Source organism: Pseudonaja textilis, chromosome 3 (genome assembly GCF_049901715.1).
Source record: "Pseudonaja textilis isolate UNSWEBS1 chromosome 3, rPseTex1.2, whole genome shotgun sequence".
In the NCBI taxonomy this organism is placed as follows: Eukaryota; Metazoa; Chordata; class Lepidosauria; order Squamata; family Elapidae; genus Pseudonaja; species Pseudonaja textilis.
This window is the reverse complement of record NC_141992.1, coordinates 165,134,289-165,278,467: the sequence shown is the minus strand read 5'-3', so window position 1 is coordinate 165,278,467 and position 144,179 is coordinate 165,134,289. Positions and strand designations below refer to the sequence as shown.

The following is a 144,179-nucleotide window of genomic DNA, read 5'->3' as shown; positions in this document are numbered from 1 at the left end:
CAAATTCTGCAACAAACAATATTATTATCAGTGAACAAAAGAACCACCACAGTGGTCTTTTGCCTCTAACCTGTCTCAACATTTCTGTTTTAACATTTTCAGACCTTGTGTGGTTTTATTAAAATCAAATTGTCAGGTTCCTGAAAAGTTAAGGAAGCTGGACTGAGACTATTTGGCTATGTTTGTTCTTTGAGCACTAGGAATGTCAGTGAATCAGTGTAGCCAACCAAATGGAGGCTATGAGCACATTATACTTTGAACAAATGCACAGCAGTATTAGCCATGATAACTGAGCCTTCATCACTACAGGCAATATCACTTGATCAGATGTGAGAATGAATGCCGTGGGAGATTTGGCAGGCCCTGTTATACCTTCCTGATAAACTGTCCAGATTTATGTGTTGTGTCATTGCTAGAGGCATAACGTTGAACTAGATGAACCATCTGACATAATCTTCAGGATGTTTTTATGGTTGTAAAATACTTTTCATGCCTGTATATTACATTACATTTTTGTAATAACCTTTGAGAAATTTAGTCATAGAACACATGGGTGACTGTGGGGAACAAAGGGAGGGTAAATGTGTGTAATGACACAATAATGCAAATGCTGCACCTCTGAATTTGCATCAGATGTGAGACTAACCTTCTGGGAAAGCTTGCCTCTTTGCACAGCCTTAGCTCCAGCCATAGCATCAGCCCATCTTAGGGAAAGTGGATGGTAGATGTTTTTTCTCCATTAACACAGAATCCACCAGTCAATACACTTTAAACAAGGCAGAATAGAGACCAGCTACTAAGAATGAGCAATTTATGCTGGCATATTTTAGTGAGAATAGAGAGGAGAGCTATATGGTAGCAAAGAGGTTCTGCCTCCTCAGAATGATGAGGAAAGAAAAGAAGAAATAAAACCACCCATCCTTTAGGAAGAACATGTGCGGGCAGTGAACCAACTGCCAAACCAAAAGACCCCAGGTGTTGATATTATCCCTGCAAAATTGCTGAGGCCTATGCCACCCATAACCATTATAGTCTTCTGACAGAAAATAAGAGAAACTAACACAGGATTGGAAATGATCAGTGTTCCATTCCATTGCCAAAAAGGCTACTGCAGGGATTGCTCCAAGTATTGTACAATTGCCTTCATCCCTCATGTTAGCATGATTTTCCTTAATATTATACAACAACAATTGTTACTGTCCATTGAAAGGGAAGTACCAGGGGTGGGATACAGACAGTTTGGGCCAGTTTAAGCGAACCAGATGTTAAATTTACATCTGGTTTGCAGACCTGGTTGTTGAACTGACTGGCTGGCCCCACCCACCCCATCCCTCCCCTCCCAGGTGTCTCCACACAGTCCATTTTGGATGCAGGTAAGTGCAGGGTCCGCACGGAGGCTCTGGGAGGGTGAAAAATGACCCTCTTGAAAGTTCCAGAAGTCTGGAAACGGATCTGTTTCCGGCTCCCAGAGGGCCTCCGGAGCCTGGGGGAGGCTGTTTTCATCCTCCCAGAGGCCCAAGGGAAGCCTCCGGACTCTGGGGAAGGTGAAAAGTAGCCCTTCCGGAAGTTCCAGTAGGCCACGCCCACCATGGGCATGCCCACCCAGCAACCAGGCAGAGAACCAGTTGTTGGGATGTTTGAATTCCACTCCTGGGAAGTAGCAGATGTTCAAGATGACTGCAGATGGGACAATGGCCCTTGTGATCATATTGCAAATGTGTGTTAGATCATGGAAAGATTTGAAGAATATCAAAAGTACTTCTACATCTGCTGTATTGACTAAAAGAAAGCCTTTGGTTATCATGATTGATTGACAATGACCAAGCTCTGGAGAATCCTAGAAGACCTAGGGGTGACAGCACATCTAGACAATTTGATGCAGTCGCTGTACACAGACCAGGAAGCCACTGTGAGAACACTATATGGAGACACTGATTGGTTCAAGGTAGAGAAAGAAGTGTGACAAGGTGGCATTATTGCACTTTTCTTATTCAACCTGTATTCGGAAATAATAATGAGAAAGCTGGAACCCGAAGCATCAAGAATTGGAGAAAAGATTGGGGGAGGAAACACGAACAGCCTTTGACTTGCTGATGACACAACTCTCCTTTCAGAAACAAAAAAAGATCTGAAACATCTGGTTAAAAGGATTAAAGAAGGAAGTGGGAATTTGGCTTCTTACTGAACATCAAAAAGACCAAGCTTTCATGACCATTGTGAAGAATGGAAATATTAAAATAACAATTTATGGTGAAGAACTGACTGCATGCAAAGAATTTGCCTTTGTAGGATCATAGATTGATCAGAGCAGTGAATGCAATCTAGAATTAAAGTATTGAATTGTACTGGGTCATAGAACAACGATGAACATGAATTGAGTGCAGAAAAGCTAAATCATCAGCCTGGCAGCTAAAGCAGTTATGCTTGGAATGGTCAGTCGTAGAAAAAAACTACCAACAAACTAAGGTGACTGGATATAATCAAAGCCGACACTAGCCAGAACATAAAACCATTTAAAGAGGCTGTACAGGTAGGAAAATAAAGGACTAATTCCTCCCCCCTTTGTATGTTTCATCCCATTTTAATTACTTTTTTTACACTGTAGACATTTTTTACATTTATATTAAAGCAACAGTGGGAATGAAGGCTGCAATATATTTTTGATTAATCAGGTAAAGTATTAACGTACTGCAATATGTTATAGAGTTTCTTATTAAATGTATAGAAAAGGCATCCCTTTTATTTTCCTTGTTTCTGTAACTGTGTATCTGACATAGTTCTTCTTTAATCCAGTTGGGTGGCAGATGTGAATTTGTTTCACATGAAATGGTTTCTTATTTTTTTCACTAAAACATAGGGTTCAAATTGGTTTGAAAACATATTCTTCAATAGGTATATGCCACCGATAACATTGTGCATAGGAAAAAAACCCAAAAAGCCTCCTTCGAGCCGGAATCGAACCAGCGACCTAAGGATAACCACTGTGAATTCACCTACAGTCCTCCGCTCTACCAGCTGAGCTATCGAAGGAATAAAAAGCCTGTTTCGAAAGAGATATATAAGCTGCCAAAATAGAGCGGACTTTGTGTTAACATCATTTTAACCGCATTTGCAGAAAATAAATAAAGCACAGAAACATTCCGGAATCATTTTTTACACCAACCTATGTAATCTGATATATGTAAGAAGCTCAAATCAAATCTAATCAACTCAGTGAACCAATACATTTTTACTATTTTAGATTTTTACAAGAAGCAAGTTCTCACGGAGGGCCAGTGGCGCAATGGATAACGCGTCTGACTACGGATCAGAAGATTGTAGGTTCGACTCCTGCCTGGCTCGAAAGATTTATTTTGCATTTATTTTGACGAAAGCCCTTTAATGTTGATGTATATACATTAAACAATATCCATGAAATATTTTTTTTCCAAATCTGGTAAGGCAAATCTCGAATCTAGTTCAGAACAAACGTAACAGATCATTAGTAACACAGTGCACTGGGTTTAGATTTTTCTCTTCCTAGGAGTCGACTCCTGAATTACTTTAAACTATTTTAAATGTACAAACGGCATATCTCAAATCAGACTGTTTTCTATTGCAATCGCATAAAATAAATTAAATAACTTATAATTTTCTGTTTTCTGTTTAGATACTTTAGCTGTTAATTATTTTGAAAGGATCCTAAAACAGATAAAGAAACATAGGATGTGCAAGCCGGCCATTTCGCTTTGAGTTCCTACAAAGTCTTCTATTCTAGCGCATTTATCTCCTTTAAAAATAGATATTAAAAATACGCTTCGCATTTTTGTCTCTTTTTCTTATGAACCCCATAGACCGGGGCCCTAGTTGTCTCCTGACACGCTCTCCCATTTTGGAGTTGCAGAAACACTAAGCCATGATTTCACCAAAGAAGCCAGCACATTTTCGAAGCACACAATCTTCAGCGCCATCTTGCGATCTCACCGGTTCTTTCGATTTAACAAGCAAACTCTCTTCACGCTCTTTGCGCTCTTTACACTCAGGAACAAAAAACGTCTCAAGGTATTCCTTCGATAGCTCAGCTGGTAGAGCGGAGGACTGTAGAATTATTCATACCGAGATCCTTAGGTCGCTGGTTCGATTCCGGCTCGAAGGAGGGTTTTTTTTATTCTCTTCCATATTTTTTTCTTTGTCACTATTTCTTGAAATTGCCATTCATGCTTTGAGGAAACAAAAATGTATGACCTTGTTTTGGATTTGCTGACGATTTCGGTAGGAAACACAAAGGCGTTAGGAATAATAAGTCACTTTTGCTGCCATTACTTAATAAAACTAAGTTTACTGTCAAACGGATTTCATTTGAGAAGGAGCTTCTCGGGAAAACAGCGAGTTACTAAATTTATAGTAGTAGCACAGTGCAATATTACGCGGAACTCACAAACTTGTGTGTCTGTATATGTGTGAATTAAAGCCCACCTGAAATAATAAACAAACGGAGAATCCTTATTGGCATAAAGTAGTTTTAGATTTATTTCTTCTTTCTATCCCTTTCTCTGCTGGCTACTGTTCTTGCATGATTCTTCATATTTCTTTGGGATGACGGCGATAATCTGTTGCAGCAGCTCCTACATACGTGCCATGCAGAAGAGTTCATTGCTGTGGCACCTATCTCTTCTCAAGCCAGTGCAATTTAATACTGTGTTCTTGTACAAAGCAAACAAAAAATCCATGGTGGGAAAAGATAGCTTATGTTGGAGCATTTTTGTTACTTTAGGAACTGAAGGAAAATGCAATGTTTAGATAAGGAGCATTTTGCTAAGCATCTAACTAATATTATGATCGCCTGAACTTTGGTAGCTCATGTCCACGCATCAGTTGCGCGGACTGCAGGCAAGCCTGAGGAAGATACACGTGTGTGCTTCCACATCCACGCCCACAGAGTCGAGGGCTAGAAAGGGAGAGGAAGAGGAACAGAAATCCGAAGAGGGGAAAAAACCATTCATGAGAAATAGGTAATGAATATACATTTAAACCAAGATATCAGACAAAAGAGCTGTGTTTTCATTTTAAAAGAACAAAAAGGGAGATACTGAAAGGAAGAAGAACGGATAGAGCGAAAAAAGAGTGCTGCGTTAGGCAGAGAAAATGAGGAAGGGAGAAAACCTGATTTAACACCTGCATTGGAGAGTCTGGGCAATTGCGCCACGCAAGGATAGAAACCACATAAAAGGCAACAATGAGAGGAGGAGTGGGGAGAGGGTCACAAACATTGAAATGGGAGCTAGACTTTAAAAAGACTGAACAAAGATTTAGCAGAATCAGAAATTAATGTGATAAATGGGAAATTATTAAATACATGGTGGAGTTAATTGTATTTAATATTTCAATCATTTCAAATTAAATTATTTTCTGTTTTTATCCTGGATATATGGCTTCTTAGGAGAATTGTCTTCCAGGTGCCACTGCAAAGCCAAATAACTCCTTTTAAAAAGACACAGTAGTAGAAGAAAATGATACTGTTCTGAAATTAGAAAAACAATATTTTTTTTTCATGAAAAGGTGGATATTTAGCTTTTATATGGACTTTTTATTCAAGTAATATATTGATCAGCACAAAGTGAAATGCAGTATACAAAGTACATTTTGAATTGACTACCAACAATATCTACACATGTAATTAACATTATAATACTGTACATTTTTCATTTTACAGGATTTGTTTTATATTCCTTGTCCTACTAGCCATGTAACAAAAAGCAAATGCTGTGTTGTCAAATAGCTAATGAATATTGTATGACTTTAGATTATCTAAAATGGAATACATTTGTTCTTGTACAGATTATAGGTCTATATGTTAATTTAGACATCACTAGACTAGTCTTTGATATCCTGACTTTTTTCCTGCTATATTTTTCTGTCATTCTTTCAAAATACTAACTTTCTAGCTTAATTATGTCCATGATTGTTTGGATGTAAAATCCAAGAAATGCATTAAGATTTTATTTCTCAGAAAATATGCATCCCACAGGACAACAGCCATGATTGGATTTGCATTCATCAACTGGAAAACTTGTTCTTTTCCATAAGCACAACTCAGTTCATATCTCATGCTATACAACATAGTCTTTACTACAAAACTGAGCTCTGCTTGAAATCTTTCAATTAAACCATTCTCAAAACTGTTTCTGTGTATACACAACGTAAGTTTTATAAAATGAGGTTGTCTGAATTCACTTTCCACGGAGTAGGATGTTTAAAGTTGGTCTTACTATTTCTGTACAAATTCATATCGTTAAAAGTTTGCTTCACTGTCCTTCTTATAAAAAAAAAGATATAGCATTCCGAAGACTGGGGATAGATTTCCAGCCGTTATTAATCTCTCCTTGATTAAACAAGAGCATAACGATAATAATTGATATGCAGAAGTTAAATCCAAAATGCATGCACAAAATATTGTTTTAAATTTCAAATCTACCTACATTTATCTGAAAATATATATAATTTAACCTTTAAATATAATTCTAAGAGTTAGATTTCAAGTTGGTATCAGAAGCACAGATATGGTATACAGTATTGGTTTTCGGTTACTATACCTGGTAAATTAATAAGTTAAAAACTATTGCAGTGTAGATTTCTGGTTGTAGAGTATTTTGCAAGGAAACTTGAAAATGTCAGATCGAAATCTGATGTATTAATGAATCACATATTCATTGAACAAAAATAAAGTCATGGGCTTTTCAGTTGCTGAAGAGGGGTACGGTAACTTTTCAATTATTTATACCTACAACATATCCAAATGCAAATTGATTTATTCCCTAACTCTGAGTTTTCTGCATTCTGAGAGAGTAGCAGAACTGTGCAATAATTCTCCATGGACAAAACAAACCTATTAACATTATATGTTGTTTTATACATGTATTCTCTGGGGAAAACAATCTACTGAAGGAATAGTAAAAGGAGTATTGCTTTTAAGAAAAATTATATAGGTGAAGAAGCACACTAAGATCAAAATAACTGTAACACTGCAGAGAAAAGTAAGGATGTCAGTCATTTTATACACTTCTAGGACTTCTGAAGAAACACTACTATAACAGCTTTAATGATTTTAAATTCACTAGAGACCGCATGCAAGTATCCAGAATATTAGGGACTTTCTTATATACTATGAGAACAGCATGTTGTGTCTCATCTGCTTCTAGAAATATTGGAAGTGCATGTATTTTAAAAATAGTTTGTTCCTACTATGCTTGTAGCTTGGAAACAATATTATGGTAGAGCATCTTCTCAGAATTAGGGTTCAAGTCAATTTGATGGTACATGGCGTGCAGAGTGTCCTAATATCTTTCATGTTCTAATGATACTTTACAATCCAAAGCTTGTCATTTATATTCCTTCAAATTCTAAGAGCTGCTGATTTATTATTCTGTGCGATAGCTGCGATGACTGTCACCAATAAGCTGGGTTTTCTCAGTTGCATTTGTTGGCTGAAGCAGAACTGGAGCTTCCCCATCTAAAACAGCAAGAATAATGAATTCAATACTTGAGAGCCTTCCATTCTTTTAACAATTATAGGTAGTAAGAAATTACTTCATATTTGGCAATACACCATTATTCCTACATAAGATGCAATTACTGCCTTCCAAATCAGTGATGGAATTAAAAATTTTTTACTACTGGTTCTGTGGATGTGGCTTGGTGGGCACGGCAGGGGAAGATTACTGCAAAATCCCATTCCCTCTCCACCCCACTAACCTGGTTTCCAGCTCCGTTCTCCTGTGCAGAGCAACAGAAGAAGACCCAGCCAGTCAGCTGGGACTTGGGAGGCAGTCAGAGGGGGTATTTGTTGGTTCTCCGAACTACGCAAAATTTCTGCTACTGGTTCTCCAGAACTGGTCAGAACCTGCTGAATACCACCTCTGTTCCAAATATATTGGACTATACCGCCCTTTATCTTCAGCTACCATATTTATCCATGTGTTTTTCTAACACATTTTGGGGAGGGCACCAAGTTGGAGAAGATCACTCTTTACCCAGTTTCCCCTTAAATCAGCTATGTTTAATTCTTACTAAAAAGATCCAAGCAGATGCTTACATTCTCTGTTCAGTTGACAAGTGCTTTAACTACATATTATTGTGAAAATGTATCTAGTTTTAAGAAGTGAAAAGCTTTAGAGCTAGAATTCTTTCTATTTTCTTATTTCTTGTCCATTTCCAAGATAGACTTCTCTTTAATTCCTTCTGCACTTTCTTTGTTCCTACCCAACTCAATTAGCACATTCTGATCCTCTTTCAAAATCCAGTGCTCTACAGTACAGGAAAATCCTTCAGCCTACTAAATATCATTACATAATTTCATTATCTCCAAATTGTCTATATGCTTATTTAGACAGAAGATGAAGTACTGTTATTTAAAATAACAATATAGAACTAGGCAGAATAGGCAAGGTTTGAGAGCACTAAATACAAGGGATTTCACAATTATGGTTTGAATCACCTGTTAAAAAATATACCTATCTAAAAGAAAGCTATTCCTAGGAATTCAGAAAGATTTGAACTTGGACATTTAGTAGTGGAATAGGCATTTATGATATGCTCCAGTCTAACTAGAACTATTGAATTCCTTTGCCAAACAATAATGGCACAGATTCCCAGTTTTGTGTGAGAAACTAGAAAATTGTAGTTTGACTCACAAAATATGCTTAACACAGTTTAAAAACAGTGATTGATTCCCATGCCATTTTCCCAAATCCTGGCTGTTTCCGTTTTACTTCATTTTCTTACCAACTGTTGCCTTTATCATCCCCAAAATGTTATGCCAGTCTCCTTGAAATCCTATGTTTCTCAGCTCTAGCCTAGGAAGTTTTATAAATAAAATAAAATTGCCATCTGGGCTTCATTTGTTTTAACTCAGATGCCATGTGAGACATTTAAAATTCTTTAGAAGTGTATATATGCATAAAACATGGATGCATATTGTCAGTGGACAGTTTGCACATTCAAGAAATAATCCTGTGATAAAGAACAGATTTCCAACTGCCCTGCAAAGAGTTCAATATTTCAATCAAGAATATTGTTTCAACTACCATACATTTGCAATGGATAAAATTCATTTTCTTTCCATTGTTTTTTCAATTGAAATGACACACCTCTCCTCAAAGCATATTGGCTATTATATATTCACAAGCGTTGACAAAACTGATTCTCCAGAATAAAAATCACCAACATTTTCACCATGCCTAACTAAATAGCTTGATATTTGAATAGATTTGCTTGTAGGTGTTCCCTCCAAGGTTCCAAGTGTATTAGAATATGTGATAGCGTTCAGGAAGTCCTCGACTTACAATCATTATTTAATGGCCATTCTAAGTTATAACAGCACTGAAAAAAGTGACTCATGACCGATTTTGTTAAGTATGATTGTTGCAGCATCCCCATGGTCACATATCAAAAATTTGTTTCATATTTATGACGGTTGCAGTGTCCTAGGGTCATGTAATCATAAAATGGGCCGCAACTCACTTAACAACTGTCTTGCTTAACAACAGAAATGTTGGGCTCAATTGTGGTTGTGAGTCAAGAAACCCTGAGGTTCACTTGATGGAAGCGTTAACAAGAGACGGAACTTTTCTTTTAAAGGGCTTTTTGTGTTTTGCTGATGTTTGTTGGGTTAGGAGATCAGGCACCTGAAATTTTACTCTTTTGACATTTTAGTTGTATAATCAATAAAGTTTTTTTTTAAATAAAAAGATTCATTTCTGATTTCAGAATCTGTTTATGAATAGGGTTTTTTTAAATGCAGTATTCTATTTATCATGTTTCTCATCTAAATGCTTCCTTCTAAACCTCACATTAGCATTATAAAGGAAACATTATTAATTTATCAATTTTCTACTCTGCTTTATCTTTTGAAACAATCCTGAATCTCCTGTTTCCTTTGCAGTGCAGCTAGTAAAATTAGTATTATAACAATTATTCTGCACATTTAAAAACTGATAGTTACTATACTTTTAACTTTATAAGTAAGAAGGCAGTAAAATGGGACCCAATTATTAAATAGCTGGGAAAATAATGTATGCCGCAAGAATAGGAACTGGGGAGACAGCATCCCAAAGTAAAACTGAAATAAGATCCCAATGCAATTCCATTTGGCACTGCTTCACTTAACACTAAGTCGCTGATCCTAATTTGGTCACTAAACAAGGGCTACCTGTATGACAAACAGCCTCAAACAACATAATACCTAAACCAACACAAGTCTGAGAATTGTTGCCTAGTTAAAACCTCCCACTCATTGCTGTAATGGCTCATTGTCCTGTTTATGCTCAGTTAGTCAGAGAAGGAAAATTTGACAGAGGAAGAAAACTTTTAGTGTGCCTTTGTAGTGGTAAAGTCCTCTCCCTGAGTCTATCACTAGTGGCTTTCTATTCTTACTTTCATAGCAGAAGGAAATCAACCATTCAATTTCTATCATTTAATGGCTGCTTTCTCTGCGTGAGAAGCTGGTCAGATTATTATTATTTAATTATTTCATATATTTATTACTGCTAAAATTTGGGCAGAGGCTTTGCATATATTATACCCACACACTCATACAGGTCATGGTGCCTGCCCCCCCCAATAAATTTGGGTCCAACTTAGTCCTATTTAAATGAATATTTAACACCTGGCTTTGAATCAGAGAAGTGGATAGATAGATGGCTGTGTGATACTAAATGAATGTTGATTTTTCCCCCCATACTTTCTCTTGATGACATAATTCTTTGTTTTTACTGTTTTTTTTAATTATTGCATTTGTGACCTGCAGAGTTGTAGCAGACTTGAGTGGTCTATAAATCTTTTAAATGGACCCACACATAATAGACACACATTCAAACATATACCGTATACATTTATAACCCTTCTTTATTTATAAAATGCATTTACCACCCATCTTGCTATCATATAATTCTGGGTGGCATATGGCTAAAGTTCTTATGTAAATCAGACTCTTCCTTTCCATACTTCTTCACTCTACTTCATTTTACACTGAAAATAATAATATTCTTCTCCTTTTAGTGCTCTATAATCCAGTAGTTATAACTTCTACCCTAGAAATTAACTAATCACATAGAAAGAAATCAGGATATTAATCAATTACCACCTGCTGAGCTTTTAAAGTGACCTGCACTGTAGTTTGAGAGGAATTCAATTAACACTTCTTTGTATAGGATGTCCTTTCTCAAATTAAGATACCCAAACCTGATCAGTTGGAATAAAGCCCTTGGGTATTATTTTGAGAAAGTAAGAAGGGGTTTCCCCCCCTCTTTTTTGTTTGGTTAAACAGTATCTATGAGTCTACAATAGCAGGTACCCTTTTCCATGTCTGTCTTGATTTGCTCTTCCAGATCTTCAGGAGACATGCAGAACTCTTGCTCTTCTGCCGTGGGTTTGGGCTTGCATTTTCCACAACAGCAATTGAAACAGCAGCACAGGCAGCAACAACAGTAGCACCCAGTCAAAAGACCACAAAGGGTGAACAGGCCCTTAGAGAAGCAGAAAAGAAAAAGAAAGGTATTGAGAGAGAGATCGGAATAGAGAAATAAATACCTTTCTGGCTTGATTTAGGAAAAAATATGAGTTGACCACAATGGTTTTAAAGGAGTCTTCCAGGGTTGACCAAAGTAGTGTTGATACCCAAGAAACCGTATGGGCACTGATGTGCCCTGTTGCTGAAAGAAAGTCAATGGCTTTGACATCAGTGACTTGCTTGTCCTTGCTTCTGGTGTGTGTGTGTGTGTGTGTGTAAGAGGGTGGGAGTGCTTGATTAAAGGGTCACCCTATAAACTTAACACTTTTTAAAACTAAGTGGAACTTGCAGGTTCAGAGGAAATTGACTTCTGCATGTTGGTTGCTGTAAAGACAAGGTGAGATACAGTAATTCTACTGCCAATACGGTAGAGGCCATCCGAATCTCAGAGACGTGCTCTTCCATAAGGGAGTAGCTTCTTACAGTCCACCACAAGACACTGCTTTACAGATAGGAACCAGAGCATTCTCAGTCTGCTTGATTTGGTGAGCAGACAAAAACTATTGGGAAGAAGCAACAAGTAATTTCACTCCATGCCATGTGGGGTGTTAAAGATGATGATTAGCACTTTGAATTGCCCTTGGAAGCTTATTGGGAGCCAATGCAGCTCATATAGCAGTAACATTATGTGATGTTCCATTCAAGACCCAATACCGTATGTGTCACTGAATTCCAGAATAACTGCAACTTCCAAATGCACTTACAAACTCTTTAATTGGGAGTGACTATGGCACGAGACACTGTGAATAGTCCCTCTCAATCTACAAATGGCTGCAACTGGTGCCCGAGATGTAATTGTGCAAAGGTCTTCCCTATCACAATGGCCTGTTGAAGCAGGAGCCACACATCCAGGAGGACCTGTGCACAGATTGTGTGAGGAATGTAATCCCACCTGCCACTAATGATGGAGACTCACTAGATATGGGGGACTTACAGTTACCTAAGGTTTTGTCAACATTGAGTTCGAGCTGGCTCTTCTCTATCAATACCTGCATGGCCTAGAGGCATTGGGAAAGTACCTCAATGATATCACTTGGACAGCCAAGGACAGAGATGTATGCTGAGTACTGATGTATTTAACCCTTTGCTAATGAACGACCTTGGCCAATGGTTTCATGTAAATATTAAACAGGAATAAATCAGTGGCCATTGGCTTGATTCCCCCCCACCATTTTAATTGGAACCAGCATTGTACAAAGAAGAACCACCAACAAATGTGCACTGTTCTCCCTATTGTCTCTGCTGGTCCAAAAGAATATAATGATCAGTTATACTAAAATTGAAAGATCAAGAAGAAACAGGGTGGATATATCATCCCTATTCTGAGACGGCCAGAGGTCACCCATAAGCACAAACACAATCAGTATCAGTATATATTTTGGCCTGAAGTTTAACTGCAGTGGGGCCAAATAATCAGCTGCTCCCAGCTTCTTTGGAGTTGTAAGCCTGCCACCTTCTCAAGAACCTTCTCCCAAAAGGGAACTGGCCATGAATTCTCAAGCCATTTCTAACTCAGGATCAAGTGATGAATTCTCCTTCACCCAGCTGCAGAAATAAGCAGCTCAGGCCACAATCGGTACTCTCTCTCCCTAGAACTTCATGTTCAAATTATGAATGAGGAACTTTAATTTTAATTCCCCCATAGCAATTACTGTATTAATCACTGTTTTTCTTTTTACAGATTTCAGATGCACACAAAACATACCAGAAACCTGGATGGAGAGAACTAAAAACTCCAACCTTCCTTTATGTGTGGAGTGGGAGTTTGTTATTTCAGGTGTTATGATGCTTAGGGTGGCAAGGATTAGTTGAACTGCCTTTTCTGCACTCTCCTGCATGGAGTGATGATTATTCATGTATTTTCTGCCTGTTCTTAGCATCTCAACATCTGCAGAAGTGAAGAAACGAAGTGAAAATAAAAGATATAGAGAGTAGAACAACACGCATGGAGTCTAACTTTGAAAGGATGGATGAGGAATTTAAAAATGTACTTAGAGAAACGGAAGACTCTCTGATCCACCTCGAGATGGACAAAGCAATGGCGTATTTAAGATTCCAGAATGTGGCGGAAGCCAAAAATGAAGAATTGGAACATTTGATGGCAGAAATATTGGCTGAATGGCTAGGAAAGGAAAAAGATGATCTAATTAAAGAGTTTGATGAGGTATATAGGGTTAGCACAAGCTACGCCAGGCGTAACAACTGTCCAAGAGAAATTCATATCCGCTTCTCTAGGAGATGTCTGAGGGATTTAATTTTGAAAATGTCTAGGAGGAAACAATATCATATAAGGGCAGAGAAATTAGGATTTTAAAACAAATTCCAAAGAGAGTGAGGATGATAAGACAAGATTATAAATTTTTAGCTAATGATTTAAATAAAGAAGGAATCCATTTTAAATGGTTAATCCCGGAAGGGATGTTAATTACATGGAAAGAGAGGAAAATCAAAATAGAATCGATAGAACAGGCCCAAGTTTTTCATCAACAGCTCACAGATAAGAATAGTCAACCCACCAAAGAAGAACCTAAAACAAGACCACAGGAGGTCCGATATTATCACAGAACCCAAAAGGAACGACTTTCTCCAATTTCAAGAAGTGATAATCCACAACATGGGAGAGAAGAGCAAATCCCACAACAACAACAACAAGAGAACCGAATCATTACTAGGCAAAAATCTAAGCAGAAGTAGATAAATGGTGGAGGGGAAGAAGTTGCTCTCCATCAATATAAACGGATTAAATTCATTATTAAAAAGAAAAAGGATATTCTCAAAACTTATTCAACATAACGCAGATATAATATGTCTTCAAGAGACACATATTTCAAGAATGATGAAAGATATCTAATTTGTCCAAAATTAGGTAAACTTTTACAGCACCGGCCGACCAACACAAGAAAAAGGAATTGCAATTTATGTAAAACAAGATGTAAAGGCAGAACTAATCTGGTCGGATCCCGAAGGAAGAACTCTGGTTATACAAGTTTGGATAAACCACATCACATTTTTACTTGTAGCAATCTATGCCCCAAATGATGACCAGGGAAATTTTTTAAACACCTTCACCAAAAATAGTAGGCTTTGAAAAAGAAACATTTGCTTGATTGGCGATTTTAACTCCATTGCAGACTACCAGAAAGACCATAGTAATATGGGGAAAAACAAGAAGGGAAAAGGGAACTCTCTGCAGCATGTAAGGAAATGTTGAGAGAGTTAAATTTAAAAGATCTATGGAGGAACGGAATCTTGAAGGAAAACAATTTACATATTATTCTAACCCACATAAGATTTGGACCAGAATAGATATGGCTTGGATGGATTTGGACTTGGCTAATGAAATAAAAGAAATCAAAATTCTACCGAATGAATGGGCTGATCATAACCCAATACAGCTAATTTGGAGGGATAGGAGACGAATAAAAAAAAGATGGACACTAAATAACCAAATTGTAAACGAAGAAGAGTATATTAATAAACTGAAAGAGGAGCTAAATTATTTTCTAAAAGATAATAATAATGAAACAACTTCAAAACAGAACATTTGGGATACTATGAAAGCAATTATAAGAGGCACAACAATTTCCTATAATGCTATGAGAAACAAGAGAATTTATGCCCAACAAAACGCGTTACAACAACAAATCCAAGACTTAGAAACACAATTACAAAAACCCCTAAGACCCAAGGACTACAAAATCAGTTAATACTAGCCAAACATAAGCTGAATTTAATTGAACAAGATAAATTAGAAGTTAGCTTGAGAAGGTCCAAACAAAATTATTTTGAACACGCCAATAAACCAGGAAGATGGCTATCTTATAAACTTAAAAAAGAAAAAGAAAAGAGATTGATACACCAATTAATAGATGAGAAAGGCATCCCACAACATGAGATTGAGAAGAAAAAGGATATTATATTAAACTATTTCCAAAGATTATATAAAAAAGAAGAAATCAATGAGGATAAAATAAGAACTTATCTGGAGAATACGAATGATAAAACAATAGGGGAAGGAGACAAAGAATTACTAAATAAGGATATTACATGGTCTGAGTTAAAATCTGCAATGGAAAATCAATGTAATAATAAATCCCCTGGTCCAGATGGGATTCCAGTAGAATTATATAAAGCCACATTAGATTTAGTAGGGCCTCTGATGCTGGAAGTGTTTAATGAAGTACTTTCGGCTGCCAAAATGCCAGACTCATGGAGGAGGCGTTGATTGCGTTAATTCGAAGGAGGATGTGGATGCCAGATATATCAACAATTATAGACCAATCTCACTTTTAAATGCCGATTATAAATTATTTACCTCAATTATTGCGAATAGAGTAAAACAAGTTTTAAATTTATACATTCATGAAGACCAAAATGGTTTCCTTCCATTCCGCCAAATTAAAAACAATTTAAGAACCGTTATTGACGTCTTAGAATATTATGAAGCTCATCCAGAGAAACAATTTACACTCTTGTTTCTAGATGCGGAGAAAGCATTCGATAACTTACATTGGCACTTCTTAATACAAAAATCTATAACATGAATCTGGGCACTAAATTCGAGAATATTATCACAACAATTTACAATACCCAACAAGCCAATATACTAATTAATGGTGAACAAACAGGCCCACTAAGCATTGAAAAGGGCGTTAGACAGGGTTGCCCTCTCTCACCCCTCTTATTTATATTTGCTTTAGAATCATTGTTAACGCGGATAAGACAAAATCCTGAAATTCAAGGGGTTAGGGTCAAGGCAGAGGAATATAAATTACAGGCGTTTGCAGACGATATGGTTTTCTTCCTAGAGGATCCCATGGAGAAAGGACATAATCTAATAAAAGAACTAGAACAATATGGTTCAGTAGCAGGACTAAAGATCAACAGAAATAAGACGAAATTACTGACTAAAAATCTAACAGAGAACCAGAGGAAAGAATTAGAAAAAACCATGGGGATACAGGCAACAAAAAAGGTCAAATATTTAGGCATATGGTTAACACCACATAGTAAATCACTCAAAGAGAATAATTATGATAAACTGTTACAGCAAATTAAGAAAGATCTAGAATCCTGGAATAAGTTGCAGCTTTCTTTACTGGGCAGGATTGCCACAATCAAAATGAACATTTTAATATTGTCTTATCCAAAGGCTCTTATAACTAGAAATAGCAGTGAGAATAACACATAAGGTGTGAAATCTGGCAGTTTTTGGATGCCTGAGGCCTAATTTGTTTGGTCATACTGTGATGGAAATGCTAATGTATGTGATAGGTATAAATGCCAAATCTTTACAGTTACATAACAAACAAGATGAGTAAGATTTTCAGTGTCATCCAAATTGCAAGATCAATTTTTCCTGGGTCAATCCATTATGTTTTGTTCCAGAAGGTCCTCCTCAAATCTTCTACTTCCTTTTTCCAGCCCTTTTACAAGATACTTAAGGTATGCCATAATGATAAATAGTGTTACGTATTATTACTTACGCATACACTACGCCATATATATCCCAAAATAGGGATAGGTTTGTACTTTAATAACTGATTATCTGGTTGTCACACCAAGAAGACTTTTCTCTTTGAAAAATGAGTCATTTTCATTTAGTCATTTCTGAGAAAAAAGTCAAAATTAACCTGGAGCTTTAGCTTCAGATATAATTAATGTCTTCAGGCAATTAAATGTGTATGCAGCATAATTAATTAGCAAATAAAAGAGACGGATATTTCATTTAATAAGCTGCCATGACATCAAAGTTCTTGAGAACCTTTCCTAGATTAACTGATCTAAAACTCTGCAAAGCTTAAGTGAAAATTCTGTGAAAACTGTAATAGAAAGGCCAAAATAGATGATGATAAACCAATAACTGGGTGTTTCAGACTCTGGTCTACCAGGGTTTGCAGTTAAATACTTACTTTTGCCCACCAACTAGAAAGCATGAAATATGTATTGACATTTTCTTCACCAAACTGTTCAGCAATGTACAGCCCTAATGATCCATATTGGTCGTATATATTTCTTTTGGACGCATCTGTTAATATTGCATGAGCGTTGTTAATTTCTTTAAATTTTTCTGCAGTCTCTGGGTTATCCGGGTTCTTATCAGGATGATATTTCAGGGCCAGTTTCCTTTGATAGAAAAGAAAAGGGTGAAGGGCAAAAAAAGGGATGAAACAAGACAATGTCTTTCTTGAGAAGAATGTATAATCCTCCTAATGTTAGATTTAGATCCCTCGTAAATAGAGGGGGGAAATAATAGCTTCATAGTGTTACTTTATGCATGAAATAATTGTTCAATATTCTAGCTGTCATTTTTTTCTCACTTTAATGTCTTATTTTATTTCTAATGTACTTGTCCAAACTGTCATTTTATTTTTAGTTGGTCTTGATAAAATCACAAGCCCATCCCTTTCTTTTATTCCAAAATTCCATTTGGCATTGTAAAGATATCCCAAGGTTGGAGAAGGAAATGTTTACAATTTTAAAAATATGTTTATAAAACCAAAATTCTGTTCTGAAATTTTATTTCTTATGGAAAACAGCATTGATATATTTCATATCTAAACATAATAATTTTGCTTTTTTATTTTGTCTGAATCTAACAATGCATTTTTCAATCATTATAACAGATATTTTGAAGATTCTGTTGCAGACCAAAGCGAATTGAAAGCATGGGTGTAACAGCTTGTTCCCACAGCCTTTCAGAACTTTCAATGGCATCGAAAATTAGTTATGCAAATAAAGTTTGATGTTAAAATTCGTACAAGTCTCCCTCTTATAAAAATATGGCATTTACATTGCTACTTCACTAGCTCTCTAGTTCGTTTCGGAATGAGGCCATAGATTTTATCCAGAGTTTTTGCCTTAGTAACAAACTTGGAGCAACTGCCTATACAAAAAAAGCAAGAGAGATACTAACATGGTAAAAAAAAGAATAGTAAGTTTCATCTTGTTAAAAAAATCGTTAAATAACAAATTTCAGATCAACACAGTAGAGAAATACACATACAAACACACATACAAAAACATCTTTAGTCTCAGTTCCCTGACTGGATTTATTTGAATGAATTATATTTCAAATTATGAAGGTTTTTTTTTTTTTTTTGTGGCGGAAGGGGGGAATCACATAATGTACAAAGTCAAACAAATGGCATTATATCCTAGCATCACATATGAGGCCAGCTATAGTGGGAGCACCATAATTAACTACTATTACATGATAGCATTGTATAAATAAATCCATAAAAACTGTGCTTAAAATCCATAAAAACCATGTTCAGAGTTTCATATTATGTTAAATAGAAATTGGATATCCAGAAGTTTGGAAATAGTGAATGTATTCAATCAGATACATTTGGAAAAGCATCAGATTTGTTGTATCTGTATATTATCAAAATATGGACACGTGTAAAAAATAACGCATTCTTGGAAAATCAGCGGGAATTGAAAGAATTCTTCACATACAAATAGTTTTAAAATGTATTTTAAGATCCAGATTGGATCTTGCAGTTTTAAAATGTAATAATGCTTGCATTTTTAATGTCATGACTGAATGTGGCTAATTGTTCTGAAGGAATCCTATTTCAAATACTTCTGACTATATGTGTATTCAAAACTTGAGTAGGGAAATGTTAACATGTTAAATGAATCTAATTGTGTTATTTTTGTAAGTTTTAATTTTTATATGAACAACATTACAAATATTTTGAATACGATATTATCAAATAAAATAATGGAAATGGAAATGGGCTGGTCACATAGCAAGAAGTACTGATGGCAGGTGGACTAAGGCAGTCATAGAATGGATCCTACTTGATAAAAAGTGTCCACAAAAGAGACCTAAAACAAGATTGACAACATCAGCAAGTATTGTGGGCCCAATTGGCAAAAGAAAGCTCAGGACCATATTGGTTGGAAACGTGCAGAAGAGGCCTTCATCCTGCAGTGGATAGATAATGGCTAAAACGATGATGGTGATGATGATCATGATCAAGATACCCACAGTTAACAAAGGCGACCAAGATAGGCAGTTTAATTATTGACACTGTTGCTTAGAAGACTTAACTATGCTTGTGTGTTCGCTTGTAAACTAGATATTACTTCGTTACTTTTTTAAAAAAAATCACACAGCACTGATCTTGATAGAATGCTTAACAGAACTTGGAACTCATAGGAGGCAGCGAAAAAGTTAAGGGATGAAACGAAGGCTATAGAAGAGTTTGATTTGAGGGGGAGGAGGGATGAAAAAAGCACTCAGTAACTGCAGTAGGTATTAGTTATTTAGAAAAATCAGTCTGGGAAGTTTTTGAAATCAGTGACAACGCTACTTCACCAGTCCATTTCTGAATGGATATATAATTGTTCTTATTGGGCTCCTTCCAAATTGTTAAATAGATCAGGAATGGAAAGCCCTAGAGCAGGGGTGTCAAATTCATGTCACGGCAGTGTCATGATGTATCACAACTTTTTATCCCTTTGCTAAACCGGATGTGGGCATGGCAGTGTGACATGTCCAGCCCTTGGGCCATGAGTTTGACAGCCCTGCCCTAGAGTGTCAAAATCCAGGATTAGAAGAAAGAAGATGGAAGGAAGAAGAAGAAGAGGAGGAGGAGGAGGATTAGACACAAGGAATTTGTCTAATTTGTCATTAGTTTATGAATCTATAGGTTTCCTGAATCACTTCTTGATTAGTTTCATATAGTGCTGGGCAACCATTAGATAATCCAGGGGTGGGGTGGAGATAGTGTTTCATGGTTTCCTGAACAATGAAGGTAAAGCAATAAATCAAAATGTATGGAATTGTATCTTGTATTCAAAAGGACCAGGATATTCCACTGGAGCAGTGTAGGTAGAAATGGGAGGATTGGATTATTTTTAAAGTTCATATTTTAGATCTATACTTCAGATTGTTCATGTCCCCATCTCAAAATAAAAGGAAACTACATTCTGTAAGACAGACAGATGGGCTCCAGAGCTCATGAAAAAGAGTATCAGGGTTGGCATGCAGCACTAGGATTGGAAGTTTAGCCAAGTTACTTGTGCTACTGAGGGGAAGTAGGGAATGGAAAAGTCGTTTGTGGGGTACAGGACATTTGTACAAATTAGTTGTTTCCTTTTTTGCATCCTCTGTGGGTCAATGTGCCCTAGCAGTGTTCTCTAACTCAAAGCAGGTCAAGTCTTAATGGGAAAACATGTTAACTCTTTTGCAGATAAAATGATAACAAAATGAAAAAGAAGCATGTAGTGGTACCATGTTGATGACATTTAAAACATAGATGGTTATGTTCTGGCAAGCACCAAGCTAACTAATAACAATAGGAAATTTGAAGTCAGGTATTCTATGATTATTATACTGCATTGTCAAGTGCTTACTTCAGCAGCAGGTTTTTAGATTCATGAAGCAAATTAACATAAGTTAAAGGATCAATTAAATGAAATCCAAGAGTCTGACTCATCATTTTGTCTTGCAAGTATTTACAGCAATTCCATTAAGTGTGAATCCCTTTGATATTTCCACTTTATTCAGAAGCAGCCTTTGTTTTTACCATAATTGCTAATAAAGATGGATAAAACACCACTGTCAGTTTTGCCATAGATTGTTATGTAAATTATCACTATTCATGTACAGGGCAAAATGAAATTCAGTTCACTTTGCATTCTTCCATGACAACTCTCCCCTTACGGGATTAGAGAAACTTTTTCTTCTCTTCCACATGGAAAAACAACATTGAGCATTCAGATATGGTTACCAGTTTCAAGGATACATCTGATTGGTAGCCAGCAAGGAAAACCAGTAGCCATTATTGGAGTCCTAAATTTTCAGAAACTCTTCCAGAAGCAAGAGAACTCTGTTAATTCCCAGCCAAAGCAACAAAAAACCCTGAAGGTGCCATAAGATTTCAAATTTGAACGGGTAAAGTATATGTTGTTTTAATGCAGCAGAGGGTTATAGAGGTTGTATTATTAAGAAATGGCACCAGCTTGTGTTTTATGCCAAGCCTGTGTAGTGACTTGAGGGAATGGATTACTTGCACACAGAATCATGGAAAGTAAGGGTTAGAAGCAACCTGGAGATAATTTCATTTGGTGGAGGAACCCATTGCTACAGTATTCCTAACATAATTTATTCTGTCTCTATTTAAACATCTGCATCCTGGAGCAGCCCTATGCATTCCACATTTCCCACCCTCCTTCCTGATCCTTATCGTCTAGCTTGTTTTCCTCAGGACTTTTTGCATTTTATCAACGCATTACCTTCCTAAAATGTGGTACCTGCATCCAGTTTAAAACAAAACATTTAGCCTTAATGTGGTGATATATTTGATGAATCAGACTAAGCCAATAGTCTGGTTGCCACATTGTGTTGCCCTGTAAACTACCCAATATCCCACTTCAGTCCATTGAGAGCTGTGAAAAGAAAATATTTTGGTACCATGCTTTTAACAGTGGACCTTGCTTTTGGCTGGTGTCCTGTGATTTTATCTTATACGTACTTTATATCTAGTCATTCTGACGGTGAAGAACTGGTACTCAAGAATTCTTGGGTTTTTTAAATCCTTCCCAGTGCTTTCTATCTATTAATTTTTGGTGCAAAATAGTTTTAGGTTCAAACCATTTGAAAGTTTAAATTTTTAAATGATTTGAATTCCATATTCTTGGATTATTACTTAATAAGCAAAATATTGTTATCATTAATTTACCTCCTACACATTATAACATTCAAATTGTAAGAAGACTGATGTATTTATTGAGGTAAATATAAATAATTTAAGAAATGTTTAAGGTGAAAATATATTTTAATCATTTGTAGAATGTAAGCTTCACATAATGATGCGTTTATATTATGAATACAATTTCATGTTAACTCTTAAATATTTCTTAATTAGGAATTGTTAAAAATTCATTCTTAGATATATATTTATATAATGCAAATATTAGTTGATGCATTATTTGAATTAAATTTGCACAACTTTAATCTTCGGTCTTATAAAAGTGGCAAATTCAGTGTTTACATTAAGATTTTTCATTTGCAACAACTGTTTTCATAACAAAGGCGAGTTATCATAGCATCAATAGCCATTTTGTTTTTGTTTTCATTTGAAACATAACTGATACTATTATAATCCATTGTCCTAAAATGAAATATTTAAGCATGTCCAGCCCTTAAAGCAGTCAATTCACATTCAGCCCTTGAGCTTCAACCCTCAAACACTGGACAAAATAATCTGAGTACCTCTGGAAATGGTTGAGGTAAAAGAAGGTATTGATATGTTTTAGAATAGATATAAACAAATGTGAATGGGTAGGTAAATTTGTGGGTACTTATCAAGTATGTTAGATTTTCATAAATACCTGTAACTTTTCTTGATTTCATCATGAGATGCCCCTTTTTCAAGACCCAGGAGTTCATAGAGTGCTTCTCCTGATGTAGATAAATTTCTCTGTCTTTGCTCAGCCATCTTATCAATGCATTTTCAAGAACTCTAATGTGAAAAAAGGATATCCAAGAAGAAATGTTTATTATTGGTTAAGGAAACTCTGAAAGGGCTCCATATCTCATATTCTATTTCTTATGCCTCGACTGGTGGAACATAGATGATCCAGTGTACAATGTGGCAAGCCACCTGCCTCTTAAGTGTGTGCAGCAATATAGGCAACAGTTTGGTTTTGAACCATTCCATAAACACAGTAGCTCCGCCCAGTTTCTGACTCATTCCGTTGCTATGGCATGAACAGGTTAGCTCTTCCTTTCCGTCCATGCGTTGCTGCGAAGTTTGAAAGATATTTCCTAATTTTATCTTTCATCTCATTTATTTTTGACATTTAAGGAATTAATTGCTGAATCCCATTAGTGGTGCCAAAGAAGTATGATTGTCTTGATTTTAAGATTGGAAAGTTACTGATTTAGAAGTATAACCTGAGCAATAATCTGGGATATGGCTGCTTGCGTGCTTGCTAATTTACTTATTTATCCCTGCAGTCAGGACAGGCATGTAGCCTATGATTTTATGCTTAAAAATCAAGCCATATATACTTAGGATATTAGCACTGGATGCCAGAAGCAGCTGATAACAATGTGATCTCACAGGTTTACAACCAGTCTTTTGCAAGGTTGTGCTTGTGTTTCACTTTAGGGAATTGCCCATTAATTGGTTTTAAAGATAAAAGTTGGGCACTGGAAATATCTTCATTACACATACATTCAATGCCTTGCCTTTTCTTTCTTTTATTAGTCAGTGAAAAGCAGAATCATGTTTCAGTTTATAAATTTTTAATGGATTATGTTACATTAGATATTCAGATTGTAATAAATCAATTTTTCTTGTGATATTCAAACAGTAAAGCCTCATGTCATGCTATCTACTACTGTTTTTTGAAATCAATAAATATTACAACTTATATTCATAATAACTTGAGAAAAGTCTCTCCATTTTAGTGGTAAATATATTGTTTTACATTTTACATTTCTTTTCCCAACAGCATTTTTGAAACAAATATACAAACATAAAATTGCACATGCTTTACTGATACTGATTTTATCCAGAGGAAGTTAATGTCTCAAGAGAAATAACATTGAAAGACATCATTAAGAGAAATGAGTATCAGTTTTTTTCCTATCATAAAGACGAATGGTCATTTCAGGTCTCTTAATTATTAAGTTGCTGGCTTCACTGCGTGGTGTTAATTAAGAATAATGTATCTGCAATATGCTAAACACTTGAGTAACATGGGGGCTAGAGTTGCTATCAATGAAATTAGAGAAAACAGGTTCTACAACACACAACAGTAAAAATCAGATAGATACTTTTAAAGACAGTATTATTCATTGTACTTTATATAAAACTACCTATGACACTTGTATAATTACTGCTTTATTTAACATAGTGTTTCCCTATTGTTTGACATAATCTGAGTTTCTGAAACCAATAGATTTTATTCCAAACACAAAAATGATAGAAAATTAAGAATGCAGTTGGAAATTAATTTTATGGTTGAATCAAGTTGGTATAACAATAACAAAAAGATGCATAGGTTATTTTATGCACAATTGCAACATTGTGTACATCTACACAAAAATAAGTCATAGTGAATTTGATAGTTTCTTCTAGCTAAGAATGCATAGAATTACATGGAAAGACAACAACCACGGAAGTTAGGTCTACTAAACCTCTGTGGAACTTCTCTCCAGTTAAACTTGCATGGCACTGAATGTCACAGCTTCAATCTCACACTGGTTTTATTAGTTTCAAGCAGCCTGCAGTTATTTGTCTAGTTAGAATCCATCCATTAAAACACAGATTGTTAATTATGGGCAATAATGCAGTAAAGCTATATAGATATCATTTAATTTGGGGAGGAGACAACTATGTTTAAATTATTTTGATGATAAATTCAGTGGTACTGTATTTATATACATATCCTAATCCATTTTTAAGTTTACTCTGAAGAGAATCAGAGTCCATTGTCATTACTCCCAAGACTATATACAAGGATTCCTAATCTTACATGCAATATCAACTGTAATAACAATTCTACATTTACTATTCTACATTACATCAAAATAAAATGGGAAATAAATAAAATAATCTCATGTACAAAATATTAAGCCTTATTACTAAAACTGGAATAAATAGCATCTTATTTGTATTTCTGTGTAGAAAGTACCTTGATTTGTGCGTATAGTTCTAAAACAAATGAAAACATTCATAGGCACAGTTAAAATATTCCCAAAATTCCAAAACTTACTACATTTTATAAGCATATTACTATTTGTTTCTACTAAATACAAAAGAGGTAAGTTCTAGAAAAAGGGAGAATCCATACCTGCTTCTGAAACAGAAGTCTTGTATATGTACAATATATATATTAATGCCCTGAATTAGCAAGTTACTATAGTGGTGATTTTTAAAATATAAAAGAATCAGTTTTAAACAATAATTAGACAAAAATGAAATGCAAAATGCAATGGAAAGCGAAACACCTCTGTATTTGAAAAGCTTCTACAGAAAGAAGCTGTTTTTCTTCCTTCACCAATGGAGGTTAGTGGCATCTGGTTACTTTTTGTTGCTCCAATATTCCATTGGTTGTCCCTTCTGTAGGCTAGTGGAAAGGTGAATTAAAGATTAATGAGTGCACAGGTTGCTATAGCACAATAGTCAGTGATACCAGAGAGATCAGGGCATCCCAGTCTTATTATGCTTCATTCTCAGCTCTGCTTTGCTTTGCCTCCATCAGTGTTGTTGAGCTTATTTGAGAATTAATGTTTCTTTGTAATATCTATAAGCAATGAAGTTTTCTTAAAGAATTAAAAGTTTAAAACAAACAAACAATAGGGAAGAAGATCTTTCTGCCCAGAACATTTAGGAGATAACAGAATCCTGTTGACATGTTTTCACATCTCATGAATGGGATATGATCTCTAATTGGACTTTAATTTCAGTAAGGATGCTCAAATATATATATTACTTTCAGTACTATGAGTAAGATGTTTCTATATCCAAAGGTAGGGTAACAATTCTTAACTGGTAATTGTTATTAAGCTTGTTACATATTATCAGAACAGTTGCAGGAGTCTTTAGAGGTATGAGATATTCTGATCCATTCATTCTGGTCCAAGTGCTTGAAACAGAATACTACTTAAGAATCACCATTGAATCTTAGAACAATCACATTAGATTAATAAACTGTGCTGAACTATAGTATATGTTTGGAAATTAAGGAAACAGAATGGTGCTTTTTAAAGCTTGGTTTCCCCGCTCACCACATCCAGGACTAATTGGTAGACAGCAATAGAAAAAAATGCAGTGGTGACTTACCCACGCATAACAACAATTGTGATTCCACTGGCACTTTGTTCCAGCGAAATTGGTGTGCGATTACAAAAGGATGGTGCCCTGTATAAACAGCAACAGGAGTCACAACTGCATAATACTACTTCTCAGGGAACTGGCTAATCCGGGTTACAGCTGTAGGGTTCAGGCTCAAGTTCTCAGAAATAAAGGAAGTAACAAAAACTGTAAAAATGGCCCTATGAAGCCTTTAGTCAGGAAAATATGGAATGTTTCCAGTAGCGACGGAATTAGCAATATGAACCACAGTTCTCTTTCCTAGTTTAACTCAAAATCTTTCCTCACACAGGATTAAACCTGAAAAGAAAAACTATTTCACCCATGTTTAAAATGCCCTACGGAAAGATGTGATCAGGCTTCACATGGGCCTTACCTCTGCAAAAGCCAGGATTCTCACCTCTCAAGCCAGGAAAGGTCAGGGCCCATGACATAGAGGTGAGGGGGCACGGTTGTAGTGATCCAGTGTGTCCGATAAAATGGGCAATGAAGCATATCAGATTATATTCATAGCAAAAAGTGGATCGGGGTATAAGTGAAAGAATGATTTTTTTAACTGGGGATGGTATAAAAGCAACATCATAAGGATAGGCAATAAAAAGTGGCTATTGTGATAGGATTTGTGTTAAATGTGGTTAGGGGAAGGTGAGGAACAGCCCTAAGTCTTTCAAAGCCAAAATACAAAGTGAAGAAATGAGAGTTGCTAGCTGCTTAATCAGTTATGGAGCCTTAACTTAATTCAAGGGCTACAACCAGGGGTGGGATTCTACTGGTTCGGCTCTGTAGAACCAGTAGCTCTGAAGAGCAGCAGACACAGAACTGGTTCTGTGTCTGCTGCTGTTTTGGCCCACCCACCCACCTGGGCTCTTACCTGTGTTTTATTTCCTGCCTTTTCAACCTCAGCTGCTTTGCATGGCAAAGCTGCAGTTGAAAAAGCAGAGAAAAAGTGCTTTTTCAAATCCTGCGCACAGTGCTGCTAAGCTGTCTGGGCAGCACAGCTTACGATGTGCGTGCAGCGCGTGTAACTGTAAATCACCGAACTGGTAGTTACACTGGTTGAATCTCACTCCTGGCTACAACGCTACATAACAGAAACCAGCCACCCTATTACACCAGTTGGATTCATTTTGAATCCTTTCAGATTTTCATGTTACCCACTTTGTTTGTTTGTACAATTTCAAGTAAAGCATTCATCTCTAACAGAAATGATAGAACTAACAATTTATACAGGCCATGGGCATTTTGAAGCAATGATCTGGAAGGTAGTACTCTGTCCAGTTATAAAATATTATTGGATAAATCTAAGAAAATAAACTTATTGATCATTATTTGCTAGGAATGTGCATAAAATAGCAAATACATTTTGTTTTGAGCCTGAAAGAAACCATCAGTTTTCTGAAATTCTGAACCATTTTGATTGGCTGACATTTAACAGAAACAAAACATGGAATGTTTTAATTCTGGAGTTTAGCCAAAATAAAATCTTCAGAGATTAAAGAGTGATTTTTATAGAGCAAGTGGACATCAATCCTTCAAGCCAGTCCAGACAAGATGCACAAAGTGTGAAAACTAACAGTATTTTTATTGTAAGTTTACAATAATAGCACCTTGCATATGTGAGGGCATTTTTCCCTTTCTTTTTTCTTTCCAGAAAACTGAGATGTTTCCTGCTTTCCTTCTGAGAACTAAGATATTATTTGCATGATGGTTGTTTAAGCTGCAGCTTTTCCTCCTGCCTCATTCCCACGTACCATGATATCTGGATAGAACTGGAACACACTCTCTCTTCTCTTTCACGTGGCCTATGTGCTGGCCTCCTGGCTCCCACTTCCTTCTAGCACTTACTTTGAGCCACTACCACCAATGTCTCAGCATGGCATCTCCCAGTGGTTCACCTGTCCCCTGATCTTCCTAGTGTTCTCCTTTCCTTGCCTCTCTATAGAGCCACCGTTCTCATTACCAATGTCTGCACATGTAGTCACCAAGTTTTGATAAAAAAAAAAAAAGCCCTCCTCACCTACTTTTGGCTGGTACATCATATTGCAGCCGAAATGAAAATAAAAAAGAAAATTGTTTTGTTCTCTGGAGCCAGACAGCCAAAATGTGTATCTTGCTGCAGTTTGGCAGGACCACACAAGTCTGCTGACCTGTTTAAGGAACCGTGTGTGCATGTAATGTTATTATTAACCCTGTTTGTTTAACAGCTCTACTATATGACAGTGAACACAGAAAAAACAAACAAACCACAGCTGCCTTAGTGTTGTTTTTCTTCTGAAGGACTGTTCCCACATGCGCGATAAAATAATCTGTAAAATGTTCATCTGAAGGTAAAATTGTAAAGGAAGTTTATAAAATGGCTTATTCTCATCTAAGGAGTTAAATCAACTTTGCCTTCTAGTTTTATAACTGAAAAGTCAGATGATGATGATGATGATGATGATGATGATGATGATGATTACTACCGCCTATTCACCCATGGCGACTTGAGGTGGCTTATAGAATGTAAAACCATATTTAAAACAAACAAACAATAAAAACTAACAAAAAGAATCAAGTAAATTAATAAAGTACAATAGAACAAAATCTGGAGGGAAAAATCAGCCCCCCCAACTCCCACCCACTCTAGCAGATCACAAGAGCCATTTACAAGTAAGAAATTAAATGCTATCTCTATCTTATCACTTCTACCCAACTTAGTTTTGTTAATTGTCTGTTTCCTTCTGATGGCTATTTGTTAATCCACTGATTTATTCATTTAACATTATAGTATTGAGGATAGCAGATTGTCACTATAATCTTCCAGCTTTTTCTCAAAATTTTTATAGTATTTACATATCACTAGTTGAATTAAATAATCTTCTAATGGTTTTTAGTATAATTAAAATTCTGTAAATATTGTTTCTGGGAATCTTTGGTTTGAGGTATACTGAATGATGTTTCAAGAAAATTAAAAGATGTTCTGCCAATTGTTAGTCAGAATAAATTCTACATTCTGTAAGCTGGCAGCGCCCTCTGGTGTCAAACTATAGCAAACAACAGACATCAGGCGATACAGGTGGATAATTCAGGTATCAAGATGTGTCTATGTGTGTGATGAGCTTATGATCACATTCATTAAGAAATGAGAAAGACAGTCCAACTCATAATAGATAACACAATGCATATAATTAAGTCATTTTTATTTGTTTTCTCTATCACCCTGCCTTTTCACAGGAGCCTTCAAGATAGCTTCCAATATAAAACTTGTAATAATAACAAAGTTAACATCTAAATGTGACTGACCTGAAACAAGTTAGAGTGAGAATATGCCAATTAACTACAAACAAAAACTGATGTATAAAAATACAATTTAATGATGTCTAAACAGATTAATAATGGCCTGTAAATATTTCATCATTAATAAAGCCAACATTCTCCGGTCTCTATCATGTTCCATCAACCATAAATCCCTCAGAAGAAAGTTATTGCAAGCAGGATTATTTCCTAAGAAAGTCCTTACTTCCAAACAAATCTGTTCTTTAAACAAATTCTGTATTTTTCATCTGGAACCCAGAAAAACATGTATTTATTTCTGATGACCTGGTTGGAATTTGGTCCTAGTGCTTGATGGATTCTTTGGCTTATGGTGATCTGTGGGTGGATATGTGCTTCCTGATCTTCTGGTCTCTAGTTCTAAGATGAACATAGCCTGCACCACATCCAGTGGCTTATCCCAATTCTCTGACAAGCATTCCGCTAGTCAGTGGGTTGTATGATATCATCACTGAAAGTGAAAGTATTTGGGGGCACTTTCTGAAATTGAAACTATTCCTTCATCTATATTATTTTTGATTTATTGCAGAAGAAACAGGACATTGAATTGAATATGAACAATACTTTTCCTTAAGATTTAGAATCCTCCAAAGTTATATGAACACTTATATATGATTTGTTCCTCCTTTATCTAAGTGTCTTCCCAAAATTAAAACCACTTTCTAAATTTTTAAAAACTGTGAGGAAAAAATCCTTCAAAAGTTAGTTATTGGAAGGATAAAACAAACACATTCATTGGCCCAAAATGGAAGCCTTTTAACAGTATATTCTGATCTTTAGTTTTGTAAGTATGGGTCTACTGAGAAGTCACATTTTTGACTACCACTCTACTTTAGATGTGTAAAATACAGTATAGGTTCATAGTACTTTTATGTTTAAAGACATACTTTATACAGACTTCCATCAGAAGAACAGAAATATTTATTAGCTAAGAAAATTTCAAATAATTATTGTTTAATTGTTTTGTGTGTTTTTTGTGTTCCCTTTCTTTAGCAACTTTCTATGAAAATATCTTTACAGAACCATCCAACAGGAATAAGAAAAGTTTGGAGAAACGTAATTTACTTGTTTCTGATTAGTAAACTTCAGATTACTAATTTACAGCAGAATTCTTTCAGTGTGAAATTCCAATTTTCTAAAGTCTTTCAGTGAAGTGTTGCAGTAATTTCTGACAAGCTCTTCCAGCAGGAGAGCTAGAAATTTAAAGGTGGGATAGATCTAATAAATCTCATTTACCATCAGAATTATCATGTTATTATTTTTCTAATTTTCTTCTAGCCCACAGACACATCGATTTGTCTTTCTATTCTGATGTTTTAGATTTTTTGAATAATCTAGGTACCTTAGAATATCTTTTTATTTATTCTATGTCATTTTCTATCATTGATTTGTCAGTTTTGTTTTATAGACCACCCTGTAGCAAATCCAGACTTTTCTAGCAACTTGTTAGATCAGAGAAGCACTTTAAACCAGATTTTTGGGTTAGTGCCCTAAATATTCTAAGGAATAGTGAGACATTTCAATTACTTTTATTTTTAATTGAGATTTAATTTTTCAACCTCTCCAAATAATTTATGATGTTCTTGTTTCATTCTCTAGTAAATTCAAAGAGAAAATATCTGTAAGCATATCTGAAGCAGAATTGATATTCAGCAGGTTCTGACCAGTTCTGGAGAACCGGTAGCAGAAATTTTGAGTAGTTCAGAGAACCAACAAATACCACCTCTGACTGGAGATTTTACAGTAGCCTTCCCCTGCCTACCAAGCCACGCCCACAGAACCGGTAGTAAAAAAATTTGAGTCCCACTGAAGCATTTTCTAATGTAACTGAGATTTATAGAGTTCTTTTGTAAATGATCAATATTTCTTCAACTGCACTACCCGGAGAAAAAAAAAAGGATAGTACTTCTTAGAAATATATAATGAAAATAAACATTCCATCTCCTGCACATCTCTTGCACTTAATAAAAGGGTAAGTTAATGTGGACGAAAGAAACCTGAAGATACACCTCACCAGTAAAGTTCAAGAACATTACAATATTCTTACTAAGTAGGCTAAATCCTGTATGTGTTTTTGAATGTACAAACATGTTTTATTTTGATCAGGAATCCAGGGATGAAACTGAAAAACTTATGGATTTTGATACACTACTCTGGGCCAGATTTTGGGGAACATGGTCACTTAAAGGGACAGGGGAAATAGAAAAAAATATTGAGAAATGCTGCATTGAATCATAAGCCTTTTGTGGATGAACGATTTTTCACTCATGGGACACAAATTGTAGTTTAAACCATAAGTGACCTGAAAAAAATATTAATTAGATTTTTCTGAGAAATGTCTATGATACAGATGTTTCCCATTGTAAATATTTTACGGTGCTTATGCATACTTATTTGGAAATTGAACCTCTGTAGGAAAAATGGCAAAATTTGTACTATTTATGTCTTTTCTATTTTTTCCTCTTGCACCTTCTTTTACTTTGTATTTGTTTTTACTTTTATAATTATAATATTTAATAAGAAAAAACTTTAAAAAAGAGCAAATAAATCTTATCAATATTAAATTGATTGTATTTCTTAGGATGTTTAAGATACAAAATAAAAATGGAAATGAATCATTTTAGATTGTATTATGTCATTAATCACACTGGTCTTTATTAGCAACATTTTCCACTGAGTGTGCTGAGGATGTTTCCTTTCTTAAATTTCAGCGATAAAATTCCAAATTAACAAAAATAAATTACTTTGATCTTGAGTAAACATCAGCAGCTCTTCAGATTCCTTCACTCTATCCATTTTAAAGTTTTGCATTATTTGATATACAACCATTAACTCAATATTTGATGCTTTCCAGTTAATATGCTATTTAATCATGCTCACAAACTAGTAAATTAGAAATTATTTCCAAGAACTGAACTCTGCTCTGAGTCATATCCCCCTTTCTGTACCAGACTTCAGACTTTGACGTATATATTCATAAACATGTGTTTATTCTTTTATAACTGCAGCTCATTTTAAAGCCCAGCTAAATGCTGTCTTTTGCTGCTCCTGACAAAGTTGGGTAGCATTGGACCTGCTTAGGTGCAGGATCATCAGAAAATATCAGAACTGTGACCTAGACTGGAAAGTCAAGTAATATCTTGAAAAAAACAGATCAGTAATTGCTGCTGTATTATTGCAAAGAAAACTATATGGAAACATCTCTGAAGTCACCATGAGTTAGGATGAACTAATTTTGAGTTTGTACTTTTGCCACTTTTGTTTAAAGTATGTTAATTCCTAGGGCACTCAATAGTAATTTGAATTACTTGTGCATATTGCATGTACTCAATTTCATTAAGTGTAGCTTCAACTCTAATATATAACAAGCCAGAATCTATTTATCCAGAACAAAGATCTATTGAGTTTAATAGGTCTAATTTTTTATAGTGTTATCCTGTATTCACAGAAGTGATGTTTTATTCTATGAGGTTGAATTTTAAGGCAAAAATGTCAGGTGATCTTTCCCAGTATTGTGTATTTTACACATGTTGGCAATACAACCCCCTGAATATCCAGCCAGAGTAGGAAATTATGGCCTTAGTATTTTCAGTAGAGTTATTTTATATTTGTCTTTGAATATTTATTTATTTATTTATTTATTTTGATTTGTCAATCGGTTACAAGTTAATAGGTATAAGTATATACATAGTTATGAACACATGAAATGAGTACATATAAGAAAAATAAAAGAAACAATAGGACAGGGAAGGTAGGCACATTGGTGCGCTTATGCATGCCCGCTACAGACCTCTTAGGAAAGGGGTGAGGTCAATAGTAGACAGTCTAAGGTTAAAGTTTTTGGGGTTTGGGGAAGAAACCACAGAGTCAGGTAGAATATTCCAGACATTGACCACTCTGTTGCTGAAGTCGTATTTCCTGCAATCAAGTTTGGTGTGGTTAAATTTGAATTTGTATCTATTGTGTGCTCTTGTGTTGTTATGGTTGAAGCTGAAGTATTCATTGACAAGTAGGTCATTGCAATGTATGATTTTATATACCATACTTAGATCAGACTGAAGACGGCGTAATTCAAGGTTTTCTAGGTCTAGAATTTCAAGTCTGGTGGCATAAGGTATTCTACAACGAGTAGAGGAATGGAGAACTCTTCTTGTGAAATATTTCTGGACTTTCTCAACTGTGCTGATACCAGATACATAATGTGGGTTCCAGACTGATGAGCTGTATTCGAGTATTGGTCTAGCAAATGTTTTGTATGCTCTAGTTAGTAGTGTGATATTACCAGAGAAAAAGCTACGTAGGATTAGGTTAACAACTCTTAATGCCTTTTTGGCTATGTAGTTACAGTGGGCTCTAGCACTTAGATCATTAGAGATGAGTATTCCAAGGTCCTTTACAGAGCTTGGATCATCAACAAGGTCTTGACTATTCAGCCTGTATTTTATTTTCTGATTTTTTTTGCCAATATGTAAGACAGAGCATTTATCTGTTGAGATTTTAAGTTGCCATTTGATTGACCATTCTGATACATAATCAAGGTCTTTTTGTAGGGTAGCAGTATTGTCTGTGGTATTGAACAGCTTTACATCATCAGTGAAGAGAATGCAGTTGCTCTTAATATGATCACAGAGGTCATTTATGTAGAGTATGAAGAGTTTGTCCTAGAACACTGCCTTGGGGGACACTACTATTGACAGGTACAGAATTTAATATGACACTCCCAATTTTGACCATTTGTTGTCTGTTGACAGGAATGCTTCTATCCAGTTATGCAGTTGTCCAGGGATACCATAAGATTTTAGTTTTAGGAGTAGTTTGTCGTGTACCATTGAATCAAAGGCTTTACAGAAGTCTATGTAGATTGCGTCTATTGTTTTGCCCTGATCGAGTTGTGTAGTCCATATGTTTTTGCAGTGTAAGAGTTGCAGATTACATTTGTTACCTGTTTGTAAATAATTGTTTTAATATGTTATAATCTGGAATTCAACTTGTATTATGTCGAGTCACAGTGATTTGCAAGAAATGGAAAACCATTAAATAATATATAGTAGATATCGACTGCATATCAAATACCACCTAATTCTTCTGCATGAGGACAACAGCAGTTTACTGAAGGAAAATTAAAATCTAAAAAAAAAATATTGGGAGTGATAATTGGTAATGATATCAATTGATGTTGATAATTGATAATGATATCAATTGATATCATTTTGATTATCAAAATGATAATTCTGATGGTAATATCTTGCCACCAGTGCAATGATCCATCCTCTTATTTAAATGAACATACATCACATGTAGTTTGGCCCAACTGACTTAGGACACAACCCGTTGACTATGACACAAATATGCCCCATTCAGCATTTTCAAAGTACATGTTCACATGATGCCATCTTTGTCTTCCTTATGGCAACAGTAAAGAGCTGCTTTCCAGTGCAGGAACTAGCAGAACACATGCTGACTTAGAGAAGTGTTAAGTATACTTCCCACCTCTATTCTGCTTTGCCAATGAAGCATGGGATGAGAAGACTTATTTTGGTATCATTTATAAGCAATGGAAGATCCATCAATCTTCTAGTGTCAATGCTCAGATCTTACGAAGTAATTACTTTGTGGGATCAGAGAAATGGGACTAAAAAAGAACTTATCTGCTCCTCTCTCTATATCCTGCCATTTATAACAAAAGAAAGAATACTGATCCCCCTTCTTTCTCCAATTCACTTACTAAGAATTCTGGGGAGGGCTGATTATTCACTTCCATCCAAGGAAGCGGGAAGCAGTTCTTCACACATTCCCACACCCTTACTTCACTCTTTTAACCATGTAATGTTTCCTCATCAATTGATCCTAAGTATTTCAAGCCTTCACTTAAATTAAAAATGAAGCAATACTTAAAATAATGCAATCTGGAAATGGCTTGCTTGATAATGATCTGTTTATATTTCCAGATTTCTGTTGACTATTGTGCTGCTTTAAATTTACTAGTCATATAGCCATTTTTCTTGTCCATATTTTGTATATTTGTGTATGTATGTGTATTGCTATGACTATCAGAATAAGTATGAAAATTATTTAAGAAAATTTTTCCACATTTAATCTTGTCACAATAGGAAGAGAGATCTGATTGGAATGTTGGGTAGAAAATTTGGATTAGAGACTGATCAATCACCAAAATGATAGTAGCAACAACAACTGACTATTATGGACTGCTATTTAAAAGGAAAGTCTATCAAATAATTATAAAGTAACAATAAATAACCAGAAAATGAAAGAACTATAATTGTGGCTATCTACTAGTTTGAGATATTGTTATTGCAACTTCATTAACCAATAAAAATAATCTGAGTTTTGGCTCATTTCCAAAGAAAATGCTTTATTCTTGATAAATCATGCAGTTAGAGAGCCATAAAGATACAGGTAGCTAATATATAGTTCATGATTTGGCCTACTTTGTATTTTTGAACTTCCTATTTAGTTAACAGAAGCAAAGGCTGTAACTGTATCTGTAACCTAGTATAAAATAAAGAAGATTGGATCAAATATTAAGCATTCAAATACACACACACACACACACACACATACACATTTTCATTTGGATTTTGGGTAAAATGGAAGAATTGTCCCTTTTTCTTAAAGCCAACTCCAATAAAAGGGCAAAAAGGTTAAGAATACAGTGTAGAATACCCAGAACATGGACACAGAGAGCCTAATATATTTATTCGTCTGTATTATTCCTATTGAGCAATTAGGTAGATTGCTAAATATTTAAATTTAAAAAAGCTACTGTTTAGCTTTGATAAGAAAATGAAAATGAAATACAATCCTCCCCTTTCCTTTTACTGTCATCCTTCCCTTTCTGTTGCCTAAGAGAGTTAGTCACATTAACTGTGATTGACCAAAGTTGCACTAAGGGCAGCAGTCCATCAACCATAAGTATTTCCATAAGAAATAGCATATTTAGACGACAGGATTTTAATCTCCAAGTACTTTAAAATCATGTCACAGAACTGTGAGAATTGACATTAACTGATTTAGATTTAGCTATGATGGCTTTTCACGTTGTTACCATTCAAATGTTTGCAAATATACATAGCAAAGAGTTAGGAAAAATGCTTTTGTCAGGAAGCACAAAATATAGACTAATTAAGTAAGTAGTCTCGTCCAAACTTACAGATATCCATTTGCCCAATTAATTTATTTAATAATTCTCCATTAGATATGGGTAATAAAAGTATCTGAGCACAGAGAATTCCTACCACGAACCATTACTATTACATGATTGATTATAGTATCTCTCCCCCACCTTCCCATTTTACAAAATAAAAATTGCATATGGCCTAGCTAGCAGGTGCACAACTGGGCATGGAGGGAAAAGGAAATGAAAAGGAAAAATTAAAAATGAAGAAAGAAGCCTTGTCAGCTGTGGTGTCAGAATGCCCTGAAATCATGAAGAACAATCTGGAACTCTGTTTCACCCTTTCTTTTTTAAGCCTTCCACACCTGTGATTATGCTATTTTGGCTCTTAAGTTATTTCTTTTGGCACCAGAAGCAGGATGTAGGTAAAATAAAATGGATATACCAAATTGGAATCCTTCTATTATTTATCTTTCTTCTGAGAAATTTTTTTCCCTTACATTTATTTAGCTCCCATCAACACACATGAATTTAATTTAGAGGTTGTTTGGACATTGTTTACATCATCCACACAGCCATATTTTCATATTCTCATAACTGCATTAATGCAAAAATCTGCATAGCATGACTGATCTTTTAAAACAACCAAGGGGGTTCAGAGACTGGCTTTGAAGTTATGAATGCATTGTTTACAAATGCACTGTTACAATATAGGCAGAATATGAACATCATGGTTAAAAACAGAGAACTAAATGTTTATCTTATGCATATCTAGGCGTAAGAACTTATTATTGCTGTCTTAGCAACTTTCATGGATGGAAATATATTCTCTAGTTACTATAACCTAGTTATTCGGTATTATGTATCAATCAATTCATTAACGTCACTGGATTTAAATACAGTCAATAAAAATTAAAAAGGTGGTTGCTATATACATAATTTAAGACAAAATGTGATTTTCTATTAAAATGACTTCATTTTTCTTTACTTCAGATGTTTGTAAAAAATGTTTATGTCTCTAATGTGACATTTTAAAAAAAGGAATAAGTTCATTGACTAATGATTATGTGCTGTGCAGTTGGTGTCTAGGCTTACCAACTATGTAGATATATTCTGCACATCTGTCATCAGTTGGATCCTTAGAGCTTCTGATGAGGCTGTGACCGAGTCCATCTACCTTTCTGCTAGCAATCCCTCTTTTCTCTTCCCTTCCACCTATACCAGAGACCTAGATCTTTTTATATGTACTAAATCTGATCATTTGAATCTGCTAATTTGCTCAAGTTAAAACTCTTTTTTGTTCTATGATTCATGTAATTGTTTTCTTGGCTGTTCTTGGTATTCTTAGAAGTCTTCTCCAACATTGAGGTTCAAAGCATCAGTCCTCTTTCTAGCCTATTTCTTCAATCTCTAGCTTTCATTTTCTTAAAGTGTCACACAAAAATGTGTGCTTGATTCTGACCTTTGCAAGTATAGAGTCATCTTGTCATCTGAATATATTTTCTAAGGTCTTCATTGCTAATTTACTAAGTCATAGTCTATACAGTAGCATATTTATTAATTGACTGTGCATCCTGATGATAGTCTATTCTAAAAGGCACAATCACCAATTCAGTATCTCCACTGTCAATTCAAAAGGTCGCTGTACCTGTTGTCGTTAGTTTGGTCTTGGGGGGCTGGATGCTAAAGAACGGTTGCTGGAATTGGATATGTCTAGTTTAATGAAAAGAAGGACTAAGGGAGGCATGATAGCAGTGTTCTGATATCTCAGGGGTTGCCACAAAGAAGAGGGGAGTCAAAGCTATTCTCCAAATCATGTACGGGCAGGAAAAGAAGCAATGGATGGAAACTAATCAAGGAGAGAAGCAACCTAGAACTAAGAAGAAATTTCCTGACAGAACAATTACCCAGTGGAACAACTTGCCTCCAGAAGTTGTGAATTCTCCAACAGTGGAAGTTTTAAAGAAGAGATTGGACAACCATTTATCTAAAAGGGTTTCCTGCCTGAGCAGGGGGTTGGACTAGAAGACCTCCAAGGTCCCTTCCAACTCTGTTATTTTATTCTATTCTATATTTAATCTCATTTTTAAAACTGTATTCTTTGGTTTCTATTACAGCAGATGATTTACATTTTCAATTACCGTCATCAATATTGTGCAGATTATTGATTATTCTTTCTCCATTAAAAAAAATACCCTTATCTTCTAATCCATATTTTCTAAATATATATTGAGCATTTAGATTAAATAAATAAGGGGAGAATATAAAGTATTGTCTTATACCTTTACTGACTTGCAAAAGACTGAGCCAGTCTGTTGAACCATGTCCAATCCCAATTGGACTTTCCTGACCTGTTGATATGCTTCACAATCAGACTGTTTTGGCATTCCCATTTTCTTAAGCATATCTCACAGCTTGATATAGTTGACACAGTCAAGACCTCTCTATATTCCATGTAGCATATATTGACTTCTTTGTAGTATTCTTTGGCTTTCTCAATAATTCACTATGCATCAGGAATAATGTTTCTTATTGTACAGTCCTTTTTGAAACTACTAAAGAAGCTTATACTTTTAACATAATTTTAGAACATTCTCATATTTATCTTCTATTGAAACACAATTTTCCCATTCATATATGGTCAAATATTATTATGCAACCCTATGTTGAGATTTGGTTCCCACTAAAGAATTATGATTCATCCAAATTATTTTGTAAGCCACTTCCGTAAAACCACACCACAGCCCTGTAGAGCAGTTTTCACCATGGTGAGCGTCCCTCAGTATTGTTTCCCGAGGGTGGGGAAAATAAATCATTCTGCTGACTAAGAGGGGAGTTCAAAAATTGGCAATCCAGGCAGTGTCCCCTGGTCCCCTCCTGCTTTATCATTTCTTCATTACTGCTTTTTCAGTAAAGAGAAAAAGTGATGCGCTTCAAGCATTCCAAAACAGAGGAACAGTTATAAAACTCAAGAGAATCTATTCTATAACAAGATATTTTATTCCATGGGAAAGTTTCCACTGCATAGCCAGGAGGAAACACCTTCATTCTTCATCAGTTCAGCTTGCAAAGAACTCTAGAAAGCCCCAAATCATAACCGGGGAAATTAAAACTATGGGTGTGGAAAGGACATAGGCCTTGCAGCATTTATTTATTGGCATTTTATTTACTGGAGTAATCTTATGAATTCATCAGGGGTATCTTTCTGTACATCAAAAGTTAGTCTTTGAGGTCAGGGTTAGTTCACGTAATTTGGGAGTTGTAAAGGAAGTACAAGGAAACCACTGTTTGAGATATTATCTGCTAAGAGTGGCCAAAGAAAGGCTGAGAGCTAGTATCTTATTTCAATCGTGTGGGGTGCACAGTAGCATCATTTGCCTTCAGGCCCATCCAGCATTTGCTTTCCATATAACAAAAGAGCAGCCCAGAAGTAACACAGTTTCTTCCCATGAGGCTTACATTTTTCTATGCAAAACTGTATGCAGATTATCAGTTTTAACCACCTGTAGGTAGTATTACCGTGGAACATTATTTTATGTAGCTTACAACACGTTTCCCAATGCTAATCCTTTTTTTTAACCAAACAGGTTTTGTAGGTTACCAACACAGTATTAAAAAAATTGTAACCACAGACCGTAAGTGAATAAATGAGTCAATCAATCCCTTTATCACGCCACCCACAACTTAATATATTGTGTTTCCAGACAAACGCATAGTTAAGGAACAGGGCCGTTAAAGACAAACGCATGCTAGGACAGGTTAGGGGACAAGAAGGAAGCAACTTGAACCACTTATTCAGAGAGGCAGAGGTGGTTTAAGGTCAAGGTCTGAACATAAAAAAGTTTTATGAAAGCTTCAAAAACTTTGTACACCATGTCCTCTGCTCTTATCTAAAAATAAAGAAAAACAACGGACCTCACAAGCTAGTGGAGATAGATTGGGCACCTTCCACAACTACCCAAAGGAAACAAAAATAAAACTGGCGAGCGAAAAGGATAAAAAAGAAAACAAAAAATAAAGGGCCACCAGGCAGGGTAATGACGTCACGGCGTAAGACGTTCCCGCCGGGGATCGTCGCGCCCGCCGCTCGTTCCAGGACGAGGTTTCCTCTTGAGAGGCGTGCACTCGCGTGACACCGAGGGAGGAGAACGTGCTCAGTGTAGGCGAGGAGGACGGGTTGCTCTACGCGCAACTCTTCTTCTTTTCTCTCTCTCTCTCTCTCTTCCCCCTCCCCCCCGGTTAGCTTCCGGCGCCACTACCGCCATCACTCTCCAGCCAGCACCTGGCCCCGCCCCTCGTGCGCGGGGCGCGCCTCGTGCTGGACAATAGCGGCGTTGCCGCAGCCGAGCGGTGTCTCCTCCAAATCAGGCCGGGACTGCCGCAGTTAAAGCAGCCTCCGGGCTCGCCCGCTACGACCTGAACTAACGGCGGCGATGCCGCCGTCCCGGCTACGGAGCTGACCGAGGGACTCGGTATTCGAGCTGGAGGCTTGATGTTGGTTTCTTCCGGATCATCCTCTAGGCTGCCTCTCCGCTTCCCCTACGCGAAGCTCGCCGAGCCCCGGCTCGGACGGTTAGAAAGAAGTCGTTTCTAGCGCTGCCCGGGTTTGCGTGGGGCAGGTTGAAAGCGGTGAGCCGGGCCTGCCTTAATCCCGGAGCCGGGCCTGGCTTGCAAGGATTGGCACCCCAGAAGACGAGGAGGTGGCGGCGGCGGTGCTGCCCCCGTTTCAATGGAAGTATGCTATCAACTGCCGGTGCTGCCTCTGGACAGGCCGGTCCCGCAGCACGTCCTCAGTCGCCGGGGGGCCATCAGCTTCAGCTCCAGTTCTGCGCTTTTTGGCTGCCCCAACCCCAGGCAGCTTTCTCAGGTGAGGGCCCCTCTCGCTCTTCCCCGAGGCGGAGACCTTGGAAGGAGGGGCAGGAACCCCCCCCCCCCCAGAATATCCGTGCGGGACCCCGAGGGGAAAAAAGGGATGGCTTTGGGGGAAAAAAACCAAAAACCTCGGAGGCTGCAACGTGCAAAGGTTTCGAGTCCTCCAGCCCTGTTCGGTCAGGCGAGAGGGAACAAAAGCGGGCGGTAGGAAGATTAGGCCAGATAGCGTGCAACCAGATAAGGTTTTGAGTTAGCGGCTCAGGCAGGCAAAGCTCGGGACACGCGAAAGACGCACCGAAGCACAGCTTCACTCTGCGGAATTGCCCTCTGTCGGTCTCTGCTCGTCTCCGGTTTTTATTTTTGTTAACACTCGTGGGTTTTTTTGGGTCACCTGTAGCTGGGTAGTAATGCTGTAGATCGCCAAGATTGCTTTTCATGAGTTTTTTTGTTGATTTCTCTCTCTCTCCTACGAACCGACTAGAGACAGCCTGTGATTTTATCCTGGTCGTAAGGCAAGAAAGGGGGGAAGAGGATGAAATTGGTTATTTGGTAAGGTAGCTGGGGTGATACCTTTAGAGGAGGTATTCAGTCTTTTCATCCTTAATATTTATAGTAGTTACGAGAGTTACTAGGATATAATGAAGCTGTTGTAAACCCTTCAGGTTTTAGTGAGGAGTCTTCAGCTGAATCATGCTCATCCGTTAAAATATTTTGCAAAAGATTGCCACATATATTTTTGTTCTGTCTTTTTCAGGCAGTTTAAATATGTCTCTTATAGGTTTTTCAAGTAAATACACTGTGAGTCCAATGTGAATGATACCAGTAATAAATTTAACCATAACAAATGTAGGTAGGTGGTGAAATGTGAGAAAATAGATTATGTTGCCATTTTTGGCGCTCTTCAAATGTTTTGAGGATTGGGTTATCCATCTGTTATTGCCCTGATGCAGTCTGCTTAGATTTCCCTGTGAATGATAACAAATCCCTGAATCTTATAAGGCATTTGTCCAGAATTAGAGCTATATATTTGTTTTATTTTTGCAATATTCCAGGTATTTGGGCAAACCATAATTTTATTCAAACTTCTAAGGGTGCAGGTTCCTTTCAAATTTGAAATAGTTCTTTCTGGCTAATACTATTCACAAATGAAGAGGAAACCAGTTATTCTTTGGTTTCTTTTTGAGTTTAATAGCACAACAAAATATGCTACAGAATGTGAAGTATAAAAAATTAGTTGATAATAGAGGCAAACTTAAATTTATTAGGATTGTGTCTAAAGAAATATCACTGATAGAAACTATATTGACTCCAAATTTATGTGAAATACTAGATTGCAAATTATTCAGAAGGAATATGTGCTTATTTTAAAGAATTCAGAGGCGAATTGGTGAAATATAATGTCAATGGTGTATTGAAAGAATGCTGACTGAAGTAGTCCTGTCATGTACTCTCAAAATCTGAGGATAGGAAGACATGGGGTGTTTGATGTTTGGAAAATAGAAATAGAATTTTAAACATGTCATTTTGTTTGTGTGATGATCCATAACAAAACATAACTGCAGTTTTTGAGCCATCCCATAGATATTCTTGAATTGAGATTAAGGCACTAGCGCTGGGATTTTAGGTGATAATATCCTTTGATCTCAGACATTAAATATGCTTCCAATTGAACTGATTTAGTAAAACCTGAGTTGAAGCAAGGGACTTGGGATCAAAATTCTACCTTTATGTAATAGTAGAAATTACGTCCAATTGATTTTTATGCATTTGGTTACCTGAGTAGTTAATATAACTAAGTTGGCTGATAGTGGAATTCATATTCTGTTAATTAGTTATATCCTTTGGGAATAGAAAATACATTCAAGAAAAAGTTATTTGTGTTTATTGCTTAGCAGTTTAGCTATTATGCTATAAATTATATGCTAGGATATTATCAATAGAAACTGCTATGCAGAATGGTATTAACTTTGAAAAGAAGATTGATAGCTTTTGCTTACAATGGTTGACATCTTGTAAATTAAATGATTGTAGGCATTGATATTTCTTTTACAAACATTAGTCATTCTTACAAGGAATTTATAGTTTACAGTTAATTTAATATTTTCTTTCCACAATTCTTTATACTGAAGAATGTTTAATATTAATTATGAAGTCTCAAGTGTTCAGTAAATAATTTGATTGTGTTTATACAAAATGACTGTTCTTAAGGACAAACCATTTGGATAAGGTAATTATTAATGGAATGTATAAAAGGGCAAGTTTTATTTCAGTTATTAGGATATTAAATTGTTTTTTACAATATTTAGTTACAACTATATTAGTACTAACTTTTAATTAGTACAACAGAAAATACTGAAAGACTTAAATCTCTGCTGCTGACAGTAAATTACAATTAGGATTATTTTATTTATTAATTAAATTTATATGCCACCCAGGTTATTGCCAAGTGACTCTGGATGGCTTATAAATATCATAAAAACAAAGGTACAAAACAGTAAAACATTAAATATTAAATAAGAGACTAAAAAAGTTAAAAACGCAGACTACCATGATGTGGCAGTATGATCTTCTCCTTAGGGCAATAACCATTTCCAACATGGAATGTCCCCATTGAGGCCCCAAGTCAGTTGACAGAGCCAGGTTTTTGAAAGATCAAGAAGGTGGGGGCACATAGCTTGAGGGGCATAATATTCCAGAGGGTGTGAGCCTTGGCAGAAAAGGCCTTTCTCCTTTTTGCCACCAGCTAGAATTCCTTGACTCATAGGGTTTGCAGCATACCCCTTCTTCTGGAATGAATGGCTTTAAGGGTTTTAAGGTCATAAAGCAACACATTGAATTGGACATGAAAGCAGACTGGTAACCAACGCAGCTTATGCAACAGCAATGTTACATGCTGTTCAAGGGATAACTGCTGCCAGCATTTAAGAATAAAGGTTTAGAAAATGAAATGCAACAACTGAATATTAACAGCTCTAATATATAACTATAATCCATATTCAAAATTATGATGAGCAGGGCCCAACTTTTTTTTAAATGAGCAGATATATATTACTGTATTAACCTCATCTAATTTGCTCCCTTGCAGAATACTAGAAACAGAAACGAGAGTGTAAAATCCACTCTAGAAAGCCTATTAACTCTCTAGTGAATAAACTCTAAGGTTCAATATCCTTAGAAAAAGTTCATTCAGGTTATTTTATAAAAATATAAATAGGTGATAACATTGACTGACTTGAGGACATTTTGATCAGTATCTTACCTTTGGGCACATAAGTAATCTTTTGTTTTTTTCTTCTTCTAAGTTTCAGTGTATTTTAATGAGTAACTGGATCTGAACTTGAAACAAACCTAGTTTGAGCTCCAAATACTTCAGTAAGATTGAAACTCTACTCATAAGTTCATAACAGTCTGATTTGAATGTGAACCAAGTACTCTAAATTCAAAATATTTTACATATCCCTGAACAAATGTTATGGAGATTTAAATTTTTCAGTGAAATTTTTTAGCTATTGTATATATATTGTGCTCTCTAAATCTTAACTTTTTAAATCCATTCTTTTTCTTTAGGGACCATCAGAAAACCAGTTTTTATGTCATCTAAATACTCCTTTTAATGGGGCTGGTGGTTTATAAACCGTGGACAGGAAGTCTGGATTTAAACCTGCATATGCAGTTGTACCTCTTTGTTGCCTCAGAAAGCCATTTTCATTTTCAGATAGTAGAGATTTTTCAGTTGATGAAAACTACATAGAATTACAGAATTCTGAAGGGGTCTCTAAACTTCTGCACCTGCCATATTCATTATTTTTTCCTGAAGCTGTAAACAATTGTAAATGTACATTTGAATATACAGAAACATGGTATAAATATGTTGTCATTAACTTTGTACCATATACAGATTGTGACAGCTTCATTTTATTTAAAGATTTATTGAAATATATAATTGGAGAGGGTGTCTAAACTTTTGTATACAACTGCTGTTTAGTCAGGATTTTTATAGTTTCACGTCTTCTTCTCTTTCCTGTTTTGTTTGTATGTATCCTTAGAAAGTAATGAGCTTTTTTCCCTAGTACTGGCACTGTCAATTATCAGACACTCTAATGACTTTGCATTGTTTCCAGATCTGTTAATGGAACTTGTATACCTTTTTGTTATAATTAGAGTGGTGCTTTCTGACTGGGGAGTGTCTGTCACCTGGCACTCGTGCTCAATATTATACATATTTAAATGGACTTATCTTGGTAATAATACAGAAACGATTTGTTAGTACCTTCCTTACATTTGATACTGGAGTTTCTTCTAAGTATTCACCTTTCTTATATTTACAAACTCCTATCTGTCTTACCTCCATTGTGGATTATTGTTAATACTCCATTCTTTGTTCAACTACTGGCAAAAGATCTGGCTAGTTTTACTGCCTAAAACAGAGGTTCCCAATCTTGAATTATCATAGGAGTGGAGTCTTACTAATATCCAGCCATTTCGGGGAGTTGGGATATCGGAAGGAACTAGTTCTAGTAAGGGATATAGGAAGAAATTCGTTTAAATATGTTTAGCAATTTAAACCTCTTGAGTGACTTGTTTTTTCTGTGCACTGTGCACTAGTAAGTTCACTGTAAAATATGATTGGATGTAGCCAAAATATGTGCCATTGGCTTTTTAACTAAGAACCATCATTTTATAATTGATTTTAGAGAATTAAGATGAGTGGAATGTGAAGAAAAGTATGCCATCTAAGGCTAGTCTTTTTAAACATGATTAAAGTTTGAACTTTTGTCCTTTACTGGAACATTTATTTACAATGGTTTTGAAATAAAATTAGAAATTAAGACACTTTAAAAAAAGTAGAAATAACATATGTTTTTAATTTTCAGAGACGTGGAGCAATTTCCTATGACAGTTCTGATCAAACTGCATTGTACATTCGCATGTTAGGTAAGTGTGGATGCTTATTGAGATTCCAGATCTCTCTTGTTAAGTAGACAAAATGCAGAATGCATTTTAATAACTTTGGGTTTTTTGGTCCATTGCTTTCAGATACTTCTAATTATTTACATTTAATTTGGTACCATTTTCATATTGAATCAGACACTAAAAATACATCTGAAGATGATTTAAAAAAAGGAAGATATGGGCTGTCCTGTAATTCAGATTTCATTAGGAAGAAAATATGGCAGTGGAGATGCAAATACATAAGAGAAATACTGAAGAACATGCCAGATATTAAATATATGATACTGAAGAGCCATGCATTTACATTTATACAATATATAAATTGTATACATGTATTTATTTGTAATGTACATTATTTGTGTTACAGGTTAGCTCTTGTAGTTATAGTTCTTGTGTTGAACATGGAGAGATTAAGCAAATGCCAAGTACATATAAGATTAAGAATCTATTATGTTTAAAGATAGTTGGAATGACTCATGAACAAATACTTGTATAGGAATGAGTTTCAGCTTAAGTTGTAAACTAAATATTGTCACGTGCTAGCAATTTTGAAATCGTGCAAGTTCAAAACAGAGAAAAAGATATAGAAGGAATTTTAATATAAATTATTCAGATTAGTTCCTTAGACAGAGAGAAATATATCATCATAAGTGATTTTACTTGTTGCAGCCTTTGCAGTGACTTCTGTTTAGGTTATTCATTATTACAAATTTTGCAGAAATGCGTTAATGCTGACTTTTAGAACACTGAACCCTAAAGTAAGTTCATTTGTTAATACTGAACAATCCTCAGACAGTAAGTGTTGGATGATATATCTACTAATTTTAGTTTAGTACCTGCTAAAATCATAGTAGAATCTCTATGCATCCCCAGATTAAAAAAACCCCTTGTAATCCTGTTGCATATGTGAAATCGAAAGTAAGTGATTCCTTAAAAATAATTACAATATATTAAGTCTAAATTTCCTTTCTGGTATCTAGTATCTACACAATTATTTTTTGTTTATTATATAGGCAAGTTCAGTCTGATTTGGCAAATTTCATTCATCCCTGTTTACTGCTGTGCCACAGACACTAACCTCCCTGTTTGTTTTAATTTCCTCTGTGGTATTTGTTGGTATTTGGCAACACTAGGAAAGTATTTATTTTTATTGTTTCATTTAAGTTAACAAGCCTTAGTTGATTAAAAAGCACTTCCAGCAGTTTGCCAGATAAGGCAACAAATCCAGAGGCCGGTCCTTCCATGAAAGTGAAACTTGAAAGTAGCTTTGTCCCATTATTAAACATCTAATTTCCGAATCTGAGTTTCAGTACAGACATCATACAGTTTATCTAGACTATTCTGAAAGCCAAAAGCAATGGTGTTGAGTCCAGGTAGTTTAGAATTACATTATAATTGCTAGAAGATACCTTCTGATTGTTCAGAAAAAGTAACAGTGTTACTATAGTACGGTATGTAGCTCCCAAACCAAAATAAGATAAAAATAAGTAAGATAGTCAGTAGTGCCAAAGGCATGGGGGCTTCACTCACGCCACCAGATCTCAGTTGAGACACAGTTCTACCAGGTTGTTCTCAATGCAAACACTTGTAAGATACAAATCAGAAGTGAATCCATGTAAAAGTCCAGTTTAATAAAGGCATAGAGCAAAATATGTATACTACCTGGTGGGTAAATTCATCTAGATTTGGACTCTGGCTAGAGTCCAAATCTAGATGAATTTACCCACCAGGTAGTATAAATATTGAGTTGCCTATGCACAACCTTATGGCTTTATCTGGACTGAAATTGATTTTGTGACTCCCAGTGAGGTTGATACCTCCCGCTGAACATTCCACTGAATTTGGCCACCTATTTGCTAGGTCCAGTGTCCTCCTGGGTCTTTTGGTTTGGTCCATGTGGTGGTATTGACATCTTTATGGGAGAGGGTGAAGAAGAAGGCTTGAAGAAGGAGGTGGTACAGCTCCTTTTAAAGAGACCATTGCTGGATTCTTTCCTTCTGGATAGTTATTGTCCAGTTTCTAACCTTCCCTTTATAATGTAGGTTGTTGAAAAAGTGGTTGGATAGTTCTTGTAAAGGGTCTTGAAAAAGCAGATCATTTGAATCCATTTCAGGCTAGGTTATTGCACAGAAATAATACTGGTCACACCTTGATGACTTTTGGTGAAGATGGGATGGGGGTGGTATGTCCATCCTTGTGTTTCTTGATATCTCAGCATTTTTCAGTACCATTGGCCATTGATATCTTTTTGACTGGTTGCAGAAGCTAGGAGTTGGAAATACTATGTTGCAGTGGTTTGCCTCCTTCTTCAGTGATTAGTCCTAATAGGTATTGACAGAGGGGAGAGGTTGCACCTGCAGCCCCTCAGTGCATTTAGCTTCAAGGCTCAAGGTTTAACACCTACAGGAACCTACATGTTGGGTGACATTGGCAATCAGTTTGGAGTCCAGTATCATGAGTCTGCTGATGACTTGTGCATTGTTAATCCTGGCCAAGGGCTATGAAAGTGTTAATAGCTTCTGGAGGTTGTTCAGATCTGAATTGAGAGACATAGACAACCATGACAGAACCCTGACTGGCTGTGGTTAACCCCCTTTCCCCCACCCCCGGATGTTTTCATCTTTGGCCTTGGATGGAATCACACTTTCCTCTACGAGATTTCTATATACAAGTTGAGAGTCATCTTGAACTCTCAGCTACTGCTCAAAAAGCAGTAAAGTAAGGAGCTCTTATTTTTCTGCTTGTTTATTAGCAAGGTAATTGTTATCATGCCTATTGATGTTTAGATAATCTGGACCACATAGAGTTTTTATTGAACTCTTGGGTCTTAATGTATTCATACGTTAAATTGGTATACATAATACTGCATTGGTGACACAACAATTATGACAGTGTTGGAAAGGTCAATTTGTATAATTTCATTTTTGCATCCAATATACCCAAGTCAGGCAACTGGCAAAAGAGTGGATTGTTAGTTTCATAAGATAGTAACAATCTTTGTCTCATTTTCTCTCTGTTTTTAGATATTGCAACTTGCTTACTCTGTTTTCAGTTTTCAGCAGAAAACCAGTACGATTTGTAAAATGCTGCTAAATTAAGGTTTTGTTTAGTCAATAATCTCTTCTCAGAAGGGATTCAAGGAGTGAAATCAGGAATGGATCTTGAATTTTTTTTAGTTGTTCCATATAAAATACAAATGACTGATTATAGTCAAGAATCTCCCACTGCATTTGCATAAATCTTCCATCCTACATAATGGAGAAAGGAATGCATTCTGGCAACTGGGTCCATTTTGTTGGCAAGTGGCCATAGTAGTTGTTATTGGGTATAATTTAGTGCAGTATTTGAATATGGAATATTTAATTTAGAGAAAAAATAGCAATAAGCCTGAAACTGATAGAACTATTATTGATTCAATTAAATAAAGCATTCATTATGATGAATGTCTTTCTCAGGGACAGATGCTACTTTGAAAACTCCAGTACTTAAAGCAGATAAAGTTGATAAGGTTTTCAAGTGCTTGTCTATTCATCAGTAGTTGAAAGAATCCCTTTGAAAAGAAATATTATTTGTTCTATTCACATTGAGTCTGACTTTTTTAAAGGAACATTATCTTATGTTGCAATTACAATCACACTGATTTTATTCTGCGTTTGTTAAGTTTAATATCCCCTGAGAGATATTCACTGAAACATTTGGAAATGCATAATTCTTTAATCATTTCTGCTTTCTTCTTTTTATTTATAGCGTTTCCTGCTTGAGCAGTGGGTTAAGCTAGAAGACCTCAAAGGTCTCTTCCAACTCTGTTAATCTGTTATTTTGTCAAGATGCTTTCTTACATTCTAAATAATCCTATAACTATAAAATTAAGAAAGGATTCAAAATAAAAAGTTTAAAACTAAGTCTTGAGATTTCAAATTATTTTTGTTATTAATAGATGAATTTATGTTCATCCAGATGTGTATAGCCTGAGATCCAGTACATGTGCTCTTCCCAAAGTGTTAAGTGTGGTCTAAGACATTTCTGAAAGTTGTTACCAAATAATATTTGTAATATATTGGAGAAGATTTAATACATAACTGTATTTTAACTACATTTAAATATAAGTGAAATAAATTTAGATTCTGTCCTGGCCCCACTGCTCCAGCATATTATTCCAAGGAAAATTCAGGAAAGATTATGTTACAAATTATAACATATTATTTATCTTAACTATTGTTGGGGAAAAATTCAAAGAATAATCATTAATGGAAATTATATTTCAAATCATGGTATTTGAAGATGGCTTATTTTAATTAATCATAATTAATGTAAACCCAGTTTAGAATGACATCCCAAGCTGTGGTTAATTTAAAATAAAAGTTCTGATTTCCTCACTTTTGAGTTGAAAGAGAGAGTATGGGGAAAGCATAATGTTGAGGCTTAGTGGGAATTGCTCTTCTAATGTTAGATAATAATGATTACCGTATGTACTCAAGTATAAGCTGAGTTTTTCAGCACATTTTTTGTGCTGGAAAAAACCCCCTCGGCTTATACTTGAGTGAGATTCCCCTCTGAAAAAAAAAATGGTGTGGAGCTCCAGAGCTGGGCAGCCGCTTCCCTGCTTCCGTGTTTCCTTTGCAACTTGTAAGCATGGGGGTAATTGGAAGCAGAAAAGTTCTTGCATGAGGATATATTGTTTTTTCTTTTTTTAACTGTTTTTAGGGGGGAAAAAAGACCCACCGTCATGTGAGAATGCTCAGACATGAAATCTATCCGCCGGAAAATAAGTGTGTGTGTGTGTGGGGGGGGGATTTTAACCGAGGGACGACGTAGGGAGAAGGCAAAAACGACGGAAGATCCTTCAGGGGAAACTGAGGGGGAGACTCACCCTTGGTCCAGATGAGCCCCCTTCCCCGCCCCTAAGGAAGAAGAGGCAGCCAGCAAGGGCAAGCAAGCCCCACTTCGCGGACTCTGTCCGTCCTCGCTCCCACCCACCCACCCAAAGCCACGAAGTCCCCCAATTGCACAGCCCAGAATCACCCTCCCCTCAGGGGGCAGCAACGACGCCCGGCATTTCCTGAGACAAGAAGCTCCACCGCGCAATGAAAACGCCCTGGCTCTAGGCTGGTGGGCTCAGAAAACAACGCGAGCCGAGGTGGCTTCGGCTCCGGCTGCCGTTCCTCAGTCCCAGCTGCTTTCAGTCCACTCGGGAGGAGGGAGGAGGTGGTGGCGGCGGCTCGCGTTGTTTTCTGAGCTCTGGGTTCGCGGGCTCAGAAACAACACGAGCCGCCACCACCACCTCCTCCCCTCCTCCCGAGTGGACTGAAAGCAGCTGGGACTGAGGAAACGGCAGCGGAGCCGAAGCCACCTCGGCTGCGTTGTTTTCTGAGCCCATCAGCCTAGAGCCAGGGCGCTTACTGCGCGGTGGAGCTTCTTGTCTCGGAAATGCCGGGCGTCTTGCTGCCCCTGAGGGAGGGCGATTCTGGGCTGCGCGATTGGGGGACTTCGTGGCTTTGGGTGGGTGGGAGCGAGGACGTTGACTTTAAGCGCTGCCGACCGAGTGTTTCACAAATACCAGTGGGACCTCCATCCACCACCACCTCTCCCTCTTTTGCCTCCTTCCTTCTGATCAATCAGGTTTTCCCAGTGTTTGCTCACAGCTGCGTTTTCTCTTCTGCCGTGCTAGGCGTTGAACACAGGGATTTCTGATTCCCCTTACACACGCGTGGATATGCCGCGGGGCGTTTTCTTCCAAATGCCCCACGGGCAGAGAACACTGACTTTCATGATAGTGAGATCGTTTCCCAAATTAATTGATTCACTAACCCAAAAGAAGATGATGATGATGACAGTGGGAGGCAGGAGTCACTCTCTCCCTTGCGAGAAAAAAGCAAGAGCCGTTCTTATGATCTCTCTCTCTCTCTCTCTCTCTCTGGAATACAGTCAAGCCCTTTCCAGCACACGCGATCCTCCCCCTCCGCTCTGCACCTTGCAAATGCAAAAACCCCGGGATTTTGCATTTGCAAGGTGCAAAGTGGCGGCGGCGGATCACATGTGCTGGAAAGGGCTTGACTGTATTACGGGGAGAGAGAGAGAGAGAGAGAGAGAGATCATAAGAACGGCTCTTGCTTTTTTCTCGCAAGGGAGAGAGTGACTCCTGCCTCCCACTGTCATCATCATCATCTTTTGGGTTAGTGAATCAATTAAACCTTTCATGATAGTGAGATCGTTTCCCATATTTCCCTTAAATCAGGGAAGAAATCAGAAACAAACCTTTGGACTAAGAATAAGCCTGTTTCTATGATGCCATTTTTGTTCACTGCAGTGTGAAAAGTGAAAAAAACACACTTCTTTTTCTTCATCTTCTTCCCTATTTACTGGTCTCTTTCAAAGAGGAAATTGTGAACATCAAACTTATTCTCAACTGAACTAGTGAAAGTTTTTATTGGTATCTATTTTTATTTTTGAAATTTACCAGTAGCTGCTGCATTTCCCACCCTAGGCTTATACTCGAGTCGATAAGTTTTCCCAGTTTTTTGTGGTAAAATTAGGTGCCTTGGCTTATATTCGGGTCGACTTATACTCGAGTATATACGGTAGGTACATTCACATGCAGGCTGCTGCAAGTGGTTGAAATCCATTTAGGTGCAGGATTGGATTTGAATTTCCCAAACTGCTATTCTAAAATAAGATGCTGCTGTTGAAGCCAATGTCGTTTACTTTCCTAAGCATTGTGTAAGTACTAAGACTAAGAATTGCAAAATGAAAACAAACTGCTTCTTTTTTGGCTGATGGGAACAGCTAGATTTATCTTCCCCCTGCTGCTATTCCCTTCCTTTCCAGTGGCAGGTTGTAGCTGGGTTGTAACTCCTCAGGCAATTGATCAAGGGATTATTTCATTTAGAGGTATGGAGAAGTCAATTCCTTACATTTTCTGTTTTTGTAACTGACTTCGGTCTGTCTTTTCATCATTCAACTAACTGGTAGCTCTTTGTTGTGAGTTGGGTGGCTGTATCCATTTATTTAATAATAAATAAACAAATAAACATAGCCTTTGAAGCTCTGGCACCTCCAGATGCATGGACTCCAACTTCCAGATTCCTTAGTTAACATTACCATTGCTGAGTATTCTTGAGAAATCTGGGAAAGCTGACAAATCCTCATATTTAGAGGATTTAGGGAACTTCAACTATAATGGTCCTGATAGATTAATTCTGAGAAAATTGTGTGATTGCTACTAGTGACAGTGAAAGTTACATTGAAAGTGACTTTCACTTCTTTTTGGTTAGGATTTTTGTAAAAAAAAAACCTTTGTAAAAACAACTAACAGCTTTCCATTTGTAGCTTCTGTAGAAGGAAGGAAGGAGTTAGTAGAACTGAAAAACTACTATACGTGAATACATTTTTATTTATTCCCTTGCAGGATAACTTGATTTTCTTCAAACTTGCTTCTATTTCCATCTGAAGCATTTCTTATAATTCAGTACTTATGCATTTAAATAGATGTAAGTAGATTCCTTATTAGAAAAGCCATATCAGTTTATAGATAAGCTCATTGTTTTAGAAGAAAAACTCTGGTTGTAAGACTAACATAATCATGACATGCGAAGTGTTTCTGCAAAAGTTGACATAACATATAACACAAAATAAAATGAAATCTTATCTTAGATATAAGCAGACTTGTAGCAATATTTTGAAAAACATCCCATAATAATAAAATCATCACCAAATACCAGAGCCCTGGTGGTGCAATGGCTAGAATGCAGTATTGCAGGCTGACTCTGCTCACTGCCAGCAGTTTGATCCTGACCAGCTCAGGTTTGACTTAGCTTTCCATCCTTCTGAGGTCAGTAAAATGAGGATCCAGATTATTGGTGGAAATATGCGGATTCTGTAAACCTCTTCGGGTTGTAAAGCACTGTGAAGCTGTATATAAGTACTATTGCTATTGCTAAAGGCAGCTTTATTTGGAACAGCTTACATCCTGCAATAGAACCTTTAATATTATTAAACAACAATTGCGATCCCTTTCTCTTTCTTTGGGAAAGACTTGATAAATGGACAAAAATGTCAAATCCAGTCAAAATCCTGGCTGAATTGTGATTCATCATAATATAAAATTTGGACCTATTGAAGAAAAAAGTTATACAATAATAGTATATATCTGAGTTCTGAGTACAATTTGTATCATGTCAGCTTTTGGCATATCTGTGAAGTATTTCTATAATTTGAAAAAAAAAATCTAGGCATTGGTAAATATTGATTAAGAGCTTTTGGTGTAGGTGGTTAGGTATCAAACTAGAAAGAAGGAGACAGTTTTAGTTCCATCTTTGGTATGAGAAGCCAGCTGGGTGACCTTGGGTTAATCACTTTTTTTTCAGGTTTAGGTAGGGGGCAGCGGCAACCACTTCTGAAAAACTTTGTCAAGAAAATTGCAGGGACTTATTCAGGTAGTCTCTGAAATTAAGACATGATTGAATGGAAGAAAAAATAATTATTTATTGTTTTGCCAGTATAAACATAACATTATTATAGAAGATGCTTATTTTTGTTGAAGGGGAAATACTTGCAGTAATTTTCATGTTAATACTACATTTTGATATTTTAATGACTGATATAATCCAGTTGAACATAAATAAATTCTAATGGCAATTACTATAATTTTGAAAATTATAAATGTAGGATTGTATACATTAGAAATCTACTCAACTGATATATTTTAGAAAAATGATTTGATACTGAAGAGAAAAAAAGAATTTTGATATTTTTCTTATGTTTTTGTCATTATGGTAATTTAGCATATATATTAAATGTAAATATATATCTAGTGAATTGTGTATGAGAAGGTAGGAAAGGAATTTGTAACAAGCAGGGAATTGGATATTTGAAAAAAACTTCAAACTTGTGAAATTGCATCTAAGGTAAAGGTGCTGTATTATTGTTACGCTAGATCCACAGAACATCTACACCTTGCAACTGTAGTCAGTTGCATTTTTCTCTGTAGCTCTTCGACATGGTATATTTCACTCTTGACCCTATTTCCAGGAGATGTACGAGTAAGAAGTCGGGCAGGATTTGAAAGAGAGAGAAGAGGTTCTCATCCATACATTGATTTCCGTATTTTTCACTGTAAGTATTTAATAGTAGTACAGTAATGAAGAATTCCATTTGTGTTTGGCTGCTGCGCGTATAGTCATACCAGGTTTTATTAACTAATATTTCCAATTTACGGAAATAATTTCTATTTGAAATGTTGTGAACACACTCTATGTAGAATATTGCAGTATTGTTTCTTAAGCTATATTATACCAAGTTGAAAAAAAATGCACAATGAATTCAGGCTTTTGAATGAGTGAGGATACAAACACAACAGTTGTCTCCAGATCTCTAAATTCAAATACATCTTTTCCTGGGATAATGCAGTGCAATAACTGCAGAGGGTAATTGAATAATCTTTTGAAAAAAAAAACAAAATTCTCTACTTCACAGATTAGGGCATAATTAGAGAATCTCATTCTTGTGTAAATTTACTAATTCCATTGGCAAAGAGGCAATATTTTATAGGGATGTAAAACTCCTCTTATCTCTGGAAGAGACTTTAAGAATTAAAGACTCTGATTGCAAAGGATAACCAATCTTTATCTGTTTAGGTAGCCATGATGATAAGATATAGAAGTGCAAATGTTCTCACTGTGAACATGGCTTGAAATTTTAATAATAAAATTTATAAGATTCTACTGAAAGACAGACTGTAGTTGCAAAATGATAGGTTTGAGCAAATCATGACATACTGGATGCAATTATCTCTATTTTAAAAATACCATCTTCTGTGAATATTTTAAATGCTTGGATTAATCTGAAAGCTGCTTCTTGACAGAATGCTGAAGATTTGTATAGTTCAGCTACATATGAATATTACATAAAGAAGTTCTGTTATTCCTGGGAGATTTTGACTTTACTGTATATTCTTTTGTGGGATGATTTCCCTACATTTTCATTTGAATTTTCTTTCATTTGGACCATTTCCTTTGTGTACAAAGTAGGATGTTTTGAGTATTTTGGAAGTATTTTAAGTTCAGCTCTTTGAATTTTGGAACACTTTATAGATAGATGCTCAGTTCAGGTTGCCCTCAAGTTACAACTATTAGTGACTGTTGAAAGTTACACTGGCACTGAAAAATGAGACTTACAACCAGTCCTCCTCACACTTAAAACTGTCGTGGTACCCCCATGGTCACATGATCAAAATGTGTGGGCTTGGCAACTGATATTTATTCACAGTGGTTGCAGTGTTCTGTGGTTGTATGGTTGCCATTTGCAGCCACTCTAGCCAGTTTCCAAAAGCAAAATTTATTGGGGAAGTTGGTTTTGCTTAATAAAAACATGATTTATTTAACAGCTGCAGTGAATCAGTTGAATTGTGGCAAAAAAGGTTTTAAAATCAGGTGTGAGTCACATAACAATCACTATAGCAGCAGAAATTCTGGATCCAATTGTCATAAGTTGAGGACTAATTGTATGGACTTTCAAAATAGACTGTTTCACTTAGAGATGTTTTTAACACTATTCAAAAGTTTTCTTGTTTTGCTGAAAGTAGCAGTTTATTTATTGGGAAAATAAATACTACCCTGTATGTAGATGTCATATTACTCATTAAAGAAAGCAAGATGGGTCATTTCATTCTGTTATACTTGATCTAATAAACTGAAATATGCTCAAGCTATTTGTGAATACAATTCTTTCATCTATTCACACTGGTACTAGAAAAAAAGCAGGAAGTAATAATGGCTTCCTTTTTCTCTTTGTTTGAACTGTGAAACTGTAGTTGCCAGCCTTCAACAAAGTACATAATCTGTAACCATATGGCACCGAATTAAGATTCTGGCTTAATAAAGTTGCTTGATATAGTTTTCTGATTCAGGTAAATTGACCATTATCTGCATTCATCTTACTATAGCTAGAATCGTCCACGATTGTGCTGGAATCATTGATTGAAGTGGGTATTTAATGTCTCATTTTGATCCATCCTATTTTTGAGGCCTAATACAGAAATAATGTGCTGTCAAGTAAAAAGAGAGAGAAAAAGTGTGTGTGATTGGAACCATGATTGCTCTCTAGCATCTTGAGAATGCCTGCTCACTACTATTGAAGGGTATATCTCCTAGAAAAACATTAAAATAGTATTTGACAGCAAATGACCTTGGTCAGGTACTTTATCACTGGTGAGAATCATAGTCTGAGCTTAGGTAATAGTTGTCTGTTGAACGTCCCAAATGACTTCCTTCCTTCCTTCCTTCCTTCCTTCCTTCCTTCCTTCCTTCCTTCCTTCCTTCCTTCCTTCCTTCCTTCCTTCCTTCCTTCCTCCCTCCCTCCCTCCCTCCCTCCCTCCCTCCCTTCCTGTTGTTCTAATACGTGTACTGAAGAACAGATAGTTTAACAAGAGTTGTATCTTTACTATGAATAATAATAAGAGATGGCAAACCTAATTCCCTACATGAACAATTAGAGTGAGCTGTGAGCCTTTCGGAACCAGTCCACAGAAGGGGTGGGCGCATTCCCATTTGCATGAGTGAGCGTGTGGGCACTCCATTTGCACAAGTGTAGGGCACAAATGCCTGCCACTTGTGCAAATGAACTGAGTGCCCGCGTGCTTGCCGCCACTGGCCTGGAACCATCCCCGCGCATTTGCAAAGTCAGAAAGTTTGGGGAACTCTGGTTTAGAAGGCAAACACTTTCAGAGTCATTGCTGAAATGTTTAAAAGACAACCTTTATTCAAACTAGAAATAAAGAGGTTAAAGAGCCCTAAAAGAAAGAGAAGGAAATCATGTGATTGAAATACATCACCGGGAGTAAGATTTGCTTATATTTTCTGTACCAAGTTGGAAGGTCTAAACTCCCAATTACTTATACTAAGTACATTAATGCGAAAATTATGCTATCTAACTGGTTATGTGAAGCTTAATTAAATTGATTAAAAAAATATCCACCATGATACTGTCTATATCTAGGCAGACCGATACAATCTTTCTAGGTTTCAGATAGTGATCTTTCTTATTCCTACTTTGAGAGTCGGGGGGGTTAAATTTAGAGTCCTATGTGCAAAGAATGTGCGTACTATTGATGGTTGATCTTGTGAATAATAACCACAGGACAGTGTTAAGTCACTCATCTTTACATTTCTAGTTAAGATGGAAAAAATAAGCCTTTTCATTTATTGTTTGGCAGGAATATTGCTGTGATAGCACATTTAAATGTAGGAAGTATCTGTAGCTGATTGCTCTATGAACAAAGATTAATAAATTCCAGTCCTAGAAATGCTAGTTAACTTGTGAATAACAAAAAGACAGGACAGATAACGATATTTAGACTAACATATCCTCATATGAGCTTTCTACCTGGAGTATACTTCTGTTGGTTTTATATTTTCACTGTATCTTTTGAGTTAGATTAAAATGGGCAATAAAAAACATGAAGCTCTGTGATTAATATACACATCTTATAAATGTACACAGAATTTTTGAATATGTAACTTGATAAAACTATATATTTCAAAGATTAATACTGTTTGGAAAGCAGCTATATACATCACCCCATAATTGTAACTTGTTAGTGCATGTTCTGATTCCTACTGTTGCTGTAGCCTTTTCTCAGTCACTACTCATATACATGTGAATTTATTATCAGACTGAATCCATACCTACTTGTACATTGTTTGTCTCTGATAGTTCTCTATTAGATTGGATTTTAGAAATATTGGCATTATAGCAGAGTTTAATGTGTATGCTTTTCAAATGAAATTGTTACATCTTGAGTTTTAAAAATTACCTGAAGAATCTTGACAAGAAGTAAAACTGCAGTGTAAAGCTAAACTTACTGGTATATATGCACATGCTTGAAATGAGATTGCAACCAATAAATTTCTAATTTAGTTATTTTTAGTATATTAAAATGAAGCCAAAACATTCTAATGTTTTTCCTTTGCCCTGTATTTTCTCATTACTTGTCAAGGATTTGAAAAAAATCTAGTGAAGATCAATATTGCTGTTAACTTCACAGTATTGCTACACTCTGAATTCTTTCAATTTAATAGTAAATATACTGCTCAAAAAAATAAAGGGAACACAAAAACAAAATATCCTAGATCTGAATGAATGAAATATTCTTATTAAATACTTCGTTCATTACATAGTTGAATGTGCTGACAACAAAATCACACAAAAATTATCAGTGGAAATCAAATTTAGCAACCCATGGAGGTCTGGATTTGGAGTTACACTCAAAATTAAAGTGGAAAAAAACACTACAGGCTGATCCAACTTTGATGTAATGTCCTAAAAACAAGTCAAAATGAGGCTCAGTAGTGTGTGTGGCCTCCATGTGCCTGTACGACCTCCTTACAACGCCTGGGCATGCTTCTGATGAGGTGGCAGATGGTCTCCTGAGAGATCTCCTCCCACACCTGGACTAAAGCATTCCCCAACTCCTGGACAGTCTGTGGTGCAATGTGGCGTTGGTGGATGGAGTGAGACATGATGTCCCAGATGTGTTCAGTTGGATTCAGGTCTGGGGAACGGGCGGGCCAGGCCATAACTTCAATGTCTTCGTCTTGCAGGAACTGCTGACACACTCCAGCCATATGACGTCTAGCAATGTCTTGCATTAGGAGGAACCCAGGGCCAACCGCATCAGCATATGGTCTCACAAGGGATCTGAGGATCTCATCTCAGTACCTAATGGCAGTCAGGCTACCTCTGGTGAGCACATAGAGGGCTGTGCGGCCCCCTAAAGAAATGCCACCGCACACCGTTACTGACCCACTGCCAAACTGGTCATGCTGGAGGATGTTGCAGGTAGCAGAACGTTCTCCACCGCGTCTCCAGACCCTGTCACATCTGTCACATGCTCAGTGTGAACCTGCTTTCATCTGTGAAGAGCACAGGGTGCCAGTGGGGAATTTGCCACTCTTGGTGTTCTCTGGCAAATGCCAAACATCCTGCAGGGTGTTGGGTTGTAAGCACAACCCCCACCTGTGGACATCGGGCCCTCATACCACCCTCATGGAGTCTGTTTCTGACTGTTTGAGTAGCCACATGCACATTTGTGGCCCACTGGAGGTCATTTTGCAGGGCTCTGGCAGTGCTCCTCCTGTCCCTCCTTGCACAAAGGTGGAGGTAGCGGTCCTGATGCTGGGTTGTTGCCCTCCTATGGCCTCCTCCATGTCTCCTGATATACTGGCCTGTTTCCTAGTAGTGCCTCCATGCTCTGGACACTACGCTGACAGACACAGCAAACCTTTTTGCCACAGCTCGCATTGATGTGCCATCCTGGATGAGCTGCACTACCTGAGCCATTTGTGTGGGTTGTAGACTCCGTCTCATGTTACCACTAGAGTGAAAGCACCGCCATCATTCAAAAGTGACCAAACCATCAGCCAGAAAGCATAGGAACTGAGAAGTGGTCTGTGGTCACCAACTGCAGAACCACTCCTTTATTGGGGATGTCTTGCTAACTGCCTCTGCTTTCCACCTGTTGTCTATTCCATTTGCACAACAGCATGTGAAATTGATTGTCAATCAGTATTGCTACCTAAGAGGACAGTTTGATTTCACAGAAGTGTGATTGAGTGTTCCCTTTATTTTTTTGAGCAGTGTATATACCTACATATACATATGCACACACTGTACATATAATCAGAAATTAATCCTTATATTTGTGGGATTTATTCTCATTATGTAATATACAAAATATATACTTTATTTAAGCTTCGTGTGCTTCATGTCAAGATGTCATATTCTTTGTAAAATGTTTCTAAATGTTAAAAAGCCAGAATATTTTAAACTACATTCTATTGTAGTTTAATACTATTATTTGTTTGCTGGAGAGTTGTCCATAAAAATGCTTGAAGAATAGAGTCTTAACCTACTTGAGATTTCTTTTTACAGGTGGACAATTTTTAGTGGAATTCAAATGCCCCTTATCATCTCTCTACATCGCTTCCATCCTTGAGATTCCCCAATGTTCTGTTACAGATTTTTTGAAATGAAAAGGAATCTGAAAGAGATTATACATTCATTTGATATTAGCAAGTTTGAAAATTCTCATCAGACCCCTACTTACCACTATGATTCTTACGTAGCTAATTTGTGAACCTGGCCATTTGGTTGGCCAGCCTGTCTTACTTAGAAATTGACATATAACTCTTAAGTCATAATGTAAAAACTGATACCAATAGCTGAATGATACTTATAGAATTTAAAAAAAATATATTATTTTTTTAAGTTGTGTCCAACTTTTCACAACCTCATAGATCAGGGGTGTCAAACTTACGACGACACATTGTCTTCACATGATATATCGCAACTTTCTCCCCCTTTGCTAATCCAGGGTGGGTGTGGCTGGCGTATGATGCATCCGGCCTGCAGCCTGCGAGTTTGACACCCTGTCATAGATCATACATGCTAGATCCTCCTGCCCAAATTCAAAAGAAGAAAAGCACACCTATATATGGGTTATACGCTAGTAACTTTGGAAAGTAATGTCATGTTTCTTGCATTTCAAATTCTGGCCAGCTGGTTTGGGTCCTTGGAATAAAATTATACTTTCACTGCTTTTATTCTGCTTTCTTGTTTGCAAATTATTGGACCAGGGGGAATAAAGGGTTGGTGGTGGTTAGATATGGTGTTCATCATAGCACTACTTTTTCTCCTGATAACAGTTCCATGGACATACTAATGTACAGTAAGAACTGCTAAGGTTAAGGAACAAGTATTGAGGAAGGGGAGTCCATATAATGCAGTGCTAAGATGTTGAGATAGGTTTGAGGAAAGCCAGGTTTACGATCACCTTCAATCACAAAAACCCACTGTGTGACCCAGGTCCAATGACTTTCTCCCATTGAAGTTATCTCAGGACAAGGATAAAATGGACAGGAATCCTTTCATAAGATGATCCCAAAGCTTGGAAGAAAGATGATACATGCATATATAAATAAATGTACCCAAGTGTGCACATTTTTCACTTATGAAATATTTATTGTACAGTAATGTTCAACTACGTGTGAATTTTTTAGAACACAGTTTTGTCTGTACGGAGAAATGATTTTCCATTTTCAAAAATATTTTTTTGAGAATTATTAGCTTTTTATGTGGACATCTATTTTTCTCTAGTATTCCTTTTCCTTTTAATTGATATATTTCAACTTGGGTAACACTGCTCTTTTCTGGCTATCATGAACTAACTTTCTCTGAGAAAAATTAGTCAATTTGATCAGAAACACAACCTTGGAAATTTATTATTGGTATTAGTTTGGAAACATGATTTTTTTCCCTTCTCTTCTGTGGATCTTTTAAAAACATGTTCTAGAATAAAAATATATTCTTATTCATCTCATGGCTTCTTTAAACAGAGGTGGGGCGTTGGTTCTTACCTGATACGCTTCTTTTCGTAGAGCTGTTGAGAGTGTCCAGGTTGGGAGGAGCTCCAGTCTCGGCTCTCACAGGCTGAGCTTGAGATTGAGGCACGCCTCTCACCATCACGTGGTCCTCCGGGCGCGCCCCAGTTTTGCGAAGACGAGAAGGAAGGTCCTGTTCTCATCTTACTCAGGAAAAAAATATTAGTTTGCTCGGTCGAACAGCAGGGTTTCCCACCAGACGGCCTACGGGTGGGGCTGGACACTCTCAACAGCTCTACGAAAAGAAGCGTATCAGGTAAGAACCAACGCCCCTTTTCCATAGAGCTGTCTCGAGTGTCCAGGTTGGGACATACCAAAGCTTGGCTAGTCCTGCGGGCGGGCTCCCGTCTGGAATGGGACCTCTCCTGGAACCCTGATGACCCGCTGGAGGGCACGCCCAACAGGAGAACCCCTCGGAGGTTGGAATGCCTCAACGAGAGGGCCTGATGAAGGAGACGGGGCTGTCTAAAGGTAGCCCTGCCGGGATGCCACGGATGCTTACTGAGACCGTGGGGCAAGGAGACTAGGTAGAGCGGCCAAAACCTTGTTAGGGACCCGACGAGGAGCCGGGCAGAGGCGAGGATGGAAGTTCCCCTGAGAAGACTTAGCCAGAGTGAGGGAGGCGCCCTCAATAACCGGAGGGTCACCGTTGCGAGGGTGGTGATGGGACGCCCTAGGGTGTTATGGGATAGACCCTGTTGGGAACCCCCTGAGAGAACTCCAGGTCAGAGTGATGGAGGGGAGGCGTAAGGAGTTCCCAAACTGTGACCTGTGCTAGTGGGGACCAAGTTTGGTTCCGCCCAGAGCGAGGCGGTCGGCCCTGCTCAAGAGCCAACTGACCGAGGACCGCCCAGAGGGAACTAAGGGTAGTAGTGAGGACCAGGGCAAGGGGTCCGTGTATCTGGATTATGAGGCTGTGGGCGGGGGCCCAGAGAAGGAACCCCAGCTAACATGGGGTGGGGATAAATGTGTTGCCAGCCAGATGCCCTGGGGCAAGGTGAGGAGGACAAGGGTGCTCCAGACTATGAGCCTGCGTCCGGGAGCCGTATGGTCTACCGGGAGTCTTGGTATGGAGAGGTAAGGCAGATATGAGGATTAGGCTTCCCAACGGTTTGGGCAAGGCTGAAGAGAAGAGATTTTGCAGGAGTTAAGTGTCAGAGTGGGGCCAGACTAGGCGAGAAGCCTGAAGAGGATTGGCTTTCTCGCTCTCCTTCTCCTCGTTTTTATATTTGTTTCTTTCTTTCTTTCTTTCTTTTTTTTTTTTTTTTTTTTGGAGGGGCAGCCACCTGGGGGCGACTGCATTATCGGGAGCAGCGGAGCGAACCTCTCCCGGATCCCGGGAGGGCTTCCTGGACGAGGTGCCTCCGGACCTGTCTGGTTCCGATCGGTCAGGAGGCCTGTAGGGAGATGATTGGTAGTACCTGGGGAAGGAGGAAGAGCGGGAAGAACCTTGGCGAGAAGAGGGAGAGGAACCTCTGAAATCAGACCTCCTAGCAAGAGAAGGGAGATATTTGCGCTTGTTGCGGGTCTCGGCCAGGAATGGGTCGAGAACCGGTCCAAATAGCTTCCCCCCAGAGATGGGGGCTGATGCTAGCTTAGCCTTGTTTTTTACGTCCGCCTGCCAGTGGCGGAGCCAGAGAAGGCGACGGGCAGTAACCTGGGACGAGATGGCCCTGGTGGAGAATTTTGCAGCCTGGAAGGTGGCGTCTGCAGAGAACTCGGCTGCGGCCAGGATCTTGGCAATATCCTGGTGCGCTCTGAGATTAGCTGCGGGGACGTGCTGCTTGAGCCACTTGATGGAGGTTCTGGTGAAAAAAGACGCGGCCGTGGAGGCCCTGACCGCCCAGGCATCAGAGAGATGAGCGCGGCGCAGGGCCAGTTCAGCTCGTTTGTCCTCGGGCTGGAGAGCTTCGAGGACTCGCTGGGAGTTGAGCGGGAGGCCAGACCTACTACGGGCTCGTCCACAGGGGGGATCGAGCAAGGTAGAGAACTGCGGTTCAAGATTGAAAAACCGCTTGTCCTGGGCGTTGGGAGGAGGAGGAGGCCCCGAGGAGGCTAGCTGCCTTGAGACCATGTCAGAGAATATGGGTGGGACAGGAATCACTTCGGTTTCCACCACAGGCTGGGAGAAAATGGAGTCGGGAGGAACCCCGATGCCGCTGGGTTGGGTGGGGGGAGGGTTCAGGCCCGAGGTATTCCTGGCCTTGAACAGGAGGGACCTAAATAGATGTGGTTTAAACAGCCCCAGAAACGCGGGCTGGCCTGGAGAGAGGCCCTCGTCCTCCGACATGTCCCCTTCTGGGGGCCTGCTCCCGAGAGGAGTTCACTGTCTACGACAGACCCCAATTCGAGATCCTCCTCGTCCCCAAAGAGGGTAGGGTCCCCGAGTTCCTGGGCCTCCATCTCCTCCATCTCCAAGGGCAGGGTCAAGTCCCGTGGAGAGCTACCTGACCATGCGAAGTTGCTGATCCTCGAGCCTCGGGGCCTCAGGCCTAGGGGCCAGACCGGTCAGCTGCTGAAACTGTTGTGCTATCCCGTGCCGGATGGCCAGCTCCATCGCTCGTTTGAGATTTTCGGGATTTCCACCGTGGGGGGTGGGTGAGGCTCCTCCGGGCGCAGACCTGCAGCAGCGGGGGGGAAGGTGGCCTCAGGGGCCTGTCCAGGCTGCGATGAAGAGGCAGAAGCAGGGGAGGAGGGAGGAGGTAGAGGGAGTGGGATTGGAAGGGTCCAGAGGCACAGAGCTTGACTCCTTAGAGAGTCTGTCAATCTCCTTTTCAAGGGCCCTGTGTCGCCTAAGGGCATCCCTTTGAGAGGCTTTGGATGTTTCCTGTGCTTGTTTGCGCAGGTGGTGAGACTTAGCCTTGGCCTTCAGTGAAGTGCCACGAGATGCATTGTCGTCTGCCATCTGGAGAGGAGAAAGGAGGAAAAGTTCTTGATTAACGTGAGGCGATTAACAAGGCTGGACACAGCCTAAGCAGGGCGGAAACTCAGTACTGCGTTTACCCCCTAGGTCAAGGACAACAGAGGTGCTTTGCACGTTGTTGAGAAGTAGGGCCTAGCCCAGAAGCCAATTGCCAAAGATGGACGCCAAAAACCGCCCCTGCCGGGCGGACCGGGGAAGGGGATGGCGGAGCTGCTACCTCCCTTGCTGGGGAGAGACTGTGTAGCCAGTAGACTCCTATATCTGAGGAGTACCAAGGCAGGATTGCAAGGTACCATCAGGGATTTGGACTTTCCAAGGATCTGCCCAGGAATCAAACACAATGCGGCCTGCAGGTAGGCCTCGAGCAGTGGCAGGCGTCCCTGGGGCTACCAACCAAAAATTTTAAAGTAAAGTGCCATCACGGGTCCTCGGACAGTTGCACATTTGGATGCGGCCTACGTAGAGGCCGGGTATCCTAGCGCACGTTTCGCACCCCCCTTTTGATCAAAAAAATTTTTTTGTATTTAAAATAGGAGGCTGTTGCACAGCAGGGCCTAGCCCAGAAGCCAATTAGCCAAAAGTTGAACGCCAGGCAGCTACCCCTGCCGGACGGACCGGGGAAGGGGATGGCAGAGCTGCTAACTCGCCTGCTGGGGGAAGGGCTACAGAGCCAACTAACCCTGGTTAGCCTGATAGAAACTAAGTGCAAACAGGCAAGGATATAGGCAGTCCGGAGTCTGCCTATAAAACCTTAAGAAAAACCCTGTTATAGGCCTCTGAAAAATGGCGCCCGGCCATGCGGCCACACACAAGATGGCGGCGACTCCTGCCACTCCCAAGATGGCTGACGCCACAGGAGCCCAAAATGGAGGGCGCAATGACGAGGCAATCCCCAGCGGCGGCTATCACCCAGGAGAAGTTAAAAAGGCCCAGAGGCCACAAAGAAGTACCTGGGAGAGGCAGGGAAGCATCTCCTTGGGTTAGAGGGCGTTCGTGGGGGAAACGGCCAAAGAACAAAAACAGGCAGGAAAGAAAGCGATGCAGCTTCGCACGGAGCGAAAAGGCAGCAATCGGAGGGGGAGGCAGCGCTCGAGCGCTGGATTCTCCCTTAAAAGGATAGTGAAACAATTCCCCTTAGAAGAAAAAGGCTCCCTAGGGAGCTCAAACCTCAGTTTCCTGCGCTGTCTGAGAGTCCAAGTTGATCAAAAAAAAAAAGAAAACACGAGGTGCTAGAACGACCAGGAGCAAAAGGAAAACCAGCCTGACTGCCACGAGGCTGAGCAAAAAACTGGGGCGCGCCCGGAGGACCACGTGATGGTGAGAGGCGTGCCTCAATCTCAAGCTCAGCCTGTGAGAGCCGAGACTGGAGCTCCTCCCAACCTGGACACTCGAGACAGCTCTATGGAAAAGATTTTTTTTTTCATTTTTGGGGAAGTATCAGGATTTTTCTTTAAAATACTATTGGAAAAGGAACGTGAACTTGTGAAGATACCTGTCTTGCTTACAATTAATGTCTTTATTTACAGGATTATGCCTTTGATATCCATGCCATTATACAATGTTTGATGAGTGTATTTATTTTGAGGTGTAAGAGTTTGATATATTGGATGAAAAATACCTCAGTTTTTCTTAAGAATGGTAATTTTACATTTATTTTGTATTCACTCCTATTTTGCGTTTCTTTGAAAAAACTGATTGAGTATAACTAAATGTAGTATAGGATAATGCATTAAATCATACTGAATGTGCTTCTGAAATGTGTACCGTGTTTCTCATATAATAAGGCCGGGTCTTATTTTTTTTTGAGCCCCGAAAAAATGGCTAGGCTGTCTTTTCGGGGGTGACTTAATTCCCCTCCCCTTGCATCTTCGGGCGGGCGGCGACGGCTTGGATGTTGACCTCGGCGTTGGTGGGGCACTTCATATCGGGGTCAACGCAGGCAGCACCATAACCAGTTGTGCAACAAAAGTATTTCCTAACGGCAAGCCCCCCCTCATTCCCCCCCATTTTGCAAGTTTTAATATAGGCCTTAATTTGGGGGGAGGGGTTTAATTTCATTTCATGCCTATAAAACATGCTGGGACTTCCTATTGGGGGAGGCCGTATTGTTGGAGAAACAGGGTAGTTATGTCATAGAGTTAAATTATTTAGCAAGAAACTTAATTCAGACAACTTAACAGTAGTACAGATATTCCTCATTTAGCAACTGCCTTGTTCAGTGACCATCCGTAGTTACGACTGTGGTGAAAAAGTAACTTAATGACCAATCTTTGTATTTGCAAACTTTACAGGTCTATACAGCAAAGGAAAGCTGATGTAAGATCATAAGTTGCTTTTGATAGCAAAAGGGGTGGCATCATAAATTTAATAAATTTCATAAGTTTTACTTATTATTTTATTTTATGACTTACTAGTCCCAATTATGGTAGCTAAATGAGAGCTACCTCTACTTTCCCTCGCCTCCCAAAGTTTTATGTACAAAGTCACCATTTAACATTTTGTTCAGACATCATAAGAATATTATGACTTTGTGGATGGCTAGTTTCTAAAAGTGTTGAAGGATCCAAAAAATGGCCCAATTTCTCATGTTGTTTGAAAAACACAATCATAATTTAGGTATTATGACTTTTATGTTGAAAAATTATGGAAACAGGCTTAGTAATATCTGAAAATAAGAGTTTAAAGATCTTAATAGCTAGATACTCTTTATTTCATTAGTATCAGGAATGTTTTTGTGTTAGAGACTGCAGTGGCTCATAAATAAATATAGGAATATAAATAGAAAATGCAAGATGTACATTTTAGAAATAAGGGTTTTCTGTGGCTGAATCTTTTTGCACGTAATAAAACTGCCAGATTACACAGGATTATACATAGGTTTTATTGTGTGAATTCTAAACTGTTAAGGTTGTTGGCTGAGTATGTTGTTAATGTTTGTTATTGTGTGGCCAAGCTCAAGGTTATTTTCAAAACCTAGCCTGAACCATTGTTCTTATAAGGTTTAGGATTAGCCCACTCACAGTAATTAAATAGCAATAGTTTATCTGCTAAAAGTCTTGGAATGTATTCATTCACTGTACCTAATAATTAGAAGGCCTGATATATCAAATATTGAATTCAGCTTCATAGACGTGAAGTAGATTTCAAACAATAAATTGCGTTTTATACAACTTTCTATTGCTTTGTCCTGTTTGGGATTTAAATGCTGCATCTTAAAATCCATCAAATAAAATTTGCTCATGAAAAACATGTTCTTGACACTTGCCAATTAGACTGGGAATTAAAGGCTGCTTACATTAGTTCTTTCCTAAAAGTCTGATCCATATGTACTTTGAAGGACTGGCGAGGGAATGCCGAAGAAGAGAAAATTGCCTTTTCCAAAAAGATATAAATAGGAGGTTATTTTACAGTCAAGCCCTAACTATGCAGCATTAATCTATATTGTGTTTTTTATTTTTTTAAATAAATGAGCTGACAGAATTGAAGTAGTTAAGTTCAGATGAGAACTTTCAATCCACCAGTTCTCATCAGTTCCAGTCAGTCTGATCAGGGGTCAGCAATTATGAAAATTAACATCTGGGCGGGGGGGGGGGTATATGTTTGACTCTTCTTCCATAAATATTGTCCTTACAGATTCAGCTTTTGAAGTTTTAAGAAAGGATTTTATAACTTAAATCTTACTATTTCCTTCCCATCTAGCAAATTCTGAGTTTGAAGTTTCTGTGTCTGCAAGAAATATCCGAAGGTTACTGAGTTTCCAGCGGTACTTGAGATCTTCCCGTTTCTTCCGGGGTATTACTCTTCCAAATTCTTCAAACATTTTAGATGATGATTACAATGGACAAGCTAAGGTTTGTTTTTGCAGCTATCTTGTAACTTTGCTCTAAAAGAAATAGTAACTTTTATTAGGTGTTCAAGTAAATAAATAATTTTTATTAACAATTGATATATGTTCCAGACTTGTAGAAGTGAAATTTCTGTTTATCTTTTCCCTCTGCAATTTGCCAGTTCTCATCAATGTAGATAATATACATTGTATTTTTTTAAAAAATCTATAATTAAAAACAAGTAATCATAACTAAAACACTGAAAGTCAGGACTAACAAGAAGTCAGTGTAATAAAATATGGATAATGCATAAACTTAGGAGAAAGCTGTCTAGTAAACCATGTTTAAATATTTTCCTGAAGACCAGCAAGGATCGCTAGCCTGATTGCTGTCAGGCTATTCCAAAGCACAGCCAATGCAACAGAGAAGCAACACCTTCCTCTTCCAGTTGTGCCTAGAAAAGTATCGACATAGAAATAGATCTAACTAGGTGGCACGTGGAAAGCAGCGGGCAAAAGTTTTGTCCAAAGTAAGGTTCAGATGAGTCTGCTTTATTTTAGAAATAGTTAATCATTTTAATATTGATCTACTTAGGTATTCCACCCCCCACCCCCCAAAAAGATGTTCTGCTTCTATGAGAGGAAACTGTTAATGTAAGAAGGCAGTTGCACCCCAGCTGATCCATTAGTGGAGAACATGATTCCTTCTAGAATTTTTCAAGTCAAACAATGATGTGGTCTCAGACCAGGCACATTGTTGCTTTTATCTTCTGACTACTATTCCTTTCAGAATCTGTATAGATTTATAAAATTGCAGCACGGGTGATTCAGATATATAGCATTTAGAAAGAAGTGGTTCTTATTCCCAAATAAAATGTTGCTTTCTTTTGCTTTTCAGTGTATGCTAGAAAAAGTTGGGAACTGGAATTTTGATATCTTCCTTTTTGACAGGCTAACAAATGGTAAGATTTCATTTGTTACTTTGAAGATACTACTTTAAAAACTGAGCAATTGCTATATGTGTATATAAACTCATTTAGATTGTTGGGCTACCAAAATAGATTGACTAATATTTTACTTCTTTCAGATATGAAATCTGGTAACCTGGTAATTAGTTGAGTATTAGACTTATAGAGTTGGAAGTAAGTTTTGTCTTTAAACTTATGTTGGCATTTCTCGGTTTACATGCAGGGTTATAATAAGGGAGCGTGCACACATGATTGTCTCCATGTCCCTGTGTGGGACAAGCTGTTGAAAATGTGTTCATATGCATAATGAGAAAATGCTAAGGGAGTTTAAAAGCTTATTCAGTTAAACATTTCTAAAACAATTTATAGACTATTAAGTTAAAGGGAGGTTTAGACTTTAGAGAGTGTTGTTCATAGCTGAGGAATATCTCTATAGGGATTATATGGTAAGAAGTTTGTGGCTCAAGAGACTTGAAACAGCCAGTTCCTTCACTTTTTAAAATTCTGATCTCGTACTTTTTAAGGCAATCATGTATTAAGGGCCTGTGCAGAATGTTGTAATGCAGAAAGTTAAACTTGCATTCAGGTTTACATAACTACTTTGCATAAATACATTGTTTGCTTTATGCATTGTGTTCTGTATCAGTGATTTTCAAAGTTGGCAATTTTAAGATGTGTAGACTTCAAATTGCCATTGGCTAAAGTAATCAGCCAGTAATTCAGCCAATAAACAAATTGGGATGGGTGAGTTCTGAAAAAATGGTTGGAATAGATAATTTCAAAATGGTAGCAAATATGTGTAGGAGATTGCCTGTTTTGTGGTAAACTCTTAACTCTATTGAGAGAGAAATCAGATACAACTTCCAATTTTATCCTTGAAGGTAATTCTCAACTTACACATGTTTAGTTAGTCCTTTTTGTACTTGAGAAAGTAGGGAAGAATACTTTTCTGTTAAATTATTGTTTCAATATTTCCTAATTTTATTTTGCTAGATCAATAAGTGTCTCACATCAAGTTAACTGCTAACTCATCTGGTTCAGTATTAGTGACCCAAACTATCATTTAAAGGTAGTCCTTGATGTACAACCATTCATTTAGTTACAATGGCACTGAAAAATGTGATCTTTTTCACACAACTGTTGAAGCATTCCCACAATCACGTGATCAAAATTTAGATGCCTGGCAACTGGCATGTATTTGTGATGACTGCAGTGTCCTGGGGTTATACCTTTTGAGGCTTTCTGACAAGCAGAGTCAGTGGGGAAGCCTGATTCATTTAACAACTGTGTTACAGGTAGTCCTTGACTTACGACCACATTTGAGCCCAAAATTTCTGTTGCTAAGTGAAACATTTATTAAGTGAGTTTTGCTTCATTTCTTTCTTGCCACAATTGTTAATTGAACCACTGCAGTTGTTAATTTAGTAACCTGGTTGATAAGTGAATTTGGCTTCCCCATTGACTTGGCTTGTCAGAAGATCCCAAAAGAGGATCACGTAACCCTAGGACAACTGTCATAAATATGAACTAGTTGCCAAGCATTTGAATTTTGATCACCTGACTATGGGAATGCTGCAAAGGTTTTAAGTGTAAAAAAACGCTCCTTTTTTTCAGTGTCGTTGTAACTTCAAACGGTCACTAAATGAAACTGTTGTAAGTTGAAAAGCCTTGTGACCAACATGCAGTTATGGCCATTGCAGTGTCCTGCAGCCACCAAGTTTCAAAACTGGCTTCCAATAGCAGAATTAATGGTGATTGTAGAAGTGAAATTGAAAATTGTGGTCGCATGATTATTGTCACGGTGAGTCACGCAATGAGATTTTTCATCTAGCAACTGCAGCACATAGCAACAAAGTTGCCTGTCCCAATTATAGTTGGTAAACAAGGACTATCTGTAAAGGCATTGTTGAAAATTAATGGATTAATTTTACAATACTGGGTGATAGATTTCTGAATCACTTGATGACATGAAAGCACTAAAAATTAGAAGTCTTAATTAAAACATTGAGAACTATATTCTAGTTACATATACAAAGAAGAAATATATATGTTATGTATGACAGAATTATTTAAACAGACCTGTCTGCTTCCTATTAAACATGTTTTTTTTGTGTATGTGTATTTTTAGGAAACAGTTTGGTCACTTTAACCTTTCACCTGTTTAATCTTCATGGACTTATAGAATACTTCCAACTAGATACAATGAAGCTGCGCAGATTTTTAGGTAAAAACTTACTAAGTTCAAGCATTCCCATTAAACCTTTTCTTTAAATGCATTTCACTAATTTGCACAATTCTTTTTAATAAATTGAGAAAACTATCTATATTATGGATTGATAATACTTCATGAATATTGTCCAACGTGAGAAAAAAATACCTATAAAATAAGGAAACTAAACAAAAAAATGAGATAATTGTGTAGTCCTGGATGTTTTTATATAGTGATTTCCTACATGTGTGGCAATACATTTGGCAGATTTTACAGGTAAACTCATCCTATGAAGATTAAAAAAAATGATTTTTTTAAAAAGTAGTAGTTTGCAAACTATTACTGAGGAATTGGAAGGCAGAATGTATACCTTGTCTTTAGTGGTTATTAATAATGCGAGCAAGTAGATTACCTCTCTTCTGCCTTAACTGCAGAGCAATTCAAATTGCTGCAGGTACATTAAGGGTGGGTGACTGGCATTTTCCAGTACTGTAATACTGAAGTTGAAGTGATTAGAAAAACAGTAACACCCACAACGTAAGAAATCTGGATGTTTTGCAGCAGTTGTGCTACATAGTTCAAAATGAAACACTTTATTAGAAAGGGCTTTGTGCTAATGTTGCACTTAAATCTGCATATAAATGTATGTTGTACATTGGCATTCTCTGGTAATTTATTCACTGAAAAAATGCAGGATTATACAAGTCAAATAAATTAGGTAACTTATTGTAATGACCCAGAGTGTAACACAAACATAACAAAATCCAAAACGTAAATAAATGTCCTTTAATGCCTCCAACTTGGCCCCATTGTTCAATAATTCTCAGTTGGAGATAAAACGTACTCAAAAGTGGTCTTCAAAAGAAAACAATATAGTCAGAATTTAATGAGCAAATAGAGGTTAAAATAAAAACCAAACAAACTACAATGATGAAATTTCCACAACGGAACAGGAGAAGTATTTACCAAATTCAAGGAGATAACAAGGCATAGTCTGTTGGAAGGACGCCAACCAAGATAACCTCAAACCAAAATAAAACACACTTTGTCTCCAGCGTTTGCTAGAACGCAGGTCCAAACTCTTATGCAGTTCTCACCTGCAGCCCATGAAGAGGATCAAGGCCCTGTCCTCCTGAGTAGACCACGTCTCTCCCTTATCCTCTCCTCCCCGTGTGCCCTAGGATGGATAGGGGATGGGCCTGGGTCCTCCTCTGACTGTTCAGCTGGCCTCTGCCCTTCCCCAGCCTCCTCCACAACCTCCTGAGCCACACTTACACTCCCTGTCGGTTGTTCCTCCTCTCCCTCAGAGTCAGTCTGCACCAGGGGCATGACACTTATTAAGGCAAAAACTTCCTTGTGGTAGATACTGTACTTGGTGATTACATGAAACATTTGCAGCAATATGGAAACAGCTATTTTTTACAGTCTTCTGGGATATAACTGGTCTTTATGAATGCATTGAGATTTCCTGGTAATCTCTTGTCTGAAGATTTCCATGGCTCGTTGTGCTTTAATTTTTAAATCAGATTTTGGTTAGCTACCAAGTATAGCAAAACAATACATTCTTGATTATAACAAGTTAAAAAGATGTTTGAGGTATTTATTGTCAATGTGCATCCCCTGAATGTAAAAATATTTTTCTCTAACACTCCCCCAAATACAATCCTAATGAAATGTTATGTGATTCATAACTTGCTGTAAGGAGAAAAACACGCTTGCTTTTATGGGCATAAAGTCAACAGGGGAGCATTTCCAATAATCGATCTTCATTTCATCTTAAGTATTATCATTTTAGATTGATACTGGCAATGCTTTTCTACATTTTCTACATTTAATATGCCAGGCAATTTTCTGATTTTTTCCCCAATTTGAATTTTTAAAATGAATAGAAATCTTATTTTCTAGACATGAAAAGCACGTTTCGAAATCTCTGAATGTTTTAAAGGTTGCCGCCTTCATTTGAATTTTTGTGGTAAATCATTGTTGAAGTTTATCACATTTTATATTATATCGTCATTTTAATTGATATGAATCAAGAATGGAACGGAATATTTTGGGGTTATGTCTTTCCCCTTTTCCTCCACACATTAATACTTACTTTCATTTGTAGTAATGGTTCAAGAAGATTATCACAGCCACAACCCATACCACAATGCAGTTCATGCTGCTGATGTGACTCAGGCCATGCACTGTTATTTAAACGAACCCAAGGTAAAAGAAAAACCAGTCCTGTCATTAATAATTTTCATGCATTTATAACAAAATTGTTATTACAAAAAAATTGAGGAGTAGTGACATTAGTGACATTAAGCAAAGGTAATATAGAATGTAATTGTTTTATTAAGAGCTTGTTTTATGCCAGAGATTCTTTTTTGATACAATTTCCTACAGATATATTGAGTATACAGGTTGGAGTATCTGGAGTTATAGCTCAGTACAAATTGAGAGGGATCCAGTTGGGGAAAGTTCTTGTAATACTTTTGAAACTTATAAGAATGTTGAATCAGGATTGTATCAATTATGGGAGATTGCATATTTGTAAAGAAAAAACTAACAATACTCCTTATTGTTTCAATATTGCTAGCCGTACAATTAAAAAACAACAACAACCGAAGAATTCTATGGACTAACTAAAATTCAATCAACATGAGAAATAACTTGATGCCATGGTTAAACTCAGTTGGAAATGCTAGCTACATTTTTGGGAAGTATTAGTAATAGATATTCATATGGTCATAATTTATATATTACAGCTTTTCCAATCTCTAACTCCGTGGGATATTCTGCTCAGTTTAATTGCAGCTGCCACTCATGATTTGGATCATCCAGGTGTTAACCAGCCTTTTCTTATTAAAACAAACCATTATTTAGCAACTTTATACAAGGTAAGTAGAAGACGAAGATTTCTGTCCTTTAATGGGATCTGACTAGCAGTGATTGATCAGGAAAAGAATCTTGATATAGTACAGAGCTTGAGGAAAATGTCAAATCAGCAGGCAGTTGCTATTAAAAAAAGGCAGTCCCTGTTTGGAATTATTAGGAAAGGAGCTGAAAATAGAACTGTGGATATAATGCAACCCTTAAAAAATAAGGTTGCACTTGTTTTGTATAACTTTGATTATTGCATCTTATGAGGCAGTTTATTGTATAGTTTTAATCACTGTATCTTAAGAGAAAATGCAAAAAAGAACAACCAAAATAATTAATGTTAGTGTAGCCCAGTGCAAGGAAAAATTATAGCAACTGGGCTGTTCAGCTTAGAATATAAAGAATAAGGGGAGATATTATAAAAATTACATAAAATTATCATGGCATAGTTAATATGAAGAGAAAGGACATTTTCTCATTCAATGATAGCAGCCCAGACTATCTACTGAAACTGAATACAGGTAGATTGGACTGACATAAGGAGTTTGTGACATTTGGACAATTTTAAAAGGAACCTGGATAGATTTATGGAGAAACAATATTGTCAGTAGCTATTAATATTGATGTATATTTATTACTCTTGAATCAAGGGCAGCTTGTCTTACTGGCTATTGGGAGGTGAGAGGGGAGAAGGTGTGTCGCACACAGTCTAGGGTTGGTGATAAAGAATGTTGAAGTGAACTTACGAATTGATCTAATAACCTTTTTATGTTCTATTCAAAAGTATTAAAGTGTTTAATAAAAGAAAGGAACATATGATACACATTTTTTAAAAGAAGTGATCATTTCTGTGGAAATTTTTTTTTTTTGAAAATCCAAATACAAAAAAAAAATTGCCTAAAAGTTCCAGCACAAGGTGATAGTAGCAGATATATAATCAGTTTGGATACTTTAAAAAAAATCCTACTTAAATAAAATAGTTTTCATCATTATTCAAAAGTGAACAGAGAAGACATTTTGGTAATCCTAAACTTTACATGACAAGATCTCGCATCTGAACAGTTGCCTGCCTTTTCAGCTGTCAGCAAGACCAGGAAAGCGTGTTTTCACTGGAACAAAGCATGCTCTGGTTCTCATCTGGGCTATAAGGGAAATGCTATTCTTCAAGTTCAAAATCAACTGAATCTGCGTATTGGTGAAGCCAATAAAGAGAAGACAGGAAAGGAATGTGTAGTTGATAAAAGTGGCTGATTTATTCAGGAAATTAATAGGATTGTGTTCTGTTTGTTAAAAATCAGTATAACATGTTCATTGTTATATGTAGTTCAGCATTCAAATAATATATAATATTAATAATCTTTTATTTAATTTCAGAATACCTCAGTATTAGAAAATCACCACTGGCGATCTGCAGTGGGATTATTGAGAGAGTCTGGATTATTTGCACATATGTCACTAGAAAGCAGGTATTTATCAGATTTCCCCAAACCCATAATTTTTACAGAATGGAGAATACATTACAGAATAAAAGATTTAAAACAGATAAAATAATAAAAGGTAGTTGTATTTTTCTAAAATGCATTATAATTCTGAATGCAATTTTACGTTCCCATAAATAAAGCTAAATGCAGGTGGTTTTCACAATGATTACTCATTCAGAGAACATTCAAATTTGCATTGAACTAATGGTACTTAGGACTGATGTCTCAAAAGTTCCAACTGTCACAGCAATCCTCTAGTCTCATGATTGCAATCCAGCTGCGCAGCAACTCGCTCGCAAATACAGTGTCCCGTGATCACGCGACTGCCATTTGTGACTTTCAGTGCTTGCTTTGCACAAGCAGAATAAATGGAGAAATTGGCATGAGGTTACAAATGCTTAACAATCATGTGGGATATGCTTGTCAGTGGCAACCGAAAGTGCTGGAACTGCTGTTGCTAAATGGTTTGATCATGTCACACTTGAAACAGCAATTCCAGTCCCAATTGTTGTTGTTAACTGAGGACTATCTGTAAGAAAAATAAGTGAACCATAATTCTTCATTCATGGTACTTTCATCTATACTGTGATCATTTTTAATGATGTCGAAAGTTATAATCCAGATACCTTAGATGATTTGGATTAACTTTCCCAAACAGCATACATTTCCAAACACCTGGAAGGCACCTATAGACAGAATTTATTGATCTATAGAATGCAATCAGAAAAATGAACAGCACAAAACTGACTCCCAATGAAAGAAGCAACCAAAGCATACATGTCATGTAGCAAAATTTTGCTACTTTAGAGAAATAAATTTATCTTGATTATTTAACAAACAGTACAGATAAAGCTGTAAGAGTGCCCTGGAAATTTAAATAAAATGAGGGGTAATCAACTGGTGGCATATGTTCCTGTAGAACTGGCAATATAGAAGAACCTGGGCTGTGGTTTCTGTGGCACCCAATATCACAATGGTAGTATCTGGTTTCATACGTGTTTTCCTGTATTTTTCTTCAAGGACAACTGGGGTGGGGTGGGGGTGGGAGGTCTGGAATACACCTAAAGATCCAAGTTACATATTTGAATTACTAAATTTAAATTCTACGTTTTCCAAACATTGCAAATTCATAATCAGTGTTGAGCCGAATATTGTGTAATGATTCATGTTTACATTTACCTACTAATTATTGCTTTGGATTTCTTCTTATTATTTCCAATTTTAGGCAGCTGATGGAAAGCCAAATAGGGGCATTGATTCTCGCCACTGATATTAGTCGTCAGAATGAATATCTATCCCTGTTTCGTACCCATCTGGACAAAGAAGACTTATGCTTATTAGAGGAAGATCATCGGCATCTTGTCCTTCAGGTAACTTGCATGAATCTTAGGTGGAAAAGAAATTATGGTAAACAGTATCCTTGTAATATATGGTTTGAAAAAGTCCTAGTTCTTTACTTATAGTCTTTATAAAAATATAGTTTGTTGAGGCTGAAAGTTAAGGTCTCCTATTTGTTCCTTTTGCAAATGTAATACAACCGTATATGTTTTCCTATTCTGGCAGGACCATTTGATAGAAACGGATATCTCCTCAGTTTTTTAAATGTTCAAAAAACAGCAAGAATCTGCATTTTTCCAAACAAAAAACATTGCTATATATTTTTTTTGAAAAGGTTTTAACCTTTAACCTTTTTATAAGATCTTGTAGGAACAAACCAATGTCTTTTCAGTTTTAATGATTTAGCTTTGATTCAACAGGGAAGCAATTACGTAGAATCTGAAATCTTGCCACAGTTTCTGTTCTGAATTTAATGTGTATTGCTACAGAATTGATTTGACTTGACATTTTTGAACCTGTAAAGGCAAAATAGTGTAGTTATAAGTTAATAGGCAAGATGACTGCTACTTTTTTCTTTCAAATATTATTACATTGTTGCCATCTGACATTTCAGGTAAGAAAATCCAATCAGGTTGGTTTCAAAAACGAAGTCTTAAAACGGGACAATATTTAAAATACCTTTAAGGATTGCTATGTTTTATCAAAATAATAAACTTTAATTTATTATCAGAAGTACTGAAGGTTAATTGAACTGTACTAATGAATGATAATCACTCTCATTTATACTCATGTTTTTTTCTCCCACCTGTTTTCCTTCGAGCCTGTATGACTGGCATTTCTTCCCATAATAATTCCATGCATTTCTTCCTTTAGTTTGTTAATTTATCTTTGGTTCATTTTATCTCATTCTCTCTCAGAAATTATGTGCTATTAAAATAATGGAACACCGTGTTCTGTTTTAATTACAGAAAGTCTCTCTTCCACTGTTTCTTATATCCATTTTTATTGCAAATAGAATTTCATAGAATTTTATGGAAGGATAGTATTATATCAGTTCTCTACAAAGTGCAATATACATATAAAGTCACCCTGATGCTTAATTAATAATAATTAAAAAGATAGTTATTTAAAACTTGCTGTTAGACTACTTGTTTTAAAATAGTAAGAATTATGAATATTTCAATAACATTTCAGTGTACCATTGATACACTAATTTCTGTCTTTCATCTTGAATGGATTTCCTTCTCATGTGCATATTTGCCATACTCCAGTGTAATTAAATTCAAACTGTTAAATTTAGTGGTACATCTCAATTAACTCTATGTGGCCTACAGCTCTCATTACTCATTATCATTTACTTTGTCAGCTTTAACTTTTACTGTTATCTTGATTTTGGGATATTACATGGTAACTGTATGTTTAAACATGAATGCTAAGACAAACTAAAACTAAATAATGTATTTATTTGTTTGCTAGATGGCATTGAAATGTGCTGATATTTGTAATCCCTGTCGGACCTGGGAGCTAAGCAAACAGTGGAGTGAAAAAGTAACCGAAGAATTTTTTAATCAAGGCAAGTAGTGAGAAGTGAAGAGTTATTACCATAGATTGTGAAACACTGATGGCTGTGGTGATTGCAAAGCAACCTGAGCTATTTGCAAGAGGTTCTATGGAGTTGGAATGGTTTCATTAAATTACTCTTGCTGGCATAATACATTACTACTTTTTCTAGATCTGTTTTTTGATTTATTGTTTGGTTATCTCCCATCAGGTCGTTTTCATTCCTGGCGACCATGTGTATAGCTTTACTCCATGATGATGTATCCCTAATCCAGGGGTGTCAAACTTGTGGCCTGCGGGCCGGATGCGTCACGCGCTCACGCCCACCCATTTTAGTGAAGGGGAAAAAAGTTATGCAAGTTTGACACTTCTGCCCTAATCTGTTCTTTCAAGTCTCCCAATGATGCACTCACTGTCGTTGTAACTGAAAATAACCACCTTGCTGCTTGTGGCACCCCCCTCTCCCAAATTACATTAGGCAGCATGAGGTGTTCATGCATGTGACTGGAGAGTGTTGTTTTCTGTTTTCATGGGCATTTTTTAAAAAGTAAATTGTAAAAGTTTATTTTAAGAGTGCACACAGCAGTATCTATGTACCCTCTCTAAACACTGATAAATCCCACAGCTAATTTTTGTTAAGAATGGGTCTGGGGGTTTTGGAGGTGGGGGGCATATTTTCTGATATTGTGGATAATAGATGATTAAAACAAGATTCTGTTATAGGAGACATTGAGAAAAAATATTGCTTAGGTGTGAGTCCACTATGTGATCGACAGACAGAAACCGTTGCCAACATCCAGATTGGTAATTACTGATTTATGTGGAAAATTGTCATAATTTTTATGAATATATCATACAGAGCTAGAAATGAATAATTTAAAATGTCTTTGGCCAATTACAAACAAGTTTTTTTCTTTTATTGCAGTGTATTAATGTTGCTTGAATTATGCTCATTGACTTTAAAGTTTCTGGGTTCATGAAACAGGATTTCTTTTATCTATCCCTTATAATTTGCCTGAAATACTGTTAAATTGCTTTTTGAAATGAGCTTAAAATTTCAGTCTAATTTTGATTAAACCAATTTCTTTGTTAATATTTACATTTCTGTTTTGGAAAAGAAATATTTTTATTTAAAATGTTCTTCCTAATATAAAATAGAAATAAAGATAATGGATAAAAAGGAGGGGAAGGAAAGTAGGAGAAGGGAAAAGAAATGTTTTGATAGGTTTGCATGCTCCATTCTGAACTTCATGGTTTAAATTAATCATATGTGTTGGTGCCCAAATTCAACATACTGTGATACATACTGCTGTTGTATTTAGATTCTAGCCATAAATTGGAAACTTCTTTCTAGTTACATAGTTGGAGAATGACTGTAATTTGCAATTAATATTGTCTGTCTCCATCTTAAAAACAGACTGTCCACAAAGATAAACTCAATAAATCAAATCCAAAACTTACCTGATGCAGCATCCTGTTTCTATAGTGGTCAGCTGGATCCCTGGGAGAGGCCATTGGCGGAGCAGGAATGCCATATCACCCTTCTGCTCGAGTACTTCAGCAACGGCTGCTTGGGATCATAATGCCTTTGATCTTGTCCTAGATCTTTGGGAAGCGCCGTATCAAGGCTCTGTTTTAGTCTAAATATTGGGTGCACCTATTGGTCTGAATGTTTGTAATCTGTGCCCAGTTTGTACAATTTGTCATATTGTAAAGTAAAACTAAATTCATAGAAAGAATGATAAAACTGTTTCTCAGGGACTATATTGTTATATTTACAAATTATTTTATTCACTGTATACATTTCCTATGCTCAGTAATATGCAGATGCTGTACAGTATAATAAAACCATGAAATACTGAAATATTCTTAAAATGTACAGAGTTGTGGGGTAGGATTTTTTGATGTTTAAATTATAACTTATTTTTTCTTTCTAGGTTTCATGACCTATTTGGTGGAACCATTATTTGCAGAATGGGCTCGTTTTTCAAACACCAAGCTGTCGCAAACTATGCTTGGCCACATGGGACTGAATAAAGCTAGTTGGAAAGGTATTCAGAGAGAACAATCTAGCAGCGGTGATGATACTGATCCTGCATGTGAGGAAACAGACTCTGATGTAGTACCTCAGGAACACAGATTATCCTGACCTCAGGATCTGCTTAACAAACTGCTATTGCTTGGTACCTACAGACCAGCGTTGGAGGATAAATTCTGCCAAGGTTTCAGTGTAAACAATGTCAGCATTATTTATTTCCAATTGTTTCCTTTGAGAAATCATTTGAAACTGGTTTTCAGTTACAAGACCTGAATACAGAGCAATATGCATATGCCTCGGTTGGCTTCTGCATGAAACCTTGAATATGCAACCCTGAGAAGAATATAAGTCTTGACTGAGAAAGTTCAAGATTTGTTATGTGCCACATCATTTGGTTTTTTAAAAGGTTTGACATAAGGCCTTCAGAACTGCCACATGACATGGATGATTCTTTTCCTGGAATTTAGCAGGACTCCATTCAATCCTTGTCCAAAATGTGGAAATGTGGAGTGCCCATAGGTGGCTGCCTTGGGCAAGAACTGATGTTTACACAGACTTGGAAACTGTAGATTCAAAAATAACCTTTTTGCATGGCTGTGAACGAACCACTGATTTTTTTTTTTAAATTATCAAATCTGAAACTGCAGCTCATTTTTCTCTTAGTAAGAGAAGTCCTGCCGTGGGTTACAAACTTGGTTGTGTATTGGGAATTGAACATTTAACATAAAGCACAGCCATGTTTTACTCCAGAGTATGAGAATGCAATATAGCAAGCAGAAATACTTCTGAATTTTGGGAAGGGAGGTGGGATGGAGGAGAGGAAGATCTTCAAATTATGTTAAAATTCTATGGTGAAAACATTTGCATGTTGTTTTTGCTATTGTACACTTGAACTGCACATGCAACAAAAAAGGTGGAATGACTACCAGAAACAGCTCAGGGTATTGCCAGTCTGAAATAAAGTGGGATGGAAAGCATGTCCTTCATAACAAGGGTACAAAATGCCCCTTACGCTGCAGTGTGTGTGTGTGTGAGAGAGAGGGGGGGGGAGAGGATGAGTGAATGAGTTTTTGATGGGATTGGGAAAAAAGGGAAAATGGAAAGGACTCAAAAGGCATTTTTTAATTTATTCTTTTTAGAATGTGATATTTTCATGAGCAGCCATGGGGGAAGGGGAACTGATAGGTTGTTACAGCTGCCTTAAACTATGCACAAAGCTAAGTGACCAAATTTTGTTGATTGAAAAAGTGCATTGTTTACTTATTCCCTCCCTCTATTGAAATGTTACCCATCCTGGGTTTTTTTGATGTGAAAAGGAGAAATGTTTTTAAGGACAAATTTTAAGGACTAATTTTTAATCTTCAAGCATTCCTTTTTTTGTAAGTTTTAAGTTTTAAGTACTGTAAGCACAAATGTAATCTATTTTGAGAAACTGGTGCTTTAATTTTGTTCATTTGTATTTTCCTTGTTTTTACTGTAAAGACTGTTTTGTTCTGTTTACAATTTGCAACAGCCATTTTTGGGAGAGAGCTTCAGTGTAAAGCCATTTCTTAAAGGCTTTGCCATCCTCATGTTAATGTGCCTGTTGCTGTTAATCTTTGATTAATAATAAAAACTTTTCACATTATCTGGAGTCTAGTTTGAAAGGTGGAGAAACAGTCAAGATCACGTTAATCAAAGAACTTTTCTTAGTTGCTTTGGACTCTATAAGGGCTTCTTGTTTTGTGGTCATTTTCTTTGTGGTGCCTATGCAGCAAATATACAGCACTTAAACCAAACTGTTCCAAAGTCACGGAAAATCTTTAGTGGGAAGCATATTCCTAGGGCCCAAATTCCTGGGTGTGGGTTCAGTTATTTCCTCAGTCTCTTTTCAACTACAGAATCAGCGCCAGGAGCCTTTTAAACTCAGGTGCACGATAGGTGTTTCGAGGTAGGAATATGAGAGGGGAAGATCTAGGGTCTAGGCCATCATTAGGCATGAAAAGCTCACTAGGTTTTGGGACAGTCACTCTTCATCAGCCCAAACTTCCTCAGAGGATTGCTGTTATGGGAAACTAAGAAATCTTGTATTGCAGCAAGCTAATCCTATAAAAAAAAACTTACCAGTGGTTTGCTTGAGGGTTTTTTCCTTTGTTTTTCTATCTCTTAGTTTGCTTTTCCAATCACAAATTAATTTCTCTAGTATCTTTGATTAGAAGTGAGGCCATAGTGCTCATTTGGCAATTCTATGCCTTTTCTTGGGGAGCCTAACACTAAGGCAGTGAAATAACCTTTTTTGCAAATATATTAATATGGCAAAATCCTATCCACTGATGGGTGTCCTTGTCTCATATGCCATAGGAAATCATACACTGGCATTGTTCGCCCGCAAATCAGTCAACCAAAGCTGAGGCTCTTAAGGCTGGTGCTAGTATGGAAATTCTGAATTGCAGGGTCATTGTTCTCTTCATCTGATCCAGACATACAGTAGATATACAAAAAATTTTAAAAAAACATTTGCTATCAACAGCTGTAGTTCCACTTAGTCTCTTCAGTTCCAAACTATTTATGAAACTTGCACTGTGCACAAAACATCTGGTTAGAAAGAAGGGATAAAAACAGCTTTAATTCTCTTCAGTGGGTTCAGCTTGGTGTGTCCCATAATCCCTATTGTTTGAAATGCAGCCATCTTTTATTCTCCCTTGCTCTTCATTTAATACACTGCTAAAGTTTTGTGCTTCGCCTGGTCTTTGAACAACAGTTTTTAGACTCTTCAACTGCATGTAGAAGTTGTCCAAAGTCTGGCTTTCTGTTGTTCAGATTTTTATTCTTGGCACTGTTTTAATTTCCACAACCTTTTGGCAGATTCCAAATCTGGTAACCATAGGTTTCTACTATGACTGCTATCTCATTAGCAGCTACCTCCTTTCTGGTGTTTGGGGGAGGGGGGGTTCTTATTTTCTTCAATCTTAGCGTTTCTGATCTCACTCTGAGACCTGCCAACAGTCATGACACAAATGATTCTCCCAAATTGTATCAGCCATCGGAGAGAACACAGAAAAAAAATCATACTTATGGTCTTGAGCAAAATCTCAGCACTATTCAGCAATCTTCATGTAATCTCATTCCAGTCTGTCCCTTTCTTTGCTGTTGTATAATACTAATGGTACCATCTCTATAGTGAAGGATCTTTTAGAGACCCAACATCTACCCTGTCTTTTGAATACATTGAATTAATTATCAATCATAATTGGATAAATCTGCTTCAGAAATCCCTTTTCCCAGTTTCCAGTCATCTAGGCTATGACCATTCTTTCTCTGGATAAAATACAATTTATGCAGAACAAATTTTTCATGTATTAAAAATTAGGTTTTGAGATTCACCAGTCTCTTTATTTGATCTGATATTCAAAATGGCTAATTCTACCGTAATATGCTAATATTGCTACAGCTATTAACACCATTTAAATCTGCAAAATACTGATTATGGAAATAAGATACCCTGTCTCTATGTCCTTTTTTCTAACTCTTTTAACTATTGGGGACTCAAGTATTATGTCTGGAAAGACCAATGCTTCATACTGATAAGCTAGAACTCAATGGGACATAATGGGATATAACATCATTTTTTAAGTACATAACCTACGGCTAGGCTTGTATGGTTTCTTTGTGAAATGTTTTTATTTAATCAACTTACAGGTTACCTCTACAACTACTGCAACTCATGGACCAATTTATTAATTTAAATTTGGTAAATTTACCAATTTACTAGAGAATAAGAAGGCATTTGCTAACAATTTTCTACTTGATCTCTGCCTAGATCAAGATTATTAACTTCTTTGATTCTATGGCTTCCTCTAATTTAAATCATGTTATCTGTAGTCCAATCCATAGCACCGTAACATTAAAAGTTGTACCAGGAATCTTTTTATTTATATACCTTCAGCAGTGGTAATGCCATACCAATGTATTGCATACAGATAGTCCTCAATGTATGACAACTGAGAATGTAAGTCAGGGTAATTGTTAAGTGAGTCATCAAGGTCATTAAATGCACCATGTAGTAGTAAGTGTGATGCTTAATCACTGGGTGTTTTTGCCAGAAAATGGCAAAAATGTTGCAAAATGCAATCATAAATGTGAGCTAGTTGCCAATGGCCTCACAGGTTGGGAGCAATGCAATATTTTGTGATGGCTCTTTGAGGTCAACATAACTTTAAATAGTAGTTAAGCAACAGTTATAAATTGAAGACTATCTATCTACATTCACACAATTATTTTACAGCACAATCCATATACATATACCCATCTATTTACATATAGTTCCCTTAAACAGCACATATTAGCAGTAATAAATTAGACTATGAAGTTGAAAATCTTGTGCCTGATAGTATGCTTAACTGTATATTCCTCTCATTAGTCTCTTCCCACATCATCCAGTTTTATCTAAATAATAATTAGCAGGGATATGATTCATCTCTGTTGCTATACAAGTCAGGCTGGACAGTTTGAAAATATATTTCATTCATTTCAAGCTGTTGGAACATCTGAAGCAGCTTTACAAGGTTAAAACACTTTCATATCTCCTATTTTTAAAACTATCTTTTCCAGTTTAAAGCAAACCTGATTAGGACTCATCAGATACAGGTTGTATCTTTAAATATATCCAATCCTTTTAATGCATGAATTTTGTTTGCTTTAGATGTTCTTAGATCCTGTTGTGCAATATTCTTTGTTCAAGCATCAAAAAAATGACCAGACTAATGTAATATATACTATTTTTTAATTTTGAACAGTGTTGGAAAAGTTTAAAAATACTGATGTAACTATATGATAATAAACAAAGTATCTGAGAGCAATTTTACATGATCAAATTAAAAACATTTTCATATCTGAACAAATTTCAAAGTGAAAGCTTTTCACGACAGTGGTCACCAACCAGTGGGCCACGGACCACTGGTGGTCTGCGAGAATGTTTGGGTGGTCTGCAGAGAAATGTCCCCCCCAAAGCAATTAATCCAGGCTGTGTGGGAACACAAGGTGGCACCACCCCCATGGCCTGCCTACCAGCTGGCCCCCACCCTTCAGCCGAGCGCAAACCTTTGAGTAGAGCCATGTGAGCTGCAACTGGAAGATAAGACTAACAGCAGGGGAGGGAAATCTGCCCGAGGGTGGCTTGCTGACATCGGTGGGAAAGTCGGTCCCATATTTCAAAGCTGCCAGTCACAGGACTGGCCTTTGGTGATCCCGGAGCAGCTCCTCCAGTCCATGTCAGGATGGTGCACCCGGGTGGAATAGCAGCTGCTCCAGGATGACCAAAGGGCCAGTCCCGTGACTACTGCAGCTCTGGAATATGGGACCGACTTTCCCACCAATGTCAGGAAGCCACCGTCAGTCAAAATTCATATTAGTGGTCCGCGGGATTTAAAATTATGAGTTTGGTGGTCCCTGAGGTCCAAAGGTTGGCAACCCGTTTCATGATATTTAAATTTGCTCTTAATCTCATTCGTAGACAAAGCACCTTTCCTTGTCACACCGAATTATTCAGCAGTTCACAAATACTGTCCAAGATGACAAAATACTGATAAAATATACTGTTCAAGAAGTAAAATATTTTACTCAGCAGGAAAGCTGATCTTCAATTGGGTTTTTTCCAATCTCAAATTATTTTCTGACATTTTTGACAGTTGTTTATTATCTGCAGTTCAGTTCTACAGGAACTTGTGAGTAAACAGGTCTGAAGGTCTATGAAGGAGGTCAACTATGCTAATTAAATATTAAGTTTCATTAGTAGCTGTTGATATATTCATTATATATGCATTATCACTAGAATGGAGTTGCAATTATAGTGTTTCATCCTATGTAAAAACATAATTTAAGTTTTAGCTAGTTTCTTCCATATAAATATACCTCCATGCAGCATTAGCTTTAAATTTAGCCAATTTTGCTGAATAATAAAGTTCTTAAGTCTTGTCACTTTCACCCTATAGAAAGAAAAGAAGCTCTAGTAAAGTCTGTACTTCAAGTTAAAAATAAGATGTCAATATAGGATAAATATGTCCTATTATATTCCCAATATTAACATCAAAGCTATAATTTAAACTAATTGCATTCACTTAAGTTTAAGAGTAACATTTATAACTTAGTGTTGGCCCAACACAGCATGTATATAAATACTGAAACCTGTGTTAGAACATGGTAGAATTTTTGTTTTTAAACTTGTTCATGGAAGCAAGGCACATAACTCAAGTGTTGTGAAATTATAAACCTAATTCTCAAAACAGTTGAGCAGTCCTTTTATACCGAAGCATGGTTTTTCTAATTAACAATTTTCAATTAGATTCTTCATTTTTCCTGTAGGTTTCAGAAGGTGTGGCCCAAACTGAAAAAAAAAATGCAATGTTTGTATACAATAAGCTGGAATTTTTATTGACCAGTTCATGCCTACTACTAAAACACTTAGATCAATTGCTAGGGAGTTCTACAATTTTAAGTCCACGCCTCTTAAACTTGACAAGTTTGAAATATACTGCTTTAAATTCTATTAGTGGGAGCACTAAATCTACCAGAAGGGGCGTTGGTACTTACCTGACACGCCCTTTCTCTGTGAGCTGTGAAGAGCATCCATTGTTTGGGGATGATGCTGTCGCTTGTTTGATAGGCTGGGCTTTAATTGAGAGGACGCTCCTCCTCCATGGGACCCCTCCCTAGCGTCCCCAGTTTTGGCAAAGTCGAAGTGATGAAATATTTCTTTTTCCTTACCCTTTCTAATACTTGGCCGGAATAGTATCCCACCAGACGAAAAAGGATGGGGATGGATGCTCTTCATAGCTCACAGAGAAAGGGTGTGTCAGGTAAGTACCAATGCCCCTTCTCCAGATGAGCTGTTCAGAGCATCCACTGGGACATACCAAAGCTTGGCGTGTCCGATGGGAGGGCTTCCGTCTGCTTCGGATACCCCTTTTCTTGGTCCCCATGGACCCTTTGTAACACTCTCCTGTCAAAGGCAGCCTCTGTAGAGGCGAAGACATCATTCTAATAGTTTCTAAATAAAAGCCGATGGTGAGGCCCTTGTTGTCGCCTTGTAAATTTTCGCTATTGGGGCTTGTGGCCCATGTTGTCAACATCGCAGCGCTCCAGGTCGAATGAACAGTGATATCCCTGGGTACAGGAAGAGATTGTGTCTCATGAGACTTGGGAATTGTGCTCTCAGCCACTTACTGGTCATTGAGGAAGGAGTCTTGCACCCAATGGTGGGTGGTTGAAAAGAAACGAAGAGAAACTTTGTTTCCTAACACACATCGTGCAGTTGAAATATATGCAGAAAGATGGATCTGGACTAAGGACCACTTTGTGTGAAAAATACAGAGCTCCTGTCTAACTGACAAGACTAGATCCAAGATGTAACTGGCCGATGTAATGGCAACCAAGAGAACCATCTTGTACGTTAGGAATGGAGACTCATGGTCTACATGGGCTCAAAGGGAGTTTTCTTGAGTGCGGTAAGGACCTTGTTGAGGTCCCATGTGTGATATCAATGCACTACAGGAGGCTGTAAGATTGTAGCCCCATGCAAGAAAATGGCATATGCGTGAGTGATGAGAGATGGACTGCAAGTCTCTCCTAGTGATGACCGATGCTAAGGCCTCCCCTTTGCCTGTTTATATGAACAAGATAATAATGAAATGTCATATAAATAACACTGCTGTCTAACAGGTGTTCCCCTGAGATGAACAGCCAGAGCCATCAGAACCTTCGTAAGAACCTTGGGCAGATGACAACCCAAAGGACAATGCAATGTATTCAAAATGTTGGGTATTATAACAAAACTAAGAGTTTTGCTTTGTGAGGATCTAATTGGAATCTGGGGATGGGCCTCCATTAAGTCAATGGAGGGTAGAAAATCGCCCCTTCTGAAGCTCAGAAGTATGGAGTTCAGTATACTCATCTTAAGCCTCCTATGAACTATGGATCAATTAAGTCATTTTAAAACTAAAATTGCCCCTGCTGATCTGGTGCCACAGATCTGGTGCCTCCTTTTGAAGCCTTTGCTATTCCGGTCAAGGGAAAGGAAATTAAGCTGCCTATATCCACGAAGGCTGAGCAAAAACCGGGGACGCTAGGGAGGAGTCCCATGGAGGAGGAGGAGTGTCCTCTCAATTAAAGCCCAGCCTATCAAACGAGCGACAGAAGCATCATCCCCAAACAATGGATGCTCTGAACAGCTCATCTGGAGAATGAAAGGAAGCAAACATTCCCTGGCATTTGCTCCTTTAACTCAAAGAATGGGAAACCAATCACAAATACTGGGACTGGTAATAACGCATGTTAAAAATTGGGTGGACATTAGTTTGCCAATCTCTTTGAGATGAGACACTCTGGAGATATCCAGTCCTGAACTTATGTAAATTTAAATGTAGCTTGGCTTAGCCTAAAGTATGAACCTAGTCTTGGGTGCTTTGTAAACTAGCCGACTCCTGAAGTTAATACAACCATTCTATATATGGGGCTCAGCACAACATATAAACCAAACACTTACCAAATTTGTTTCAGAAGTTGAAATCTGTTTATCACTTTCACTTGAACTGTCACTACGATATCGAAATGCAAATTTCTTTTTAAGAGCTTCAGCTATTACAGCAGCAGGATCTGTTGGATCAGCAGTTTTCCTTATTGTGCTTTCCTCTGGCCTTCAAAAGAATAAGTTAAGGCTTTATGACACACTGACTTCAAATGATGCAAAGATATGCACCATTTTCATCAAAGCTTTGCCTATCTTTTTTTTTTTTGCTTTCACACTTCAATGTCTTTCTTAAAAACTCTAGTGATTTGATTAACAACCCCTCCCTCAGGAATATCAACACCGTAAATCCATCACAGTCATGGGATATCTCATTTGACAACCGTCACTTAGCAAAGTGGTTATGGGCCCCAATTCTGGACATTAAGTCTATTTGTACTCAATAAAATGACAAGTTACTGTTTAAAAACCAAACTATGAACTTTAATCATATGAATCAAGCAAACAAATTATCTCATCTCCATCTCTGCTTAGCAATAATCAAAATATTGCACTTCTTCCCTGCAACCCTTTCTGTAATAAGGGGAAAACTTACCTTCTCACCGAGCGCAGCTTTATGCTGTTCATGTCTTTCAGGATATCTAGCATATTTGGCATTTCAAACTTCTTTGGATCACCATCTATCAGAGTCTTGCCAGAATTTATTCTTTTTCCTTTGCGCTCTTTAATAAGGTCAATGGCAGAAACACTGTGCTGAAGTGGTGGTGGTGGAGGCAGGGGTGGCGGCGGTGGTGGTGGCGGTGGCGGCACAACAGAAAGGGGTGCAGAACATATTCCAGCTGTGAGAACAACGTACATTTAAATATGCTGCAAATATCTTTAATAAATCTTTGTTTTAAAATGTACCCATTATTGTGATTATCAAATAGAATCAGCATTGAAATGGATTGCTATCATGTACCACTTCTATATTCCCTTTCCATTTTTATAACACAATATATAATGAAAAGGGTGATGCTTCTTTTAAGGAAATATATAGCTTGGCTGTAAATGGCTATACTGACCAAGTACCGAAGCAGCTTTCTAGTGTATAACATTTGTTTATTACTTTTCCATTGTGCTGAACAAAAAAAAAAAGACTTCTGTTTACAGATAAACATAGTTTATTGTGTTTTCCATCCCTTTTGGTTTCCTAGGGATATAGGGGTTAAGATTATTAATCGTATGAATTTGTTAACTAAATATAAAAACATTAAAACACAGAAATATCATAGAGGAATGGAGAAAATGATAACTACTTAGGAACAGTTCTATTTTTAAGAGTTTCTAAAGGTCAATGAGGATGCCAAGCTAATCTCAAAAGGGAAATCATTCTGTACTATGAGGGCTGTAAAATTGAAAACCAAGTCCTTTTTACACATGGTAGACCATTAAAAGATATTGGGAGAATGTTTTTACCATGAACAGGTTGATCAAATTCACTTCTAAAGGGAAAAGGTGGTTTTTTAAGTACCTTGCTGCCAAAGCATATATGGCTTTATAGGTCAACAAACCCCTCCCCCACACACTTGGAACTTTCTGCTATTCAGCTGGAAATTATAGAACAAAACAGCGTTTGTATACTATTTCCCAGGAAAATGCACTACGTTGTTGGGTAAATGGAAAATTGGAAACACAGGCAAAAAATTAATCAGCACATGTGTATCAACTGAACCTTTCATAAAGTTGTTTATGGATACTTTATAAGAACAGTCAGACAATAAGTCTCATTTTAAGAACTTCCAATCAAAATCTTTACGATTTGCAAAAGTTTGTAATACAAATCCCAAGATCATTTTGACTCAAATTTCTACAAGAGTCTATTGCAACTTTGTCCAATCTATTACTAGTATTACTACTATTACTCTTTCAAGTACATCAGATTACACTTTTCATCACATGCACTCAGCAAAGCATGCTGGCTTAGAATCATGGGTGCTATCATCTACCACAAAGGAAAGCAACAGGTTATGGAAGGCAGGCTCAAGATCATATGTGCAGAGGGGGACCAATAGAGAAGGATGCCATTCCAGATCTTTCATGTCAAGATAAAAAGAAAAACTACTACAACTAATTTTCTAAATGTTATAATGTATATACCAGGGTTATTTGCATCTGAATCTAGTATTTTTTGACTATAGGCATGACACTTCAAACTTACTAACATCGAGGAAAGGACAACTTAATACCTGCTGCCAAATTTTGTTCTTGCAGGCTTACAATTTTGGCTATTTGTGCTCTTAAATTAGCAAGCTCATTTTCCAATGCATTTATTTTCTGCAATGCTTCATCATTTTTGGCTACTGGAGTTTTAGAGTCTTCCATTTCTTGTGATTTCTTGGGCAACAATTCTTCAGTACTTGAATCTCTTCTTGAGGAGCCTTCACTTTTAAGGAATGGTTGGGATTTTGACCAGCCTTCTGATCTACAATTTTAAAAAATAGTTTCAGTCTTTTTCATCATGTAGTATCTTGATCAAGGTAGTCAAGTTAAAGTTCTGTCTCTTAAACTAAACAACTTATTCTCTGCAAATGCAGAATGCTGTCTTTGCCATATTTGCATTTAATCAGTGTTTAGGAAGTTCCTGTAAACATCATTAAACTATATTATGTTCTGTTTGAAAGAAAGTGAAGACAAAGGGTTCGTTTTTGTTCCTTGTTCCTTCAGCACAGATAAGTTAGAAATCAAATAGCATTTAAAAAATATAAATTGTATTTTAACAATAAAATGCTTCCATGAACAGATGGTTTAGAAATTAAATACAACCACTGTTTTTCAATTACTGTATCTGCAAACAGTGCAGAAAAATTCATCTATACAGATATTAATAACAATTTAACAGCTTTTCTTTTAATATCTAAATTGTATTATAATTTCTTTGGTCTATGTAACCTTTAAAAGTTGTACTCAGATGCTTAAAATGTCATAAGACTTTTTTTTATACTTTTGCTTTGCTGACTATTCTCTGGTTTCTTCTACTTTCATAACTTCAGCAACTGCTAAAGCCCCTAAAGATCCTATGTAAACACTTTTCCTTTTGTACTAGAACTGCTGACAGAGGGTTTTTTTTCCTTCTTTTCAAGGACTTTCATTGTACATTATCTTACACAAGCCTACTGCACAGTAACTAAAAGTAGAAGAAACCAAATAGTATTTTATCAGTGCTTTCATTTTCATATTTCTTTTGCTTTGTTATTTTTTTAAAATTAGTCACGAACTTCTCTGGATACAGCCAGATTATTACAAATCTAGCCAATACATAAATTCACATGTTGTCAATACTGGAATATCAATAGAATATTCTTCCCCATCCTTTTACATGTAATAAAGGCAACAAAGATCATCATTATGCCAAAACCAGTTGAAAAGAAGTGGAAAGAATCTAGATACATGAGGTCTTCCACTTGCAATCATTTGTTTAATGATATTCAAAGTTATAACGGCACTGAAAAAAGTACTTATGACCAATTCTCACATTTATGACCATTGCAATATTCCTATAAGTCATGAGACCAAGCTTTGGCTGCTTGGCAACTGGCATGCCTTCACAATGGTTGCAGCATCCGGGGATCCTGGGATTGTCATTTGCAGCCTTTCTAAGGAGTTTCTGACAAGCAAACTTAATAGGGAAGCCGGATTCATTTAATAACATGATTCATTTAACAACTAGTTATCTGCTTAACAACTAATTCACTTAACTGCCTTGCTTAGCATCAGAAATTTTGGGCTTAATTCTGGGTTGTAAGTCGACAACTACCTGTAATCTATTTCTTTATAATAGACTTTCCTTTCTTAGAGTTGCAAATAGTATTCTCATTCTTTCTCATAACTCATTCTGGCTAAAATAATACTGGACATCTCTTTGTTGTCTACTACCCAGATATTTTGGTACTAAAATAGGAACATACTATAAAAATATATGCTTATATAAGCATGAAGTTATTGCATAAATAGAAAGGCTAGATAATAAAACATATTTATTACATTTTTAAAATAATCCCTAAAGCTTGTTAAGATTTTCTTCCTTGATCAATAATATTGGCCAGTTTTCATGTTATCAGAAAACGTGATTGTCAAACTGTAACCTCATAGAAGTTGGTTAGTGGCCTAGTTCCACAGGTTATCTACCAAACCTTAAAGAACCAGTTATAGAGGCTAAGCTTTGAGAAACATACCGGAACCGTGTAAAGACTTTGTCTCCTTCGTCATCTTCTTCAGCAACCCACCCTACATCTACAAGGGAGACTACCGCATCTTCTTTTAGTTGGTTAGATTGAGTGCTTTCTGCAGGCTGAGAAGTAAGCTAGATTGATTGGATAATATTACATATTAGAGCCTGGATCAGTATGACATAACTATAAAGGTAACACAAAGATAAAATACAAAGAGTGATTATGAATAAATGGGAGAACAAGTTTATACCAGAGGTAAAACACCAGGGTTTTTTTTTTTCCATTTGAGCAAAATTTCAAACTTAGTATGAATCCAATCTAATCTACTACAGTATTAGCATTTCCACTATTGTTTCCTAATGCAGGGCATGACATACAAATTGGGTACTACATAGCAAATATCTAGCTGCAGGTTATGAAATTTACATATACTAATAAAGTTACATAGGTGAATAATTGATAAATTTCAAAGTATTTCTTATACATATTGCATTTTATTTGGACGAGAAATGAAAGACAGAAATTAGTTTCAGAAAAAGAAACTCCAAATCTTACACGAATGTGTTTGTAAGTTATTTTACTATACTTGTTTCCAGATTTGCCAGCCCAGCTAAGGAGGCATCAAAAAGAACTACTTTCTAGAAATGGCTGAAGTTAAAATTCTCAATATTGTAAGGTTATATCTATCGAAATTTCAAGCCTATATTTGCTATTCTACAGTGTTAACAAGAATATTGTCACTGTGACTACTCTGGCCAATATTGGATCATAGTGACATAATTTCCAAAAAGGAAGAAAAGCATATCACCATGTCTTTTAATAGTTCGATGCTTTATTTAGAGATCATTTCATGGTCATGTGAAACTAGAACTTTTATAAATGCAAGTATTGCAAGTAGATTAGAACTTTTGGCTTGTTTATTACACCAGACTTCACTTGCTTTTTCGGAGACATGCCAAACTCAAATGTGCCTTTTGTCAGACCTTAAACTAGATAGGGAACTAAACCCAAGCATTGTGAAAAGATAAAACTTGGGCACCAAAATAAGTATATAAATTTCCCATCCACACTTAAAATATCTGGCTAATTGTATCAGTACTAATTAAGTCTCATATACCCTATTAAAGTAGAAACCCAAAGCATATATTGAAGAAAAGTTTAATTTTTCAGCAAGATTTTGCTGTTAAGCTTCCAAAAATGACAAAACTTTCACTGTCATTAAAGACCTATAGCTTGTTCTTATGCATAAGAAAATAAGGAATATAGGTTAAGATTCTTAACAAGCAGATTAATATGTAAGTAAATACCAATAGTTAGAGTGAACTTTAGTGAAAAAAGAGAAGACTGACTTACAGCAGGCTCAGTGCACGATCCTGTGATATAACAGCTAGAGAGCAAGAAAGGAAGAAAAGAGGAAAGAGAGAATGCTATAGAAAAGTTTCAAGAAAGCATGAAGACAGCTGTGATATTATTAGGTTTACTTAAAACAACAACAGCAGAGTTTATTCTGCCATTATTCAGAAAATTATAGTACTTTTCAGCAACGGACATGGCTACAGAGAACTTTTTTGGCCTAACAACTATTTTAAGTTTCAGGCATGCAACAACTCAAGAACACATTTGTATTTTTCTATTCTCTTGGGCTTGATTTTAAACTGAATTTGTGCCCAACATTAAACTCTCTTCTATCCCTGCATTATAGCTTTGTAAACAATTGAATCTGCTGCTGCAAGTGAACATTATATTGAGCCTTCAGATAGTTAAAGCATATAAAATAATAGATTGAGGATCTCTTAACATTGGCATTTCTCTTTGGAGAATGAATTGGTGGAGGCTTTCCAGAGAAAAGTATTGATTAAGATAGAAGATGATATTTCTTATTCTTTTACTCCATAAGCAATATTTTTGAATCAATTTCTGGTCAGGATTTATTGAAAATATTCAGAAGTCACTGACAGCTTAGACCAGTAATATAATGAAATAAATATAGCTATAGGCAAAAAATAAAGAAATATCCAATATTTTACCCAAGAAAAAAAGGACATGATGATACTCACATATCATACAAAATATTTCTAACCTGATGAATTTGTTATGTGTAAATGTGATTTTATCCTTAAATGCCTTTTCTACTCAAAAACTGTTAAAAGTTCTATAAAGTTCAATGTCATTGACATTTAAGTGCAATAGAAATAAATAAATCATGACCAATCTTCTTAAAAATATGTTCTCCGTCCAACTTTCAAATATAACAGATTAGTTTTACTATAAATCACAATTACTGAAGTTTTTTCAGAACTCATTACTTAGTACTGAAAAGGAAATTCTATTTAAAATACATGGCACTATCATCAGAAAATAAACCTAAAATTAAAAATATGCTGAATTTGACCTTTGCATGATCAATGATATTCATAGTTTGCCATTTTCAACATAATTACAAAATAATTTTACAAAATTCTTATTCTGAAGGGACTATTTTTTAAATAAAAAATACTACCATTTTTTTCACCTACTGTTTATATATTGACATTCCTCCTACATAAGTTTTGTTCCTTCTTGATGCAAATGCGTGTGCATCAGCAGTACCATATACCCAATTATCATTTTTACAATTTTCTGGCTATGCAATTTTCTTGCACATTTCCACCAGTTTTTTTTGGCAAAAGTATAAATAGGAACCCCAGGGTATAGTGAAAAATGTCCAAGTACGTATTAAGTGGAGAAAAACATCTAATTGCCATTTACTTAATCCATAAGAGGGAAAAAATAACATTCACAGGTGTAATTCCTTAAGCTGCAAGCAAAAGGAGTCCTGTTTCTACAATAATTTACAGCAATTTAGAGCAAACCACTAGGTGCAAAAATTGCAATGAGACCCTGCTATTTTGTACCAATTATCTTAAACTTAATGCAGGCTCGAATATTCTACTACAGGAAGAATCCTGAGGCAACCTCCATCTCAAAATGAGAGACATACACTATTTGCTTATGTACAGCTTTTTCTTTGACTTACTTTGTAAGCTTTATTGTATAAAAATATATCCCATAACTTTGCCTACTATTTCAAAATAAGCATTGTATCAAAAAACTCTACAATTATCAAATGAGCTCATATGGATTTTTTAGGTTGATATTTTCTTCTCTCCAGACTGATGCCACTGAAACTTTAAGTGGCAATATCTTGCAGAATAACTATTTTGTAAAGTATATTTTACTCTGAAGATTCAAGTTTAAAGAACAACTCACCAATTCAGGAAAGTTTTAAAGAAATAATAGCATGCCAAATCAGTCAAGTTAATGGTCTCCTCAGAAGGGAAAGTTTAAAGTATTACATTAAAGTATCACATGAAAGCAGTTTTAAGAAGTGTTCAGTGAAACTTGCAAATCAATTTCATAGTTTAGCTCTGGAAAGCTTCATACTCCAGTTTTGTTGGCTTTATGGGAAGGTGGCTTCGCACAGATGAGAAGAGAGTTTTCTTTTGTAATCCAGATACATCAGTTGCACTTCAAAAACTAATAAGTGAGGCCAGGTATAATATTTCAGTTCAGTTACATTTAAAATAAAATTTAATAATTATCTAGTTATATAATAAAGTCACACCTGTTTCTATCATATAAAGAAATTAGAATTCAGCAACAACTTTAGGAAATCTCTGGGATGTGTATGTTTAAGGAACTGTGTATGCGCCTCTGAGGAACTTTTGTTATAGTTTCATTAGATATTTGAATTATATTCGACTCTCATCAACGAAGACTTTCAAGAACAGTACATCCAATTTATCAATCCATGACATTTTCATTTAATTAAATTTTAAGTTTTAAAATTAATGTAACTACTTTTTTGCCTAAGGAAATAATTAAATTTGGGGTATCCCTATTCTTAGTTCCAAACTGAAAATACCACAAACCCAGATTTTTAGCTCTTACTAGTTTTTGTAAATCAAAGCAAACAAATAAATATCTTACCTGAAACTGAACCCTTGGACATTGTATCAGAGAAAGGTTGGAGCCAATTTTTCTTACAATACTTCTGTTTGGGCCATAAGTTTTATTTGACCAAAGCAACTGAAAATAAAAAAAAATCTGTGTCAATATTACTTTACTTTGAAGTTTTACTTAGTTAAATAAACCTAGAAAAACTATCTATTTTTGTATAAACATTCATTAAGTTGCATTGTAAGCCAGAAAACAGATTTAAAATTTAAGATTTATTTTATTGTTCCCAGTGTCATTCAAGTGACATGGGCAGCTATATAAATTTGATAAAGTGGCACAATATTCTGCAACAAAATTTGAATGGGCTCACAATAAATCTCCCTCTTAACCAACAAAATTATTTTTATTATATTTTATAATGTAATGAACTATTCCTCAACACAATCCAGAGAACTTTAGGCACACATATTCCAAAATTCAGTTATATTTAAATATTATACTGTGTGTTCATGTCCTTTTAATGTCATTGTCATTTATGCATGTCATTCCTTATACATTATTCAGACTTTCAGTTTTTGTAAATATATCACTGTAATAATAGGTATACTTACTGAATCCATAGTTAACCCAACTTGCATAAATATTACTCTAAATAGATGCTTAATCCAGCAAATCATATAGAATAAGGTAGAGAATTCAGTAATTTGTAATTTGACAACTTCAGCTTGCTAGGAGATAGAAGCTCCATAATCAGCCTGGAGAGAGAAAATTTTTTAAGAGAATATTCATCTGTTTTAATATGACAATTCATCTCAAAATAAATATAATAATAGCTAGAGCTCTAGCATTTTTCACTAAAAGTACGTAACTGATAGTTTTAATTGTACACCACCTTTAATTAATTAAACACTATAAAGTTGTATACTAATATTCAAAGTAGGAAAAAAGATTCAAAGAAAAACAGTTACAACAGAAGCAAGAATCAATTATATACTGTATATACAAAAATACTTTTAAAGTTTTACATGGTATACCACAAGACAGAACCCATAGACTAGGGCTGTCAAACTCCCGGCCTACAGGCCTATGCATCAGGCACTGGCCACGCCCATGCCTAGTTTAGCGAAGGGGAAAAAAGTCCGATACATCACATGATGCTGCCATGATAACGTTTGACATCCCTGCCATAGATCAATCACAATATATTTTATTGTATTTTTTTCAGATAAAATATTATACTTAGGAATGTTCAAAGATCACACTTCACGAGTACAAAAATGGTAACCGATTCAATTATTTAATGTAATTTATTTTAGTACCAGCAACTGAAGCAATTTTAAACAATAAATGCCATGATGTTTGAGAATGATTTTAACAAATATAATTTTGAAAGTACACTGCATTAAAACAGTTAGCATACTTTAGGCAAATAATATATTTAAAAGTCTGTATGGTGAGCATGGCAGTATCTGGAGACAGCAAAAGAAAAGAGAAAGAACTGGAGGAAACCTCAAAATATAAAGACCTGTAAATAGAAGTAGAATGACTAGAGCAAAATAAAGCAAAGACAGTACCAAAAGTAATAAGTACCTTGAGTGCAATCCTAAAACACAGTGCCAAATACTATTGGCACTGACAAAATCATCACTGTCAATTGAAAAAGGCAACTTTATTGGAATAGAGTATGTTGCAATGATACCTCTAACACCACGAGACATCTATTTATCCCAGGTCCTTGGGAAGGATCCAGCAGGTGGATAAAAAGGTCAAATCCAGACTAAACATCTGGCTGGCTATACTACCAATAAAATATATGGTTTAATAATGTGAAATTTAATGTCTGAAGAATTTTCTTCTGCAGTAAATATGCATATCCCTAAAGAAGAAAATTATTTTGTACTTAGTTCACATGAATAAGAACAATTTAGTTAAAGTGAACATAGTTATGATTATTTTGGAAAGTAATCAGCTTTTTGAGTTTTGTAATGGAAAAATGCAACTGAAGAAAAGGAAATGAAATTCAAGCAAAACTGCTATCATAAAATATTGCATTATAAACTTGTTTTAGTTGATGGTTAGTTTTTCCTAGCAGAGGAAAAATAGATTCATTTGAAAGGCAGTTCTTAGTTTTAGGCTTTATTACTTGTAGCAGGTTTTAGAAGCTAACTTGTTGGCTGTTCAGTTGTCAGTTTCTCACCTGGGAATAGCAGTTCATGATGTATGCTTCACAGTTGACATTTTAAAAATATTCCTTTAACCTGAAATAAAAATACATATATATTCTTAAAAAGGAGTATTGACATTAACTAGATTTATTTTTGCTCCTGGAGCTCCAAGCACTTTACGGAGCACTTTTACTTCCAATTTCTTTGTCATAACAGCAAACCTGTAATGGAGTGAGAATAACTAACCACAAATCATCATCCAAAAAGCATCCATAGCTGAGAACTTTCTATAATACAACATGTTAACTTTACTACCCATCTTGGCTCTCCAAAGAGCTTCTAATTGGAAGCTCCTGCCTGATCTTGATAAAATGATCATTCCCAAAATTAAATGTAGCAACATAGTAAATTTGGGCTCAGCTGTGGTTGTAAGGTGAAGAATACCTGTACACAGTTGCAATTCTTCATTAATATGAGCAATTAAAACAATGAGATTTATTTATAGCACAACCTGTCCACAAAACATCCCATCAATCTCTTAGAGCTTCTCTTAGAATTATAAATTCTAATAGCATTAAAACGAGAACTTACATTGCTAAAAAGCATTAGTTTGTATAATTATTTGGTAACAAATACATCCAAGCTATGTAAGAACAGTAATATACTACTCCCTCATAAAGAATAAAATAAATGTGATTTGTTCAGTAATGTTTAACACTGACAAGATCAAGGGCAATCTCTTAAGTATCAGCTATTTAGTTTTGGCTGCTATATTAAATTATTTTTTATTTCTAATTTTTACCCTGCAGGTATGCGAGTTCTGGGACTCCAGTTATAAAATCAAATTGAACCAGACAATTAAATAGTTTTTTGTGCTAAGGACATAACATTTAAAGTAGATAAGCTATTATTTAGTTTTTGATAGGAGATACAGTTGTGTAAAAGCCTATTTACAAGTGTAGAATCAAATAAATTAGTAAAATGTCAGTTTATCATTAATAATGAATTAATAATGAATAATGGATCCTAAAATTTTAAGACATGTTTTCCATTTAGTTCTTAAATTTAGAATTCAATATTTTGAACTTTAAGGAACTATTAGAATGCTGCTTTTCATAGGATCTTTATGAAACCAGAAAAATATTTTGTCTCGTTACTATCTATTGATTTATACTGAAGTTGTACTGACTGTTGACTATGTGTCAATAATTTGATGTCAACTCTAAGCAAACCACGATAAGGTTTTCTCCATGATGGTCTTTCCCTAACCTAGTTTTTCAGGTTTTCCAGTGGTGTATTCATCACCAATGTAATTGGGGTGGGATCCGACTGGTGTAACTACTGGTTCGGTGATTTTACATTTTATGCTCCACGTACGTGTATATCATCAACTAGCTGCCTGGACATCTGAGAAGCGCTGTGTGTGAGTGCGCAGCAGTTGAAAAAGCATTTTTTCCCTATTTTTTCAATCACAGCTGTGTCACGGAAAGCAGCTGCGGTTGAAAAAGCAGGAAATAAAGGTCAGGTAAGAGCCCAGGCAGGCAGGCAGGTGGGTCAAAACAGCAGCAGACATACAACTGGTTCTATGCCTGCTACTGTTCAGAACTACTGTTTCTACAGAAGTGGACAGAACATTTTTGTTGCAAATACAATTATACCTGCGATGAGCAAGTATCAGTATGTAACATAAAAAGCTATATTCTGCCAAATCAGATTATTTTCTATCTAGCTCAGGTCAGCTGCAAATTCAGTGTCAGAGTAGTTTTATGTCATGTCAGTTATTTCATATCATTCTCTACTGCATCCATTTAACTGCAGAAACCAAATATTATGATTACAAAGATTACAGGCAATCCTTGTTTAGTGACTGCCTCATTTACTAACCATTCACAATTACATTGGTAAAAAAAGTAACTTTGTGACCAATCCTCATATTTCAGGTCTGTAAAGCAAAGGAAAGCTCAAGTAAGATCATAAGCAGTGTCATGGTTTTACTCAGCAATTTCACTTAATGACTAAGTTGGTGGTCCCAATTTTCACTAAATGAATTCTATGTGTGTAACGTGACCCTATTTCCCACAATATTGTTGAATGCAACAACATAATTTTGCAAACATCACATTTTTAATGTTTTTTTCAAAATATACTTAAATATATTAAGCACCAGGTTCTGAAGCATATTGTCTATAGATGTCAGATCATGACCACATTTTCTAACAATAAAAGTAATATAATAGACACAGCTAATATCAGAGATGAGCAAATGTGTAGTTTTTGTGGAGGAAAAAACTGAAGTGGGGGATGACTCAAAGTGAGTGAGCGATGTCTTAATCATGTAGGAAGAATTTTAAAATCTTTTTGAGAGAGGGAATATTTTTAAGTGTGCAGGAATGTTACTGTAGATCACAGATGTTGTGCGCCCTACTTTGAATTTTGCTCTAAGTACTAGTTAGAGGCAAATCTGGATGGGCTTACCGCTTTATTTATTTTGAACCAGACAGTTCTTAAGCCTTTAGCTCACAAGACAGCAGCATCTTTTCCCCATTACTCGGTGATTTTTTTTGTTTTGGTGTCCAAAGAAATAAACAAGGAAGAGGAGGAAAACCCGGCACTATTAGAAGCAACAGAGATGGCCACGCAAATTCTGTTTAGATGTAAGAACAACTTGTAAGAATAACTGCCTTCTCCGGAGCACTCAAAAACAGAAGGGAGAAGACGATCGAAGGAACGAATGTAAACCAGACGAAGTTTCTCAGAGAAGTCACGGGGGCCTCACAGGAAAACAAGAAAAAAACAAACATTAGGCCCCGAGGAGCTTAGAAAGGGCGCAGAACAGGAATTTGAGAACCACCAGGTTTAGGCCTACCTCAAAAACCAGATCATCCTGGAGACAAAACGACATAAAACGATCCCCCACCCTCGCCGAACACGGTCCCAACTCGAATCAGCCCCTTGACAGGCGGGGAAGTGGGGGACGGGGACGGGGACGGGCGCGCAGGGCAAGAACCGGGAGCCGCCGGCCAACACAGCGGAAGAGCCAAAGCAGTTGTCGCCGGGAAGGCGCGACTCTCTTCTCCCGCCCCGCGGAGAAAACAAAAAGCGGCGCCCGGCAACCTTGGGGAGACCTTCGGCGGCAGCGGCGGCGCGTGTCTTTGACTCACGACCGGCGCATTCTCTCTCATTCTCATTCTCTCTCTCCCGACCTGACCGGACGCCCTTCGTCCCACACCCAAAACTTCTCGATAGGGTTGAAATGGGACAACAAACGAGAGGCCCTGAAGCAGATGGAACGAACTCACCTGCTCGTCAGACCGCTCCAGGGCTTATTCCTTGGCTCGGACTCTACCTGAGCCACTGAGTGGCTGCCGGCCAGCAATCCCTCCACTCTCTTCGTCCGTCTCCCGCAGCAACCAATCCTGCGGAGCGCCGGCAATAAGCCTGGCCAATCGCTGACGGCCATTTCGGGAGGCGAGGCTTAGTCTTGCAGTCCGGCTAGATGACGAGATATATCATCGTCGATAACATCGTCGAGACAGGATAGAAGCCCGCGGACTCTATGATCTCAGGAGTGACATCCGCTCCATAGGTCTCCTTTCTCATCTCGATGGTTTTAGAAAGTTCAAACCCCGCCTAAATGTTTCGGATAAGCTATTTGAGACAAAGGCTGGGAAAGTTTTGCTCTTTAGTATCGAAGGATTAGGCAGGAGCGCCATCTAGAGCTATCTTACTGTAACAAATACATACGTTTGCGTAAAGGCGATACTTTGCTTTGTCCTGTACTGGGGTATATTTTGGCACTACCTATTAATTGACTGATATGCTATCACATCGGTAAGGACTCTTAGCAGCCACAAGATTTCTCCTTGATGATCTGTCCCTAAGTTGGCCCTTCAGCTCTTCCAACTGTATCTCACTGCCACTCTAATAGAGTCCATCTATCATTGCCTATTGACCTCTCAAGTATTAGTGGAGAAACGTTAAAAAAAAGAGAACACGTTCAACGTATTTATTTTCAGATACCTTTATTTTCCAGATCTAGTTTGTTGTACTACGCAAAATGTTTAATGTAGAGTAAAACCAACTTATTGAAACTTAAAAGTCTTAATATTATTTGGGATTGCAAAACTACAGCTGTCCAAATTCATTACTGTAATTCCTGACCACTAGGGGTATTAGTTGTGTCTGATGAGAACTGTAGTTCAACCTATAGAAAACGAAAGGCTAACTATGAAAACACTGAACTACAGATGTGATAACCATCCTCAATCCCAAACTGCAGCATACTAACAGGTTAAGGATGTTGGAAAGTTTAATATTTAATTCTTTGCTTGGGAATCCCTAAATTTTGGGTCAGGATGGATGTAATGCTATATCTGTAGAGCACCAGGTTAGCAAAGATTAGCATCTTGAAGTCATGTCTTACTGAATTATGTGAGAGGATTGTTTTCTGTGATTTTGATGCACAAATAAAAAAAATTGCTGCTATTGCAAACAACACTAGATGTTTATGTATAGCACAAGTGTCAAACTTGCGGTGTCATGTTGCCATCACAAGACATTTCACATTTTCTCCCTTTGCAGAGCTAGGGTGGGCGTGGCCTGCTTGTGATGCATCTGGCCCATGAACTGTAAGTTTGACAGCCCTGAATTGTACAGCTTAATCTACTTATTTTTCAGCCTTAAACACATCCATGCCTTTTCCAAAGACCAAATGAATTTGATTAAAGGTATAGTTACAAATATACACTTACATATTCTTACTATCTACAATAGCAAAAATTTAACATATGCCTATGCAAGAAACCCAGATGGGTTTAACAATCACACAAATCCACTATGGTTTTTTAATAAGCATCAAGTGATTGGGTTTTGCTGGTACATTAAGCAAACTGATTTATAATAAAAACTAGTTTATAAATGGCTGGACTTATTCAATATACTTAGTTATGTGTAAATGAGGCCATAATGTAACCCTTTTGTAACCACTTATAATTTATCAGTCATGAGTCATTTTCAATTGAAAAGCAACCTTGAGAAAAGGAAATTTAAATTGCAATTTAAATACAAGTATTCACCCAACTATGCAATTTACTTCCAGGTAAACATGGCCACCCCGTTAGTACTTAGATAAAAACTTTAGGAATCCCCAGGGCTCTTTAGGTTGTGGGGGGGGGGGGAGGCGGGGGAAGGCAGAAGGCAAAGCATTTATAGAGCTACCAACCAAATTTGCATGGATGTTTCTCTGAAATCAGATAAGGAGTTGCTTTTGATTAAAAGGAAAAATCTTTTTCAAAAATTCAAGTATATTGAATACTGCGCATTATACATTTTTATCCTAAGATCGCAATCCTATACGATATTTGATTATTTGGCTAAAACAGTTAACCAGTAGGATCCACTAAACTCGGGGGAAATGAAGACCCTCGCCTTCAAATAAGTCTCACTACGGGAGTCCACGGGCACACAAACGTGCGAGGTCCGTCCCAAGGCACAACTGTTTTACTCATTCCGCCTGCACAGAGTAAACGGTAACCATGAATCAGAGCTTCTTGGGAGTTGTAGTTGTTGAAATGCCTCCTAAAATTGATTTCATTCTAACCCATAATGCCTCAGAACCCTTGACCCGGAATAAGCCAATCGGAGGGGGTGTTCATAATAAGGCGAGCCACGAATGGAGAGAGGACGCCTTCGGTTGCAGCCAATCGCGTCTCAGGGATTGCCGCTGTGCCGGAGAGCGGCGCCCGCCCGCCTTACTGGGTGAACGCTGCCTTGGCGGGTCGGCGATTCCAGTTCATCTTTCTGACCTTCGCCGGGCGCCCGGAAGTTCCAAGCGGCTCCTCTGCCAGAGTCTCTGGGTATGCGAAGGCGGCGGCAGCGCCATTAGCCGTTACGTGATTTGGAGTGGTCCTTCCTCCGTGAGGGCGGGAGTACCAAAGCGCCTCCCCTTCTGCGTCCAATGAAAGTGAGGGCGGTAATGGGGGATCCCTGGACCTGGGAATGGGGCTGGGGGGCAGGAAAGAGATGGGGAATGGAGGTGGGAATGGATTGAAGGCGGACGGGAAAGGACCCAAGACAGATTATGAACGCTGCTACTTATTCGATGCCTGCAGTTCTTTTAGAGATCCAAATTATCCTCCTGTCCAAGACTTAACGATTTGCAATCACCTAAGACTCGGTGGCAGTTGGCTGCTAGTTAGGTTTAGCATTAGAGCTCAGCGCAATCTTGTTACGTTCAAACGGAAACACAGTTCGGGTAATTAAGTATTTTAATGCGTGAGGTTGCAATCCTATTTACTTTCCTTAAAACCCGTGTAGTGATTTCATTTATATTATGTGATGCCTCCCAGTGTAAGAGTTGCAGTGCAAGAAAGTGCAAGGACGAGGCCTGGCAACTGCCAGGGCTCGAGTCACTGACTTGTAAGCATGAAAGCAAAAGAAAAGCTGCAGGGTCCTAATTGGAAATAAGTATTCCTAGAATTAAGTTGCAGGCTATTTGTGAGTGAATGTGCCTATGTTTGGACTTCGCAGTGGCATTTTATCTGAAGGCTGTTAATTGTGTGCTTGGAAGTGCTAGTGAAATTGCTAGACTTCTAATTAAGTATCCATAGGACTTCAAATGGCAGTCTTTCACAGGGTTTCTTGAAGGCCCTATTTCCCACAGTGGGATTACTGTTTAAACTCTAGGGCCGTGATGGTGAACCTATGGCACGCATGCTGTGTGTGCCACTTCTGCCTGCATGTGAGAGGTTGCCTGGAAGAACCCCACTGGACATGCGCATGCGCTCCTGCCAGCCAGCTGATTCTCGGGTATCTGCCGCACATGCACAGGGAGATGCGCATGTGGGAGATATGCAGAGGCATGTGGTGTGCAGGGGGGTTGCATGTGCATGCGCACGGTGGGGGGGTCATGTGCACATTGCATCATGGGTGCAGACACGCGAGTGGTGCATGCATGCACATTTTTGGCACACAATGTGGAAAAGGTTCACCATCATGACCCTAGGGATTCATTAGACATCTGCAAATTTTTAAATGAAATTTCTTTCTAAATTTTGTGTGAGCAAGTTACTTAGCTGTGAATTTAGTTGTAGTAAGAAACTATTGAGTACTTCTTTCCTAAAAAAATATCAAATTATATTAAAACATAGAATGAATTTTTGCTTTAGTAGTTATGAAATTACTTCATATCACTATAGTTTTTGATAACAAATTTCTTTATAGTAGAATCATATGTATGACAAGGAAAAATGAATACCTCAATGAATGTGGAGCCTGATGCACTCACCGTAGTAAACCAGCTGAGAGATTTGGCAGCTGATCCTCTGAATAGAAGAGCAATTGTCCAGGACCAGGGATGTCTACCAGGCCTTATATTATTTTTGGATCATCCCAACCCACCAGTTGTCCATTCAGCATTACTTGTAAGTATTATTGGATAGCTCATCTTGTAGCATTAAGGATTTTGGGTAGCTATGGAATCTAAAACATAAGAACCTAAATGCACGTTTGTTATCATGCATTTCCATGATTACACTCATAATCAATAACTAGTACACATATGGAAAATTGCTTGAATTTGGGTTCTCTGCATCTGTTGAAACATCCTGAGTAGAGAAGTTAAACCCTTTACCCACTGAGACATAGAAAGATTGCTGAAATGAAAATGATGGGAAAAATTATAGCACGCTTAATATAGTTTAGAGCTTATCTACCTATAATATAGATATACTGATAACTGCAAAACAAATTCTTATCTGCTTAATATTATGGAGTTATAGCAACAAAAATTTTTAGAAGGCAAAGTAACACTTGGAAACCTGTATTTACTCAGCATTTTGCAACTAAAGTAATTCATTATCATATGAACTTCATTTCTTCTGTCTTGGCTTGGAAGTTTGTAGGACATTCATTTTATTCAAGGAAATTTTGTGGTATTTTTAGACTTGTGTGATGGCTAGCCTTCACATTTTGCCAGAATAGAGGCACATTGTGGTACATGTTTTGGGAATTGCCTACAATCTGTTCATTTTATTACATGTTTCTCTGTTCAGAAATTCTGACCAGAATCTGTCTACTACACTATGGAGGGGTCCACAAGTAGGTTTCATGTGTCTTAGGAAAAGAAGAGACTTTGTCACTTGAAAAATACGGATGCATGATATAATGAAGCTTGCAAGCATAAAATCTAAAGCTCTAGGGCGCATATTAGAAAATATTTTCTGAATTACATTTTAGTATTTATTTTTAATCTACAGCACTTTTTCTGCACTTCGTGTAATATTGTTAATTCCAGAAAGAAACAGTATGCTGAGTGTATATGTGTGTAAATTATTCTCAACAAGAATTATAATAATCCCTGAACAAGAGGAGGGATTCCATGTTATTTTAAATATATAGATTAGTATTTAAAATATAACGTGGTGTACTTAATTAATGGCAGATACAGCTACCAAAATGGTGTGTGTTAATAGAGTTTGGTTATTTCTTTCAATAACAGTCAAAGTTTAAAATGTCTTTAGAGAAAGAGCTTGCTCCTGACAGCTTTAGCTTATATATATATGTTTTAGTTATTTCTTTGAACATAAATTTAAGTCCTGATTATCCTTGAAGGCAGAAGCAAATCAATGCAGTTTAATCATGTTCTTTTGATATACCAATGGTGGCTAACCTTTTTCAGTTCCCGTGCTCACATGCCAGCACCCAGAAGGCAATGCCCCCTGCGCATGTGTGCGTCCCCTCATGCATGCCGCATGTCTCTGCACATGCACGCGTGATCCCCGCACACGTGTCCCCCGCACCCCCACGCGTGTGTGCCAGATACTTGACGATCAGCTGTCGGGCGCATGTGTGGTGGGACTCTTCCAAGTGACCCCTCGCTTGCCAGCAAAAGTGGCTCTGTATGCTACTTCCGGCACACGTGCCATAGGTTCACCATCACAGTGATATACTGTTCATGAAGAATAGAAGTCAGCATGAAACTAGTTTCAACAAATTAAACTGGCATTTTCAGAAGTTTCAATAACTTGTTCGAACTTACTTCCATTCTTGGAATTTTGTTTCCAAATGTTTTATTGAGGTTTATTGTAACATAAAGTGTAATGAAAATAAAGATAAAGCAAAAAAAAAAAAGTTGGGAGGGAGGAAATATACAAGATTTTAAAAAAAGAAGGAAAAATGTTTTGACCTTCAACCCCTATCCAACACAATAAAATACACAGTTGCAACTTCAACTTTTTACATTACCTATTATTATTATAAGCCAGTTTTATAATTGCATATTATTAAATCTTTAAATTCTAATTTTCATTTTTCTGTTTCAAGCATAAATAATCAGAAGCAGTATTCCAATAGAAACAAACCAAATAGAATCTCTTCATTTAAAACAGTTTACATTGCCATCTTAACCAAATTCATTTTTTTTGTTAAAAATGTAGGAGGTGATATATAGTTCTATTTATGCATTAATTTCTCTGAATGATCATTCTTTATATTAAAAAAAATCACCATCCTTTTTCAAATTCTTTGCTTACTTGGGATTTTCAAATTCCAGTGATTGCTTTAAGAATCTAGGAAAAAAATTATAATTAGCATTGAAAAAGAAGAGAAGTCTAACTATATTCAGTAAGATGACGTGTGTGTGTGTGTGTGTGTGTATGTGTGTGTGTGTGTGTGCCTTTAAGTCATTGCTGATTCTTGGTGACTGTTTTAGAGAAATCCCTGCAGTTTTCTTGGCAATATTTTAGAAGTGGTTTGCCATTTTCTCTTTCTTAGGATTGAGAGAAAGGCACTGGTACAAAATCACTCAGCTGACTTCATGCTTAAGGCAGGACTAGAACTCATGATCTCCCAATTTTTAGCTCTGTGCTTTAATCCCAAACTGACTCTTATTAAATTACTAGTTGATAAAATAAGTGTAGTATTTGCCTTAGGATCTTCTCTTCTGGTTGGAAGCATATTTTTTTTCAGCTGTTATAAGCAGATTCTTAACTGAAAATACTACTCTGGTAGCAAAAAATTTACAGACATGATTTGCATCTATTGAAATCTAGTTTCAAGGCTGGCTGGGTATTGAGAATTTGAAATGTATATGGCCTATAGGTAATCCTTTAATTATGACCGGCATTGGGACTGAAATCTCAGTTGTTGAGTGAAATGGTTGTTAAGCAGGACATCTTATGACTGCTTTTCTCAATGACCATAATCCAGGCAACTCTGGGTTGCAGTTGTTAAGTGATATCAAGGGTTGCCAAGCAGACAAGAGTCCCAAGTAAGGAACACGGGGAAACTTTTCATTGGAGGAAACTTTGGGAGGCCCAATGAAGTTGTGTGTGAGTTTTGTGGGGTGTTTTGGACACGTTTCTCTGGTCTGGGAGTTGAAAATCCTCCCTGATGAAATCCAAGCAGGATTTTTAGTGCTTGAGCGGGACAGCCGCTCATCTGTGTCTTGTGCTGGGTCTCCCAAGGCCGCCTCCTCCTCCTCCCTGGGATTCCCCCTGCTCCTTGTCTCACTGAGCTGCCTCTCTGCTCTCTCATTGAAAATCCTTCCTGGCAAAATTGTAGTAGGATTTTTAGTGCCTGAGTGGATAACAGTGGATGAATTTAAAAGTAATGTTTTTGGTTTAAATGTATTTTGCATATATATCATTTGGTTTTGTAAGGGAACTGATTATAATTTGTATATTGATATGGTTGGAGAAATCAAGTCTGAAGTTAATCAAAAGGTTGGAAGGCTCCTTTCTAGACAATCTTTTTTTCCAATCTTTTTTGAAAGCCTCCAGTGATGGAGCACCCACAACTTCAAGAAGCAGACAGTTCCATTGTTGAATGGCTTTCAGTCAACAAAGCTTCCACCCATTGTGACAGTCTTTCAACTTTTGGAAGACTGCTATCACATTTCCCTTAGCTTTCTTTTCTTTAGCCTAGCCATGCACTTTTAACCAACTTCATAAGATTTAACCTCCAGTTCTCACAATCTTTCTCCTCTTCTCTACACTCTGATTCCTGTTCATTTCACTCTTTATTGCATTTATCTAATTTGTGCTTCCAGAATTAATATGCAAATCAAAACCCAATTACTTTTTACTATGCAGTTTCCCAAACACAGACTGTATATTCTAACTGCATATGAATTAGATGGAATGTCCACGAGATTATTAAAATCCCAAGTGTAGAAATAGCCAAACTTGAAATTGAACACATCAAAATTATACATTTTTATTTTATAGAGAGAGAAACATTATTTTTGATATTTACCTGGCACATATATGCTAACAGGTGAGATGGGTGATATAGAAATGGGATGACTAAGTAAATAAACAGTATTTTAGGTTTATGTTGTAAGCATAACTAATTTCCCAATCTTCTGAATTACTACAATGCATTTTTGAGAGATGCGAAAGAAAATGCAGAGAATGTTTTTTGTTGTGGTTGGTTCTTTGATCCATTTGTGTCTAATAGGCTCTACGTTATTTGGCGGAATGTCGGGCCAATAGAGAAAAGATGAAAAGTGAACTGGGAATGATGCTGAGTTTACAGACTGTTGTACAGAAGTAAGTATAGTATGCTTTCTGTGGTAAATGTACTTGATTGTGTTTTCCTTTAAAATTGCTTTCAAAATCATATTCACAGCAATACAAAGGTAATTTGTTTTTGCTGATTCTATACAATGTGATCAATGAAATTCTGCTTTAAAGGTAGCAGTGATCATATGACTGCAGGTACAGTGCACTGGCTGGAACTGTCATAAGTACCATTCATTCAATGTCACTGTATCTTTGAACAGATAATGAATGACTGGTGATAACCTGAAAACTATTTGTATGAAGATCCTAAGAGACAGAAAGTTAGTCCCGCTACTGTATCCCAAGTGCAGGTTTCATCAGCTAATCCCAGCAATGCCAATCTTAAGGGAGATTGTAGTCTAAAACATCTGAAGGACAACAGTGTCCTAAACGTTGCTAAAAGATTCAGATTTTTTAAAAATTAATTTAATTTTTTTAATATAATTCCATCTTCAGTTGAACAGTGTGTTGTCTGGGTACAAATATCTTTGTTGAACAGTAATCAAAATTTGCAACATTCATTACATTTATATTAATTCTACAATATTAAAATAGCAATATTCAACATATTAATCATAATATTTGCTTGTCTCTTTTGATATAACATCTTTATTTTGTTTCCCTCTTTCTAACTTCCATTTTTGTTGTTTAACCATTGATAAAATAAATCTCATGACATATAATACTTAGTTTCTGCACATTTTAATATTTTCCTAATCACATTTTCATCTGTAGGTATCTCTTCACTCTTCCAGCTTTGTGCCAATACAATTCTAGCAGCAGTTAATATATGAATAACTAACTATGCATCTAAAGTGCAGATTTTGTGCAGTTTTAACTTATTTTATATTTTATGTTAATTAGTTCAGTGATCCATGAGTAGCTGAAGGTTAACATTCATAGCTTGATTGATAATCCTGAGGATCTTTACAACGTCTATTTTTTTTGGTATTTTATAATTTAGGGGGATTTTGATAGCTAGGAACTTTTAATGCAGATTGGCAAATTAATGAAAGCCAAAGTCTAATTATTTAGCTAAAAGCACTTTTTATTCCATAGTAGTCTACTTTTGCCAGGATATATTGAACTAAATCCAGCACAGATTCTTCCAATTTATTAGTTATCTAAAACAATCAGCTAAATTAATATGTATTTAATTGCACAAGAATCCCTTGCAGGTATGTATTTCCCTTACCCACACTTCTGTAAATCTAACCATTTCCATCAGTTTTAATTTAATACAGTTTTAATTGCTTGTAGTTCCCTTTAGAAAAGTTTAAACTGATTATCTTAAATTGCCAGAAGCAAGGGGAGAATGATATCCTTCAATATGGATATCAGCATGGTACTATGAATCCAGAATTCCTTGATGATAATTGAATAAAATCCGTTATCTATTGTGGCTATTATTCAACACAACAGAGGACAACGAGGCCCTGCCAATGGATAGTATGAGTCTTATTTTGAATCTATAAATTGGATTTTGGATTTTCTTCATGATGGTCATATACAAATTTCTCATATGATAGTGAGAAAAATACAAGCATGAATCAACCCAGTTCTAAACTGGATTTTTAAAATACAGTTTGTAAAACAATAAGTATCTTGGTTTATGTACAATTAATGGTAAGCAATCTAAGGCGAGGTAGCACATTCTTTGATTTTTGACTTTCTGGAATTTTTTGAAATTGTGAACATTGTATACATTAATCATTAAGGTAGAAAGACAATGGATGCACATTGTATAGTGCAATATGGAATACGGCTTTAGTTTAATTTTAATTTTCTTAAAGAAAAGGAAACAATGCCATCTGCTGTGCCTAATTGGAAAATGCCTAAATAATGTTTTGAAGATATAGTTCAGGTTTTGTTATGCAATTAAAACAATCATATTCGGGAACAAAACAAATAATGCAGCCAATGTTTATTTGCTTAGTAACAAAATACATTGATTGACAAAAGGAAATAATCAAGTTATTAACAGTAATAAACCTCATAAAATACTTACAATCCCCCAACTGAAATTTTCTAGGAATTGATATTTTCATAACTGTTACACAAATGTGCATTCCAGAAATATGGAAAAGAATTAAAATTATTATTGTACCAAAGGAGCTCTGTTCTGATTAAACTAAAATAGCCTCTAAATATTGTAATCCCATTTTCAGCAACATTGGATTTCTATTTCTCCATATTGTGGGGTGTATGTGTGCTGAAATGTATTCATTACCCTTGTAGTTTTGTGTTTCTCTACCAAAGTATCTTTGAAACTACAAAACATCTGTTAGATGTTGCTTTGGACAAACAGTGTGTACATATATACAGAGAAACTATACAGAGATACATATTTCAAAGCTACCATCTATCTTTGTGTTAATATCTTTCATTAATGTTCATATTTTCCTTCTAAGAGCAATTTCTCACCTATCTTTAATATAATACCTTCTGAAAGGAGATCCGAGTAAGGTTGGATTGTTTTATTCCAAGGCTAAGCGCTACTTTCTCAAGTTTTGTTATATGACACTACTCTGGATGGGAGCAATGTATAAAATTTCTACTCTGTTCCAAGTAACTTACATATCCTTTTCCCTTATGTTCAGTACCCCAGACTATCAGGTCAGTCATGCTTATAGATTTAGATTTATTCCTTTCCACATGTACATATAAATACACTTATGTTTAAACCCTGTGTTAAATAAATATTTTCCCCTAAGCAGATATTATTTAAAGAGTCATATTTCTGATTCACTGTTGGGGCTCTGAATGGTTCAATGTCTTTTTTGAATTATCTCATCTGATTGTCACCCATTCATTCAATGTCAGCTACCAGACTATTATTCTCCTTGAATTTCATTTGTTCAGAATATTGCATGTCCCCATCCTTCCATTCATCTCTGGTTTTTCTATTACTACTATTCCCTGGAGAATGTCAGATGACTACAACAAATTATGTTTTTTTTTTATTACAGAGATACAATAATTAGCTCGGTGTTTATCAGCCTCATCCACTAATATGTTTGGACTTCAGCTGCCAATAAATCATTTAACTGAAAATCTATAATAAATTAAAAGTAATGATAAATAAAACAAAGTAATGATAAATAAGTATTTAGGGAAGGAATCTTTTTGTAAGGGGTGATTGTTTTGTAAAATTAAGGACCAAGATTAAAAAATAATCTTAGGATGTATAGTCCTGCTTACGTTGTAGAAGTAAAAAAACAGGTGTCTTTTCTGGAAGAATTATAAAAGAAATTCGGTTAAGAAAAAACTATAATACATCTACATAAATCTGATTTTTCTTTGCTTTAGGACCACAACACCTGGGGAAACAAAACTATTAGCTTCAGAAATCTATGATATTCTTCAGTCTTCCAATATGTCTGACATGGACAATGTGAATGAGATGAATTCTCGACGTCGAAAAGCTCAGTTTTTTCTTGGAAGTACAAATAAACGTGCTAAAACAGTAGTTTTACACATAGACGGCCTTGATGATTCGGTAAGAAATTCATTTTGGAATTTATTGTTTTTTGTAAATATATTCGATGTGTAGATGTAATATATAACTAAATGTAAATATATTTAATCTGTGTTAAGTCTGTTTTCAAATCCCTTGGGTGTGACTTATTTCAAGTAACTGTAATGAACATTTCAGAAATAACTTTACATTTCCCAAGAAACTAACCACATAAATATCTCTGAATATATAAACTTGTTGATCTATGTTCAGCCACTTTAGGGCCTGGAAGTAAGTAAAAGACTTGGCTAAGAAACTGAGCATATGCTATTACAATGGCAATCTATAGGAAAATAATAAAGTAGGCTGACCAGCCTGCCAACCTTGTCATTGAGCTGGCTACACGTTCTTCCAGAATATTCTATTCAGGTCCGTGTTCTGATTTCCATTTTCTCCTACCCCAATAGATTTATATAAAACATGTGTGTTTATATATTATTCTACTTCCAATAACTTGGTGGTTTATAATACATCATTATAGAAAATTAAACTATAAATCACATAATCTAAAAAAGTTACTAGGATTGCCTAGGCCCACAAAATTCTTGAAGACTGTTTTTATCAATTTATCTGGAATAAATAAAGCTGACTAACATATTATCCTGATCCTTCCTGGTCTCTTTTAAAAATTAGTGTCATATATGATAACTTTCATTCTTATGTATTGAGCCCTATTTGAAAACAAGTTACTCATTTTGGGGAGTTAAGTGGTGTCACATCTTGAGCTCTTTACGAACTCCGCCATTGGATGTGGTGATTGTTTTCTAAAAGATGGGAGACAGCAATATTTCATCAATACTACAACTGCTGTATGGGTTAGCTACAACAACAAAATAGAACAATTATTTTTCTTGCCACTTTTTTATTTAAAATTCTCCTTTAAATTTTTTTAAAATTAAGAATAATTTTGGTTTATACAAAAAAAATGTAAGTTTTTTAAAAAATCAGCTTTGCTTGCAGTCTTTTTATATTGTATGATATTTCTTTGACTGTTGGATAGCAGATATTCAGTGGAGTTTTTATAGAACATCAAATAGGTTCTATAAATTTATCCACCATTCTTGTAGAAAGCATCTGAGGGCCATGTCTAGCTTTTTATGGCTGCCTAGAAAAATATAAAACTTTTTGAACAGGTTATCCACAGTGCCCCTTGCTGCATTGCCTTACATCTTGGACAAGTTAGCCTGTAAGAGAAGCAGATTTACAGATAATGCATCCTCACTAATAAAGCCGGTGGGGTGATAATTTGAGTGACAATCAGCATATACAATGTGGGAAGTATGAATGAGACGAAATCTGATTATTTGAATTGATCCAAATGGTTGAAACAGATTGATTTCAATTACAAATGATTAAAAAAAGGTTTCTCCACATTTGCGGAAGCATTCAATTTGTTTTAATAGGTTTAAAGTCATCTCACATATTTAATGATTCAACTTTCTAAGGGGATTCAGTGATTTGACTGAATATTCAAATCAACTATTTGCTCAGACCCAATATGGACTCAGGCCTACACTTCCAGAATCAATTCAAATCCAGAATAACATTTCTCTTTTGGCTTTCTTTCACCTTCTTTCATTAAAACAGATCTAATTAGTTCCCCTAAATTTGTCCCTGTTATGGTAATTAACTTGGTTGTTTATGTGCTTGCCCATTGGTATGTCTTAAATGTTTCTAAAAACTAAGAAAATATTGTGGAGTCCTTTGTGCTCTGAACTTGATTATTTGCTTGCAGACATTTCATTATCCAACTCACTGTTACTGATGATGTTACCTTAGTTGGATAATAAAATGTCCTTAAGGTCTCGTTACCAGGGATAACGTCTTATCTGTTTTAACCTTGATCAGATACATCAACTTTATAGTCCTTTTAACAAAGTTGACCTTTAATCCCTTCAAATAATGTCCTACAATTTGATTTCTTTTTATTATTTTCTTCTTCCCTTCTTACAAAATTGTTAGAAGTTTTAACAAGACTTTTTTATAAATCCAATATAGGAAAATTATCCAGGACCCAGATTGTTGGGGGCAATATGCTTACTCTGTAAATCGCTTAGAGAGGCTGTAAAGCACTATGAAGTGGTATATAAGGTTAAGTGCTATTACTATATTTCCCTATCATTTTTGTAGGCTGTCATTTTTAAATCTACTTTAAAATTAATCTCAATCCTGACAGGAAAAACCTGTTCCTCTCCCATAACATTTATAGAGGCAGGTACTTTTAAAATTAACTTTTGGGTCCATTGTTCAAAATTATCCTTCAATATGTCCAATGTTAAAATATTTTACAGTATTTTATTCTGTATTAGTAAGTCAAATTTATATGTTCTTCTCCTTTAATTGCTATCTTTAGTTCTTCTGGTGCCCTCTATTGTCCAACCTTCAAAATCTCATCCTATCTTAAAAACAAAAACAAAACAAAAGCATTTTATCACTGGAAAGGTTTTTATAATAATGTTAAAAATCTTCCTTCCAATTCATCTGTTCCATCAGTCTGTTTGTAACTTTTGAAAATTAAAATTCTACTGACACTTTTTCTGTTTATTCTACATACATGCATGCATACACACACATACCTTATGTTTCTGTTAAACTTTTTTCACTAAATATTGAAGAAAACTCATTCGTTGTTTTCAGCCTTGTCAATCCAAAAAATTAACAAACAATTTCTGAAAGCGTTTAGAAAAGGAAGTATGCGGAGCCAGTATCCATTTGAAATACCAAGCATGGTTTGAGCAACCTGGTTATTTTATCATCTTTCATATCTGTTAAACTGCCAGGAAAGAGCAACTGTCTAGAGCACTTATGGGTGATCTGAAGGACAAGGAAGGACTCACAAAGAGCCAGTCTATTTGCTGCATTAGCTCTGCTTTTACCAGAGCTGTTTTCAATTTGCCATTTCTTCTCCAGGAGTCCCTAAAAGCATTAAAACATGCTGGGGCAATTCAGAGTTGAAATTAGCATAGCTTACTGTTGTGTTGTTGCATAGAAGAGGCCCTGTCATTTACTTAAAGCATAAGATGAGCTTGTGATTGGATAAGCAGACATTGTCAGTTGACATCAGAATTGAGTTGTGTAGTGCAGTGATGTTCATGAGCTGCCACAGATAAGGAAGCTGAAGGATGTAACAGCTGCTTTGATGCTTTCAGTCAGTATGGATACAAGATGTCTGATAAATACCAACTTAAAAACTAACTGCTCATCAGCGAGGATTTCAGTCAGTCAGAACTAAATCACAAGAGACTGTTTAGCTGATCATAACAAAGAAAAGCTGCTTTGCTTTTCAGCACTTTCCATCATTATTCACAGTTGATTTCTCTCTAGTTTGCTTACAAAATGTAAGCAGAAATGTTACCTTTTTATACCCTTACAGCCAAATGCAAACAATTATTTATTTTTGTTTAAAAATATTGTTCTGCTTGTATAGCATCACATGCACCTATGTGTTTACTTCATGTTATTTACTTAGTATTGACCCATTTAATGCATCTCTTTAATTTCCAGTCACGGAGAAACCTATGCGAAGAAGCCTTACTTAAAATAAAAGGGGTCATCAGCTTTACGTTTCAAATGGCAATTCAAAGATGTGTTGTCAGAATCAGATCAGATTTAAAAGCAGAGGTAAGCATGGTTTGCTTTCCTTATTTTCAGCTTCAGGTACAGATTTTTTTTTAAAAAAAATCTTGCTCTTCTTATTGTTTCCTTTTCCATTTTTGTGCAGGCACTGGCCACAGCAATAGCATCAACCAAAGTTATGAAAGCCCAGCAAGTTGTAAAAAGTGAAAGTGGAGAAGAGGTGAGAGAACTGCCCACCCAATAAAAGTATATTGTTAAAAGAGTTGGCACTAAGAAAACAGCAGTAATTTTTTTCATCCAATATAATAATATCCATCACATATACATGAGATTCTCCGCCGATAAATTTCTCAAGCTGCTTTGAGCACCAATATCTGAATAATCATGTAATGGTATGTGTGGATAAGAAAAGCTTTAGATGTGGAATTTTCTATGCCATCTATGTTTGGATAGCCTGGTAGAACTCATGAGCCTGAAGAGGAAAAAATGATATGTGTTTTTTTTTTAAAAAAAAACACCTTTAAAAAGTCATTTTTATCCTTTCTGCTAATAAAAATTACATTACCCAAAAGCAATTGCAGAAATAAATGTAGCCTAGCTGAAAAGCAAAAGCAAAATTTGTAAAATAAGATGTGATGTTCCATGATGCGTGTTAATACCATGTTCCCTTTTTGGCAGATGTTGGTTCCTTTCCAAGATACTCCAGTAGAAGTGGAGCAAAATACTGACCTCCCTGAATACTTGCCAGAAGATGAAAGTCCTTCAAAGGAACAAGACAAAGCCGTGTCCCGTGTTGGGTCACACCCAGAAGGGGCAGCCAGTTGGCTGAGCACAGCTGCAAATTTTCTTTCCAGATCTTTCTATTGGTGACTTTGAATCAAGGCTAAAGGACTGTGCCAACCAACAGGGGGTAGTTTTTCCATTATTTTGGCGAACTGCCGAGTGCAATTTGCAATAAGTTATCGTAACAATTTTTTAGACTACACAAAATATATACTGTGTTTTACATTTTATTGAACATTTTGGCCTTTTGAGCAATCAGAAGATGGAAGCCTCAAATCAACGTTTGTTCATTCCCTCTCTCCCCCCTTTATGTTTTGTTGCCTCACTTTTTAATGTGGGTCCATGATCAACCAAACATTTTTGAATTTATGAAGCTTTACGTTAACATTCATGATAAATAGATGCAGAGCCCGCTCAACACAAATGTCAGGACATACGTGCAAAGAAATTGTTAACTCTGATTTTAAAAAATGAAATGCCTTTTTTCTTTTCTTTTTAGCCTTATTTCAGATTATATATTTCAATTAGATGGCTCTAGAAGGAAAAAAGACAGATTTGTTCACCTTTTTTCAGAGCCAGTGTGTCATGATCTATTTGTATTTGACTTGAACTTTAAACTTGGGGATTTGTTTTTTTTTTAAATTGTCAGTCCATAACCACTTTCAATACGAATGTTTTAGTAAAAAGAAGTTAAGACAGAAATACATTATAAATAATCTGTAAAAATGCTTCTGACAAAGGCTGTGACTTTCCAAGTATGACAAGAAATTATTGATTGGAATGTAGGTCATTACTTTTCACAAACTTCAATTTGTTGCCATGATACTTTGTCTGTAGTAGGAAGTGTGGTGACTGAATAGAAAACAAACTTTGAGTGAGAGCTGAAAATTTAAGATTATGGAAAAGGGATAAGAAACAGGATGTTGAATATGCCATTGTGCCCCTACATTTTAAACATTTTGGCTTGATGAAAACCATATATTATTCCTATTGCCTTTTAAAGAAGCTGCTGTCCTGTGTCAATAGGGCTGATATTTGGAGCTGTATGATGGTTTATGTCATGTCAGAGCCAGGAGCAGGGCAAAACTAGTGCCTGATAGCTAAGGTTGAGGGACGTCTTTGAAAATATGAAGAATCCCTAAAAGTGCATTGTAGCTAGTCTGTTAAAACCCCATACTCTGAGAGCATCATCTTGTATCGTAGCTCATTAAAGAAGTTCTAAAGTGCTTGGATCTTGTCTTTTAGTTCCCAATAATGATAAAACAGGTGCTGTTTCAGTGGGCAAGATGTTGAGAACAGCAATTAGATTATTGAAATTTTGGCTGAGATTTTTCTCAGTTTGTTAGAACAACTGCTACTTTGCACCACAGGAGTATAGCTGAGAAATTGCAGTGCTGTTCAAAATTAAGTCCTTTGCAAATCATTTTGTGCTACAGTTGTTAAGATACAGACTTTTTTTTTTTTGAGGCAAAGTTTTATCCTTTGGAAGACTGTATATTTCTTGCACAATCGCAGCAATTAAGTAGCATCATGAAATTCTTATATAAATGAAAATAATGTGCAAGAGAAAAGGAATATTCCAAAAATAATTTAAAATGCACCTGAATGCAGTGTCCTTTTAAGATGAAGAACTTACTTTCAGATTATTTTCTGTTTTATTATATCTAGTTTATTTGGTTAAAGTTTACACACACAGAATACAGGCTTTCTAAGGCATGTATTATAATCAATATGTATTACAAAGCATATTGCTGTCTAGAATGTTACAATACCAAATGTGTTTGCAAAGATCTCTGCTGTGTAACCATGGATGCAATGTTTACTTTTCATTTTAACATCTTTTCTCTACATTTTGCATTGCCGCACACCTTCTTTACTACATGACACATCTTTTTGAATATTAGTGATTCTATAGTAAATATTAAAATGTGTATTTGGTTTGTAGGTATGCTTTTTTTGGTCAGTATTGCAGCTGTCCCAGTTAATGTATATGTAAAACAGATTTTGAAAAACTGTAAAATAAAAGTGTAATATAATGAACTGGCATCCTTCTATTCTTATAAGGATTTTTGAAGCATGAAGTTCAGAATTCATAAGATGATGTTTGAATTGGCAGAGGAGGATTTTTTGTAGGTTCAGTTACATTGTGAATGTACACTGGTTACTCATAAAAATAAAAAGAACAGATATTTTTTTCAGGAAAGCAAAATTTAAGCTACTTTGACCATGAATAAAATTATGCTGCTCTTTTTATTGTTAGCAGAAACTGAGAATATGGAGCGTTTCAACCTCAAAATGCCCTATTCTGTCCTTGCTGGAAGTGTCTTGATGTAAGAATAGTTGTTCTGATTTAATGGCAGAAATCTGACCTTGAAACTGACTATTCTAAATGTACCAAGATTAAATTCTTCTATTATTTCTAAGCTGGTCCCATTCTGATAAAGCTGGAACAAGACATTTTGGTGAGAACAGTGTTGTAATCTTGAAATATTTTGGACTAGTCTATTAAATCTTATGTAACAATGGGATGTTTCCTCTTTGGAGGAATCATTTGTATCATCTCCAGCAGAAGAAAAAAAGAACTGCTATACATCTTATCTAATAGTAAGAAAAATGGTCACATGAAATGCAAAGATTGATTTAATTTCTAGATATAGATCTGAATGCAGAGCCCTTCAAATGTGGACGGTGCATGTTAAATGAAATTTTACATAAAGAATATCACTAAAACCTCCAGATATTGGCAGACAGTTGTGCATTTTATATATTGCTGAGCCAACTGAAGCAAGTTGCTGTCTATATTATAGAGCCATTATATTAATTTCCCAGGTGAACTGAACTGCTGAAGCAAAATATGGTTCTTTGTAAGAAGTATTTTCTCATCAGGACAGAACACAGGGACAAACAGTCATGCAAACAACACAATTCTATGCATTTCTGTTCAAATGAAATGCTACTAAGCTCGTAGTAAAATACTGTAACTACGTATAGGATAATTTTATTCTTGCTGTTTTTTTTTAATACCGGCTTTTCATTATGGAGAGAACATACCACCACCATGGTGAAGGGTAGAATCTGAAACATTAATTTTTCTTTCTTTTTGGTTTCTGTTTTTAATAAACAGAGCATTTAATTTTTGTGACCCTTCATTGTTCTTTAGAAATACTGTTTCTTGGATATTTAAGAATGAAAATTACTGGACATGTATAGAAATTCTCCAAGACGTGTTACAAATTGCTCTTAAATGCCTGTTTCTGCTCTCAGATTGGTCATACAGTATCTCCATATCTTGAAGAAAGATCTTAAGACTGTAAGAACACATTAGTAGAGAGCGTTCCCACTGCTGTTGAGCAAAGAGATTCATTTTTTAGAGTATTTCTCTTCCTTTTTAGTGGTTGGATCTCCAGTGTCTTCTTTCCAATGCACATGAGAATGTATTCTCTTGCTCAATTCATGATCTTAACTGAATTTTATTTTCCCTTTCCTGAAGTTTGTGGAAAACAATCTGATGGAACTTCTCCCACATTTTGCTCTATGGAATAGTTAGAAAGCCAGATGTGGGTTGCTATTATCAGATGAACAGCAATAAAATCCAAAAATCATAATTCAAACCCAAATATAGCAAAATGCATAAAGTAATGTAACATAGCTATATATGGTTTCAGTGTAATTACTAGGATGACTTAATGTATGATTGTACTTTTACTTCCTTCCTGTGTGGCTGTAATTATATTGGATACTTTTCCTTCAGTATTATTTGAAGCCAAAACTGCACTTAGTAGTTAGCTAATATCAGTTAGCTATTAGTGTGTGAAATCATGTTGACATGTAAATTTTGTCCTAGTGTTAATTTTAAAGTCACAACTTCATTTGCAGAGTAAAATGAATGTATGCGTAGTATATGTGGGCTAAAACCATTGTTACTTGTTATAGCTCAGGTAGAGTCTTCATATTTATTTTATTATATACAAAATGGATGGGTTCCAAAGCTTTTTTAAAAAAGGACTTTTGAAGTGTTTGCGTTCTGTTTAAACGTTTTAAAATGTGGTGCTGTTCTCTCAAATCAACACCAGATGGCAGAACAGAGATAGTATTGGGAAGATTGAATATTAAAAGATGTTGATTGCAAATGCTGGCCTCATACTTAGGTGAGAATTGTTCATTTACCTTGGTCTTTTGCAATATGTAGATTACTTTGATTCATGTAATCTCTAATGTAGACTATTTACATTGTAATGTAAATAGTAGATTGTTATTTTAACAACTTTTGTATAAGAGTAGCTGAATTAGTTGCAGCAAAAACAACAATCTTGTGAGGTCTTAAACACCTATTAACAGATGTTTTTGTGGATTAAAGTTCAGTTCAGTAGAAACATCCTGCAATATTTATTTGACTTTAATTTTCTGACTGAGGGGAAAATGATCAGAAAGATTTGTCAGCTTTTAGCAATGTTTAACAATAGCAAAATATAGTTCATTTCAAAATGTAATGTATCTAGGCCCACATAGTTGACACATTTTTGAGGAGAATAAAATATCAGAATATCCTTTATTTGGTTTTATAGTGGAGTAAAGGGGACAGGAAAATGGGCGGGAAAGGGCATATGCTATAAAGAACTAATGTAGAGTGTAAAATGAATAGGATGTTACAAAATCAAGCTCTGCTTTTGCATAACTCCACATTCTTTCTGTGGGAGTTGCCACAAGCAGTAGCTGGATAGATGCGGTCAGAATATAATTGTATATAATTCAGTTTGGTCACTAAGGGACCTAGTATATGATAAGAAACCTGTATTTCTGATCTTGTAAAGATAAAGTAAGAGACTTGCTACTGCTCTGTGATGAGTTAGACAAAACCCTGGTGGACATTCCAGCATTTTTACTTGCTTTACATTGCTCCAACCCCATCCCTGCAGGCTCTTAGTGATGATGGACATTCAGGACAGGGTCTTTTCAATAAAAGCATCTCAATTCTTTGCCTAAGGAAGTCAGATGAATTCCTTTATTGTGCCTAAGATAATACTGAAGAATACTTTTCCATTAAACTTTTAAATTGTTTCAATATTTATTAATTTGATTTTGATAAAAGGACAACAGTCTTACTTCAACTTAATTTCTAACTCACCTGGTTCAGTATCAGTGACCCAGACTACCAGCCATTGTCCCAGTATTCAGACAGAAGTTTGAATTTGAGAATTTTTTTCCATGAAAGCCAAGGTACTCTTTGTAGATGCTGCTTTGATTATCTTTACTTTTTGCTATTTTTTTTAAAAAAAATTCAAGTTTTACCAAGATTCCAAAAAGTGAAATAATAAATTTGGAAGCATAGAAACTTGATAGGAACCATCATTTAATTGCCTTCCATAGTCTTTGACTATAAATCAGTAAAACATTGAAATGAGTGAGATCCAATTCCATCTGCCTTAATTTTTTAAAATAGCTTTCTCTCCATCTCACTTCAAAATACTTCTTGAAACCGATTCATCCTTAAGAGGTAATAAGACCAGATTTTGTTATGTTTTATTTTTATGCATCATTGTTCTTAATTTTATGATTCGTGAAACTTTAGACTTACCAGCATAATGCTTTATTTCCATAAATAGTTACTTTTGGCCAAATGTCTTGCATCAAATGTTGTGAGACCTTTTTTTATGACTTTTGAAAATGTTTTGGCTTTCCTTCTGGCTATGAAATAGTGGATCAGAATAAATGCTTTTCAGCTGGGCTTGATAGCGTTAAACTAACTCAGAATGTAAGCAGCTACCATGCTGAACTGGCCTGATTGCTTCTTGTCTCTCCTTGTTAAACAGATCAGGACCACAGGACCTATCAAAAGCCTGTTACATCTGAAGATGAAGGTTGCATGTTTAGATTTCATAAATACTAGCCATTCTACATTCTTTATAAGACTTGGTTATGCAGGTTTGGTTTATATGGAACATGCATAGCCACAGTTTATATTGCTGTGTGTGGACTATCCATTTTGAAGGATGGCACAGGAGATTCTTGCATGGATACTTTTCCTATATGGCGCCTTTATTATCATAGACGCAATGAATAATGGTTCTCTTTTTTGAAAATCCACCTATTTCATATGGAACAATGTTCCATCTCAGACAAAATCACCAAGATTTTCAGATAGGATGACCAGAGTAGGAAATTGTGGGACTTGTAGCACAACACATCTGAAAAGCACACATTTGGGGAAAGTCAATCTATCTCTCGGAGATTCCCATCCCTTATAACTTTTCTGATTTTCTTTACTTGTTTACCAGTATCAAAATCACAGCCAGTTTCTGGAATGCCAGAAGTTCCTTGACTCACTGCAAGGGTCACATTAGAAGCTATTGAGAACTTCATAAAGCACGAAGAATCTGTTATCTTCCTGTTTGCTTCCAACATTTATGCTCAATGTTATATCCTGATATAGAGGGTTCCATTCATGTCTATCAATGAAGAAGAGTTTTTATAGTAATTGAGCAAGTGACTTCGAACATCAAAGCTGAAGCATAAAATAAATCCAATTGGGGGGGGGGGGAGGGGGAACCACGTATAAGCAATTAGCAACACTCCAAAAATGCATGACACTTAGCTCCAATAATCTTGCTTACAAAGGCTTTTAAGAATTAAGTGACTATTTGCTAATAAAATTGATCTTCGTGTAAGAGATTAGGAACGTCACATAGTGTAGAGATCTGGTTCAACAACATTAACACTGCATCTGTTATCCCTCTGAACAGGTTTGTTGCAAGTAGAACTAGATAAGATTTTGATTTTCAAAAATAATCATTTCATCAATGAAAGTGCAAAAAGACGGCTACAGGAGAATTCTTTTAAAATTGAGTTAGTGTATATACTTTAATATGAAAGGACATACTCTGACTAATGTTGAAAGTATTATATAATATGCTAAGATTAGATCAACTATGTGAACTTGTTTCTATCTAAATTTCATCTTTGTGGCAATATGCCTTTGCTTTTTCAATTTGGAAATACAGTAGAACAAATCATTTGCAATAGGTAATATTTCCATTTTTACACTAGCTGTCCAGTTTTTTCAGCAAGAGAAAAAGCATGGGAATAACATAAGGACTCAACTCATGGGAAAAACATTCATGCTTTTGAGGCAATAAGTGAAACCACAATCCCAGCATCTCTTTCCAGCCATCCTCAAGTGTTTGACTTGCATGTGGAAATCCGTAAGATAGAGAGGATCCAATAGATCGTTACTAATTGGATTCCAGATTTATTGGATCTGCAGTTCCCAGAATTATTAACTAATAACTAACTAACACAGCAGAAAGGATGCAAAAGATAATCTGATTATTAATAAAAAGGGATTTATCATGTGCAAGAAAGCTGGAGTCATTTTTGAAGAAAGTCAGTGAAGTAATGACAGCTTTCTCTAAGCTGGGAATAGTCCAGATAATTACATGAACTTAGAATTCCCACACGTCTATGATGATTTCTGAAAATTTTGGGAATTAGCTACATGTCTTGAGGGCGCGTTAATTTGGGTAAGACTGGTTAACACACGATATCAACTTTGTGTACTGTTTTTCTGTCTGACTTGAGTAGGTTTACATGTACCAAAAAAGTTTGCTTTTACCATGTTTTACTGGGCGCATCTAGCCCTTATTTTGTAACACTCAAAAGTTCATCTTTTCAAATGTTGTTGTTTCAATCTCACAATATATTTTCATTTTTGGATGAGTGCTTTTCCTATCTCTTGATAGGTTCTATTTACTGAATATACCAGGATCCCTCAAGGTTGTCTTCTTATAAAACTTGATTTTTTTAGGTGCTTGTGAAAGCTGTAACTAAGTCTAATCATTACTAACCCATAGAGTGGTTACTCAGTGCTTAACATTCTTTTAAAAAAGGATGCCAGTGCTACCCACAAAAGTGCTACGGAGACAGTGAAGTTCCATATTGCCAGAAGGCACAGAGGAAAGTGGTGGGTGTTGCTGATTTTGCTATCAAATATTTTGCTACCATTTACGGAGTGGTACAGCTAGGGATGTTTTCAGTGCAATTATGAGGCAGCAGTACAAATACTGAGTCAACTCATAAAAGTGCAGAAATGTGCACCACAGCAGATGTATAATAGAATACTCTTATGTATAGCCGACTGTGAATCAGTGAGGCTAGGCACAACTTTGCATTTTATATGATGGTGATGACTTAATGTCTTGCATGTGGGGATAGGGAAAGGTGGCTAGACAAAGAGACGTAGTCTTGCCTTTATTTTCCAGGGCAAAAAGAAGAATTTTAAGGACAGCCTTCTATATTGTTATCTGGGGTGGGATTCTACCAGTTCACACCTGTTCGCTAGTACCGGTTGTTAACATTCTAAGCAGTTCGGAGAACCGGTTGTTAGAAGAAATTACTGGCCTAATCCTGTAAGGAAAGCAGGAAGGAAACATTCTGGTGTTGCTTACAGATACTGCCTCTCCATTAACCCTTATTACATCCTTGGCAGGACTAGACTTCCTGTCTCAGGAACTTTTCCCCCTCCTTTGCTGGTACTTTGCTTGTGTGGAGTGACCATTCAAAGTTACAATGGCACTGAAAAAAGTGACTTATGACCCTTTTTCACACTTGCAGCATCCCCACAGTCATGAGAGGCCAGGCGAGGAGATGCGTGCCTCGATGTGAGTGATATTGTTGAGCACGCCCAGCCAATGACATGAACACCAAGCCATGTCACCCAGTCACATGATCACCAAGCCACGCCCACCACCAAAGCCCCATCCACATAACCGGTTGTTAAAAATTTGAATCCCACCCCTGATTGTTATGGGCTGTATCTCTTATGTTGCTTTATGTGGACGTTTGCTTAGCAGAGGATTGGAACTACCAGGCCTTGGAACCAGGCTGCAGAAGTAGCAGGCGAGGTGTGTGTGCGCGCATCCCCAATTGTGCGAGCAGCATGCAAGTGCGTGTGTGTGCATGCTCCATTTGCACAAATGGTGGGCTTGCAGGCCTGCCTGTCACACGGAATCATTCCTTCCCCAGGTTGCAAAGCTGAAAAGGTTGGGGAACTCTGCCCTAAATAACTCTACCCAGTTTCTTTCAGAAATGATAGCATTAAATGAGCACCCCCAGTTTCCCCCTGGCTTATTGGCTATCTGGATCAGAACTGGAATTCTTCTGAAACTTGGTATCCTGTGTTTATATTCTCTCCATCTTGGCCCCTTCCCTGCAGCTCTCTTCCTTTTGGGGGGAGGGGTCTTCCCATCAATGATTAGGAAAGCTGAGCAGACTCTTGTGGCACTTCTTATCACAGTCAAATGGCTACTATGCTTTCCATAAGATGAGGTATAATTTGTGATTTCATCTTGGCTAAAGCTCTTGTTTGGGTGACCGCCTTCTTCTATGCTTTAAAGCTTCTCTTGCAGTTTCTAAGAGACAACTACACTCTGCCCTGTCCCTTGTTAAATAGCTGTCATGTTCTTTATTTTTAGAGGTTGAAACAGATCTCCTGGATGGATTAAAGTAGTTTGGGATTCTTAATAGAGACCTCTGTTCAAATACGAGCTTCACACAAGTTGGATGAAGCCTCCTGCTTGAGAAGCTGTCAGCCTCGGTGCCCTCAAAATCTAGCTTTCACAGTTTTCCATCTGGGTCTTGGATGAAGCCTGCAAAAATGTTTAAAACTGCCTGTTTCATTTACTTAGAAAAAACAAAATAAAATTATCTACACACCAGCCAAACTAACATATTAGTTTTTTTAAAAAAAGATAAAGAAGTCAACTCTCTCAATTGAACTAGGATGTTGAAGTTATACTAGTGCAAAAAAAAAAAAAAAAAAGAGACCTAGAGAGAATTATCTTTGACCCAGAGCTCCGAAACAGGCTATTTAAAAACCGAAGAGGTCTGGCACAAAGCAGACGTTTGAAACAAGACTGAGTTTAAAAGGGAGAAAAGAAAAGGCATTAAAATTGATTTTTAATTTTTTTTCTTTCATTTTGGAGTTTATGGATTTTTTGTTTCTTTTTAAAATGAGTTATTATTTATAGCATTGAAGTCTGGAATGCTCTCAGAACAACTTCCATAATAATAAAAAGCCCCCACCAACAGCCTCATGACATTCAAAGACATGATACAGAAAGAATAGAGGATGCAGAAGGCAATAAAAACCAGACAATTCTTAGCGTTTTAGTTTTCATATACTGGCCTGCTGGATGGAAGTGCTCATTGAGACTCAGGGGGCATTATTTTTCAAGGTAAGTCCCTTTGTTCCTTTTCCATCAGGATACCATTTCTGTGAGGAGGGAGATACACTTTGAGTCAGTTGGTAACAGTTGATCTGAAGCAGTTGCACAGAAGAGATAAGGAGGGATGAAAGTGCAATTTTGTAAACACGAGGTCATCTCTGAGAGAAAAGAGAGGTGAGAAAGAAACTCAAGCTTATCCTAACTTGATTCTCTTTGGCGTAAGAGGTCTTGGTACTCTAGAACAATATAGCAGAGCTTCAATAGTTTTTGTGGTGGCTTTTTCTTGTCAGATGAATCGTAAGAGCTGACAACAATGAATAAGAATGGGTTTGTGTCTTAGAACAAGGACCAAAGCATTCAGTAAAGCTTAATCTTAAAATAGATATAGTATTTGACCTCGAGATGGAACATACTATATGTATTCATAGCCTTTCTATGTATACCTGTTGTTGTATTGATTTTTTTAAATAAACAAGGTAGGTAAGCTAACTTTATTAGTAAAAAACACTTAGCTTTGCTTAAGGAAAACTTAATGTTATGTTAGATGATTTGTGGCATATTCATATATTCCTGTGACCAAGGATGGGATCCGACTGGTATAACTACCAGTTATGTCACTCTGCATCACGCACGTATGTGCGAGTTGTGTGAGTTGTATGAGTGCAATTTATGACCTGCTGAGCTGCCCGGACAGCTGAGCAGCGCTGCATGCAAGTGTGCAGCGATTGGAAAAGCCCTTTTTTCCTGCTTTTTCAACCTCAGCTGTGTCGCGCAAAGCAGCTGCAGTTGAAAAAGCATGAAATAAAGGTCAGGTAAGAGCCCGGGCGGGCAAGTGGGCCAAAACAGCAGCAGACACAGAACCGGTTCTATGCCTGCTGCTCTTCAGTTCTACAGAGGTGGACAGAACCAGTAGAATCCCACCCCCTACCTGTGACCCCCCCCCCAAAAGCAATTCATGAATGTTACAAATAAAAAAAGTTGCATCTGGAGATTAATTGTTTTAATTAAGAATCTGGAGTGTCATCAGGGTAGATAATGTTTGAATTTTCCAAACTGTCAGAAAGCTTTCTTCTTCCCCAGGAGTGAGCTGAAACATTTCTGGCATCAAAGAAAGATTTTTGAAACACAGAAGTGCATCTGCTGTTATTAGTTCTGTATTGGCTGAAGTACTTACTTGATTCTGACTGCATTTATTGTAGAACGGGATGATCAAAAGACTTTGGCTTTGCTAGAAATTAAAATAGAAATGAGGAATGAAGAAGATGAACTTGGCTGCGTGAATGTCCTCTCCTGCTTTCCTATGTGAAAGATTGACTGCTCTAATTTTACTGCAGGGCCCTTGTCAGTGGCCACACAGCAATGCAGTTTGAAGGAGAGATTTGATGAATATCTACAAGTAAAAAGGCAAAAGCTCAAAGGCTAATATATTCTGCATAGTATATTCTATGTTTCATTAGCTTAGCTTAAGGCCTTCATTGACATTAATAAGCAAAAGGGACAGAAGGACAAAGGTAAAATGCAAGTAGATTAAGAATTATAGTTGGCTCAAGAATTTTATAAGTACCTGCCATATTTAGATAATAGGTTGGCACAGTGGGAATTTATCCTGTCCTCTGACACAAGGAAGGGTATGGTATTTTCTTCCCTTCCATTATCACATTTGTATAGTTCTTATCTATAATGTATACATATGATAATGAAAAAAAGTAGCATAGAATGTTGAGTATGCATCTGTGGGTGCATGCTATTATATAACAAATACAAAGGAACATGTGTCTTCCCATATACTAAATATGTCTTTTAAAAATAATTTTCAAATACAAAATTGACTGCCTTTTTGACTTGGGCAAAAAGCATCATTCACTACACTGTAAAGGAGATTTTGTCTCCCATCGACCTATTTTGACTTTGGGTTAACTTTGACTATGGGAGGTCTCTAGCTTTTGATTTTGAGAGATTCCATTTTTGATGCCTATGTGGCTCCCTTCTTTTTAAAAACCCTCTGGAAAGATCTGCATACATTCAATATTCTTGAGTTGGGTTTATATCACTTGGATAATTATCATAGACATCCTCTACATGCAACAAAATTAACAGAGATTCCATTTGTTAGAATTGTATGGAGACTGTGACTGCACTCTGCCTTATTATCAAATGAGTAGAGCATGCCCTTCAATAATTCTCTAAACTCAAATGCTTTGGAAATAATATGCTAGAATATTACTGAACTGTGACTGAAGCACCATTTGTGCTAAATGTGACAGTGCACAAATGATATTCCTCTATAAAAGTTCAAACTACATTAATCTTTCACAGAGGTTCATCGGCTAGGAAGATGCCTGAGTTACAAAATAAACCATACCAGCCCTTCTTGAAATTATTTCTATCAATTTCTGCCTTGTTTAATTTTTTTTTGCCATACATATATTATTTTCTCTTTCATATTATGTAAGTGTGTATGGACTGTGTGTATGTAGATGTACACTTGTACAAGCATTAGTACAAATATCAGACCTGCATTTCCAATAGATAACCCCTTTTAGATCGTGGTATCTTCAAATATAATATATAATTGTTGGCAATGTAATATACTTCTTATTTTTATTCCTTTGGGAAGAACTATGTCAATGTCTGGAATACTCTACCTGACTCTGTGGTTTCTTCCCCAAACCCCCAAAACTTTAACCTTAAGACTTTCTACTATTGACCTCACCCCTTTCCTAAAAGGTCTGTAGGGGGACAACATAACCGCACTAACGTGCCTACCATCCCTGTCCTATTGTTTCTTTTATTTTTCTTATATGTATCCATGTATTCATAACTATGTTTTTACTTATACCAGTGGTAGTCAACCTGGTCCCTACCACCCACTAGTGGGCATTCCAGCTTTCATGGTGGGCGGTAGGGGTTTTGTCCCCTACTTTATAAATCACCATTACTGTGGAACCAGTGGGTGGTTAGAGAAAACTTTACTACTAACAGAGATACAAAAGTGGGCGGTAGGTATAAAAAGGTTGACCAGCCCTGACTTATACCTATTATCTTGTAAGCAATTGACAAACCAAATAAAATAATAATAAAAAAAAACACTAGTATAACTCATCAGCAAATTTGATTTCCTGGGATACAATGAGTCACAATACGATCCTTCCCAGGAAAGGAGAAAAACGGCTTCCCTGCATCTAGGTACTCGCAGTTGAAAATAGTCTTACATTTGCTCCACCACTGTTTAGAGTCACATAATAAACCAATATGATTTCTGGTAAACAGGTTGTGTGGTTCTCGGTGTTCCATATGATAATTTCTGTAGTTCCTGATCATTTGCCATTGTGGTTGAGGGTTGTATTAGTCTACTGAGAGTCACCAGACAGGCTATCCCTGTGCCAAACAAATCAAAAGTGGTTGGTTTAACACTGGCAAGGGCAATCTTTTCAAATGATAAGTATCATTCTGTAGCCTTGTGCAATGACATGTGTAGCAAAGAGGAAAAAAATTAAAACTTAAATGACTGACATTGTAGGAAAGCACAGTCTCTTGAGCTTTCAGGAATCCCTCTGCTGTAGGGTCTGTCCTGAATTGCCACATGTGCTTTGAATACAGGCTTTATCCAAATGGCAATAGAACTCTAAAGCTACAAATTTATTTGGATTTCTTGTCCCAAACTTTTTAGGTGTAGTAGTTTTAAGGAAAAAACAAAAATACCTTTGGCTTATTATAGGGGTCTCAAACTCATGTTGTCACAGTGGCATCATGTGACACATCGGGAGTTTCCCCCCCTTTGCTAAACTGGGCGGGGCCAGGGCCAGCATGTGATGCATCCATCTCATGGGCTGCAAGTTTGAGAACCCTGCCTTATTAGATGTCTCGTGCTAATCCCAATCAGTATCTCAAAATACTTTCCCTTTCATCCCATTGTATTTTCCACATAAAGGCATTTTAGTACACTTGTACCAAGACAAATTCCTTGTGTGTCCAATCATTTGGCCAATAAAGAATTCTATTCTATTCTATTCTATTCTATTCTATTCTATTCTATTCTATTCTATTCTATTCTATTCTATTCTATTCTATTCCTGTTCTGTTCTGTTCTGTTCTGTTCTGTTCTGTTCTGTTCTGTTCTGTTCTACTCAAAATGCTAAAGGTTTGGAATTGTCCTCCACCAGTTCATTTGTTATCTAGTTCAGAGATCCCCAACTTTGGCAATTTTAAGACTTGTGGACTTCAGCTCAACACCAGCAGAGTTGGCTGAGGAATTCTGGGAGGTGAAGTCTATAAGCTTCACAATTGCCAAGGTAATAGACTCCTGACTTGACCCTTTATCTTGACCATTTACCTAGTTTGGAAGCCTCAACAGGAACTTTGCTAATTGTATAAACTGTAACATTCAGAGCAACACTTATTTAAATAGTATACCAGGAACTTAAAATGAGAAAAGAGGAAGCCAGCTGGGAAGGTCGTAAATCATGTGATCATGTGACCCTGGAATAGTGCAACTATTGTAAATACACACCTGATGCCAATTTTGAACACATGACCATAGGGATGCTGCAAGGATAGTCACATTCTCAATGCCATTGTACTTTTGGTGACTAAATGAATGGTTTCTAAGTTGAGGACTACCTATAGTAATATTTTTATTGTATGATAGCTTAACAAGTGAAAAAAGCAAATAAAATTAGTATGAGGGTTGATTTTACTCTCTCGCACCAACATTCATATTCATTTTTGTGCAAAAAAATTCAGTTAGTGACTTATTTAGGTATTCATGAAATGCATTGCAAAATTTTGGATCAATAAGCAGAATATGAATGGCATTGTCACCTCCAAACTAAACTAAATAATATGTGAAAATGTAATTATACTTTCCAGAAGCACCTTCTATTATTTATTTGTGCCTCCCTTACTGTTTTGTTAATTCACTCTAATTGGACGGCCCATAAACTCATAGAGCCCTAAAACACTGCTTGATGGATTTGTTTCTATCAGTAAAACTATCATGAACTCATTGTTATCAGCTAAGTATCTGAGTACCCAAATATATTCAGGAACCAGAACTTTGTAGTAATTCTCTGTCTTGACAGAAAATTAGTGTCCCTGAGAAATGAATTGAAACAAGTCATAAACAGAGCCTTTGAGTTAAAGGGATAAATTTCACCTGCCATTCTGCTCATTAAGACAAATAAATAAATAAATTCTCCTTCTGAACTTAAATCTCTGATCTCTAACTTAGTGGCTTAACTGATCACAATAGAAGATGGAGCCAGGATTTTAGTTATCATAGATTTAAGTGCAGTGTGAGAGGCATAAAACCATGAATGATTTATTGGGGTGCTCTAGTTCATCTCTCAGAAGGGGAGTTCAGTGCCTTCACTTAAAAGATTAACCACCTAATCCTAGAACAGCAATTATAGCCAGGAGCAACCTTATTAGGCAAACCACATTACATAATGTAAGCTGCTAACTTGGTCGATGAATCTATTCAGAAAAGCTGAACTCAAGGCACACAATTTACAGGACCAAATGGTTAATCCTTTTTATTTTTGGATTGCTACAATCAATGGCCAGTGAGTTAGCAATTTTTAAAATAATCATTCTCTCCCTCTCCCTCATACTCACTTCTTTATGGGGAGAATAACTCTGCTTAAGTACCAGATGTGGAGCTAAACATTCAACCAATGCTTGTTCAGAAGGGAATTTTTCTCCCATCACTACTCTCAATCTTCCTTACATGGCAAAGGATTCTAGTGAGAGAGAAGTTCCCTGAGGATGGGCTCTAGCACGAGTCTGACTAAACTTCTGGTCCCAGATTGGATCATGCAATGTTATCCTGGGCCACCTATATTTGCCTGGGAAAGGAGTCCATTTGTAGCATCTACTCTTAGGCATGGTTGGTCTCTGATCCTTGGGGGCAAAATATCAGATGGAATGTTGGTATTATATAATAGCACAAAGGGAAGCAGTTTGTACTATTTAAACTGAAGAGTAAACAATCTGAAAAATCTACCAGCAGTGAGCTTACCTTATCTGACCTGGTGGAATGGATAGAGAAAATCCTACAAATAGCCTGGCCCTATTCCATTTAGGATTTTAAAGATGATTACAAGCACTTTGAATTGCATCTGGAAATAAACTGGAAGCCAATGTATCTTTTATGACCCACAGTTTATAACACCAGATTTTTTAAAAAATGAACTATTTGTTGTAGCCTATATCATCCACTAATATTCACATTTCCATCTTGAGGTTTGGCACCCATTATTTACTTTGGTGATAATTACAGATGGAGTGTTTGGAAGCCTTGTAGCTCTTTACAAATGGTATTCTAAAACTAGATTTTTTAAAAAAACCAACATAATATTTTGTGTCCATTTTTTTCTGAGAAACATCTTGGAATTTTCTTCCATTTATTTTGGTAAATAAGCTTCTGCTACATCTATTTTGCTGATATATAATTCCCAAATGAGATTGGCAAAATGTTCTTAATTCTAAGTAAGGGTTGTTGCTTAGTCTGTAACAATATCAAGCCATTTGAAATTACTATTAAACTTTTACAATAACTACTTATGCTGATAGCTTCATTATTTTTGGCATCTGGAACCACAAATGTAGCTCATGAAAGAACTCTGTAAGGTCTAGTTCAGTTTCTACATTTGGAGAATGGTATATGGCAGTGATTTTCAACCTGTGGTCTGCGGACCCCGGGGAGGCCCAATGTTGTCACAGGGGAGTCCACAAACTCTTGTAGAGATGTTATGATTTAAATCAGGCTTGTCCAACCCGCGGCCCACGGGCCGCATGCAGCCCAGGTCAGCTTGTAATGTGGCCCAGTGCCCACCCCAACCTTTGTGCAAGAGGACGAGCCAGCGAGGAGGAGGAGGAGAGGCAGGCGTGAGGCGGGGCGAGACGAACACCACACCAAGCAGCAACAGAAAAGGCTGGCGCCGTCAGAGCGCTCCTTGTGCCGAGGCAGCCACAGCCCAAGAGCCCTCCTGCTGTTGCCGCCGCTGCTGCTGCTGCCGCCGCCGCCGGAGCTGTTATAGCGGCTTCTGCCCCCGCTGCCGCTGCTGCTGCACCGAGCCTCCCGGTCCTCGCCTTCCAGTCCTGCCGCATCCAGCTGGGCCATTTGCAGCAGGAGAGGTAGGCGCAAGGCGGGCGAGCTTTCTCCCCCCCTCCCCCACGTTCCTTTCTCCCTGGTTGACTATTTTTTATGATATCTTATGGAAAAAATGTTTTCTATGGTTTTCTTGGATGATCAGGTATTGTTACTGTTATTTTATTTTATGTGCGGCCCAAACCAAATTTTCATCTTCTAATGTGGCCCAGGGAAGGTGAAAGGTTGGACAAGCCTGATTTAAATCTTATGTAAGTCTTGGGGGGTCTGTGGCCACAAAAGTTATGTAACGGGGTTCCATGGTAAAGAAAAGGTTGAGAAAGGTTGAGAAAAAGTTGAGGTATATTGTATTGGATGTGCTTTGTGAAATTTAGATGTGGCAACTGTTTGATGTGCTTGAGAATAGATGATATCTTTGAACAAAGGTGCACTTTCATTTAATACCTTTAACAGCTCCATGACAGGAATTATGCTGTTGGACCTTTAATTCAACAGCAGCAGCTTCCTCAGCCAGTCACAACTGCAGTGTTTGTTGTCACAGCATCTAAATCTAAAACTTCATGCCAATTATGTTTTTGACAGGTATAGATATCATTCTATTAGATATGATCTTTTTTCTGTATAAGTATTTAATTACATTTCTGATGCATTTACTTTACCATCTCTGAAACACTACTTAAATAAATTTGCATTGTGATCCTGTATAATTGATAGAGCAGGTCCAGTGTCCAAGTGCATTGATATAGTTTTATTGATTTAATTGTGAATTATCATTTGCATATGACATGGGCCGTATTCCTGGTCTCATTTCATTTTTTATGCTATCGGCTTTCAATTTAGTTAACCCTGTTTCACATTCTCATCAATTTTGTCATCTACAAAATGTGTCCCTATTCGTCTTTCAAAATAATGGCTTTGGTTTTTTTTCACTTTTAGCAAATTGTTTGCTTTTTTTTAGTGGAAATTTCTTTGTCTCTCTTTATTACATTTTTAAAGGTTTCACTTTTAAACCTGCATGGGCACATGTCAGCTTCTACCACAGTGATAGTGTAGTTCATTTTTACTTACAACTCACAGTTTGCATATCAAACTTCCAAACTTACATTTGCTTTTATTCAGCCGCAGTTTTTATGAAGAGAACAATTGCAAAATCTCTCTTAAATATTAAATGTTTCCTTCCTACAAGTTTTTCTTGTATTTTTTTTAGAATTCCACAGATTAGACAATCTCCCCAGGCATAATCTATCTGTTTACTAAATTTGCAAACTTCAGATAGTTTAAGTTGTGCTCATAGATTGCAATGGATTTCCACTCCTTCTGTTTGTGCTTCTGAAACCTGAAATCATTAATTGTTTCAGGAATAACGTTCCTGCATTATTTGTATTAGTTCTATAAACTACATTTTGAGGATTTTTGTTGAGCCACTATGCTGCTTTGTAAAGTCAGTAAAAGAAGCACTTTTAAATCAGCAATTCATTTTTGCTTTAAAAATATTAGTCTCTGTATGTATACTCTATTGTCAACTATCAATGGGTACTACATGTACATTACTCTACATTTTTCTCATGAGCTATCCATCCTGATATGCTCTTTTCACCTTTGATTTTACTTACTACAACTACAATGTTATTCTAGGCCTGTTTATTTTTTCTATGCTTTTTCTCCCCTTACTTTTTACTTTTATAAAGTGAGTCTTGAGAGACTCCCCCCCACCCCAATAATCCCATTTCATCACCACCATCATGAATTTTTCTATTTTTAACTACTAAAACAAAAACATTAGAGTGGGTAGGTTGTTCTGCTGTTTGCTTTACTGAAATCTGTAGTAGAGCCATCTCCAGTGAGTCTATATTACAGACCAATTCAGGCAAGCCAAGGTAATCAACTAGCAGTATGAGATCACAGGCATCCTAAATCAATCAACGATAACAATAACCAATATGTAGTTCTGCTAAATCAAGCCAAGGCCCATTTTAGTCCAGTATTTTGTTTCTTAAAGCTGTATGTTAGCAGGAGGTGAAGATGCACTCTTCCCAACAACTGCTATTTGGAGGCATCCAACTCCTATGTAGAAGTTAACATGGATTTTTACGTTTAATAGCTTGACCTCCTCTCCCTGAATTATTCAGTCTCCATTTTAAGCCACTACAGTTGATTAATTTGCTAAGTTACGCTCCCACATTTTGTCAGAAGCTCATGACAATATATATACAGTGATTTTTCCTCCAGCATTTTCTGACAACAGCCTTAGAGGTAGGCTGGGCTGAGAGAAAGTGACTGGCCCCAAATTACCCTGTGAATTTTTATGGCTATCCAAATAAATGCTTTCTTTTCTCTGTGGAGAGAAATTAGTACAGACCAGGTCAAAGAAAGCTATTCTTTACACAGCAGTGGAAATTCACTATGTGACTTTGGGCCATACTTTCTCAGCTTCACTGGATATTCACTAACAACCTTGAAAAATATAAAAAAATAATAAAGGGGTAGCCACAAATGAAGCTGAAAGTGGGAAATTCTCCTCAGTGTCCTTTCTGTGTAAAACAAATCTCTACTATGTTAAATAATTCCCTAGTGGCTTGTCTCTCCTCCCGCATAGCTTCAGTTCAGTAGCCTCAAATTATGACATGTGTCCCTGCATATGAGAGCTTTTGGCTGAGGCTGAACAAGCTTTCTGGTAAGACAGATGTTCAGCCTTTGGATATATAATAGGAAATGCATCTGATGTCTCATCAGTACAAAATCAATGATGTGACTCAACTGTAGAGGCCTTGCATTCTATGTAAACTTCTACATCCATTACTTTGAAAGGGAAAATTTCAAATCTGATTACACAGAAATGCTGGTTGTAATTCATTGATGGACCCTGGTTCCTGCATTTGTCATCACCAGGAGTAGAAATGAACTTTCTATCTTTTTTCAGAATGATCCTTTGTAGCCTTATACAGAACAACTATTTGGTCCATCTGTGGATTTGGGGCACTACAATTGACCTTGGCTGATCTTGAAAAAGATTCGGGCCCTGACCTAATTAATATGTGCCTACTTCTTAAAAAAGCTTTCCACTGCCATACCTGAACCTCTAAGCATAATCTTTGAAAAATCTTTCAGGATGACCTCCCTGCCTAACCTATGGTCACAAACCACGGTCATCCCCATCTTCAAAAAGGGAGACCCCAGCCTAGTTGAAAATTACAGACCAATCTCCTTATGCTGCATCACCTGTAAAGTCATGGAATAAAATTATTAACCAATCCATTATCCTCCACTTAGAGACGAACAACCTACTCTCCAATAAACAATTTGGTTTCAGAAAAAAACTATCCTGTAATCTGCAACTCTTACACTGCAAAAACATATGGACTACACAACTCGATCAGGGCAAAACAACAGATGCAATCTACATAGACTTCTGTAAAGCTTTTGATTCAGTGGTACACGACAAACTACTCCTAAAACTAAAATCTTATGGTATCTCTGGACAACTGCATAACTGGATAGAAGCATTCCTGTCAAACAGACAACAAATGGTCAAAATTGGGAGCATCCTATCAAATTCTGTACCTGTTAATAGTGGTGTCCCCCAAGGCAGTGTTCTAGGACCAACCCTCTTCATACACTACATAAATGACCTCTGTGATCATATTAAAAGCAACTGCGTTCTCTTTGCTGATGATGTAAAGCTGTTCAGTACCACAGACAATACTGCTACCCTTCAAAAAGATCTTGACTATGTATCAGAATGGTCAAACAAATGGCAACTTCAAAACTCAACAAATAAATGCTCTGTCTTATATATTGGCAAAAAAAAATCAGAAAATAAAATACAAGCTGAATAGTCAAGACCTTGTCGATGATCCAAGCTCTGTCAAGGACCTTGGAATACTCATCTCTAATTATCTAAGTGCTAGAGCCCACTGTAGCTACATAGCCAAAAAGGCATTAAGAGTTGTTAACCTAATCTTATGTAGCTTTTTCTCTTGTAATATCACACTAATAACTAGAGCATACAAAACATTTGCTAGACCAATACTCAGATACAGCTCATCAGTCTGGAACCCACATTACGTATCTGATATTAGCACAACTGAGAAAGTCCAGAAATATTTCACAAGAAGAGTTCTCCACTCGTCTACTCGTTGCAGAATACCTTATGCCACCAGACTTGAAATTCTAGACCTAGAAAACCTTGAATTAGGCCGTCTTTGGTCTGATCTAAGTGTGGTATATAAAATCATACATTGCAGTGACTTACCTGTCAATGAATATTTCAGCTTCAACCATAACAACACAAGAGCACACAATAGGTACAAACTCAAGGTTAACCGCACCAAACTTGATTGCAGGAAATACAACTTCAGCAACAGAGTGGTCAATGTCTGGAATACTCTGACTCTGTGATTTCTTCCCCAAACCCCAAAAACTTTAACCTTAGACTGTCTACTATTGACCTCACCCCTTTCCTAAGAGGTCTGTAGGGGGCGTGCATAAGCGCACCAACATGCCTACCGTCCCTGTCCTACTGTTTCTTTTATTTTTCTTATATGTACTCATTTCATGTATTCATAACTATGGATATACTTATCCCTATTATCTTGTAAGCGAATGACAAATGAAAATAAATAAATGAATGAATAAAATAATACTTAGATGGAAGCCCATCAAGAAATATCAGGGCTGCAAGCCGAACTAGGAAATTGAAAAAAAAATGTCCCAGAATAAAGCAATGGCAGACACTTCTCTATTGTTACCAAAAAAATTATGTGATTCTGTAGCATCCCAGTTCAAGGGAATCTGTTTAGAATACATCGGTTCAATGAGAATATCCACAAATACAGTCTGATGCCACATGCCAACTTTAATCTAATCATATATTTTATTTTCTTCAAAGTTAAGATCATTAAATCATCACTGCAGATGTTATAGAGAAAAAGTGTATATTTAGGATGGGAACATTATATAAAACACACAATTATTTAAGCATGGTAGTTACATGCTTAAATGCTCTTTGTATAAAATGGTTGCATGAAAATCCTTTAGCAAATTCCAACCTCTGAGTCAAAAATAAACTCAAGCTTAACTTGGATCTAGTCTAGCAAATTAATACTTTAGGATGTATTACATTTATCAGAAACTTCAGCACATGAAAATAAAAAGTGTTTTTCTGCCTCACTATGTTAGTCTTGCAATATTAAAGTTAGTCAACTTACTTTAGTAGCAAAACATAGCCAGTAATGTAGAAATAACAAAGCCAATAACGTAGAAATAACCTGTTGAGATGCACTAGTAACTGTCTGTAAGAAATATTTCAGTTTAAACAAGAAAATGCACACACACACACACACACACACACACACAAACCCCACAACTAAAAACCAATAATATGTCAAATTTACATTATACAGTATACAAAGCCTGGGCTGCTTATGTCAAATTGTCAAAGAGAGACAGAGAGAGAAAGATCTCCAAAATTGGTCTCGCTTTTGAAAGTCATGTGTATAGTGGAAGTGTGACTGATTGCTTCCATTCATGATGGATATGAACTGAGGAAGAAAATAGTAAAACTGAAAATTCATCCTTTTTTTCATTTCTCAATCTACTTAGAAGTAAATGATGCTAATAAAACAAGTCATAGCTGGCTAACAAGGTAATTTCTCCCCATATAAATCTTGACTGAAAAAAAGATTTGTATCCCCTCATGGTTCACTCATTTCCACATTTCCCATGAGTGACAAAATGTTGTGACCTGGATATTTTCCCCTTGGTTATGAAATCCTTATAAAGAGTAAAATGACAATGGTAATGGATTTATTAATCTTGTAGTGCTGTATAGATTACAAGTTATTTCTGATCTTTTTCTAAAATAAACTTTAGTTTTTCTCATGGATTATTATGGAAAAATATAGAATGCAGAAAATCTGACGAGGATGCTAGCCTAGGTTAAAAGAGGTAATATATCCTAGAAAGGATGTGGAAATTATTATAGGAAAAGGAGTAGAAATAGTCATACCTCAAAGAAGAACTATTTATTTATTTGTTTGTTTGTTTGTTTGTTTATTTATTTATTTATTTAATAGATTTATATAGCTGGTCATCTTAAATATAGGACTGAGCAACTTACAACATTAAAATAATAATGCCCTTTCGGTCTGATCAGATAGAAACAACAGGGGAGATGTCCCTGTAACTAACCTGGCCCCAAATCCTAAAGGGCTTGTAGCATCAATTTGTGGATGGGATCTAAACCGACTTTTCCATGAATCACGTTTCTGTTTACAAGAGCTAGGAGGTTCAT

At 36.7% G+C, this 144,179-nt stretch overlaps 4 protein-coding genes, 1 long non-coding RNA gene and 3 other non-coding genes across 19 annotated transcripts; 5 read left to right on the top strand and 3 right to left on the bottom strand.

The window, feature by feature from the left end:
* Positions 1–2,940: 2,940 nt before the first annotated feature.
* On the bottom strand, positions 2,941–3,030 carry TRNAY-GUA (transfer RNA tyrosine (anticodon GUA)). The gene is given in 2 exon segments: positions 2,941–2,976; positions 2,994–3,030. It is a non-coding gene; the product is annotated as a tRNA-Tyr (tRNA).
* Positions 3,031–3,269: 239 nt separating this feature from the next.
* On the top strand, positions 3,270–3,342 carry TRNAR-ACG (transfer RNA arginine (anticodon ACG)). The gene has a single exon. It is a non-coding gene; the product is annotated as a tRNA-Arg (tRNA).
* A 704-nt stretch (positions 3,343–4,046) lies between these two features.
* TRNAY-GUA (transfer RNA tyrosine (anticodon GUA)) lies at positions 4,047–4,135 on the top strand. The gene is given in 2 exon segments: positions 4,047–4,083; positions 4,100–4,135. It is a non-coding gene; the product is annotated as a tRNA-Tyr (tRNA).
* Positions 4,136–7,397: 3,262 nt separating this feature from the next.
* DNAJC5B (DnaJ heat shock protein family (Hsp40) member C5 beta) lies at positions 7,398–23,024 on the bottom strand. The gene is made up of 4 exons (XM_026705898.2): positions 22,895–23,024; positions 17,458–17,671; positions 11,330–11,501; positions 7,398–7,489 (listed from the first exon to the last, which is right to left on the bottom strand). Exons 1-4 carry the CDS (start codon positions 22,999–23,001, stop codon positions 7,398–7,400), a joined length of 585 nt encoding a protein of 194 aa, XP_026561683.2. The 5' UTR covers positions 23,002–23,024.
* Positions 23,025–40,880: 17,856 nt separating this feature from the next.
* On the top strand, positions 40,881–87,142 carry PDE7A (phosphodiesterase 7A). 4 transcript variants are annotated; one of them, XM_087931313.1, is made up of 13 exons: positions 40,881–40,994; positions 46,582–46,642; positions 55,688–55,771; positions 69,716–69,867; positions 70,741–70,804; positions 72,939–73,034; positions 75,130–75,230; positions 75,773–75,904; positions 77,262–77,353; positions 78,594–78,738; positions 80,183–80,279; positions 80,990–81,070; positions 82,204–87,142. In XM_087931313.1, the coding sequence occupies exons 2-13, from the start codon at positions 46,636–46,638 to the stop codon at positions 82,413–82,415; spliced, it is 1,263 nt and encodes a 420-aa protein (XP_087787439.1). In that variant the 5' UTR covers positions 40,881–40,994; positions 46,582–46,635; the 3' UTR covers positions 82,416–87,142. The 4 variants fall into 4 exon arrangements, with proteins under 4 accessions (XP_087787439.1, XP_087787437.1, XP_026561916.1 ...); XM_087931311.1 differs by having other exon boundaries at positions 40,881–41,702; XM_026706131.2 differs by lacking the exon at positions 55,688–55,771 and having other exon boundaries at positions 40,881–41,702.
* LOC148126397 (uncharacterized) lies at positions 51,779–52,906 on the top strand. The gene is made up of 2 exons (XR_015743225.1): positions 51,779–51,868; positions 52,740–52,906. It is a non-coding gene; the product is annotated as an uncharacterized LOC148126397 (long non-coding RNA).
* MTFR1 (mitochondrial fission regulator 1) lies at positions 87,050–104,511 on the bottom strand. Of its 4 annotated transcripts, XM_026706134.2 has the most exons (10): positions 103,986–104,511; positions 103,595–103,890; positions 101,152–101,212; positions 99,566–99,709; positions 98,985–99,083; positions 95,019–95,146; positions 93,033–93,268; positions 91,400–91,643; positions 90,823–90,973; positions 87,050–88,665 (listed from the first exon to the last, which is right to left on the bottom strand). In XM_026706134.2, exons 4-10 carry the CDS (start codon positions 99,629–99,631, stop codon positions 88,606–88,608), a joined length of 984 nt encoding a protein of 327 aa, XP_026561919.1. In that variant the 5' UTR covers positions 99,632–99,709; positions 101,152–101,212; positions 103,595–103,890; positions 103,986–104,511; the 3' UTR covers positions 87,050–88,605. The 4 variants fall into 4 exon arrangements, with proteins under 4 accessions (XP_026561919.1, XP_087787440.1, XP_026561918.1 ...); XM_087931314.1 differs by lacking the exon at positions 103,595–103,890; XM_026706133.2 differs by lacking the exon at positions 103,595–103,890 and having other exon boundaries at positions 104,419–104,511.
* Positions 104,512–106,754: 2,243 nt separating this feature from the next.
* On the top strand, positions 106,755–122,596 carry ARMC1 (armadillo repeat containing 1). 6 transcript variants are annotated; one of them, XM_026706142.2, is made up of 7 exons: positions 106,755–106,974; positions 108,341–108,540; positions 112,577–112,668; positions 115,990–116,179; positions 119,702–119,818; positions 119,919–119,993; positions 120,452–122,596. In XM_026706142.2, the coding sequence occupies exons 2-7, from the start codon at positions 108,367–108,369 to the stop codon at positions 120,641–120,643; spliced, it is 840 nt and encodes a 279-aa protein (XP_026561927.1). In that variant the 5' UTR covers positions 106,755–106,974; positions 108,341–108,366; the 3' UTR covers positions 120,644–122,596. The 6 variants fall into 6 exon arrangements, with proteins under 6 accessions (XP_026561927.1, XP_026561925.1, XP_026561929.1 ...); XM_026706140.2 differs by having other exon boundaries at positions 106,755–107,081; XM_026706144.2 differs by having other exon boundaries at positions 106,759–106,974; positions 108,344–108,540.
* Positions 122,597–144,179: the final 21,583 nt, after the last annotated feature.

Coding starts and splice junctions, on each gene's coding strand:
- DNAJC5B (XM_026705898.2), bottom strand. CDS start 23,001: ATGGCTGAGCAAAGACAGAGAAATTTATCTACATCAGGAGAAGCACTC. Junction 11,502..17,457: donor TTTCTAGTTGGTGGGCAAAA/GTAAGTATTTAA, acceptor TGCTTCTCTAAG/GGCCTGTTCACCCTTTGTGG. Junction 7,490..11,329: donor CAAGACAGACATGGAAAAGG/GTACCTGCTATT, acceptor TTGCTGTTTTAG/ATGGGGAAGCTCCAGTTCTG.
- PDE7A (XM_087931311.1), top strand. CDS start 41,565: ATGGAAGTATGCTATCAACTGCCGGTGCTGCCTCTGGACAGGCCGGTC. Junction 55,772..69,715: donor TGATTTCCGTATTTTTCACT/GTAAGTATTTAA, acceptor CTTCCCATCTAG/CAAATTCTGAGTTTGAAGTT. Junction 70,805..72,938: donor TTTTGACAGGCTAACAAATG/GTAAGATTTCAT, acceptor GTGTATTTTTAG/GAAACAGTTTGGTCACTTTA.
- MTFR1 (XM_026706134.2), bottom strand. CDS start 99,631: ATGATTTGCTGGATTAAGCATCTATTTAGAGTAATATTTATGCAAGTT. Junction 99,084..99,565: donor TTGGGTTAACTATGGATTCA/GTAAGTATACCT, acceptor TTTTATTTTCAG/TTGCTTTGGTCAAATAAAAC. Junction 90,974..91,399: donor AAGCTGCGCTCGGTGAGAAG/GTAAGTTTTCCC, acceptor ATTCTTTTGAAG/GCCAGAGGAAAGCACAATAA.
- ARMC1 (XM_026706142.2), top strand. CDS start 108,367: ATGAATACCTCAATGAATGTGGAGCCTGATGCACTCACCGTAGTAAAC. Junction 112,669..115,989: donor TTACAGACTGTTGTACAGAA/GTAAGTATAGTA, acceptor TCTTTGCTTTAG/GACCACAACACCTGGGGAAA. Junction 119,819..119,918: donor GATCAGATTTAAAAGCAGAG/GTAAGCATGGTT, acceptor ATTTTTGTGCAG/GCACTGGCCACAGCAATAGC.